Genomic DNA, 144,179 nt, shown 5'->3' on the forward strand with positions numbered 1-144,179 from the left:
ATTTTCTGAAGAGAGAAATCTGGCACAGACTCACACTATATGCCAGGAAGAACAGGAATGTGAGAAAGAATACTTGCAGACAAAAGAGCACTCAATTCCAGCAGTGATCTCTTCTTCCTCACCAGAAAAGGTAGCATTGCCCTCCACTTCCACTCAGCCAGAGAAGTGTGGTGTTTAGATGTTGCTTGTAATTATTAGAATTTGGAGCACTGGCTGTTGGGAGTCTGAAAGGAAAGGAAACAGGAAGGAGGGGGGAGGAGTTGAGAGGCGGGGAGAGAGCTACATAGGGTGCAGCAGCAGCTTGGTAAAGAGGTTTCCACTTTGAAAATAAAGTCCTGTTGAAGCTTGTTAGTACCTTGCCCGGTTGATACAACATTTTGGTGATGAGGATGGATCTTCTGCTTCTGAACCCACCTGCACCCTTTCTGCAAAGCCATGGTGAGCCTCCAATTGCATTTACTACCTGGATCCATATGTTTGAGACTTACCTGCTTGCAATCAGTGCTACAGAGATTTCTGCAGTAAGAAAGCGTGCTCTGCTAATCCACTGCCTTGGAGCAGAAGGGCAGCGTATATTTTACACTTTTTCCTTTGCAGATGATAAATATGAGACTGCACTCACTGCATTAAAGAATTTTTTTGTGCCAAAAGTGAATGTAGTAGCTAATCGCTACAGATTTTGCCAGCTTGAGCAGAAACCAGGGGAAACTATAATGCAGTATATTGCTTCCCTGAGGAGTCTGATTGTAATTTGTGACTTTGGGAATATGGCAGATGAGATGATTAGAGACCAGCTTATTGAGAAAACAACCATGCTTCATGTAAGAGAACGCTTACTTCTAGAACCACAACTTATACTAGAAAAAGCAATAACCATTGCTACTCAGATTGAGTCAGCTACAGCTGAAGCCAAAATAATGTGCATGGATACAGGAGGCACAGTCCAGGCTGTGACTCCTTTGCAGAAAAGTTCACTACCATTGCAGACACACAATTGCAAGAGGAAAACTAATGAAAAACCACCGAATCAGCAAATTCAAAATAGAGTAAAAGCATGCTTTCGCTGTGGATCCCCACAACACCTTGCAAGCTACACAGGATGTCTGGCAAAAGTAGCTCAGTGCAATCACTGCAAAAAGATTGGACATTTTGCTAAAGTATGTCACAGTGGCCAGTTCAATCAACAGGTGCCTGCAGTTACAATACCAGATGTTACTGTGCTGAGCTTGGACAAAATCACTATTGCACATATTCCAGAGCAGATAAAGTGTGCTGTAAACGTTTCCGCCATACCCTCAGGCAAACCACACTCTATTCAGCTAATGTTGGACACTGGCTCAGCAGTATCTATACTACCTGATTCCATCTATCTGCATTATTTTAAAGATGTGCCTCTTATTGAACCCATACTTCACTTGGTGTGCTATTTGAAAACCTCTATTCCAGTACATGGCTGCCTGCCAGTAATAGTTACTTTTGGTGATTGCTGTGTAACTGCAGAGTTCTACATTGTCCACAAAGGCACTCCTATCCTTGGCAGAGATTTATTGGCTGCTTTAAATCTCAGGGTAGTTAATGGATGAATTGATCTTCCTCAGCAAAGTACTCTTGCGGTACACACACCAATTTCAGCTGGGACCCAACACTAGGTTGAGGAGAAACTTGGCTGTGCTTATGGGTTTCTGCATAAAGTTAAAATGCGGAATAATGTGATGCCTGTATGACAGAAGTTACAGCGCTTACCATTTTCAGTCAGGAAAGCTGTTTAGGAGGAAGAGGAACTTAGAAAACTTGTTCAAAAGGACATTATTGAAGAGATCAACTCCTTGGAATGGGTTTCACCTATAATAGTGATGCAGAAGAAGGGTGGAGACATTCGCCTTTGTGTGGATTTAAGGGAGCCAAATAAAGCTATTGTGATTGACAACCATCCTCTTCCTCACATAGAAGAAGTATTTGCAGAACTCCATGGAGCAAAGATGTTTTCTGCTCTTGATTTGCAGAGCGCGTACCACCAGGTTATTTTGCATGAAGATAGCAGAGACCTCACAGCATTTATTACACATGAGGGACTATTTCGTTTTAAACGTGTTCCATACGGTCTCGCATCTGCTCCAAGTGCTTTTCAAAAAATGATGTAATTGATTCTGAAGAATCAACATGGAGTTCAGTGCTATCTGGATGATACTATCGTGTTTGAAAATACTTCTGAGGAGCATGACAATAACCTGCAGTCTGTACTTAACTGCATCAGCACAGCAAGCCTCCAGCTCAATAGGACCAAATGGAAATTTAGACAAACTGAACTCTACTTTCTGGGGCATACAATTTCACAGGCTGGACTAAAACCTGATCCAGATCATAACCTGGCAATTTCAAATGCTGCTCCTCCAACAGATTTGCAAACCTTACGTTCCTTCTTGGGTCTTATCTCCTGGTATGCAAAATTCATTCCCAATTATGTTTCTGTCATTGAACCGTTACAGGAATTACTATGGAGAAGTTCAACCTTAGTGTGGACAACGGATGCACAAGCTAGTTTCGAAACTGTGAAAGACTTGATTGTACATAGTCCAGTACTTGCACTATTCAGTCCTGCATTGCCCACAATTGTAACTACTGATGCTTCTGATTATGGACTTGGGGCTGTTCTCACAAAACTGCATGAGGACAACACAGAGAGGACTGTTGCATTTGCTTCAAGGACACTCAGTAATGCTGAAAAAAAATATTCTACAGTCGAAAAAGAAGCACTTGCTTGTGTCTGGGCTACTGAAAAATGGAGAACTTACCTGTGGGGTCGCATGTTCAAGTTGCGCACAGACCACAGTCCTTTGACGATGTTGCTCACCACAAAAGGACTGGGAAGAGCAGGATACCGTATTGCTCGATGGTCTGCAAGACTACTATGAACTGGAATATAAGCCTGGAAACCAAAATGTGGTCGCTGATTGCCTTTCTCGCCTGCCTTTGCCTTCACCAGGTGGTCCACTGGAGGATGAGGATGTAGTGGTTGTGCTTATTACAAGCACTCTCACTGCAGTTACAAGAGAACAATTTCAAGCTGCGTGTTCAGCGTGTCCAATTCAACAAAAACTACAGGAATTTCTGACAAAAAGATGGCCCACTCACCCTAAAAACCTTGACCCAGTTTTGCTGCCTTATTTTAGAGTTCAGGATGAACTAACTTTGTTTGATGGCTGTGTGCTACGAGGTACACACTGGCTCCTTGTGCCAGAAGAATTACAGTCAAAACTCTTGCACCTGGCACACTATACTCATCAAGAAATTGTCCGAAGCAAACAACAACTATGGGATCTGTATTGGTAGCCAGGGATGGACTCTCAAACTGAAGCACTCATAAAATACTGTGTCACTTGCCAAATGCATGATAAGACAGCAGTGACATGTACCCCTCCATTATAGCCTGTTCCTCTTCCTGAATCTGCATGGGAAAAAGTGGCGATTGACATTGTAGGACCCTTTGATACTGCTCCAATTGACTGCCATTATGCCATCACTTTAATAGACTATTTCAGTAAATGGCCTGAGCATTTACATCTCAAATCTCTTCTGCTACAGTAATTAAGTTCCTCCCTTCAATTTTTAGCAGGGAAGGTAACCCCAAAGAACTGGTTTCAGATAATGGTAGTCAATTTACTTCCCTGGAGTTTGAAACTTTTCTAGAACAGAGGAACATTTTACACAGAAGGTCATCCCTATATTACCCTCAAGCCAATGGGGAAATCGAACCGTTTAACAGAAGTTTGAAAGAGAGTTTGCAAATGGCTAAACTGGAAGGGTGACTGTGGATACCCTTCACTACTGATTTCTTGCAAACATACCGGGCTACACGACATGCCACAATGCAAAGAACACCCGCAGAGTTACTGCATGGGAAACAGATGAATACTAAACTGAACATTGCTGGATTGTTAAAGGCATGACCTGATGCTTCAAACGAGGATGATGTGAGAAAAACAGTTGAACAAAACCAAGCAAAGTCTAAAGCTTTCACAGACAAGTGGCGGGGTGCTAAAGAACCAAAGTTTGAGTGTGGTTCCTTCGTTAGAATACGAAAACCTGGAATTTTACGCAAAGGGGACCATAAATTCACAGCTCCTCTTAAAATCATAGAGAAGAAGGGATTTTACACCTATTGACTTTCTGATGGGCGGGTATGGAATGCTTCTTATCTTGCACCTGCCTATGCACAAAGAGGAGATTATGCCAACACCCAGTCTACATTGGATGACTTCACCATAGTACCAACACAACAAGACATTGCACTGGAACCAGGGCTTGAGAGATGGCCTGTCAGACCCAGACGACCATCTGTCTGGACTAGAGACTATGTTATGTCGTATCTACAGTGTTTTCAGTGTAATATTTCTGCCAACAGTATAGTGTCTTGTTTCATATTTGTTCCTGTGGTTAGAACAATAATGTTTATTTTAATTGGGAGAGTTTCTTAAGAGAGCAGGGAATGTGGTGTTTAGATGTTGCTTGTAATTATTAGAATTGGGAGCACTGGCTGTTGGGAGTCTGAAAGGACAGGAAACAGGAAGGAGGGGGAAGGAGTTGAGAGGTGGGGAGAGAGCTACATAGGGTGCAGCAGCAGCTTGGTAAAGAGGTTTCCACTTTGAAAATAAAGTCCTGTGAGAATTGTTAGTACCTTGCTTGGTTGATACAACAAGGAGTTGAAAACAATTCAGGAATGTCTGGGTCACATTGGGAGACACATTAGAAATCCCTGTGGAGGTAGTGCACGAAAAATTGCACAAGCTACTGGACATTCTGCACTCCTCTGTGCCTGGAAAGCTTGCTGAGCCAATTAATGAAGGACAGTTGGAACCAATACAAATGTTATGGCAGACACTAGCATCAGTAGCACCTACCTCTAAAAAGGCAAGATAGGTGCTTTCAATCCCTTCAAATGGGTTTGAATATTTTTGCCTGCACCCTGTTCCTGGGTCTCTGGAAGTGGTGGCAATGTATGAAAGGTCCAGACAACATGTACTCCCAAAAATGACTCCAAGAGACCAGGAATAAAAAAAAATAGATTTATTTGGCAAGAAAAAATTACTTATCAAGCTGCAGATGCACATAACAAATTACCAGGTGCTCTTGTCAAAGTACGATTCCTTAAATGGGACAGGGTATTGCAGTTTATTGAGAAACTTCCTCAAGAACATAGGGAGTAGAGCTAGGTGAAATTTTTCAAATGAAATTCTTTTTCAGTGAAAAATGCAAATTCAGAGATACTCAAATATTTTCTGAATTTGTGATTGAGGTCACTGCTTGTTAGTTTCCAGTGTGGAATACATGTGGACAGTCACTCAAAGAAGAAGGACCGGGTACAGGAACAGTGGTTCTTTGAGATGTATTGTCTTCATGGATTCCACAGCCCTCCCTCTTTCCCTGCTACTATAAAGTCCTAAACCACCTGGCCAAGACTATAAAAGGGTTAAAAAAAGAACTAGACAAATTCATGGAGGATAAGTCCACCAATGGCTATTAGCCAGGATGGGCAGGGATGGTGTCCCTAGCCTCTGTTTGCCAGAAGCTGGGAATGGGTGACAGGGGATGGATCACTTGATGATTACCTATTCTGTTCATTCCCTCTGGGGCACCTAGCATTGGCTACTGTCGGGAGACAGGATACTGGACTAGATGGACCTTTGATCTGACCCAGTATGGCTGTTCTTATGTTCTTAACAGAGGAACAGTTGGGCCCACTGTGCCTTTTATGCTCTGGGATGGGAGGGGGAATTTGATGACATTTAGAGTGTAGGCATAGCCCCAGTGGACACTGTTGGCCAAAAAAAATCCAATCTCATAGGTATGGGGCACATGGAATCCATATGGACAATACAGCTCAAGGAACAACAGTTTCTGTAAAGTAAGTAACTGTATAATATCATATCCATAAATATTCACTTGTTTCAATGGGACGTGTGCTCCTCAGTCACTTAGTGCTTTTGAAAATCCTTTCCTACAGGTATTGTGAATTTTGGCAGCCTATATATGGACACCATGATCTCCAGCAGGATCAAACTTTCTTTAACACCAAAAGTACAGCCAGGTTTCATTTGAGCTAACAGAATAACCCAAGAACCAGCACCTATCTTCACTGAGGCTAGCCACTAGAGGGAGACATGCTCACATATCAAGTCAGTGTATTCTGTAGACCTGTTTCTATGTGCAGTGAACTATTTTTACAGTTCTAATCTGATCTGGATGAGAGTGGAGTATTTTGAATCACCTTTTCCTTTAGCTGTCCCGATACCAGAAGGCATTTTTTAAACTTCTGGAAGAAGAAGATCAGAAGAAGGACAGAAAAGAAAGACAAGGAGGTGTGGGGGGTGTTATTACAAATCCACCACTCAAGAATAGTCCTTCCTAGGGCAACAGTGGTGGAGGGGGATGTCAGACGGGATGATGATGGGGAGAGGAGGTGTTACCTCATCCTACTCACCTTTGAAGCAGTTTAATCACACCTCCACCTACATTTTTATTACATATTCTCCTACTCCCCCTGACTCAAGTTCTATGTTCCTCCCAAGTCCTCCTGCTTTACTCCGCCCTTTGTCTCTTGGATATGTGCCTTATATCATGCTGCCCCTCTGGCTGGAGCAGCCTCCTATCACTTGTCTGCTGGGCATCCTGTCTTTCCCCCTTCAAATGCCTTCTTAAGATCTACTTCCTCCAGTTATTCCTCCTATCGCTTTCTCCACAATAACCTCTCCACTACCTTCCCTTCCTGTTCTATATCTCTTATTGTGTTTATCTTGTTTAACAGGTGTCAGACCATATCTAACCTATGCTTATCAAACTCTCTTTAGATTTACAGCTCTATATAAATATTTAATCATCATAATGCTCAAAATGACAATTAATACTGGGGGAGGGAGACGGATAGGGAAGGAGAAAAGAAGTGGGAAAAAGAGTAGGAGCTACTTCCTATGTAATAATTCCACCCTCTGATGGTCTTTTCACTGGCAATAGAAAAGGAGAAGGTGTGAGAAAGGAGATGGGGAGGAAGGAAGTGTTAAGTTTCTCCATACACAAACACCAAAAAGATGCATTCCATCAGAATGAGCTTTAGTACCTTCCTAGATTAAGAGAGCAAGAGGAAATAAAAGCAAATTCTCCATGAGAGAGCACAGTGTGTGTCTTCTGATGACCTGTATTCAATGCATCTAAAATATGAGACAAAAGAGTCCTTAGAGATTTAAAGGTGCAGTACAAGGAAAAGGCTTATATACTTATAGACGCAAGGCTTATATATAGGGTGACCAGATAGCAAGTGTAAAGAATCGGGACAGGGGGTGGGAGGTAATAAGTGCCTATATAAGAAAAAAACCCCAAATTGGGACTGTCCCTATAAAATTGGGACATCTGGTCACCCCTACTTGTATAGCTAAATATACCACAGAACAAAGGGGAAAGGAGAGAAAGTGGAAGAAAAAGGGAAGAGGGAAGGGAATATTGATTATGTTTGTGTTAGGATAGGCATCTAGACAGTATTTTAAAGGAGTATATTACTTACAGATTTAAGGTAGAAAAAGGAAATCAAGCAAACACTGTATTTAATGGAATAATCCAGAAGCCACAAATGGCAAAAGTCACCAAAATTATATATGTTTTTCCCACACCAAAATAGATATAAATATAATGGTGACAGTCTAGGGCACTTAGCAACAAAGAAAGCATTGGATGTTATAGTGATGGAAAGACAGTAGTATGTGATGACTTCAGAATGCATGGAATTGGTGGCATCAGAATTACAGTTCTATTGGACAGGAAGGATTCTTTTTGTTTGGCTTTCATTGATTAAGCTAGTTGTTTTTTTTATTGGGATTTGGTTCTGATTTTTGACATATTTAATCTACATGCATTTTTGTTTTGTAAATAAAGACTGTATAAAGTAGGATAAGTGACTTCATAAATTCTTCTCTGTAACGTTCTATCAACCAAAGAGATGCTATAAACATGAAGTTAATTGGGGTCCTTTGTGAGCTTTTGTATTTCATATAAGTGTGGATGTGTAGTCCCAGGTTATGGATAATGGTGGTGGCAACAAATTCAGAGGAGCCTATGACAAACTGATAGTGAGTGGTAGGACACAAACATTACTAAGAGAAGGAGCTGTGTTAGTCTGTATCCGCAAAAAGAAAAGGAGTACTTGTGGCACCTTAGAGACTAACACATTTATTGGAGCATAAGCTTTCGTGAGCTAGGTTTAGGTTGGATATTAAGAAAAACTTTTTCACAAGATGGTGGTGAAGCACTGGAATGGGTTACCTAGGGAGGTAGTGGAATCTCCTTCCTTAGAGGTTTTTAAGATCAGGCTTGACAAAACCCTGGCTGAGATGATGCATCCGATGAAGTGAGCTATAGCTCACGAAAGCTTATGCTCAAATAAATTTGTTAGTCTCTAAGGTGCCACAAGTCCTCCCTTTCTTATTACTGAGAGAGTTCAAAATACTGACAGTCTAAACTGAAGGTGCACAGGAAATGTTTTTTTTTCTTGCTATTTTTATTTTGTGTGTGAAAGTTGACTCTCCAATCCCAGTGGAGAAATTGACCATCTGTGGGATGTGATTGAGAGATATTATACCATTTTCTGAAGAAAAAGCAACTTATTTAGGCCTGGGAAATTAAGAAATAGGAGGAGCAGTTGGAAATTAGGCTGCAGATAATAGTCAAGACTGAGCTTTTGCAAATGGAACTATTTAGCAGTGAGGTGAGATCATGAAGGAACAAGTATAAGTAGGAGCACTGCCAGCAGATTGAGGGACGTGATCATTCCCCTCTATTTGGCATTGGTGAGGCCTCATCTGGAGTACTGTGTCCAGTTTTGGACCCCACACTACAAGAAGGATGTGGAGAAATTGGAAAGAGTCCAGTGGAGGACAACAAAAATGATTAGGGGACTGGAACACATGACTTATGAGGAGAGGCTGAGGGAACTGGGATTGTTTAGTCTGCGGAAGAGAAGAATGAGGGGGGATTTGATAGCTGCTTTCAACTACCTGAAAGGGGGTTCCAAAGAGGATGGATCTAGACTGTTCTCAGTGGTGGCAGATGATAGAACAAGGAGTAATGGTCTCAAGTTGCAGTGGGGGAGGTTTAGGTTGGATATTAGGAAAAACTTTTTCACAAGGAGGGTGGTAAAGCACTGGAATGGGTTACCTAGGGAGGTGGTGGAATCTCCTTCCTTAGAGGTTTTTCAGGTCAGGCTTGACAGAGCCCTGGCTAGGATGATTTAGTTGGGGATTGGTCAGGGGTGAAAGTAACTGAGGCCACTTACCGGTACGGGGCAGGACATCTCTGGCCCCCAGAAGGGGTGGGGCCTCGGGTGGAAGGGGTGGGGCTGGGGGTCAGCATCCCCCAGCCAGCCCTTCCAGTCCGGCTGGCCCGCGCCGCCCAGGGCTCCCGTGTTGATTTAAAGGGCCTCAGGCTCTGGACGCCACTGCTGCCCAGGGCAGCTGCTCCCTTTGCCGCCCCCTCCCCCCGGCCGCCCATTAGTGGCTGGGGGGGCCAAAAGGGGCAGGAACGTTAAAGCGCTGCAGGGTCCGTTGCTGCCCCTTCCCCCCCGCCCGGTCGGTGGCCCTGGCGGTACGGACTCTACCAGCAGGGCCGCCGACAGGGGAGGCAAAAGGGGCAGGGACATTAAAGCACTGCCATGGCAATGCTTTACTGTGGGCTGGGTATGGGCCGGTGCGGGTTCTTACCGGTAGGCAGGACCGGCCCCTACCGGCTCCCTTTCACCCCTGGGATTGGTCCTGCTTTGAGCAAGGGGTTGGACTAGATGACCTCCTGCGGTCCCTTCCAACCCTGATATTCTATGATTCTATGATAAACCAGACAAGCAGCTGAAATTGAGTTCCAGAATAGATGGTCTTTAGGGCAGGGTCTGTGTCGTCTTATGTGGTTTTTTTAGTGATGAATACAATGAGGTTCTGATCTTGATTAGGGCTCGCAAACATTCCTAAAATCTCAAATAGTAATAACAATCATTCTTATTATTCCTAATAATACACACAAGCTTATTCAAAGTTGGCATTGAGTCCCCTTCCATGGTATGCAGAAAATGGAAAGTCCTCTGCAAATCTACTTCCTAGTCCGATTGTGGGACTTCAGTGTTCTGGAGGGCTTTGAGGTGCCCTATGCCAGAATGAATTTCATCCATTGAGAATAGGAGAAACATGTATGAGAAATATGTTATTTCCTGTTGAGTGAGTTTATTAGTGATCAGAATGGAATCACATGGCTGCATTTTTAAAGGTACTTCACTCACAATGGAGTTGATTCATAGCTTTCACTTTTTATTTTCAAAAAGGGTACAGTAACCAGTTTCCATTGATTATTATTAGTATTTTTAAATTAAAAATAAGCAACAGACTGCAGATAAGGGGCTATCAGAAACCTAGAGAGTGGGAAAGAGAGACTGGTTCACCATTTTAATGATTGATTTAACATATTTAAAATTATTTTATTAGTTGTCATTACAATGCTAATTCAATGCAGTGTAATGCTGTCAGATGGAAAGAATTGTATTTAAATTATATTATGTTAAAATATTGCAGCTATTTTCTCTCTTCCAAAGAACTGTGTGGGAGAATATTTTTAAAAATATACTTTAAATATTTAAAATGTTTCTTTTTAAAAAGTTATTTTATCATTGCAATAAAAATCCCAAATTGTGTAGCAGTGGTGAATAATGCATTTAGATGTGCATTTTTCAGCATTAATCTTTCCTCTGCATTGCTTATAAACTACCTACATGGAACTCCACTTATAAGTAATTAAACATTTTTCAATCAGTTGCTAGAATACTGACTATACAGATACTATAATTATCTATAAACCACTTAATTTGGGAGGATTGAAATTATTTACCTTTTGTGTTGCACTTGTTTTAAATAATACAGTTCTCCAGTGTATCAGAAGCACTTGGCTTTATGTTTGTTTTCACTGCACACCTCAGCTATATTATTCAGCACTGCTGTACAGTCTATGCTTTATTGCTTAAATAGAGGGTAGTACTTTAAATGAACACCAGTTACAGCTAACAGTTTCTCATCTAGACAGTTGGATGTATTAGTATTTTAATTACCTGGCTGTAATTTCCACTTAATTTGGAGAATTTCTAACATTCTCCTCCAGCACTAAACCAATCTCATTTACAATGCTTTATTATCACAGTTCAGATTCCAGCAGCAGTCTCACTCAACAGCAGTCATACCAGCAGGATTTCTCTGGCTAGTCTTCAGAACATTACTTACTCTCGGAAGGAACTTCCAGTTGAAGAGTAATAACATCCAATAAACATATTTTATATTTGGAAAAAACCACCCAGTTCAGCTTGAGAAATAATGTCTTTGAAAACAACCGTGTTAGACAAAAGTTAAGGCTGACTTGGTATCCCACCTAAGGTAAATGTACCTACACAAAGGATCTTTGAACTGAGGAGAGAACACCAAATAGCCTTAAATGTGTTTTCTTTGATTTAAAATTTCCAGGCTAAGATTTTAAAAGGAGCCAAAGGGAGTTGGGTGGCCCAAATTCCACTGATTTCATTGAGAGCTGGGTGCCTAACTTCTTTAGGCCCCATTGAAAATCTCAACCTAGCTGGATATTTCTTTACTAATAACACATTTTAGGCTAAGTTGGCTGTTTTGTACATGTAAAGCTTTTTTGATCAGTTGGATTATAACAACAGTTCTCTTTTTCTACCAGGCTTCAAGTCACCACCATGCCAATAATTTCAGGCATAAGAAAAAGATAACCAATTATTCACATTAATGATATAGTCTGTAGGGATTGGCTACTTATTTTGTTGCAGGTATAAGAAAAGATCTCTGATATCTGTTTAAAAAGGAAGGCTCTTTCCTTTCTTTTCCCAGGGTGCTCTCCTCAGGAAAGGAAAAAACGAGTGATAGACTAGTATCACTCGCTCTTCTGCCTCCCTTGGTCTCTTCCCTGCTCACCCAGGTTATTTATACTGCCTCCCTTCATATGGGAAAATGCAGCTATCTTTGTGTTCCTGCTGAGTCAGTGCCCTGTGAGCATCAGCAGCAGCTACAAGGATCACAGGAGGAGGCTGTCACAAGGGCAGCAGCTAACACATCACAATGGAGTCTGCTGTACTTGTTAGAGAAACACCCTGGATGTCACCTCAAACTCAGTGACACAACCCCTGCCCGCTTCCACTTTCTGTTTGTGTGTGTTGGGAATTGCAGACGGTGCCTGGGGTTTCCAGTGGCTCTGTGTGATCAGGCCCCAGAATCCAGTTACAGACACAGAATTATTTGATACTGGTGAAAACCGATTGGCAAATGTTGTGCATAAAATACTCAGCCCCTTGAATCAGGACAAGTGAGAGAGAGAGAGAGAGGTACCACCAGGGAAAAACAGAATCTTCTTGGGCAGAGAGCTCTTTAGGTTTGCTTTAGAGAAGTTTGTTTGGTCTAATCTTTTTTCCTGCCTGTGCCCACCCCATATCAGTGAATAATGAATATCCCCAGGTCACTTATTCATGAATATCTCCCCTGGAGATGAACAGTGATAATCTCACCAGCCTGTCCAATTGGTGAGTTTGTTTCGATGAGTCACGCTCAGAGAGGAGTAAAAGTATTTGCTAATGGCTCATGTTCTTTCCATGCATTGTCTGCAATTCCATAGCAACCCAGACTTGCTGTGAAGCACACAAGAAAGCCAGGCTGGGTTGCTGCAGCCTGTGTGCCCTGAGCCAAGGTTCTACAGTGTCTCTTTCCAGTCCCCAAGCACGGATTCCCTGGCTGTCCCAGGGACAATGCGGCATTAACACAACGGGGGATCAGTCTCTGCGCAAAAAGTTCCAATATGAGGAAGAAGAGGCTCACAACTGGTATGTAAAGCTCTTCCAACAGGGCAAAGGGGCAGTAACCACTTAGGGCTGTGTCTCGGGCTATGGGGATGATGACTCCAAGGGGGGAGATTTAAATTATATCCTTGAAATTCATACAGCAAAATTCTTCAGTCCTGAGAATGAAAGACCATGAACACTTCCTTTATATGCATCCCAAAGAAGGGAAGCTATATCTCAAGTGGGTGAGACTTGGAGCATATCTGTTTCACCTGGGAACGTTTCCTGTGTTGCCTGTTCTCATGATTTTATTATGAGTCGCACAATATCTAGTGTGTTTAGCCCCAGCTTCTGGAGTCATGGAATTACATAGGAATCAGCTTTCTTTATAAAAAGAGCAAGTTTTTTTGTCTTCATGATTTCAGTGTAAAATGTGATTTCAACTGAAAAATGTGAACTGAGTGCACCATAAAGGCTCAAAAACCAAATACCCCCAATATATGATTTTTCAAAAAAAAATCTCATATTTAAAATAATCTCATGATTTTGAGATCTGATTCATGATTTTTAAATGCTTGGGGTTGACAATACATTTGACATTTCCTTAGAGTTTGTTTTATTTCCTCGAATCAGGTTATTTTATTTCAGAAAACCCAGGAAATCAGTAGAGTCCCATCACTTATTTAATTTTTCAGAGTAACCTCTAAATTATGTGTGCAGTCAAACTGACCTCAACAAGCATAAATGGAAATGTGTTGGATGAATAACAAGTAGTATTTTATACCTGTGTTTCAGAGCCTCCAGATATAACAGAAGATGCATTTGTAAGTAAACTTTAAAAGGACCGATAATTTTTTTTCGTTTTGGGACTACAGAGAAAATAGCAGGTCATGGAAAATTGCTCTATGGTTTCTTATTTCTTCCATTGTAGTAGCTGAGCATTGACATGTTTTTCCCAGCAGGAATACTGCTACTTCTGACAATGTTTCTTTAAAAGAATGGTTCTCATTGTTTCATTTGATTAAGAAAAAAATGCTGCAGTGTTAGAAAAAGTGAAACAGAAATTTAAAGGGAATAAGCTTGCAAAGAAAAGCACAATGGTAGAGGAAGGAAGGAAGAAAATAGTTAATTGGAAGGTCCAATCTGATATATTCTACAGATGCATTTTTCTTACCATTCTGAGAGCTGTTTTATCTGTTCTCTGCTTATTGCTTCATACCAAATGACACTCCTTTCCCTATTTGAATGCCTATGCAGTATGCATGTTTTTTTAAACATATTTAGTTCTATCCCTGATGGAGACCCCTAGGTGCTACTCTAATATAAATAATATATATTGAAATCCAGGTTAATTTCATTTAGGAATAAACAAAAATATATATCATAACATATTAATAACCTAGCTAAACCAAAAGTTTACATTGGGTTAGGCTCTGATTCTACAATCTGCTCCATGTGGGCAGTAGACTTCAGTGGAACTCAAGTAGGTGCATGGATCCAATATACAGAATTCAGCACAGGATTGGGGTTTCTATAATCACTTTAAGGCTTTGACATTTAAAGTGAGCACTAGATTTTTGTCTGTGAACACTTTTCATTTCAGTAGAAGCTGCATTTGATGTACTGTTCTATTGTCTTACCAAGTCTATCTGTGTTCAGATCCTCCTTGGGTATCTTATAACATCACTCTGCATCTGTGCTAGAACACTCACGGCAGTGATATGGAGAAAGCTAGCATATAGAATAGATACAGTGTCACGGGATACGTTTCCCAAGAAAATGTAAACAGCATTTTTACAGGATACCACTGACAAAATGATCATCCCTCACTGCTTTAAGACTGACAGTAATAGGACCCTTAATACCTGCATACTGTATGCAGGCAAAATTCCCAGTTACTTTAATAAGTTTTGCCTGCATAAGCACTGGAAGTTCAAGCCATTTGTAGTTCATCCAGACTGCCTATTGGAATAATGAGAATGCTTTTAATAATTATAACTTGGATTGTACACCACAGAGCACATCAGGGAAAGAATTAAAAGAAAATGCCACAAACATCTAAAAAATTTTTTGTATATAATTATATGGACTCTAATAGGCAAATGAGTGTGTAAACATTATTTTGAAATGAGAATAAGACTGGTTGCTGAAATAGAAGTCCTATAGGAGAGTTTTATTGTTTTTTCATATTCTTTAAAAAACTTGCAGATAGGTGCAATAAGTAGCAAAGCTTGCGTTAACAGCATAGTAAAAGTTTTATGGATTAATGACACCATTTGTTTATATTTCTTGCTGCTATATAAGACTTTAAAGAACATATTCCTGGCAAATAAAAAACATGTGTACCTGTATATTTTCATAGGACTTCTAATTCAGTGCGTAATAAATATTTTGTTTCAAATAATTCACGTAGACGAGAGAAGTATTTACACTACATGTTATTGTATCTAATCATCATCATCAAACTAGTCTTTACCCATTTCAAATCTAATGATGTATTACTTACGCACAGCAAATGTGAAATATAGACACTTTTTATACATGCACAACCCGTTTCTAACAAAACTTTTCACATAAATAGGGCTCAATCCAATGTCCATTGAAGTAAATGGGAGTCTTTCACTAATTTAATTGGGCACTAGATCAGGCCCTTATGCCTTGATTCAGGAGAGATCTTAAGCATATGTTTATTTAAAGCATGTGCTTCCCATTGTCTTCAAGTTAAGCACATGCTTAAGTGTTTTGCTGAACTGGGGCCTAAGACCCTGGTTCAAAGCTTATTGAAATCAATGGGAGTCTTTCCACTGACTTCAGTGTGCTTTGGATCAGACCCTTCGATCCAAATTCTCCTATTTAATGCTTAGTCCAAATATATTTGCCCTTCCCCTTCCATGCCTCTCCCAGTTCCTGAGTGCAGGTACACAGGAAGCCACTGTGTAGCTGAGCTTAAAGTAGTGCTGGGAATGTTCATGCCCTACATGCCCCATCAAATACTGTCCCCCATGTGTGTAGTTGCACTTAATCACCATGGAGGAAGTGTCAGGATTTGCCTTCTTAAAAACTTTAACAGCGCCAGTAGATAGATAGATTTAGACTACAGACAGTTTTTATGCACAGAAATAATAAAGTGTTTGAGAAACTGTATGCAGTGTTGTTAAAGCTGTGTCAAACCCAGGATATTAGAGAGACAAGGTGGATGAGGTAATATCTTTTATTGGACTGACTTCTTTTGGTGAGAGAGACACGCTTTTGAGCTACACAGAACTCTTCTTCAGGTCTGGGAAAAATACTCAGGGTCACAGCTGAATACAAGATTGAATGGATAATTTAACATGAATAGCACATATTCTAAGGGACCATTCAAGGTGAAGTGGTGCATTCACAACCTTGCAGTCCTAGGACAAAAAGTGAGTTACAGATTGTTGTAATAAACCATAAATCTAGTGTCTTCATTAAGATCATAATTTTTAGTGTCTAGCAAAGTTATGAATTTAAGCTCCCAGGCTTGTCTTTTGAAAGTATTGTGCAGGTTTCCTTTGAGGATGAGGACTAATAATAGATCAGCTATAGAGTGATCATTTTGTGAAAAGTAAAGGAGTACTTGTGGCACCTTAGAGACTAACAAGTGTATTTGAGCATAAGCGTTTGTGAGCTACAGCTCACTTCATTGGATGCATTCAGTGGAAAATACAGTGGGGAGATTTATATACACAGAGAACATGAAACAATGGGTGTTACCGTACACACTGTAATGAGAGTGATCACTTAAGGCGAGCTATTACCAGCAGGAGAGCCGGGGGGGAGGGGGGAGCGTGGGACCTTTTGTAGTGATAATCAAGGTGGGCCATTTCCAGCAGTTGACAAGAACATCTGAGGAACAGTGGGGAGTGGATGGGGGGAATAAACATGGGGAAATAGTTTTGCTTTGTGTAATGACCTATCCACTCCCAGTCTCTATTCAAGCCTAACTTAAATTGTATCCAGTTTGCAAATTAATTCTGTTTTTGAAATTTTTTTGTTGAAGAATTGCAACTTTTAGGTCTGTAATCGAGTGACCAAAGAGATTGAAGTGTTCTCCAACTGGTTTTTGAATGTTATAATTCTTGATGTCCGATTTGTGTCCATTTATTCTTTTTACGTAGAGACTGTCCAGTTTGACCAATGTACATGGCAGAGGGGCATTGCTGGCACATGCTGGCATATATCACATTGGTAGATGTGCAGGTGAATGAGCCTCTGATAGTGTGGCTGATGTGATTAGGCCAGTTGGCAACAGGCTTTGTTGCAAGGATAGGTTCCTGGGTTAGTGGTTCTGTTGTGTGGTGTGTGGTTGCTGGTGAGTATTTGCTTCAGGTTGGGAGGCTGTCTGTAAGCAAGGACTGGCCTGTCTCCCAAGATCTGTGAGAGTGATGGGTCGTCCTTCAGGATAGGTTGTAGATCCTTGATGATGTGTTGGAGAGGTCTTAGTTGGGGGCTGAAGTTGACGTCTAGTGGCGTTCTGTTATTTTCTTTGTTGGGCCTGTCCTGTAGTAGATAACTTCTGAGTACTATTCTGGCTCTGTCAATCTGTTTCTTCGCTTCAGCAGGTGGGTATTGTAGTTGTAAGAATGTTTGCTAGAGATCTTGTAGGTGTTTGTCTCTGTCTGAGGGGTTGGAGCAAATGCGGTTGTACTGTAGAGCTTGGCTGTAGACAATGGATTGTGTGGTGTGGTCTGGATGAAAGCTGGAGGCATGTAGGTAGGCATAGCGGTCAGTAGGTTTCCGGTATAGGGTGGTGTTTATGTTGACCATCACTTATTAGCCCCATAGTGTCCAGGAAGTGGATCTCTTGTGTGGACTGGTCCAGGCTGAGGTTGATGGTGGGATGGAAATTGTAGAAATCATGGTAGAAGTCCTCAAGGGCTTCTTTTCCATGGGTCCGGATGATGAAGATGTCATCAATGTAGCGCAAGTAGAGCAGGGGCATTAGGGGACGAGAGCTGAGGAAGCGTTGTTCTAAGTCAGCCATAAAAATGTTGGCATACTGTGGGGCCATGCAGGTACCCATAGCAGTGCCGCTGATTTGAAGGTATATATTGTCCCCAAATATGAAATAGTTATGGGTGAGGACAAAGTCACAAAGTTCAGCCACCAGGTTTGCCATGACATTATTGGGGATAGTGTTCCTGACGGCTTGTAGTCCATGTTTGTGTGGAATGTTGGTGTAGAGGGCTTCTACATCCATAGTGGCCAGGATGGTGTTTTCAGGAAGATCACTGATGGATTATAGTTTCCTCAGGAAGTCAGTGGTGTCTCGAAGGTAGCTGGAAGTGCTGGTAGCGTAGGGCCTGAGGAGGGAGTCTACATAGCCAGTCAATCCTGCTGTCAGGGTGCCAATGCCAATGTGTTCACCCACAGGTGATATGGTCTTTTTCATTTTCCTGTGTGAGTTCATTTGTGAGCACAGTGATTGTCTGGTTTCATCCACATAGTTACTATTGGGGCATTTAGTGCACTGGATGAGGTACACTGCATGTTGTGATAGGCATGTGTAGGACCCAGGGATCTTGAGAGGTATGTTGGAGGCGTGTTGATCATTATAGCAGTGGAGTTATGTCTGCAGGTTTTGCATCTGTTGTTCTGGCAGGGTCTGGTGCTGCTTTGAGTTGGTGTCCTGGTCTGTGGGGAGTTTGCTTCTGATGATGAGCCTGGAGAGGTTGAGGGGTTGCTTGAAGGCCAGAAGAGAGTGTTCAGGAACAATTTCTTTCAGGATGGGGTACCCATTGACTATGGGTTGTAGTTTTTCAAGGATATACCCTGTATGAGTTCTAGTATGTGGTGTAGTTGACAAGCTGGGGTATTGTGGCAGGTTGTCTAGACGTATTTGATTGGCCCATTAATTGACATTAAAAACTAGACAGGATTCTCTATCATAAAGCTGACAGATTTTTAAAAAGCCAACAGAGAATACATTCTATGCTGGCTTGTTCTTTCTTCCATTGATATGAGTGGGAGTTTTGCCATTGATTTCAGAAGTTAAGATGGGGAAAATTCCAGTTTGGGCCAGGCCCTAACTATGGCATACTACTGCTTGACATGGTGTGCCAAATTCTGATCTGGTTAGCACCCTCTTATTCACCTTTGGTGGCTACCCCATTGTGGGTATCAGTTTGGGGATGGAAAAATGCTCCACAGAGCAGCTACATTCCTCTTTCCCAGGTGCAGATAGGTGGGAGGGTGTGGAACGAGTCAGGAATATGTAGGTTACTTGCATATCAATTTTTTTCAGAAGTAAATTTGCAAATTTCCCATTTTTACTAGCTTTTAGGTTTACAAGTATTTTCTCTGTAAATTCTTTGGCACATGGACTGTCTTTGTATGCTTTGTATGGTATTGAGCACATCAGTGGTGTACGATGAATATTAAATAACAATACAATGATACAGTGAAAAGTCTACTTTTGTGCAAAAGTTCTGATCTGCTTTAAGGCAAATCATAGTATAACAGACTATAATATATACAAATACACATCAACATAGATTACTGTAAACATTGTCTTGTGTTTTCATGTTCCCATAGGAAGATTATTTAGCGACAGATGATATGCTTGTGAACTACTTTAATGAATTCTTGTGTCTTCCAGTAAGTATGTTATATTAATTTCTTCCTAAATGCAAGAAAAAACTTTGTGATTAGTACTAAGGCAAACTGACTTGGAAACACATATTGTGTTTTTTAAATTAAAGTGTTCTGTTGGCTTTCCAATTCTTTTGAAGAGCTTCTATATTGGTAGCATCTAAATGTCTTAAGATGTTATCATCAGTAAAGCTTTGCCAATATCCATAAAATACAACATAGTATCTGGACTTCTTGGGATAAAATTTCTCTTGCTTCAGGTCAATCTGTATATGTAACTTCCAGTTCATCAAAATATTATAGATTAGAAGTGAAGAAGATATATTTAGTGCTTATGTTAAAATACCTTTGAAAATCAGGCCACTTTTATTTAGGTGCCTAATTTAAGGCATTCAGGTTTGCAAATATTAGTCCTAATTCAACTCTCTGCCATTGAGACTATGGACCAAATTCAGCAGTGGCGCATCTTCACTGATTTAATTTAGAGGTGCACCCTCCCTCCCCCATATACCATTATTGATTCTGTCTGAAAGTATATTTCCCTGATTTCAGTGGGAATTTTGCCTGGGTGAAGATGGTAGAATTGGATTCTAAAATCCAGTTTTTGATTTTTAAATAAAATTTGTAAGCATGTAAAAGAATGGCCCATGGTGATGATACTGTCTTCTCACAGGAGCTCTCTCCCTATATACTGTATAGTACCTCTCACTGCAAGTTTCCTGGGAAACTCTCTCAACTATCAGAGGGGTAGCTGTGTTAGTCTGGATCTGTAAAAGCGACAGAGTCCTGTGGCACCTTATAGACTAACAGACGTATTGGAGCATAAGCTTTCGTGGGTGAATACCCACTTTGTCGGATGCATGTAGTGGAAATTTCCAGAGGCAGGAATAAATATGCAAGCAAGAATCAGGCTTGGGATAACAAGGTTAGTTCAATCAGGGAGGATGAGGCCCTCTTCTAGCAGTCGAGGTGTGAACACCAAGGGAGGAGAAACTGCTTTTGTAGCTGGCTAGCCAGTCACAGTCTTTGTTTAATCCTGAGCTGATGGTGTCAAATTTGCATATGAACTGAAGCTCAGCAGTTTCTCTTTGAAGTCTGGTCCTGAAGTTTTTTTGCTGCAGGATAGCTACCTTTAAATCTGCTCATGTGTGTCCAGGGAGGTTGAAGTGTTTTTGTATATTGCCATTCCTAATATCTGATTTGTGTCCATTTATCCTTTTACATAGGGACTGTCCAGTTGGGCCAATGTACATAGCAGAAGGGGACTGCTGGCACATGATGGCTTATATTGGTGGACGTGCAGGTGAATGAACCGGTGATGGTGTGGCTGATCTGGCGAGGCCTGTGATGGTGTTGCTGGTGTAGATATGTGGGCAGAGCTGGCATCGAGGTTTGTTGCATGGATTGGTTCCTGAGTTAGAGTTACTATGGTGCGGTGTGTAGCTGCTGGTGAGAATATGCTTCAGGTTGGTGGGTTGTCTGTGAGCGAGGACTGGCCTGCCTCCCAAGGCCTGTGAAAGTGAGGGATGGTTGTCCAGGATGGGTTGTAGATCACTGATGATGAATTGGAGAGGTTTTAGCTGAGGACTGTATGTGATGGCCAGTGGAGTTCTTTTGGTTTCTTTCTTGGGCTTGTCTTGCAGCAGGAGGCTTCTGGGTACACCTCTGGCTCTGTTGATCTGTTTCCTTATTTCCTCATGTGGGTATCGTAGTTTTGAGAATGCTTGGTGAAGATCTTGTAGGTGCTGGTCTCTGTCTGAGGGGTTTGAGCAAATGCGGTTGGACCTCAGCACTTGGCTGTAGACAATGGATCGTGTGGTGTGTCTGGGATGGAAGCTGGAGGCATGTGGGTAGGCATAGCGGTCAGTGGGTTTTTGGCATAGGGTGGTGTTAACGTGACCATGACTTATTTGTACCGTGGTGTCTAGGAAGTGGACCTCCTGGGTAGATTGGTCCAGGTTGAGGTTGATGGTGGGTGGAAGCTATTGAAATCGTGGTGCAATTCTTCCAGGGTTTCCTTCCCATGGGTCCAGATGATGAGGATGTCATCAATGTAGCATAGGTAGAGAAGGGGCATGAGTGGACGCGAGCTGAGGAAGCATTGTTCCAGGTCAGCCATAAAAATGTTGGCATATTGTGGGGCCATGCGGGTGCCCATAGCGGTGCCACTGGTCTGGAGGTACATATTGTCACCAAATTTGAAATAATTGTGCGTGAGGATAAAGTCACAGAGCTCAGCAACCAGTTGTGCTGTGGCATCACCAGGGATACTGTTCCTGACAGCTTGTATTCCATCTGTGTGTGGGATGTTTGTGTAGAGAGCCTCTACATCCATGGTGGCTAGGATGGTGTTTTCTGGAGGATCACCAATGCATTGTTGTTTTCTCAGGAAATCAGTGGTGTCACAGAGATAGCTGGGAGTGCTGGTGGCGTAGGGTCTGAGTAGAGAGTCCACATATCTGGACAGTCCTTCAGTGAGAGTGCCAATGCCCGAGATGATGGGGCATCCAGGATTTCCGGGTTTGTGGATCTTGGGTAGTAGATAGAATAACCTCGGTCAGGGCTCTAAGGGTACGTTGATTTGTTCCTGTGTTAGTGTAGGGAGTGTCCTGAGTAGATGGTGCAGTTTCTTAGTGTATTCCTCAGTGGGATCTGAGGAAAGTGGCCTGTAGAATTTGGTATTGGAGAGTTGTCTGGCAGCCTCTTTTTGGTAGTCATGTTCATGATGACAACAGCACCTCCTTTATCAGCCTCTTTGATTATAATGTCAGGGTTGTTTCTGAGGCTTTGGGTGGCATTGCGTTCTGCATGACTTAGGTTATGAGGCAAGCGATGTTGTTTTTCCACAATTTCTGTCTGTGTATGTCGGCGGAAGCATCCTATGTATAGGTCCAGACTGTCATTTCGACCCTCAGGAGGAGTCCATGTGGAGTCCTTCTTCTTGTGCTGTTGGTGTGGTGTATCAGTGTGCTGTTCAGTGTTATCTTGAAAGTATTCTTTGAGTTGGAGATGGTGAAAGTAGGCTTCCAGCTCACCGCAGAGCTGTATCGTGTTTGTGGGGCTGGTGGGGCAGAAAGAGAGTCCCCGAGATAGGACAGACACTTCTACTGGGCTGAGTGTGTAGCTGGATAGATTGACGATATTGCTGGGTGAGTTAGGGTTGCCATTGTTGTGGCCCCATGTGGCAGGTAGGATTTTAGACAGCTTACAGTCCTTTTTCCTTTGTAGAGAGGTGAGGTGTGTAATGTAGATCTCCTGTCTTATTTTATTAAAGTCCATTTATAGGGAAGGTTGGTTATTTATGAGAGTCTCCAGGTTGGAGAGCTCTTTTTGTGATGGTCACATTAACACCACCCTATACCGAAAATCCACCGATCGCTATGCCTACGTTCATGCCTCCAGCTTCCATCCCGGTCACGCCACACGATCCATTGACTACAGCCAACTGCTGAGGTCCAACCGCATTTGCTCTAACCCCTCAGACAGAGGCCAAAACCTACAAGATCTTCACCAAGCATTCTCAAAACTACAATACCCACATGAGGAAATAAGGAAACAGATCAACAGAGCCAGAAATGTACCGTGAAGCCTCCTGCTGCAAGACAAGCCCAAGAAAGAAACCAATAGAACTCCACTGGCCATCACATACAGTCCTCAGCTAAAACATCTCCAATTCATCATCAGTGATCTACAACCCATCCTGGACAACCATCCCTCACTTTCACAGGTCTTGGGAGGCAGGCCAGTCCTCGCCCACAGACAACCCACCAACCTGAAGCATATTCTCACCAGCAGCTACATACCGCACCAAAGTAACTCTAACTCAGGAACCAATCCATGCAACAAACCTTGATGCCAGCTCTGCCCACATATCTACACCAGCGACACCATCACAGGCCTCGCCAGATCAGCCACACCATCACCGGTTCATTCACCTGCACATCCTCCAATATAAGCCATCATGTGCCAGCAGTCCCCTTCTGCTATGTACATTGGCCCAACTGGACAGTCCCTATGTAAAAGGATAAATGGACACAAATCAGATATTAGGAATGGCAATATACAAAAACACTTCAACCTCCCTGGACACACATGAGCAGATTTAAAGGTAGCCATCCTGCAGCAAAAAAACTTCAGGACCAGACTTCAAAGAGAAACTGCTGAGCTTCAGTTCATATGCAAATTTGACACCATCAGCTCAGGATTAAACAAAGACTGACTGGCTAGCCAGCTACAAAAGCAGTTTCTCCTCCCTTGGTGTTCACACCTCGACTGCTAGAAGAGGGCCTCATCCTCCCTGATTGAACTAACCTTGTTATCCCAAGCCTGATTCTTGCTTGCATATTTATACCTGCCTCTGGAAATTTCCACTACATGCATCCGACAAAGTGGGTATTCACCCACGAAAGCTTATGCTCCAATACGTCTGTTAGTCTATAAGGTGCCACAGGACTGCTTGTCGCTCTCTCAACTAAACAATGAAGGCACTGTAAGAAGAACATGGGAGTGCTCTCTAGCTGCTTTACTATACATGAATCCAAACCTAAACCTGATATTCTTTAAGCATAGGCCATCTATTGAGAAAGCTGGACTGTTCTGTGATGTAGCAATTTGTAATATTAAATGGGTCAGATTTTCCTCATCACAAGAATACCCCCTCCATCCCATGTTTGTTTGGAAACTGAGTTTCCATTTGAATTTCCTCCAGATCATTCCATCAAAAAGGATGCTGGGGATGGAGTCTGCTTCCCTAAAACCGTGGATGTCCTTGGACCTACCCTGCACAAATCTCAAGACACCTAGTTCAGGGCTGGGCTGTCTGTCAGAAGACCCTATGTTTCCACAGTTGTTAGAGAGCTTATTCCTTCACCCTCTCACTTCCCTGGTCCTTTTTGCATGAACAGAGAGCAACAATACCCAAAGTCCGAAGGTGCGAACAATTCGATGTAGATTGGGGTGAACTTCCAGCAAGCTTAAATCCAAGTTCCTTTTTCCTTATTTTTGAATCCCAACTTACTTCCTGTTTGCCCCTAATTTATATAGTAATGTTCTTTGCTATACGTTAACCAATCATTCTACTGAAATTTACCTAACCAATCCTAACATATTGTAACATGATTAGCTAACCAATTATATCCCACCACCTTAATTAGTTTACCCCCAGCAAAATTAATTATACAGCAGACAGAAACAATCACAGAACCAGACAGAGACCATGCAAATAAACAATAGCAAAGTGGGACAAAACAATACAGAAGTGAGGATTTCACAGCTACATCTATAAGGACCCAAGGGTTTCTCAGCTGTGTCTATTGATAAGTGAGTTCTTACCAGACAGAAAACTATCAAACTAAATTTCCTTTTACATCTTTTAGGCTCTTTCCTTTCTCTGAAGGGGATAGATTGAATCACCTTCCTAACAGCCCCATATTGATTAGTTTGGAATGTGAGGATGTGACTGTTCGCTTCCCAGCTTATGGCTGCCTCTTCTGCTTAGCCAAAGGCATTGGCCTAAGAACAGGGCCTCAGACTATCACAGTGAGAAAAGGCTCTTACACAGATTCTTTCTTTTATACCTCTATAACTAGCTAAATGATAAACATATACCTAAATTCTTAAAGTATAGGCCTTTACAGGCAGGCCTGAATATCTATATCCTAACAACAGTGCTTAGTCTACCATCTTGCCTCCATGGCAGCACAGACCCTGAGTCATGCTTCCATGGTCTGAGCACTTGCAGTGGTCCCCGAAATCTACGGAAGACAACTCACATTGGCAATGCTGACTGAGCAAGGATTGTTTTACACAGGTAACCCCTGTGGGTTTCTTGGGAAACAATGCCACAGAGTCTCTCTTCTACATTTATCCGAAGTATTTTAATGGAAGCTAATATTTATTCGACCTTTTTATTAATAGTGGTCTCATCACCTTTATTTTCTCTTTGATTTCTGCTGAAGGGGTTCTCTATTCAGGATTAAGTTCCTTTAATATCTGGAATAGCCTGAATATTTTATATTCCCAACTTCCCTCCTCTTCCAGAAGATTGACTCTGAGATAGTGCAACATTCCTGTTCAAAGCACTCCACTGAAAATTCTGTCTTTTTGACTTTATGCTGTTATAGCTGTTGCCTAGAAACATAATTATCCAGGTCTATTAGTATTTAGGCAACTAGTTAAACTGAAAAAATATCCATGTGACTTGATGCAACAAATCAGAGGCAGCATATATTTACTTTGAGAGACTCTTGATTTAGAATATACCATCAGTGTATGGTAAAAATATAGCACTGGTGACTCTGTATAGCAGGAGAGCAATACTCTGTTGTAGTTTACAGTACATTCTTTAAACAATTAGGTTATCATACTACTATTCAGTACATTCTGACACCAAATGATGTATACTTTAATTAAGTTGTCAGAATTTTTTTTTTGAAAGATAAAATTATACAGGATAACCAAAGGACACTTATTTTGGTCTAAGGTGCAGTGAGTTGAGAAAGTTATAAAGTGATTACATGACATAAACACAGTTTACATATATCCCAGTGACTAATTTAAGAACAATGGTCCTTTATAAAATACTTAAAACAGAAATATTGTAATAAGCATATTTCCATCTCCAGTTGGCCAGGTAGCTACACCTTCTTTGTTGGATTGTTTGCACTATAAGGTGGGTAGAAAGTTGGCTAGATTGTCGGGCTCAACGGGTAGTGATCAATGGCTCCATGTCTAGTTGGCAGCTGGTGTCAAGTGGCGTGCCCCAGGGGTCGGTCCTGGGGCCGGTTTTGTTCAATATCTTCATAAATGATCTGGAGGATGGTGTGGATTGCACTCTCAGCAAATTTGCGGATGATACTAAACTGGGAGGAGTGGTAGATACGCTGGAGGGCAGGAATAGGATACAGAGGGCCCTAGACAAATTGGAGAATTGGGCCAAAAGAAATCTGATGAGGTTCAATAAGGATAAGTGCAGGGTCCTGCACTTAGGACGGAAGAACCCAATGCACAGCTACAGACTAGGGACCGAATGGCTAGGCAGCAGTTCCGTGGAAAAGGACCTAGGGGTGACAGTGGACGAGAAGCTGGATATGAGTCAGCAGTGTGCCCTTGTTGCCAAGAAGGCCAATGGCATTTTGGGATACATAAGTAGGGGCATAGCGAGCAGATCGAGGGACGTGATCGTCCCCCTCTATTCGACATTGGTGAGGCCTCATCTGGAGTACTGTGTCCAGTTTTGGGCCCCACACTACAAGAAGGATGTGGATAAATTGGAAAGAGTCCAGCGAAGGGCAACAAAAATGATTAGGGGTCTGGAACACATGACTTATGAGGAGAGGCTGAGGGAACTGGGATTGTTTAGTCTGCAGAAGAGAAGAATGAGGGGGGATTTGATAGCTGCTTTCAACTACCTGAGAGGTGGTTCCAGAGAGGATGGTTCTAGACTATTCTCAGTGGTAGAAGAGGACAGGACAAGGAGTAATGGTCTCAAGTTGCAGTGGGGGAGGTTTAGGTTGGATATTAGGAAAAGCTTTTTCACTAGGAGGGTGGTGAAACACTGGAATGTGTTGCCTAGGGAGGTAGTGGAATCTCCTTCCGTAGAAGTTTTTAAGGTCAGACTTGACAAAGCCCTGGCTGGGATGATTTAATTGGGGATTGGTCCTGCTTTTGAGCAGGGGGTTGGACTAGATGACCTCCTGAGGTCCCTTCCAACCCTGATATTCTATATGGACCTGGGCACCGTGAACTATACATTCGTCACCTCCAGGAATGTAGTTTACCAGAGCATGACAGTTAAAGACACAAGATAGATACATCTGCTTCAGTGTATACAGACCCATCTACTCAGTAACACAGCTGAATGGAAACACATTTCTCCTGCACGCTTCAAGCCACACTGGCTTCCCATTGCATTCCAAATTCCTTTTAAAGTCCCTTTCAAAGCATTCAGTGAGTTGGGTTCTGGTTATCTAAGGAACTGTCCTTTATTTTTGTGACTTACCACAATATCTGCATTAATCAGGGATGCTGGAGCTGACAGTACCCAGCTTAAAACTCACAGGGAGTAGGCATTCTTGGTGGCATGCCCTTGGCTGTGGAATTCCCTTACAGCAGAAATCAGGATGATAATGGATTTTACCAACTTCAAATTTTACGACCTACTTCTTTTCAAAAGCCTTTCCACTATAAAATCCCTAAAGAATGGACAATGTTACTTCTCTGGAGATAAAAACATTTCAACACTTCTCTGGTATTAAAAATAGATATATTTTCCTCTCTCTTGTGTGCACACAAACACACACAGACACATTAATGGTGTAATGTGGAGAGGAAGATGAATATAGTCCTGCAGATTGTTACTTTGTTAAATGGTTTTATTGGCACCCAGGTACGATGGTGATGGCTGCAGAAGAAATACCTAAACACACAGTCTAGCTAGGGATCTGGAATCTTTATGCAGGCAAAACTTCCATGGGACGTAAAGAAGGACTGAGTAAAGAAGGACTCTAGGATTTAGCCTATTGAAATTATCCTGAAAATAAATTAAACAAAAGAAATAAAATAACGTTTAGGCTAATTGCACTTTCAGAAAATAGACGCTATGGGCCTGATTGCCTTCTTACATATACCAGTTTAAATCAGGAGAACAGTGGTTTAAAACTGGTGTTACTAGAGCAAAATCAGACTGTGGATGGGTGGGAGAGAGCAAGTCAGATAGCTGAAAAAAGTTAAGAGTATTCCTCATCTTTAAGACAACTCTAAACCTCTTCGGAAACACCATATCATGGTCAGTAGGTCCCCATAATTTCCAGGCTGCACTGAGGAAATTTGCATGTGACTTGGCACCACTACAACCTGTCTCCAAGTGGCTTTTTCACCACTGAGTCCTTGCACCCTAGGTTATGTTGCCAGAAACTGGCCTAACCCAGGACTAAATCTAAATGAAAGCCTTCAAGAAGTAATCTAGACCAGTTTTTCTCAAACTGGGTTCCATGGACCCCTAGGGGGTCCACGAAGGTAATCCAGGGGGTCTGTGGCCCCTGCTGATCAACCCCTTCCTCTCCCTCAACTCCTCCCCCTCCCTCCTAGTGCCTCCTGCATGCCAGGGAACAACTGTTCCCCCGCATTTAGGAGGCATTGGGAGGGAGAGGGAGGAGCGGGGATAGGGCAGAATCATGTCCAATGCTGGTGGCCCCGCTGATCAACTCCTCCCCAAACTCTTCCCCTTCCCTCCCAGTATCTCCTGCACACAGGGGAACAGCTCTTCTCTGGCATGTAGGAGCGGGAGGGGTGGAGCGGGGGCAGGAAGAGTTGGGGTGAGGCCTTGGGGGAAGGGGTGTAGTGGGAGCAGGGCCTGGGGCTGAGTGGGAAGGCTTGGGGGTCCGCGAAAAATTTTTTAAATCAAAATGGGGGTCCTTGGGTTGCTAAAGAACCACTGATCTAGATCATCAAAAGAAGTCGTCCTTATTTCTCTCCTTACTGACACTAGATTGACTGACTGACAAAAAGCTCATTTCTTCTCCATTAATTAGATCTTTACCAATTGCCTGTGATTTGCTCCTTATTCAGCATTGGGAGTGAAATCCTGGGCCCACTGAAGTCAGTGGGAGTTTTGCCATTGACTTATCTTCACCTAGGATTTCACCCTGGATTCCTAAAGCTGCTTAATCACTTGTACTGGTTTGGACTTTCATTGACATTTATGTAGAGTACACATCTTAAGGGAGTTTTGGCAAAGTCAAAAAGATATTGTATGATTTATTAGGACTTTGCTCACCAAACCCCACCCACAGTCTCATAACCTAAACCCAAGAGAAAATGAGTGACAACAGCTCAGCATCTCTTAGGATCAGAATCTGAACAGGCAGAAAATGAACAAAGTTACACATTAGGAACCTCAGCTGAAGTTAAATATTTTTGGCAGCTGTAAAAGCTGAGGCCATAGAGATGGATAAATCTGATGTTTTGGGCATATGGTGATGGATGCTGTTTTGGGAGGAATAAAGGACAGTACAACACAATCAGTACAATTAATTATAAGACTTTACAACTCAGAACTGTGCATTCAGTTTGTTCTTCAGCCAAGAGCATATTCAGCTAGTCTGTTTGCATCCGATATCTGAGAGGTTTATTTGCTTTCGACTGTTTGCGTATGATTGTTTATTAAAATTTCTCATAAACAGCAATATGAAAACAGCTTTTTTTGTTTTTGTTTTTTTTGGCTTAGTGACTTTTGTGAAACTGAGTTGATGTCCCACATACTGGATGCTTAGAATACGGCTGACATATAACTTTCAGAAGCAGGAGGGGGTGTTTTGCCACCAGGCCAAACCAAGTTGATTTTTGCCTTTCAGATTTGATCATAATATTCTTGGGGGTCCTGGATTTACTGCATATTTTATCATGGATATAAAACTATTATCATCATAACAACAAGAAATGTTTATTGTATTTTTCTTAAGCAGTGATGTAAATGCTTCCTTCCCCCATCAACGTTTTAACTGTTCTAAGGGTGTTTCTGTTTGAGGTGCTGATGATATTCTCTATCTGGTAGAGTTTTAGCTTGTGTATATGTGTGCACATACTAAGCCTGGTGAGAGAAAACTACATCTTTGATGCTGTTTTGGTCTCATACACATTATTTGAAGTCTTACTTTTTTCATTTCATTAGTGTATATGTCTTATAAATGATTTGTTGTCAAACATCCAAAATGACAATACAATTTATATTTAAAAAGTTCTCATTGGCATCTGTTTCACTACATTAATGTTGCCAGATGTTTTCTGTTCAGTTAATTAGAATGTACAATGAAAAATCCAGCATACGAATCAAATACTAGAGATTGAGTAAAAGTAGATTTGAGTGATAAATTAATGTTGTCCTTGGTTAGTTTTCAATTTAAATACCATAGAACTAAAATAATCCGGTGATGTCTACTCAAATAGTTCCAGATTATGGAATTTCTGTGCCTCGTTTGCATTTTTCTGCAAGGGAGAACACATCAAAGCTTGGGAAATTTTGATTTTTTTTCTCCCCCCCTCGCCCTCTTTTTAAAAATAATAGGAAATGAAATAATAAAAAATATGTTCGGTCAGTATTAGCTTACACAATCACTCAAAAATCAGAAAATGCCAAAGTTAAGGTGAAATATATAAGAAATTTGCAGATATTAAGTTGGGGGGAGTTCTGGACACAGAGAGAGACAATACAAAACAACAAGAACAACAGAACCACTTTAAAATGCAGGCTTATAAATCTGGAGAAAAAGAATTGAAACCACAAAGAAACCTTCAAAATAACAATGTCAAAAGAGATTCAGGGGTGAACAGAACATTACATGTGCCTTTGTAGAGTGATATGGCTGTGAAATATGCCAATGCAATTCTGGACAGTATGGTCCTGACTCAATAAAGTCTATAAGCACATGCTTAACTTTAAGCATGTGAATGGTTCTATTGACATCATGGAGACTACTCACATGCTTGAAGTTAGGCATGTGTTTAAATGCTTTGCTGTATCAGGGCCTATACGTAGAAGCATTACATGATGTGAAAGGAATATAACGGACCATTTCTATGGTTCTGCTGTAGCCTAAGATATTGTGTTCAGATCTGGGCACCTCGTTACCAGAAAGACATTGACAATTTGGAAGGACTTCAACATGGTTACTTTGGATTTAAATCTGTGTAACAGAGAACAGAATCTGGCCTACAGTATGCATTCTCATAAAAAAGCAAGAAGCTCAATGAAATGAAAAATATGCCAAATGAAAGAAAATAATTGTATTTTCCAATATAGGTAAACACCAATTTTACAAACTCTGAGTGAAATCCTGACCCTATTGTATGAAGCTGAAGGGAGTTTTGCCAATGAATGGAATATGACCAGGATTTCACCTTCTAATTTTTATGAAATTCTTCTTAATTTAAAATGTTGGTTGTCCTCCAGTTTGATAGTGGGCTATTTGTATGTTCTGTTTTTAAAGAACCTCAATTTCACAATTTTTTTGGGCATTCTCCAAGATTTTTGACCAGATCTGTAATTTTCCCCATCATTTCTGCTGAATGTAAAAATTGAAAGGTAGGATTAGTTTGGGTTTATAGCAAAAATGGGAGTGGAAAATCTGGTAACCACAACACTCAAACTAATGATTACCATACTCTGCTTTTGGGTATTTTTGCTTTTGCTTTTGCTCAGACAGCCCCCATTGGAGCTGACAAAAGTTGCACATGAATATCTAAAAGTGGGATTTGGCCCATCCTATATACTACACAGTACCTGATTGAATTGGCAGTATATGGTAAATTTCTTGGATTTGACTTTTGGTAGGCTGTTGACCTACTATATCTAAATACGAGGCATAAGCCTTTACTATATATGCCCAACACTCAGAATGATCCACCCACCAAAATAGTAGAACAAGAAGCTTCACTGGATATGGGATTCAATAATTTATGATATAAACAGGGAAGTAGGGACCTGATCCTGTAACTGAGCTGCTTGCAGAACTGTCATTGAAGACAACGGGAGTTACGTGTGTGAGCAAGCACTTCCTGTATTGGAGGCCTATATTTGCATGGGAAGAAGGTGAATTAGTGTCTGAAATGAGTGACATCGTTTGTAATTAGATATAGTTGAGAGCTGTGGTAATAATTTATTGGAAAACCCTATAATGAGTAGAAAAAGTGGCAAGCATGCAGATTTACTATTGCAGTCCCTAGCAAAAGCCATGGAACGAAGAAGGAAAATGTCTAATGATGCTATCTTGCATTCTGTAGGGTGCTTCCCTACTGCAGAAACAGGAATTTTTATATGAAAGGTTTCTCTTATTACAACTTCTTTTGCAGACCTTTGCAGAGCCAGTTAAGTTTCTCTTATTATAACTTCTTTTGCAGACCTTTGCAGAGCCAGTTAAGTTTAACCCTGATTTTGACGTTTTTGAAGTAGTTAATGATACCCCACAATGTCTGGAAAACCAGCTGAAAAAAATTCTTCATGATCAGAAACCTCCCAGTCCCATTTATGATGTTACAAGGAAGGCAAAGAACGATGGGCAGCTTTCCAAAAAGAGCAGCATTTTTCCAGTCTTCAGTGTTGACCCAAATTACAGTATTATGGTAAGCTTCTTACGTCCAGTGACTTTATATTTAAATCCAATTATATTGATACTGACAGCAGTTACTGTTGTGTTTGGCTTGTTATCTTGGGAAAAATGTTAGTTTGTGTGTTAGGAAAACAGTACGATGGCCCAAATTATGTCTTGCGACGCATATAGGTCTTCCGTTCAAGTGAATTGAACTACACATGCGCATCCTGTAAAGTAGAATTTGTTTTGGTGGTCTGAATGCTCACTAATATTAAGACAAAAGTTAGACCACGTCTATACTGGGAGCACTTTATCAGTATAGAAATAACACAGTAGAATCATAGAATATCAGGGTTGGAAGGGACCTCAGGAGGTCATCTAGTCCAACCCCCTGCTCAAAGCAGGACCAATCCCCAACAGTACTTGTCAGTACTCTACTGACAAGGCATTCCTAGTACAGATGCAGCTATACTGCCAAAGAGGATAGAAAGAAAATAACATTCAGTATACTGGGAAACTTGGTTTATTCCCATTGTTGCTTATATTGTACTGGAGTAAATTATGTGACTCTAGTTTCTTTCATTCAAGGCTATTCTAATTAGGGCTGTCGATTAATTGCAGTTAACTCAAGTGATTAATGCAAAAAAATTAACTGCAATTAAAAAAATTAATTGTGATTAATCACACTGTTAAACAATAGAATACCAATTGAAATGTATTAAATATTTGTGGATATTTTTCTACATTTTCAAATATATTGGTTTTTAATACAACACAGAATACAAAGTATACAGTGCTCACTTATTTATTACAAATATCTGCACTGTAAAAATGATAAAAGAAATAGTATTTTTCAATTCACCTCATACAAGTACTATAGTGCAATCTCTTTATCGTGAAAGTGCAACTTAGAAATGTAGATTTTTTTTGTTACATAACTGTACTAAAAAAAAAAAAACAATGTAAAACTTTAGAGCCTACAAATCCACTCAGTCCTACTTCTTGTTCAGCCAATTGATAAGACAAACAAGTTTGTTTACATTTACGGGAGACACCACTGACTGCTTCTTATTTACAGTGTCACCTGAAAGTGAGAACAGGCGTTCGCATGGCACTTTTGTATCCGGCCTTGCAAGGTATTTACATGTCAGATATGCTAAACATTCATATGCCTCTTCATGCTTTGGCCACCATTCCAAAGGACATGCTTCCATGCTGATGAGGCTCGTTAAAAAAATAATGCGTTAATTAAATTTGTGTTTGAACTGCTTGGGGGAGACCTGTATGTCTCCGGTTCTGTTTCACCCGCATTCTGCCATATATTTCATGTTATAGCAGTCTCGGATGATGACCTAGCACATGTCTGTTTTAAGAACACTTTCACAGCACATTTGACAAAACGCAAATTAGGTACCGATGTGAGATTTCTAAGGATAGCTACAGCACTCAACCCAAGGTTTAACAATCTGAAGTGCCTTCCAAAATCTTAGAGGGACGAGGTGTGGAGCATGCTTTCAGATGTCTTAATAGAAGCAACACTCTGATGCGGAAACTACAGAATCCGAAACACCAAAAAAGAAAATCAACCTTCTGCTGGTGGCATCTGACTCAGATGATGAAAATGAACATGCGTCGGTCCACTTTGCTTTGGATCATTATCAAGCAGAACCCATCATGAACATGGACACATGTCTTGTGGAATGGTGGTTGAAGCATGAAGGGACATATGAATCTTTATAGTGCATCTGGCACGTAAATATCTTGTGACGCCGGCTACACCAGTGCCATGCAAATGCCTGTTTTCACTTTCAGATTACATTGCAAAAAAGACCTGGGCAGCATTTTGTCCAGCAAATTGTAACTAAACTTGTTTCTCTGAGCGACTGGCTGAAGTAGGACTGAGTGGACTTGTAGGTTCTAAAGTTCTTCATTGTTTTATTTTCAAATGCAGTTATTTTTTGTACATAATTCTACACTTGTAAGTTCAACTTTCATTATAAAGAGATTGCACTACAGTACTTTTATTAGGTGAATTGAAATATGCTATTTCTTTTGTTTTTTACAGTGCAAATATTTGTAATCAAAAATATAAAGTGAGCACTGCACACTTTGCATTCTGTGTTGTAATTGAAATCAATATATTTGAAAATGTAGAAAAGATCCAAAACTATTTAAATAAATGGTATTCTATTATTGTTTAACAGTGCCATTAATCGCCATCAATTTTTTAAATTGCGCTATTAGTTTTTTTAATCGCTTGACAGCCCTAGTTCTAATGCCTTGTCAAAATTAGGAATGAGGCTGCTCTATCTTATGCCAGGGCTGGAGGCCAGTTACAGAATCAGAGAGCTCTAACTGGCTGCCTCTCTGTTTTGCTGAGCATAAGCTTGGTGAAGCAGAGATTCTGGCTCACAACAGAATAAGAAAAATCTATGCAGTACTGCAATATTTGGTGGCAAACTAAATAGGAAAGAGAATAGGCTGAAGAGATGGGGCAGTAGCACTATATCAGCCTCCAGATAAGAAAACAAAATTAATGTACAATGTTGAGAGAGGTCAAAGAGGCAGCAAAATCTAACAAAAGTATAGTATTGATGGCCTTCAACTGCCCACGTATACACAAGTCCAATGGGACAAAGTTTGAGAAACAATTTGACATTGTAAGTGACTGCTTCTTGGAACAGCAAGTTGTAGAGCACATGAGAAGTGAAGCTGTTCTTGACTTAGTCGTAAGTAACCCACAGGAGCAAATTCAAGAAGTGACGGTATCTGAGTCACTAAGTAATAGTCACCACAGTATAAGCAGGTTCAACATCCAAGGACCAGATAAGGTACCAAAAATGGTTATGAACCACTGCTCTAGGTCAAATTCAGCCTTGAAATAATCAAGTACATTGATTTCAGTGGTGTTGCATAAAGGGTATATGTTCCTTCCTAAGATCAGCAGGGTTTTTGCTGTGTTTCTCTGAATATCCTGCCTCTTTTTCACCACCACTAATGCCTCTCACATAGGTTGGGACAGGGGTGCATTGTTTCTAAGAATAATTGACCCTCCAGGGGATTTTTCACATAAGGGAAATATTGTGACCTTTATAAAGAAAAATATTCTTCAGGGCATTCCTGACACTTTTTTTTTTGGGTCATGTTGCACCTCTGTTCTGCCTTCTGGCATCCTGGGTGGGTGACTTGTATGCCCCCTCAGCTTTCGTGTGGTACCTATGACTGACAGGTATGAATTCAGAAGCTGCTGGGGCATACCAGCATGCGAAAAATCAGTACAGCAGCTACACAAAGTGAAAGAAATCAGCCACAGCTGTTGTATCCTGCCAACAGCGATAATACATCTTGTGTTCTTTTTCTCAGTCCTCGTCTCTCTCTCAGCCTGTTTGGACTTTTAAACAGGAAAAGGGTACATGTGTTGGTTTATTACAGATGTGGGGTATGTATGAATTGATCTGAGGTCAGTCAAGAATCAACTGGGGGTGAAACGTATGAAGGAAAGGCATATGCAGTAATGGGAAGAACTATTAACAAATAGAGAAGGAAACTGGTAGAGGTTCTGCATATCTTTCTTCACATAGCAAAGCACTTAAATAAGACCTGAGCAGTCTATGAGACCATCCACATGCCTAAAATTAAACACATGCTTCAAAACTATGCTGGATTGGGTCCCGCAATGCCTAAAGCTGGCCCTAGTTACAAAATCTACTGTATTAAGGGTAGAACTTTTTCTTAGAACGCTTTCCTTCAGACGATAAATATAATTTTGCATATTATCCACACACATGTTACAAATAACTCAAAACACCAGGATTTGATTGAACTGGTACCCTAAATGTTAGATATTTTTCTTACATCCAGAGAGATTGGCCAAAATAAAGAGACAACCTTTTGCATTTCCAAAAACCTTATCAGTTACCAAAAAGAGGCATACACTGTAGGGATGAGAATAATTATTCTTCATCTCCACAAAGGAGATGACCCACAGCCAACATAAGCCTTCCACATTTTGATATATTTTCTTTTATTTAAAAGAAACCACCTACATTTCAAAGTAGTTTAGATATTTTAAATCCCCTGGGGATATTTATGGAGCAGAAATAACCCTTGTCCCTTATGAAATATTAGATCACAGAAAGATAATTCAGGACCTAGCCAGTACTGATTAATTGATGTAGCAAAGTGCTAAATAGCCATAATTTTGTCCCTGCTGTGGCAAAATACCTTGTTTGCCTCAGTCCTTTTTAGCCTTGGAGACTCAGGTTTGGGGCAAGGCGAATCCTTATAGGTGGCACAGGGTCCTGCTACTCCTCTCCTCAGTCAGTCCCTTGTGCATGTTTTACTTCCCCTCTGGGGAGTGAGTACAGCCTCCCTACTGGGAAGGTCTGGTGTCTTGCTGTAAACAGCCTACTGACAGCTTCCCTACTCCCTCACTCTCCCCCACCTACTACCCAGGAGAGGGTTTAAAAAGGTCCCAAGTAGTTGGAGTCAGCTGAACCTAATTGGTTCCCTAGCAACCCCTTTTCCAGCTGAACCTTATTGCTCCTTGGTTCTCTCTCCTCAGTGGATAGGGAGGGGCCTTTTAATCCCCTGGGACTAATTACTACCTCCCTTTTGTAGCTGTTTGTCCTGGGTTTACCACACTGCCTATATTATACCTATGGACAAGCTGAGGATTTCATTCTTCCAGGCCATCAATGTCACTAGCAATCAAGTCACTAAAATAAAATCTAGGAACAGAGAAATACACTTGAGAGAAGTGAAAAAGCTAAACTAAAGTTGTCAAAGGTGCCAGATTTTAGGCTTATTTCTTATTAGCCAATAGAGAGATACTATGGGACTGCTTCTCGTCTCACCTATGCTGGTGTAAATCAGCAATAATTCCACTGATGTCAGTTTCAGAGTAGCAAGTGAGCTGAACCTCAGGAAAGCTTATGCTCAAATAAATTTGTTAGTCTCTAAGGTGCCACAAGTACTCCTTTTCTTTTTATTGATGTCAGTATATAACTGCTTATTATGTTCATGGCATACACACAGAAAAATTAGATAAAAACATAGATACTCTTGCTGGAAGATTGCAATGTAACAGTACTTTATTTCTTAGAATTCAAAACTATAACACCCAAGAACCTACAGGCTGCTCCCTAAGGCAGAGAGGCACAATTCATCCCACTTTGCTTTAAGATGGCTCTTTCCAGACTGATGTGGATTGCATACTTTGTTACAGAGCTCCTTAGCCTGCTAACAGGACCAGGAACCAGCCCCTACCCCTCACACACACTTAAAGTGATACCTTGCAATTCTAACACTGTCCTCAATACACCATATGGGTGTAGGTGAAAACTGTTGTTTTTTTTTAAATATCCACAGTCCTCCTGCTTTAGCGCTCTTGTTAAGACCACTTGAAAGTTTCCTCAGCCCTCAAAATATTGATGAAAACACTAACTGTGGTTATTTTTAAAACAAGTATCGTCCCCAAAGTTACCTGTTTCACATTGCAGATGATTTGTGGGCAGCTGGTACTCTGATTTGCATTCCTCTGTCACTTGCACTAGTTTTGAACAGGGAACTTGCAATGGCTTACATTTCCATATATGCAGTTTTAAGAAAGATCAGAATCAGACCCCCAGTTGTTATAGGAATGTAAATTAATTCACTTGTCTGGTTTAGACTATGTTTGAGGGGGAAAGTTGTTTACTTTGCTAGAATTACTACAAGGTAACCTATCAATTAACTGGTTTCAGAGTAGGAGCCGTGTTAGTCTGTATTCACAAAAAGAAAAGGAGGACTTGTGGCACCTTAGAGACTAACCAATTTGTTTGAGCATAAGCTTTCGTGAGCTACAGCTCACTTCATCGGATGCATTCAGTGGAAAATACAATGAAGTGAGCTGTAGCTGTAGCTCACGAAAGCTTAAGCTCAAATAAATTGGTTAGTCTCTAAGGTGCCACAAGTACTCCTTTTCTTTTTATCAATTAACTATGTGGCAAATAAAACCTGATGAAGTGAAGCATTAACAGATAATTTGTTTTTTTTTTGTTTTAATAGTGTCTTGAGCGAGAACAGGGAATTCAGTGGATTAAGCAAGAAAGACTCCCAGCCTTTCTAAAAAGTGATTGTTACTTTGAATACAGGTATCGTCCCCTCTAATGTCGTATCAAGTATTACATTTGTTAATTTATCTCCTCTATTTAGTTTGTCTTGACATAACTCTTACAACATTTTCTCAGATCTTTTGCCCCATGTAATCCACATAATTTCAGTGATTTGGATAAATTAAAATGAGGCTGATGCCTTTTCTCCACTTCCTCTTTACTCTAATTTCCCTTGCCCATGAAATGACAAGACTGAAATAAAAGCTATTCTAGAATTAGGGTAATGCTGCTATGCCTGCTTGTGTTATGCATGAGGTCAGACTCGATAATCACAATGGTTGGTTCTGGCCTTCAAATCTGTGAATCTATCTAGCCATATCTAGGTACTGTAAATCATAGAATATCAGGGTTGGAAGGGACCCCAGAAGGTCATCTAGTCCAACCCCCTGCTCGAAGCAGGACCAATTCCCAGTTAAATCATCCCAGCCAGGGCTTTGTCAAGCCTGACCTTAAAAACCTCTAAGGAAGGAGATTCTACCACCTCCCTAGGTAACGCATTCCAGTATTTCACCACCCTCTTAGTGAAAAAGTTTTTCCTAATATCCAATCTAAACCTCCCCCACTGCAACTTGAGACCATTACTCCTCGTTCTGTCATCTGCTACCATTGAGAACAGTCTAGAGCCATCCTCTTTGGAACCCCCTTTCAGGTAGTTGAAAGCAGCTATCAAATCCCCCCTCATTCTTCTCTTCTGCAGGCTAAACAATCCCAGCTCCCTCAGCCTCTCCTCATAACTCATGTGTTCCAGTCCCCTAATCATTTTTGTTGCCCTTCGCTGGACTCTCTCCAATTTATCCACATCCTTCTTGAAGTGTGGGGCCCAAAACTGGACACAGTACTCCAGATGAGGCCTCACCAATGTCGAATAGAGGGGAACGATCACGTCCCTCGATCTGCTCGCTATGCCCCTACTTATACATCCCAAAATGCCATTGGCCTTCTTGGCAACAAGGGCACACTGCTGACTCATATCCAGCTTCTCGTCCACTGTCACCCCTAGGTCCTTTTCCGCAGAACTGCTGCCTAGCCATTCGGTCCCTAGTCTGTAGCTGTGCATTGGGTTCTTCCGTCCTAAGTGCAGGACCCTGCACTTATCCTTATTGAACCTCATCAGATTTCTTTTGGCCTAATCCTCCAATTTGTCTAGGTCCTTCTGTATCCTATCCCTCCCCTCCAGCGGATTCATTTTATAAATGAATTATAAAAAGTAGTGGAATCTGTGTGGAAGGGACAGCCAATTCTCTGTTATCCTTTTTGTTTTAATCACTGGTTTCTACCTTTGTGAATGTAGTTAGATTTTCCTCTGCCCAGGTTCTTTGAGGATTGCTATGGCAAAATGGTGAGTCTTGCAGCATGACCTGATGTACTTGTACTTTTCCTGACCTCCTTTGAGAGGATGTCCCAGAGCCTTGGACCTGCTGTGGGAAGGCCCTTCCTCCAGATCCCTAAAGTTCATGTCTGGGTTCTGTTGGTTGTAGTATGCAGGATGATCACAGCTTTGCTGGTGAGTCCCTGAAAGAGTGGCTGCTTGGTAGCCTGGTTTACCAAGTCCCTTTTTTATTGTAGAAATTGACCAGTTCTTTGGGCACTGAGTGCTGCATAAAAATATTTTAAAATGTTTGCTGTAAATGTAGCAATATTCAATATACTGAAGACTGTGCTTACATTGGAGGGAAAATTGTACAAAGGATAACAAATCCTAGAGAAATGCTATATTTTCCCTTTAGGCAATAAATGGACATGCCTAAGCCTTTTCTGTTGTGTCGAACCATTTTCTTCATTAAACAAAATAAAAATTATATAAAATGAACTCTAATCATTTGCTTAATTCCCACTGAAGTTAGTATTTAAAACTAAACACATGCTTAATGACCTTCCTGAATCAGGGCCAAAGTGAGCACAGATGGGAGGAAAAAAGAGACCGAATCTGACCCAGAACACCAGATCTGAACACTCCATTTCCTCCCTGCCCCCACATCTATGATGAAGTTTGGATTTGGAGCTAGATTCAGATATAAACTCCAGGCTCAAGCCTAATGTATACCATGCCTAGCTTTTGGAGGAATTCTTCTCTGGCTCTATGAACCGTAGAATGGCTGTCATTCTTCACATATGTAAATATGGTCCGGGGGTAAAATAGAAGATAAGTAGCATAGGAAGTTCCCCTTTAGAATTTAATTTGAGAATGCTAATATTTCTTACTGTCAGTTGTAAAGAGAAATCAAATGAATGTCTTGATGAATGTTTTAACTGAACCACTCATTTGTCTCCTAATATATTTAACTGTAGGTTAGCTAAACTGCTTTCTCAGGTAGAATGGAGCCAAACTGGTATTAACTTCATTATAGATACAACATATTATCCCTGGATTATGAAAAGAGAGCTGACACCTCCTTTTCCTGAGGAGGGTGAAGAGGAATTAATTATGAGAAAGTTCTATGTTTCACTTGGCCAGGTAAAATCCGCACAACGTATAGGCAATGGCAGCAATTTTGTGCTGGAAGAAGCACACTGGGCTAAGACCCTTTGTACTAATTTAGTCTGTCTGTCTCCCTCTGGCATCTTTTACCATAAACATTTGGTGTTATATGTTATTATGACATTTTACAAACTTTCACTCACTTTTCAGTTAAGTTCACATTCAGGGTAAATTTGTAGGCCCATTTATCACAACTCTTTCAGTTTCCTCTAAGTGCAGGGGGAGCTCTGCTGTTCCCACTCCAGCCCCTGGCCTCTCTGGAGAGTCTCTTCCTTCAGATTTCTGCCTAGCCCTGAATTCTGGGCTCCAACTTATTCTCCCTTTGGATAGAATATCCACAAGCAGCCCTCCTTCCATACAGCTGTGTTTCACTCCTGGCTGGCTTCCCAGCTTCCAGATTCACACCACTGTGGCCTCTCTGGAGAGACCTCTCCCCATGTGTCCTCCTGGCCCTGGTTTCAAACTCCTCCCCTTAGTTCAGGGGCCATGCTTTAATCCTGGCAGGTTTCCCTCCATATTTCTACATCCATTGTAAACCACCATGATAACAAAACCTACGTGGTGAGAGAGCACAGAATAACTACAGACAATATGGTCTCTGTTCTGAGAAGCCCTGCAACAAATAGATCAAACAGAATTATTGTATAAGCTATGTTGAACTTGTTTAATGTTGCTTTTCATAGGCTACAGTTACTCAGACAAAGGATTGGTTTACACTAGCCAAAAAAAGTCAGCAAACAACAACTACAGATACAGTTACTCATCCTTTAGTTTCCACTCAAATTCAAGGCACACGGTATTGGTCTACAGGCCCTCAGAGAACTGTTGCATACAACCACAGTGTCAGTCCAGGTAAGTAGTAATAGTGCAGCTATGCTACTTAGATAACAAATATGACAAGATTGAAATCAAAGCTATTCTGGAGTTAGAGTAATGCTGCTATATCTGCTTGTCATTGTTCTGTGGCCTACAACACAATACCTAGGAACTTGGATGGGGAAGAGAATAGGTGTATTTCTTCTTCACTCCATAACATTAAATGCTGCTTACTATAAATGGCCCATAATCTCTCATCTGCTATGCAGAGCAGAGGGAAGCAAAATGGATCAGAAAAGTCCAAACACATGGGGAAGTGTCAGAACTATGTCTCTCCCCAGTCCTGTGAGAACACAGAAACTGCTGCATCTGAGAATTGCCTCATCAGGGCCATGTGGATCCAAAGCGTGGATGGGGTGGTATGGTAACTCCTCAGGACATTATTGCTCTGGAAACCTACCTTTGTAAAATATGCTGACTCATTCATTAATCATTAATGTACACAGGTTGCACTAATATGTAAGTCATGACTTAATCATTAGTTTATGCAGAGCTGCAAGCAGTCAGGTCAAGACTGTACAGCACTTGCAGGATCTGTATTGCATGGGGCTGGGACTGGGATAGGAATGGGAACCAGCAGGAGGTCCACTTTGCTGTTATATTTTTCTGCTCAGAGTATAATGGCTTCAAATGTTGGGTGAGCCACAAAGTGTTTTAGCATAATCTAAATTTGAAAGAACTTTTAACCACAACACTTTAGTGAGTCCCTAAGCAGTGCACCCCCGTATTCTACCACATTCACTTCCTCCTTAGTGTGGGTTGCTAGTAGCCATGTGGACAGTCTTTCTCCTTGCCCCTCCCCTCAGTTGCCTTGTAATCAGTGAGTTTTCACCCTATAGATCTATTAGCTCTCCTGCCTGAGAGCTTTGTCTTCTAGTGTGGAGCTCTGTTTTTCATCTGCATCTGGCTATTACTTTGTCATGCAAAATCTGCTGCTCCTTCAATCTAAAAGGCATTCTGCATGCACAGTACTTCCCTTCCTTAACCTCCACAGACTGGGGCAGAGTCAGAGAATTGGCACAGGTGAGGTTTGGTTGCAAAATAGTTATCTCATGGGAACATCCTTGGAATATGCGGTGCAGGACATGGTCAGATAGCAGTGTCAGCCAACAAGGATGAGGGCAGTCTAGCCTAGTGGCCAGAGTCAGAGCTGTAGTCAGTCATTGGGAGCCAAAGCCAAGGGTAAAACTGGAAGGCAAAAACTTGGTACCAGAGCCAAGGGTCAAGCTGGAGTCCATAGTCAGGAGCCAGAGCTGAGGGTCAAACGAGAGGGCAGGAACTGCAAGCAGGATGACAGGCAAGGACGGGTTCAAAGCAGGAGCAGGCACAGCGATGAGCATGAGCATTGAAAAGCAAGTGAGCTGCTGCTGGCTTAAGAGCCAATCTGCCGGTATCTGCGGGCAATCAGTTGCTTGGCTAATCAGACAGCTTGCTGCAGACCAACTGTACTGATGAGGCTGCCTAGAGACTAGCTCTCCTGGAGACCGGGATTCCTGGCACACACCTCTGCTTGGAATTTATGCCACTGGGGGATCAGGGCCATGGGTTAGCTTGATGTTTTTTGCCACTTGTGATATTTTTAATTTGTTATGTGATAAAATAATATTTAAATGATTCCTTCATCAATGTAGATTAAGAATTAGAGTAAATTAGATTAGATTCAATATTATGAAAATTAGTGGATTTTTAAAATTTAAAAATATTTTTAAAAAGTGGAATAGTGTGAGTATGGAACATAGGAATTTCTATACTAGTTCTGACCAGTGATCCATTCCGTTCAGTATTCTGCCCGTGACATTGCCCACCACTACATAATTCACAGGAAGTAACAAGAAATACTATAATGGAAAATTATGGAATAACTTGCCCATCCTAAACTCTGATTAGTAATGGATGTCTTATGCACTGAAACATGGACATTTATATCTCTTGTTGTGCTGAATGGTTACAGGAATACGGATGGTATTCGGTTAACTCTCAAATTAAAAAAAACAAATTGAAACCAAGATGCTGTATAGCCATGGTAAAATTATGACTGTTTCTTCTTGCTTTTCATTTAGATTCCATTCCTTTTCAAGGCACATGTAATTTTTCTGCTCAGTCTTACACAGCTGATTTATACAACAGTAGCAGCAGTAATCTAGGTAAGCGATATTTATAGATAAATGGTCACTTGTGCCAACTACCACCTGGACTGGAAAAGTCCTATTGCCCAGAAGCCTGGGATATGCAGAAGGAATCTGGGCAAGTAAAAGTGTCAGGTTTCCTGCTCAGCAGATAAGAACAGGGGAGGCTGGAGGCCAGTTTAATAACATGAGACACATCTACACTGAGCTGTCAATCAAAGGGAGGATGGCTAAAGGGGATGAGTGGGAGTGGAGCAAAAAGAAATGAGTTGCCTCAATGGTACGGGGAGAGAGGGGGGAGCTGGTTATTTATCTAAACACATTATTAATGAAACATTTGTAAACGGAACTGATTCCTTTTTGGGTTAAAGATTTCATCTGTAGGAACTCAAATGTGAAATTGCAGAACTACTAACTGTGGTTTGTAACCTATCATTTAAATAAGCTTCTGTACCAGATGAATGGAGGATAGTTAATATGACACCAATTTTTAAAAAGGGCTCCAGAGGTGATCCTGGCAATTACAGGCTGATAAGCCTGACTTCAGTTCCGGGCAAACTTGTTGAAACTATAGTAAAGAACAGAATTGTCACACATATCGATGAATATAATTTGTTGGGGAAGAGTCAATATGGTTTCTGTAAAGGAAAATCATGCCTCACCAATCTACTATAATTCTTTGAGGGGGTCAATAAGCATGTGGACAAGGGGGACCCAGTGGATATAGAGTACTTAGATTTTTCAGAAAGCCTTTGACAAGGTCCCTTACCAAAGGCTCTTAGGCAAAGTGAGCTGTCAAGGGATAAGAGGGAAGGTCCTCTCATGGATCAGTAACTGGTTAAAAGATAGGAAACAAAGAGCAGAAATAAATGGTCAGTTTTCAGAATGGAGAGAGGTAAATAGTGGTGTCCCCAGGGGTCTGTACTGGGACCAGTTCTTTTCAACCTATTCATAAATGATCTGGAAAAAGGGGTAAACAGTGAGGTAGCAAAATTTGCAGATGATACAAAACTACTTAAGATAATGAAGTTCAAAGCAGACTGCGAAGAGCTACAAAGAGATCTCACAAAACTGCGTGACTGGGCAACAAAATGGCAGATGAAATTCAATGTTGATTAATGCAAACTAATACACATTAGAAAACATAATCCCAACTGTACATATATTAGCTGTTCCCACTCAAGAAAGAGATCTTGGAGTCATTGTGGATAGTTCTCTGAAAACATCTACTCAATGTGCAGCGGCAGTCAAAAAAGTGAACAGAATGTTGGGAATCATTAAGAAGGGAAAAATAATAAGACTGAAAATATCATATTGCCGCTATATAAATCCATGGTTTGCCCACATCTTGAATACTGCATGCAGATGGGGTCATCCCATCTCAAAAAAGATATATTGGAATTGGAAAACGTTCAGAAAAGGGCAACAAAAATTATTAAGGGCATGGATCAGCTTCCATATGAGGAAAGATTACTAAGACTGGAACTTTTCAACTTGGAAAAGAGATGACTAAGAGGAGATATTATAGAGGTCTATAAAATCATGACGGGGGTGGAGAAAGTAAATAAGGAAATGTTGTTTATTCCTTCTCATAACACAAGAACTGGGGTCACCAAATGAAATTAATAGGCAGCAGATTTAAAACAAAGGAAGTATATATTCTCACAAAGCACAGTCAACCTGTGGAACCCTTTGCCAGAAGATGTTGTGAAGGCCAAGACTATAACAGGGTTAAAAAAAGAATTAGATAAATTCATGGAGGATAATTTATCTATGGCTATTAGCCAGGATGGGCAGGGATGGTGTCCCTAGCGTCTGTTTGCCAGAAGCTGGGAATGGGCGACAGGGGACAGATCACTTGATGATTACCCATTGTGTTCATTCCCTCTGGGGCACGTGACATTGGCCACTGTCAGAGGACAGGATACTGGCTGGATGGACCTTTGGTCTGACCCAGTGTGGCCAATCTTATGATCACAGGGTCCTAGGATTCAAGGTCCCAGACATGTTCATTTGTATATTTACTCTTTCCATACATAAAAAGATGTTATTCCATTGACAGGTGCCTGTCCAATGCTTTGAGCACCCTGACAACAATTAAAATCAATAAGCTCTTGCCATTTTCCAATATGACAAGTAATACACTTTCCATTCCGTCATAGGTAGATAAACAGCTACCATTTATTATTCCCTGTTGCTCCTAAATAAAAAACGCCTCCCACCTCAAACCACCACCTGGCCACATGCATGGGAGAAAAGATGGGCCTAGCAGTATGACCAGACATTTAATAGGTGTTCTGGGGGTAGAGGTGCCTATGGGTTGGGATGCCAGTTGGTGGGGTGCTGCCTGCTGGCAAGGTTGGTTGCCTTGGGGTGTGCTGGGGTCAGATGGTTGAGAATGCATGGATCTAGTGGAACAAGGTGGGGAGTGAGTTTCATAGACTCAAGGGGCTCTCACAGAGAACATTATGGCAGAAGACCCCTCCTGTTTATAGCAAGGTAGCTGCAGCTCAAGCTCATCTGCTGATCCCAACTGTGGCAATATGGCACTTTCCATTGCTGTCAACAATAAAATGCAAATATGTTCCAATTTTTGTAACTTGAAAACTTGTTTCTGTCGGCCAGGAGAACAGTTCTGAATCTGACAGAGTTTTCAATGATCTCTTTTGATATAATGCAGGAGTGGATTCCCTGGCTATGGAATACAGTCAAAGGAGTCTCCCCCTCCTACAGAGGACAGGAACTTCAAAAACTAGCAATGTTAGTGGGAGATCCAAAAGTACAGAGCTTTACACTTCTGTATCCATTGCTGACACTCCTTCCCATACTATGTTAAGAGTATATCTAGACCAGAAATGGGAGAATGGTGCTGAGGAGAAAGAAAATCTGGAATTCGATGGTAGACCGGAAATGCCAGCTTTTCAAACATTAGAAGAGTTTACATCAGCTTATATTCAGTATATAGTGAGTGAATCAATCTCAAAACTGATGGGACAACCGGCGGCTAAGAGCAAGACTGATATGAACGTCAGTAAACTGTCCAATGTATTTATACATGAGTTATCAAATAATCAACTTTCTGCTACTGCTGCAGAGCCACTTACTTCCCAAAGTGTCTCTCCATCCAACAAGTTAGACTCCAAAGCACATTGCATAAAACAGGAGACTGAAGAAGTGAGTTCAAGTTCAAGGTCTGAAAGTGATGTCACAGACAGTCGGGCTGCTTGGTGTACCAGTTACAGAGCTTATGATATTGGCAACAGAAATGAATTTGAAAGATTCAAGAAGTTCATAAAAGGAACTTTGGGTGAAAGGTACTGGTGGCTCTGGATGGACATTGAAAGATTAAAGGTCCTTAAGGACACTAGAAGGCAGCAAAGGTATTTGCCATTGTTTTTAATGCTTATAAAGAAGGCTAGATAAATGTTGTCTATGAGCATTTAGAATGACCCATGCATAATGGATATGAGTGAATAATGCAAACACAATGGTTCTAATTCTGATTATTTCACTAATACAAGGGTAATTCATGAATAACCACTGAAGTTGGCTGAGTTATATGTTTGCAAAACTAGTGTGAGGTCAGAATCAGGGTGAAAATTAAGGCTTTATACAAAAGGGTTTTTTATAAAACTGAATATGAATAAATGTCTTAATGAAAACAGAATGAAAGATACTCTATAAATGTAATATTTTAAAGTCACAAGCAGGGCATACAGTATGACACACTTCCCAAACAATGACAGGTTTCAGAGTAACAGCTGTGTTAGTCTGTATTTGCAAAAAGAAAAGGAGGACTTGTGGCACCTTAGAGACTAACCAATTTATTTGAGCATAAGCTTTCGTGAGCTACAGCTCGCTTCATCGGGTGCATCTCTAAGGTGCCACAAGTACTCCTTTCCTTTTCCCTAACAATAAGTTTCAGAGTAACAGCTGTGTTAGTCTGTATTTGCAAAAAGAAAAGGAGGACTTGTGGCACCTTAGAGACTAACCAATTTATTTGAGCATAAGCTTTCGTGAGCTACAGCTCGCTTCATCGGGTGCATCTCTAAGGTGCCACAAGTACTCCTTTCCTTTTCCCTAACAATAAGTTTCAGAGTAGCAGCAGTGTTAGTCTGTATCCGCAAAAAGAAAAGGAGGACTTGTGGCACCTTGGAGACTAACAAATTTATTTGAGCATAAGCTTTCATCCTATGAAGTGAGCTGCAGCTCACGAAAGCTTATGCTCAAATAAATTTGTTAGTCTCTAAGGTGCCACAAGTCCTCCTTTTCTTTTTCCCTATCAATATGCTTTATTAGATTTAGGTCACCTGTCCTAAGCCAGTAGGAACATTTATTCTGTACAAAACTTGGCTTTATTTGGTAATAGAAATGTTTTGGATTCTGCTATTTAGAAATGTTTGAAAATGTATTTCCAAAATGACAGCTGTTTGCTCAGTGGGATGAATCATGCCTATTATGATTGAATGTTAATATCAGTGGTTATAGCTTATTTATTTATTTATTTATTTATTATATATAGCTTATAGGAAAGACTGAGTGGGCAAAAGGGAAAGGGGAGTGGCACTTTATGTAAAAAATGGTTGTACATATTTCCAAGTCACTGATAACTTGAAAAAACATTATCTTGAATGCTTATAGATTAGTGTCCTAACTGATAAAACACAAGATGTGGTATTAGTTGGTATTTACTAAAGATCACCAAATCTTACTAGGGAACTGGACGATCAGCTCATAAAGTTTAAGGTCAGAAGGGACCATCGTGATCATCTAGTCCAGGGGTGGGCAAACTTTTTGGCCCAAAGGTCACATCTGGGTGGGGAAATTGTATGCAGGGCCATGAATGAAGGGCTAGGGCAGGGGTCTGGGAGAGAATGCGGGGTGTGGGAGGGGGTGAGGTGTGCAGAAAGGGCCTCAGGGTAGGGGGTTGGAGGGCAGGAGGGGTGCAGGAGGGGGCTCAGAGCAGAGGTTCAGGAGGAGAGTGGGGTGCAGCAGGGGGCTCAGGGCAGGGAGTTGGGATACAGGAGGGGGTGCGGTGTGCAGGAGGGGGCTTAGGGCAGGGGGTTGGGGTGCAGGAGGGGTGTGGCAGGGGGCTCAATGCAGGGGGCTACGGGGCTCAGGGCAGGGGGTTGGGGTGTAGGAGGGGGCTCAGGGCAGGGGCTTGGGGTGCAGGACGGGTGCTGGGCATAGCAGGGGGCTCAGGGAAGGGGGTTGGGAGCTCAGGGCAGGGGGTTGGGGTGCAGGGACATGGTGCCAGCAGCTTCTGGGAGCGGCATGGGGCCAGGGCAGACAGGGAGTCTGCCTTAGCCCCGCCACGCCGTGCCATGGGGCTGGCAATCCCGTGGGCCAGTTAAAAGCCCTGATAGGACGGATCCGGCCTGCAGGCCATAGTTTGCCCTCCCCTGATCTAGTCTCACCTCCTGCACATTGAAGGCCACAGAACCTCACCCACTCCAGAAATAGACCCCTAAACTCTGGCTGCGTTACTGAAGTCCTCAAATCCTGGTTTAAAGACTTCAAATTACAGAGAATTCACCATTTATCCTAGTTTAAACCTGTAAGTGACCCATGCCCTATCCTGCAGAGGAAGGCAAAAAATCCCCAGGGCCTCAGCCAGTCTGACCTGTGGGAAAATTCCTTCCCACCCCAAAGATGGTGATCAGTTAGATGCTGAGCATGTGGGCAAGACCCACCAGGCAGATACTTGGGAAAGAATTCTCTGTAGTAACTCAAAGCCCTCCCCTTTCCTATTATTTTTCCCCCTTGCTTGGGATGCAGGCTTCAGATACTTTTTGCAACTTTGACTTAAAGTAATTCCAAGCCTCCTCCACATTCAGATCCTTGAGTTATTCAGGCCAGTCCACTTCCTGAACTAACTCCGTTAATTTATTAAAGTTAGCTCTTTTGAAATTAAGGACCTTTGTTGCAGATCTATTTTTGTTTATTGTTCCATTTAGTTTAAACTGAATTAACTCCTGATCACTCAAATCAAGGTTGTCCTCACTAGTTCTTCTAGGAGGTCCTCACTACTCACCAATGCCAACTCTAAAATGGCATCACCTCTTGTAGTTTCAGCAATTTTTTGGTGAAGAAATCTGTCAGCTATTATACCCAGGAAAATCTGGGCCCTACCGTTATTAGTAGCACTTGTCCTCCAATCTACATGTGGGAAGTTAAAGTCTCCCATAATCAGACAATTCCCAGTAGAGTTTATTTCATTAAAAAAGGAAGTCCATATCCAAATTGGATCCTAGTGGTCTGTAGCAGACCACAAGCATATATTAGGGGAACCTCTAATAGCTTTCTTCCTCAAAGTGATTTTGGCCCAAACAGACTGTCTTATCCATTCCATCACTTCTAATTTCTTTACAGTCTACCTCATCATTAATATACAATGCTACTCCAACACCTTTGCCTTTATTTCTGTATTTCCTGAACAGCACAGACCCTTCAATACCCGTACTCCAGTCGTGACTACTATTCCGCCAGGTTTCTGTTATCCCTATAATATCTGGTTTCACTTCCTGCACCAATAGTTCTACTTCCTCCATTTTGTTACCCAGACTCCTTGCATTGGTGTACAGACGTCTTAACTATTGCAGCTTGGCTTCGCCCACATTCCTTGCCCAATTGGGTACAGTCATTTTACTGCCAATATCACCTACCTGACTGGTATCAGCACTATCCTTCCTCTTAATGCCCATTCTCCTACCCACTGCTGTTCCTTTCTCCATTGCTATATCCTTTCTTACTTGATTTTCCTCCCGCTCAAACTTAAAATCAGTTATGGAAATTACATGAGCATCTCCCAGTGGTCTCCCCTGAGTTTCTAGTTTAAAGTTCTTGTAATGAGTTGTGTCAACTTCCATCCGTGAAGTCTGTTTTCCTCCCTACTCAGGATGAGTCCATCCCATGAGAACTGTCATAGAATCATAGAATCATAGAATCATAGAATATCAGGGTTGGAAGGGACCCCAGAAGGTCATCTAGTCCAACCCCCTGCTCAAAGCAGGACCAATTCCCAGTTAAATCATCCCAGCCAGGGCTTTGTCAAGCCTGACCTTAAAAACCTCTAAGGAAGGAGATTCTACCACCTCCCTAGGTAACGCATTCCAGTGTTTCACCACCCTCTTAGTGAAAAAGTTTTTCCTAATATCCAATCTAAACCTCCCCCACTGCAACTTGAGACCATTACTCCTCGTTCTGTCATCTGCTACCATTGAGAACAGTCTAGAGCCATCCTCTTTGGAACCCCCTTTCAGGTAGTTGAAAGCAGCTATCAAATCCCCCCTCATTCTTCTCTTCTGCAGGCTAAACAATCCCAGCTCCATCAGCCTCTCCTCATAACTCATGTGTTCCAGTCCCCTAATCATTTTTGTTGCCCTTCGCTGGACTCTCTCCAATTTATCCACATCCTTCTTGAAGTGTGGGGCCCAAAACTGGACACAGTACTCCAGATGAGGCCTCACCAATGTCGAATAGAGGGGAACGATCACGTCCCTCGATCTGCTCGCTATGCCCCTACTTATACATCCCAAAATGCCATTGGCCTTCTTGGCAACAAGGGCACACTGCTGACTCATATCCAGCTTCTCGTCCACTGTCACCCCTAGGTCCTTTTCCGCAGAACTGCTGCCTAGCCATTCGGTCCCTAGTCTGTAGCTGTGCATTGGGTTCTTCCGTCCTAAGTGCAGGACCCTGCACTTATCCTTATTGAACCTCATCAGATTCCTTTTGGCCCAATCTTCCAATTGGTCTAGGTCCTTCTGTATCCTATCCCTCCCCTCCAGCGTATCTACCACTCCTCCCAGTTTAGTATCATCCGCAAATTTGCTGAGAGTGCAATCCACACCATCCTCCAGATCATTTATGAAGATATTGAATAAAACCGGCCCCAGGACCGACCCTTGGGGCACTCCACTTGATACCGGCTGCCAACTAGACATGGAGCCATTGATCACTACCCGTTGAGCCCGACAATTTAGCCAGCTTTCTACCCACCTTATAGTGCATTCATCCAGCCCATACTTCCTTAACTTGCTGACAAGAATACTATGGGAGACCGTGTCAAAAGCTTTGCTAAAGTCAAGAAACAATACATCCACTGCTTTCCCTTCATCCACAGAACCAGTAATCTCATCATAAAAGGCGATTAGATTAGTCAGGCATGACCTTCCCTTGGTGAATCCATGCTGGCTGTTCCTGATCACTTTCCTCTCATGCAAGTGCTTCAGGATTGATTCTTTGAGGACCTGCTCCATGATTTTTCCAGGGACTGAGGTGAGGCTGACTGGCCTGTAGTTCCCAGGATCTTCCTTCTTCCCTTTTTTAAAGATTGGCACTACATTAGCCTTTTTCCAGTCATCCGGGACTTCCCCGGTTCGCCACGAGTTTTCAAAGATAATGGCCAGTGGCTCTGCAATCACAGCCGCCAATTCCTTCAGCACTCTCGGATGCAACTCGTCCGGCCCCATGGACTTGTGCACGTCCAGCTTTTCTAAATAGTCCCTAACCGCCTCTATCTCCACAGAGGGCTGGCCATCTCTTCCGCATTTTGTGATGCCCAGCGCAGCAGTCTGGGAGCTGACCTTGTTAGTGAAAACAGAGGCAAAAAAAGCATTGAGTACATTAGCTTTTTCCACATCCTCTGTCACTAGGTTGCCTCCCTCATTCAGTAAGGGGCCCACACATTCCTTGGCTTTCTTCTTGTTGCCAACATACCTGAAGAAACCCTTCTTGTTACTCTTGACATCTCTGGCTAGCTGCAGTTCCAGGTGCGATTTGGCCCTCCTGATAACATTCCTACATGCCCGAGCAATATTTTTATACTCTTCCCTGGTCATATGTCCAACCTTCCACTTCTTGTAAGCTTCTTTTTTATGTTTAAGATCCGCTAGGATTTCACCATTAAGCCAAGTTGGTCGCCTGCCATATTTACTATTCTTTCGACTCATCGGGATGGTTTGTCCCTGTAACCTCAACAGGGATTCCTTGAAATACAGCCAGCTCTCCTGGACTCCTTTCCCCTTCAAGTTAGTCCCCCAGGGGATCCTGGCCATCCATTCCCTGAGGGAGTCGAAGTCTGCTTTCCTGAAGTCCAGGGTCCGTATCCTGCTGCTTACCTTTGTTCCCTGCGTCAGGATCCTGAACTCAACCAACTCATGGTCACTGCCTCCCAGATTCCCATCCACTTTTGCTTCCCCCACTAATTCTACCCGGTTTGTGAGCAGCAGGTCAAGAAAAGCACCCCCCCTAGTTGGCTCCTCTAGCACTTGCGCCAGGAAATTGTCCCCTACGCTTTCCAAAAACTTCCTGGATTGTCTATGCACCGCTGTATTGCTCCCCCAGCAGATATCAGGAAAATTAAAGTCACCCATGAGAATCAGGGCATGCGATCTAGTAGCTTCCGTGAGCTGCCGGAAGAAAGCCTCATCCACCTCATCCCCCTGGTCCGGTGGTCTATAGCAGACTCCCACCACTACATCACTCTTGTTGCACACACTTCTAAACTTAATCCAGAGACACTCAGGTTTTTCTGCAGTTTCGTACCGGAGCTCTGAGCAGTCATACTGCTCCCTTACATACAGTGCTACTCCCCCACCTTTTCTGCCCTGCCTGTCCTTCCTGAACAGTTTATAACCATCCATGACAGTACTCCAGTCATGTGAGTTATCCCACCAAGTCTCTGTTATTCCGATCACGTCATAGTTCCTTGACATCACCAGGACCTCCAGTTCTCCCTGCTTGTTTCCAAGGCTTTGTGCATTTGTATATAAGCACATGTCCTTTGTCCATGAATGCCTCCCAGTGGTCAAACATCCTAAAGCCCTCCTTCTAGCATCACTGTCTGAGCCATCTATTGATCATCATAATCTAGTCTCACCTTCATTCTCCTCCTCTAGGGACAGGCAAAATCCCACTGAAGATCATCTGAGCCTCCATTTCCTTAAGTGTCTTCCCCAGCCTGGCATAGTCTCCATGGATATGTTCCAGCAAGAATCTAGCTGTGTCATTTGTTCCCACATGAAGGATAATCAGCAGATTCTTTCCTGCTCACATTAGGATCCTCTTCAGCCTCAGGTCCACATCCCAAATCTTAGCTCCCGGCAGGCAGCACACCCTTCTGTTCTAGGAATCCGCTCTGGTGACAGACCTGTCTGTTCTTCTTAGTAGGAGTCACCAGTCATGTAAACCTGCCTTTTCCTGGTGATGGTGTGTCTCATTCATCACCGTCTGCCTGTTCTCAGCCGTCTGCCTGTTCTTTTTGGCTGCAAGTCTTTTTGTCTTTTATTCTCCCTTGCAATCTTCTGCAAGTCATCCTGTATCCTCCTGGGGCTCTGAACTCTGGGTATCTCCATTGACTCGTCCCCTCTTCTTATAAGACTATCCACACTTCTGTTCTTCCTTTCCCTCCCCCCTTCAGTTACTGCCAGCCATGCCCTGCTTCATTTTTCCAACTCAGCAAACCTGTCCCTAAACTCTATTTGTGAGGTCCCACCCACCACTCACATGAGGGGAAGGAGGTGGAGAGGAGCGGGCACTTACCAGCAAAAACAAAAGTCAGGGCCTGTGCTGCTCAGTACCTTTTGAACAGGACTGGAGCCTAGAAAGTCTGCCATTTCATCAAAGGAAAATGATCATGCATCAACCTTGTTATCACAAATGGAGTTTCCCACACACTTTAATCCAAAAACACTGGTTAAGATAAAACAATAAGATAGATTTATTAACTACAGGAAGATGGATTTTAAGGGATTACAAGTGGTGATGCATTAAATCAAGATTGGTTATAAAAAGAAAATAAAAGAATAAAACACAAGCTAATACCTAATTTAACAAGCTATGTGAATTTAAAAACAAAGGGGTTTTGTCTCACCGTATACAACAGTCTGTATTGGCTGAAAAGCCTTCCAGCCGAGGCCCCTCTCCCAGTTTAAAGATGTTTCCTTTTTGTCTTTCAAGCATTGTAGCTGCTGGGAGTAGAGATGGGAAGAGAAAGGGGTGACGTGGAGGCCACTGTCTCTCATTCTTATACCACTCTCCCCTCTTTGAGGATTACCCCCAGCTGGGGTGAAGGTGAAAAACAGTCTTTTGTGGACTTGAGGTTTGAACCAGCCCTGTGATGAAATATAAATTTCTTATTCATACCTTCCCCCTGCCGGAGAATGGCTCTGTAAGCTGGTGATAGCTCTTTAGCACCTGGCTGGGGTGTTGGTCTGTCCTTTGTTCCTGTGGTACTGGTTTGGGCCTACTTTTCCTAAACTTGGAGTATGTTACAGCAATGTTATGTAGTCGAAACTTATGTATATCGACATTGAATGTAAAGTTATATTTTACCAGGTCAATTATATTCAGCAGGTTATGAGTTTTCAAATTATACCCCACAAGGCATACTTGTACAAAATTTATCACAGTCTTGTAAAAGTGGTGACTATAATAGTATAGACTCTCACAAAACAAAGAGGTTATGTTACCTCTGTATTGGGCCCTGGTGTGACCACCCCTGGAATAGTGTCCAGTTTGGTGTCAATAATTCAAGAAGGAGGTTGATAAATTGGAAAGGATTCAGAGGAGAGCCAGGAAAATGAGTAAAGGATTAGAAAACATGCCTTTTATTGTTACACTTGAGGAGTTCAGTTTATTTAGTTTAACAAAGAGAAGGTTAAGGGGTGACTTGATTATGGCAGCATGCAGAACACAGGTACTACAAGTGTGGCTACATGCCACAGTGAACGGCAAGCTGCATCCATACTTGTCACTGTGGTGTGTAGCTACACATCCTGGAGAAAGGCTCTGGCATCAGGGAGCTGCCAGAACCTTTCGCTGGTGCTGGGGAAAGGCTCCAGCAGTGAGTAGGCAGCAGGACACTCCACTGGTAAAAATAGCACTATAGACATGGGAGGCTCTGCTTGGCAGGGCTGGCTCTAGGATTTTTGCCGCTCCAAGCAAAAAATTTTTTGGCCGCCCCAGCTTTTTTTTCGTGTCCTACCCCCGGTTCTGCCCCAACTCTGCCCCGCCCCAACCCCTTCCCCAAATCTCTGGCCCCGCCTCCTCCCCCCCATTGCTTCCTGCGGCTCCCCCCCCACAACCCCCTGCCTTATCTCACCTCCGCTCTGCCTGCTCCCTGAACATGCTGCCGCTCCGCTTCTGCCCCCTCCCTCTCAGGCGAGGGAGAGGCAGCGTGTTCAGGGGAGCAGGCGGAGTGGAGGTGAGCGAGGTTTGGGGGGAGCGCAGGAAGTAACGGGGGGGGGTAGAGGAACCGCTCCATGCCCCAGCTCACCTCAGCTCCACCAGTGCTGCCTCCCCCGAGCGCAGCGCCGCTCGGCTTCTCCTCCCGCCCTCCCAGGCTTGCTGCGCAGGACGGGAGAGGAGCGGAGCGGCGGTGGCGAGCTCAGGAGAGCAGGCGGAGGTGGAGCAGAGGCGAGCTGGGGCGGCATGGCCGGCGCCGGAACGCCGCCCCTAGAAATGTGCTGCCCCAAGCACCTGCTTGTTTTGCTGGTGCCTAGAGCCGGCCCTGCTGCTTGGGCATGTGGAGAGACGTGTAGGGTATATACCCTGGGGGTTCAGACATGTAGGGCACTCTTCTCTACTCTGCTTTTCTAAGCTCTGGCTCACTGTCTACACTGCTATTTATACCCATGCAGAGGTGCTGGAACTAGGGGTGCTGGGGGTGCAGTAGCACCTCCTGGCTTGAAGTGGTTTCCGTCATATATAGGGTTTACAGTTTGGTTCAATGGCTCTCAGTACCCCACTATAAAAATTGTTCCAGCACCTATGTACCCATGCTAGCTGGGTGTGCAGTGCCTGTACTTACATACTACATAGATGTACCTTATACGTACCTACATGGGGAAACAAATATTTGATAATGGGCTCTTCAATCTAGCAGAGAAAGGTATAATGTGGTCCAGTGGGTGGAAGTTGAAGCTAGACAAATTCAGATTGGAAATAAGGTTTAAATTTTCAACAGTGATGGTAATTAACCATTGGAAAAATTTAACAGGGGTTGTGGTAGATTCTCCAATATTGACAATTTTTAAATCATTTTGGGGAAGTTTTATGGCCTGTGCTATACAGGAGATCAGACTAGATTATCACACTGGTCCCTTCTGCCCTTGGAATCTAGTAATTTATGTGCAGGGTCTAATATATGTATATATTTTCTTTGACTCAAGACAGCTTGATAAAATGAAAAAACTCTATCTCGTGAGCAGTGGAGATTATTTTCTCAACTCAGAAGTCTTATTCAAACTGGACCTGCTACTTGGAGACCAGTGGAATACAAGACACTTAAAATGGATTCAGCCTGAAGTAGTGAAACCTTTACTTCTTTACTGGTAGGGATAACCGAAGATGAACTCTGAAGCCATTGTTTTTGTAGTGTTTATTTCCTTTTACTTTGACCCCAATCTGCTAAAGTTGTGAGGGAAATTCTGACCTCATTTACTCTAGTACAACCCCATGGAGCTAGTGTTAGCATAAGGGATAGCAGATCCTGGCTCTGTGAATTTTTGTTTGAGAGATCTGAGACTCAAGGTCAAACTCTATATTAAACTACATCCTGTACAGCCCATCTAAAGTCGCTGGTGTTGCACATGATATAAATCTATGCAGAGTTTGGCCCTGACAATTTACTGTTAGACCTCTGTTATACAGAATATTAATAGCTGCCTTGCTGTAACTTTGAAAGCCTGCTTACTGCACTGCTGCTAAAAGTTTAAATGTGGATAATTATATTTGCTTGTATTGTAAAGCACTTTGAGATCTGAGCATTAAAAGTGTTATACAGAGCTGAATACTATTATTTATTTAGCTTTGATTTACAAAGGCTGTTCTCTCAAGGACTTCACAGTAAATCATCTGTCTTCATATTAATTGTTCTCCTTCTGCTGTAGTAGATTATGCAGATTCTAACCTAGTTTGCAAAGCATAATCAGCCATATTCTTTTTCATTTCCTCCTCACCCCCCACCCCCACCCCCAAAGTGAAAATCTGCATTCATGAACTAAGGCTACCAAATTACTTCATGCTACCACAGTGCCTCATGGGAGCTGTAGTTTGGGTGTCTCATGGCTCCATTCTCTTTTATAGACTAGACATAGATTGTTAGATTGAATGTAAATTGCAGTCTCGTGAACAAAAGCAGCTGTATTATACTTTGCCATTTAGAACCCTAACATAATTTAGGCAATAGGTGACTTTTATATTTAGAGTAGTGTAAGAGGTAAATTTATCTTTTATGTTGTCTGATCTTTAACTCTGGTTATTAATAGCACCATACATTGATGTAGTAAATGTCACATTAGTCCAATAGTTTGTGTTTTGAATAAATTCTGCTTGTATGTATTCCCCCCCTGCAGGGGTCCCAGATTTTGTGTCACTCATACAGCTGCAATACGAACTGCCAGTGCAAAGTTGAAACAGTGGCACACCTCTCAGGAGAGACCAAGGACAGATATTGATCCTTACCCACAAATGGTGACATTGTTGCCACTGCGAGCTAAATCTTGTATTCCAAGGTTAGCACCTTCCCACCCTCAGGTAGGCATGATAAGGACCCTCAGAAGTTAACGGCAAAAGTTCTATTGAATTAAAAGGGACATGGATTTCGTCCTCATTCCTTGAGTCAATTTAGAGTCAGATCTAGTTAATCTAAGCTTGTCTCATCCAAAATCTATGTGTAAAATGCAGTAGAATGCTACTGTGTTTTGTACAGTAGCTCCCATTCAAACTGCAGGTCAATTTCTGTTCACAGTTACACCCTGACAACTCCATTGATGTCAGTGGGCCACAAGGATATACCTGAGAGCAGATTTTAGCTGAAAATTTCAAATTTCATTGAGTTACATAAGAGCTAGAAGGCAAGATTCTGCTCTCTAGTATCCTGGTGTAAATCTGGAGTAATTCCACTGGTTTCAATTAAGTTACTTTGGATACATACTTACTAGCGTAACGGAGAGCAGAATCTGGCTCACTGTCTCTCAGATCATAATTGTTTAGTCAGAACAGCCATCTGTGACATTTTTTCTAGAGATGGTCTCAGGCTACAAAACTCAGATCTAGATATGGATTTTTAATATACTAGAATTTGTACATTGCGAGATCAGGGTTCTTGACTCAGCTCATCACAAAGGGCCTGAATATGAGAGGTCACTTCAATGGAATTTGCACGTACTCAGCAACACTCAGGATCAGGTCTCAAGATAGGAGCTATTTACAAATTGTGAATCCAGATCACAGTTCAGATTTCAAATACTCCCAAGGATAAAGGATGCTCTGATTCAGGGGTGAGTTCAAACCCATTTCTAATATTTTTATTGGAATAATTTTTGGAATGCAATTTTAATATCTATGTATATTAAAAAAGTAATTCATACGATAGATGGTTCATTATGGTCTAAATTAATCTTTGTGGCCTGATGTTACTGCAAATGGCTTCAGCTGTTTAATTAAAATTTCATGAAACTTCTTGATTTCACTTTATAGGGATTTATGCAAACATTTTTCTGGTTGTTGTTTTTAATGACGTGGGCTTGGATCCTTGAGATACTCGCTGAGTCTGGATTTTGAATGAACTCACAGTCTTAATGGAAACAAACAAATTTTCACCTGTTTTCATTTCAAACTCATACATAGTGCAGTTTCATTGCATAGCCCTAAACTGGTCCAGATTTGCTTGGAAGAGTTTTGCATTTTAGCAAAACTTTCTGGGAACCTAGCTTCAGATAACTGAATTTATAGGAAAGCCTGAAACTAGGTGAGCTTTGTGTGGTCTCAGGTTTTGTCAGAGCTGTGCAAAACGTTCATAATTCTAAGTTATCCTTTGAACATCTCAACTGATTTGTAAACTAGAGGACATTCATCTGCTGCCATTCATTTTCATCAGCATCCTTAGAGTTCAAAAGGAACAAAATCCTGGTCCTGTGAGCAAAGTTTGAGCAAAAGGGCTTTGTCCAGGGAAGTATGCAGGGGGTGGTGGAAGTCTAGATGAGCAGGTGCCACCACTGGGTAAAGAAAGGATTAGTAGATTGCATCTGCACTGTGTGTGCCCCCGGATGTGCCCACATTTACCCCTGATGGTGAATAGTATAATAATGTACAGCTTCCCCCTACACAAGTTGTCTGCTTCCCTGTGCAATGTCTATCTGCTGTGTTTTGTAGTTTCCATGTCTTCTGGATCAAATCTGGAATCAAGAGCTACAAAGACAAAAAAGGTTACATTAAAATTGAAGGATCTTGATTGTTTAGGTGATTTGTTTAATATGGGTCATGTTAAACAAGATATTCCATATTCTCCTGTACCTTCATTCCATTTGCAGAAATCCCACTGATGTCAATTGGAATTTTATGTAAAGATGGAGGTGAAATATTGCCCTCTGCTAGCAACTTTTAATGCTTTGTAGTTATTAAAGGATGATGGAAAAAGCTTGAACCTACTTTACATATTGTGATTGGAAAGAAAGTCCCTGATGTCAATAGAAACCTTTAATTGGAGAGCATCAAAAAGAACAAAGGTGGGAAAATTTATTACTGAGTTGTTCTATTTTTCTATTCCTTTAGAGAAATGAAACCAGCTCACCCACAACCTTATTAAAAACAAATGTGATGAATTTATCTTCTAAGAGAGCTACCAGATTATTGTCAGCTACCCTGCCAGCAAGTGAAACCATCATAAGGGATGATTTCTACAATGTAACCAATAAACCTGATGTTAGTAGAAACAGGTAGGTGCAAAAATCTCTTGTGTACTATCTATAAATCCCATACTTCTCACCTATTTAACATGGTTTTACAAAAGTCTTAAGATACTCATTGTTTTTACAGAATGCAACTTTTCCATTGCCCACTAATTTAATACAATAATCTGCTCACAAGAGCACAGTTATGATTTAATCTGCCTGTAGTGGAAATTTCTTCCTAACCTCTAGCTGTTAGTGGTTTGCCTGTGCCCAGGAGCTTGAAGGCTTTGTCCAGGGAAGTATGCAGGGGCTGATGGAAGCCTAGATGAACAGGTTTATTTAGATGAGCAACATTTATTATCCTTTCTGATGTAACTGTCAGTGTTCTGACTGGGCACATACATATCTTTTTTAAATCCTTCTAAGCACTTGGCCTCCATGATAACTTGTGGGAAGGAGTTCCACAGGTTAATTATGTGTTATGTAAAAAAATATTTTCTCTAACTTAGTTTTAAATCTGTTGCCTTTCAATTTAATTGAATTTCTATTTGTTCCTTCTATAAGAAGACAGGCTAAATAGTAATGCTCAATTTATCTTCTCTATACCATTTATTATTTTGTTACGCCTACATCATGTCCCCTCTTATTTGTTTCCTCTCTAAACTAAACATTCCTAATCTTTTCTTAAGCAATTATCAAACATTTTTGTTTCTTTGTGGGTCCAGGCCAAAATCAGTGGGAAGCAACATGACTCGTCTCTCAGCTGTTACTGATGATACAAAATGCCTGAAGTCCCAGACAGATAGAAAATACACCTATGCTGAGTTGCTCCCAGTAAGTAGCCCTGGAAGAACCTGGCTTCCCGGAATCTATGGTTGAAGACACTTCATTCTACAGTATAACCAATCAAAGGGGGTACACCCTCTGATTTTGGAAAATGTGTCTGATTATACAGATAATATCTTTGCCTTGTGCAATGTTTTAATTAGAAAGTAGGGCTGTTGATTAATAGCAGTTAACTGACACGATTAACTCGAAAAAATTAATCATGATTAAAAAAATTAATCGCCATTAATCGCAGTTTTAATCGCACTGTTAAACAAGACAATACCAATTGAAATTTATGAAATACTTTGGATGTTTTTCTACATTTTCATATATATCTTGTATTCTGTGTTGTAATTGAAATCAAAGGGTATATTTTGATTACAAATATTTGTACTGTAAAAATGATAAACAGAAGAAATACTATTTTTCAATTCACCTCTTACCAGTACTGTAGCGCAATCTCTTTGTACTGAAAGTGCAACTTACAAATGTAGACTTTGTTTGTTACATAACTGCACTCAAAAACAAAACCATGTAAAACTCAGAGCCTACAAGTCCTCTCAGTCCTACTTCTTGTTCAGCCAATCGCTAAGACAAACAAGTTTGTTTACATTTACAGAAGATAATGTGTCCTCTTATTTACAATGTCACCAGAAAATGAGAACAGGCATTTGCATGGCACTTTTGTAGCGGCATTGCAAGATATTTACGTGCCAGATATGCTAAACATTCATATGCCCCTTCATGCTTTAGCCACCATTCCAGAGGACATGCTTACATGCTGATGATGCTTGTTAAAAAAATAATGTGTGAATTACATTTGTGACTGATCTCTTTTCGGGAGAATTGTATGTCCCCTGCTCTGTTTTACCCACATTCTGCCATATATTTCATGTTATGACAGTCTCGGATGATGACCCAGCACATGTTGTTGTTCGTTTTAAGAACACTTTCACTGCAGATTTAACAAAACGCAAAGCAGGTACCAATGTGAGATTTGTAAAGATAGCTACAGCACTCAACCCAAGGTTTAAGAATCTGAAGTGCCTTCCAAAATCTGAGAGGGACGAGGTGTGGAGGAGCATGGTTTAAGAAGGCTTAAAAGAGAAACACTCTGATGCGGAAACGACAGAACCCGAACCACCAAAAAAGAAAATCAGCCTTCTGCTGGTGGCATCTGACTCAGATGATGAAAATGAACATGCGTCGGTCCACTTTGCTTTGGATCATTATCAAGCAGAACCCATCATGAACATGGACACATGTCTTGTGGAATGGTGGTTGAAGCATGAAGGGACATATGAATCTTTAGCGCATCTGGCACGTAAATATCTTGCGATGCCTGCTACAACAGTTCCATGAGAACACCTGTTCTCACTTTCAGGTGACATTGTAAACAGGAAGCAGGCAGAATTATCTCCTGCAAATGTAACCAAACTTGTTTGTCTGAGTGATTGGCTGAACAAGAAGTGGGACTGAGTGGACTTGCAAGCTCTAAAATTTTACATTGTTCTATTTTTGAATGCAATTTTTTGTACATAATTCTATATTTGCAGGTTCAACTTTCATGATAAAGAGATTGTATTAGGTTAATTGAAAAATACTATTTATTTTGTCTTTACAGTGCCAACACTTGTAATAAAAATAAATATAAATTGAGTACTGTACACTCTGTATTCTGTGTTATAATTGAAATCAATATATTTGAAAATGTAGAAAACACCCAAAAATATTTAAATAAATGGTATTCTATTGTTTAACAGTGTGATTAATCGCACGATTAATCGCGATTAATTTTTTTAATCTCGCGGTTAATCTCGATTATTTTTTTTAATTGCTTCACAGCCCTATTAGAAAGCCAGAACTCACTCATAGTTACCACTCTATGGTATCCATTGGTCTATTCTATTTTTTTATTCTTAGACTAGGAAATAATGGTGGTAAGTGTCATACTGTGGTATGGTAACTACTAATAAATGATTATGTTTTAATCATAATAATGTCCTTTGTGTGATAGTAAAAAGGATTACTATGTGTGAGTTAATGGATAAATGCTTCAATAGAGACATTCCCACACCTTAGTACAGTTTTGGGCAGTATTTTAGTGATCAGTGGAAGTGAGAGCTTGAATATGGCCCTAAAATATGCAGTGATGAAAACAGTAAAATATACATGAGGAACATTTTTTTTCATCACTCCTACACTTTATTGTATGGCTTGTAAAATTACTGCCTCCAAAAGCAACTCCCTGAATCCAGTGCACAGAAGAATGTTTTCTTAATTTTTGCTGAACTGATGGAGGCTTTGGGGGCTTCCTGCTTCTTGAAGTCCAAGAATTAAGAAATAATGCCACACATACAACTATAAATCCCAAACTCTTCATGTCCATTGAACATTCCAGAGGTGTCCTGTTCTTTCATAGAGATGTTGGCACTGTTCAGGAAATAAACTCTAATGGTTAAACCTTTCATATGTGCATTGAGTTCCTTAATCTGTTAATGGACTGGTTTCTTTTATTAGGATAGTACTCTTGTTTATTCCTTTGCTGAAGGTATTCTCGTTTAGTTAACAGTGGTGGAACAGGCAGATATTTGTGGTCAAGTGAAATTTATATTGGGGAACCAAACATTCAGGAAATATTCACACAACTGAATATCTCTATTTGTATATCCCTGTCTTTTGTCTGGAGGAGTCTATCTCTGGCTGAGGGGAAGAGAGGCCCAGTCATTTATTCTCCACTTGGTTATTCATGGAGGCTATCAAGGACCCTTATGGTCATTTATGCCACCACAGGACATGACGGTGGAATCTGCTTGGTGTAATGAGTGGTCAGCAATGACAATCGTTAATCACTCTCTCATCACTGACCCAACCATCTGCCCACCAGGTTTTGACCTGCCAAGGCACCTGTGGCCATCCCTGAACCGGTTTCGAACAACACAGGGCAATTGTGCAGCCAGTCGCTCTTCAAATGGGGTTTCTCTAATGACCCATGATGTAGATATAGTCAACTTCAGCCTACATTGCATATCCTTGACGAGTGCCCAATGGCTTACTTTGATGGTGGGTGAACTCCAGTATGAAGATGATTGTGCTGTAGTTGCACACTCAAAGAAGGATCTATAAAGAGCCCTTAACTGCTTCTCTGAGCTTAAAAAAAGTGTAGGACTAACCCTGAACATTGGAAAAACAAAAGTTCTCCGCCAGCCAGCTCCTGGTCAATCATCAAACCGAGCAAGGAAGTTCTACATTGACAGAGAAGAACTGAAACTCTGAAACCAGAGAAGAACCTTGCCTACCTTGGCCACCATCTTTCACAGAGGGCAGCCATAGATGTTAACATTCAGCACAGAATAGGCTGTGCCAGCCTTGTCTTTGGCAGACTGTCTTGATGGGTGTTCAACAACCATGACATCAGAACACACACTAGACTACAGTGGTAATTCCAACTCTCCTCTATTCCTGTGAGACTTGGGTGACCTACAGAAAACACCTGGAAAGCCAGCACTATCACTTTCTCCAGAAGATCCTCAACAGAAAGTGGAAGGATCGCCACATTAATGTCATTGTCCTCATGGAGGCCAACACCTTCAGTACTGAGGCCATGATTATCCAGCACCAGGTGAGGTAGAGAGGGTACTGTGCGCGCATGCCTGATGCATGCCTACCAAAACAACTGCTGTACGCCCAATTCACCAAAAGAGAAAGGAAATGGGGAGGCCAAAAGAAACACTTCAAAGACACCCTCAAGACAAAGATTAAGAGATGTGTCATCGATACCACGCACTGGTAGACAGTAGCCCAGGACAGGGCTAACTGGTGAAGACTTGTCAGAGAAGGAATGATCACTTTTGAGAAAAATTGCCTTGCCCTGGTTGCAGAAAAATGGCAGAAAAGAAAGAACAGACAACTGTCATACAGCAATCATGGCCCAACCCTGCCTTCCAACATCACCTGCAATGTCTGCCAACGAGTTTGTGGCTCAAGGATTCAGTCACCAAAGGACCCATAAAAAGTAAAATCTGTGGAAGAGATCATCCTTGACCTCAGGGGATCACTGCTGCTGCCACCCAGCTGATGATGATGCTATCAAATGGCTGGGCACACTGAGCATATTCTGAGTATCAAGGATTCTAACTATCCCGTACCCTCAGGCTTCCCAGTGTGTGACCCTTTTCTCACGAGACCCTCTCTCAAAAGGCCCTGCTCTTTCTTTCCTACCTGCTCTTGAGCAATCTTTGGAGAGAAACCTCCCATCCCCAATCCTTCATCCACTCCCAGTGTCCTCACAGGATGAGACCAGTCTGCCACATATCTCCTCAGCTCTTCAGGGGTCAGCTCACTGGCCTGCATTTTCCTTGGGATTCTTTGCAGAAGGATAGGAGGGAGATGTCAAAATAGACTCTCTCTCCCTTAAATCTCTCCTGTCCTACACAATACTCCTGGATACTTTGATACCTGGAAAGTTACTGGAGCAAGTTAATAAACAATCGATTTGTAAGCACCTGGCATGCCAAACCAACCTAATTTCCTTCTTTGACAGGGTTACTGGCCTAGTGGATGGGGAAAGCAACAGATTTGATTTCCTTTAATTTTTAGTAAGACTTTTGATACAATTCCACATGATATTTTCATAAACAAACAAGGGAAATGCTGTCTAGATGAAATTACTATAAGGTGGGTGCACAATTTGTTGAAAGACTGTACTGAGAGTTGTTATCAATGGTTTGATATCAGATGGGACCCATGGGGGCGGGGTGTGTGTTCTCAGTCTGGTATGCTTCAACATTTTCATTAATTACTTGGATAATGGAGTGGAGAATATGCTTATAAAATTTGTCGATGCACTAAATTGGGAGGGGTTCCAAGCAGTTTGGAGGACAGGATTAGAATTCAAAACAACCTTGATGAATTGGTCTGAAATCAACATGATGAAATTCAATAAAGACAAGTGCACAGTGCTACATTTAGGAAAGAAAACTCAAATGCACACCTACAAAATGGGGAATAACTAGCTAGATGGTAGAACTGCCGAAAAAGGAGCTGGAGGTTGCAGTAGCTCACAAACTGAATGAGTCAAAACTGTGATGCAGTTGCAAAAAAAAGGCTAATATCATTCTGGGATGTATTAACAGGAGTGTTGTATGTAAGACACAGGAGGTAATTGTCCCACCCTACTTGGCACTGAGGCCTCAGCTGGAGTATTGTGTCCAGTTTTGGGCATCATGCTTTAAGAAAGATGAGACAAATTGGGGAGAGAGTTTAGAGGAGAGCAATAAAGATGATAAAAGGTTTAGCAAACCTGACCTCTGAGGAAAAATTTTAAAAACTGGGCATGTTTAGTCTTGAGAAAAGAACATGGAGGGGGATCCGATAAGACTTCAAATCTATTAAGGGCTGTTATAAAGAGCATGATCAATTGTTCGCCACATCCTTGAAAGAAGAACAAGAAGTAATCAGCTTAATCTGCAGCAAGGGAGAATTAGTTCAGATATTAGGAAAAATGTTCTAACTTTAAGAATATTTAAGTACCAAGGAAGATTGTGGAAACCCCCTCACTGGAGGTTTTTAAGAACTTGTTAAACAAACACCAATCAGTGATGGCCTAGGTATTATGGGTCCTGCCTCAACACAGGGGGATGGACTAGATGACCTCCGCACACCAATTGTATGTGTAATATAATGTAAAATCTGGTTGACTGGAGTGAAGATGTCAGCTGAAGAGTCTGCGTAGCACCCCATTTCAACATAATGACATCTAAGAAAAATTAATCACCTTTATTTCTTGCTGTTCTGTTAACCTAGGGTAAAAGTCCTACAGAGAGTGTTGTCCTAGGGGGTTCTAAAATGGAATGCATGCTGCAGTCTCTTTATGTGGAGAACAGAGCAGGCTACTTCTTCACATGCTTCTGTGAGAAGTCAGGGAATGAGGTATGAGGTATTTTCTTACCCTGTGGTAATTTATTCCATAACTGACTGAACACCAAGCTACAGAGGGCAGCCAGGCTGAAAAAATAATTGGAGAAAGAAAGGGGTGGTGGTCATGCATATTTTGGAACTAAAGACGGGCCTCAACCTGACTATCCCAAACCTATTTGAAGTCTGAGTGTTCCATCAGGGATGAAAGGGACTATTCATTGTGAATAACTGCCTTTTCCATCTGGCAGAAAAACCAGATGAGATCCTGGCCTGCAGAAAGATTTAAAAAAGGGGGGGAAAGAAGAATATCTACTAGAATATAATCTCTTTCACATGCTAGTCTTTCACCCCCTTCTTTGTGGTGTCAGTAATGTCCAGAAGTATCCAGCATTTGCAAAAAGTTCTTTAGCGTTAACTGAAGTTCCATGAACTTCTAGGAAACATCATTATATTTCTTCTCTGCAGTCTGCAAAGCCACTACTTGCTGCAGGATGTAGAGGGAGAATATGTTGGAGCTAGTCAGCGTGTGGGCTTTGCAGAAGCAGTGAATCTTTAGGAAGGATTTGAAAAAGATGAGGACGTAGGCAGTGGTCATTCCATCCATTGGCAGGTTTCTTATAGATTTCTCACAGATGTCTAGAATGCAGCAGCAGTGGCCAGAAATGCTTTCTTCTGCCTTTGGCTCTCCAGGAGACAAATAGCCACAATTTTTCAAACCTGGATGCCTTAAATTAGAATCCTAAATTACATTTAGCCACCTACATAAAACTGGCTTCACTTTGCAAAGAGGATGAGCATCCATAAATCCCACAGAAGTAAATGGGATCTGTGGTGATCACTCCTTTCCAAAAATCAAGCCATTTATATCAAGTGTGTTCAGCTGTGGAACTTGTGTTCAGCCTGACCTCTGACTGAAACAAGTCTGCAACAAACAGGTTATGGAGCAAAACTCCTCTCTTCAGCAGGTATTCCTTTAATTGTCAGTCTCATGAAGCAGCTAGCCCAAGAAATGTAACCCAACCCTCATAAGTGAAGGGCTAGAACAGAGAGGTGGGGGGAGGAGGGGAAGAGCTAGCTCTTTCTTCTGAAAGATGTTTGATATTTTTGTTTGACTCAATGAAATGGGGGCCAAGATATGATACCTTAGAAACAAATATAATAACAATATAGTCAATAACAATATAGTCACAATAACATATGCCCAGTATAAAACATTTAATTGTCTGGATTATTGCTGCAAAATGCAATCCCACCATGGCACAAGTTCTGCACGTACATTATCAACATTTCTTAAGTGCTGGCTTCACGCCATCAAAATGTGGTTACTTTTCAAATGTTAACTGTAACGTTAACAATTTTAATGGCCAATTATATGCAAAGGATACAATAAAAGATATAATATCGCAGTGACAATGCCATTAAACATGTTGTCCTGTTGCCAGTATGCAACAGAAGATTAAAACCATCTTAAATTGAGCTTGATTTATGGTGACCCCAAGGAGCTAAACAATTACTTGGATTGGAAACCCAAGCTTTTATAAAGCCCTGATAATTGGGTAGTAATAACTTATATTCTTTTTCCATCTGTAGCTGTGGAAGAACAGTGCGTACTTTTGGTTTGACCTACAGGCTTATCATCAACTTTTCTACCAAGAAACCCTTCAGCCTTTTAAACTATGCAAGCAAGCTCAAGTAAGTTATAAATGTGTTTTCCCTTCAGTAATATCTTTGTTCAATGTAAGACTGTTTAAAAAAGACAGAAGAACTGAAAGGGTTTCCAAGTCTCCTCAACCCCAAGCAAAGGAAATTTGAGGTTGTGGACAATGAATCCAGCTTTAAATTGTTACTATGGAATTGCTTGACTTAAATGTTAGCCATGCATAGTTTGTTTCATAGGATCAATTCCATTCCCAGTTTTTTCTATTAATATTCAGTTTGCGTAGTCTCCCCTTTGCTACTCACTGCCCATGTTACCTCTTATTTGAAAATAGCTACTGTTAATGCTGATCATTCTTTTCGTATGTTTATGTGTAAATCAGTTGCTACCCTCTCCCATGAGGGTTAGAATTTCAAATCCTGAAGCCTAAACTTAGGATATTGACTTTAGTCATAGAAGTGGATCTTCTAGTTGTCAGTCTTATAGCTTTTCCTTTTCTTAATTTCAGCCCATTATTACTCCTGATTATACAGTTACTCTCCCTCCTTGGTGTTAAGCTGCTGCATAGATTTTTAGGGTGCTAATGAGATTGCTTACCTGTGAGAGTTCTTCACTGGCTTTACACTGTAAGTTCAGGTGCAATGAAAAAGTTAATTATTCTCCCACTGACCAGCAATGTCGATAACTCAGACCCTGGCCCTATAAGACTGTTGGATACTGATGTGGGAGAAAGATACAGCCATTTTAAGTATGCCATATACATTTTACTGTCATTTTGAGAAACCTGGGTCTCCTTTTCCTTTCTAAATTATCCTGTGACTGGGCAAATTGTATCTAAACCTTTAAATATATGTCCGTTGCCCCAAAGACAGCAGACCCAAGTATCACTTAGGGAGCACCACTTCCCATGTCCATAAAGCATATGTCTGTAGAGAGAGGAATGGCAATTTAAACAACCAGGGTAATTTAAATTACAATGTAATTTGCATTATAAGTTATTGCTGTACTGAGCAGTTGTAACTCTCCCTCCATGGCTTTTCCATAGCACTGAGTGTGCATGGGTCAGTGGCTGACTGTGGATATTGATTGAACTGGCAGAGGGATGGCTACTCCTTGGGATCCTTGTCAGGGGAAGGAGGAGGCACCTCCTACTCCATGCTCTCATACCTGCCCAGAAACACGTGGAGTCCATGTGTGTCCATGGGGAGCTGGGGAGTCTCAACCTACTTCAGTCTCCCATTCAGGTTCACTGGAGACAGGGACTCTCTCCTCCCGCATCACCTATGGCCCTCTTAGAGCCATCTTAGACCCACAGGTGCTGTGTTGGCTACCCCTACCCTTTAGTTGCAGTTGTCACAGCTGGGTTTCTGGGCTTGCTTTGGCGGGGCTACGGACGATTTTTTCCTGTATTTACAGCATCCTAAAGGGCTGGTAATGTAGGAAATTAAGGAAAAGAGATCACAATTAAAACAAACAATAGACATTAGACTTCGGTGGTAATGTCATTAGTAAGGGGTAATAAAACAGAGTAATTATTGTTAATACTTGTGTCCAATGTCCAGTACACATGAGAGGCTTTAGAGGCTAGCTTCTGGGCTAAACCAAAGCCTGGGACCCAGGAGTTCCTGTGGTGGAGTCACCCCTGTTGCCCCCACCACCTTGTCTGCGGAGGAGGATGCAGAAGGTATAACTGGCTGAGTCACTCCCTCAATGTCCACAGAAGCCTGAGGGACTTTGTCCTGGGCCTCAATAGCCTGTGGGCATAGGAATGTTTTAAGGTGCATGAAGAATAAAACACCCTTTGTCTGTACCCTCACTCTCCTTCAGAGTGGGAGAGTAGCAGGACTGAATCCTGTCTTCAGTTAGGGAGGGCTAGACTAAAGGAGTCAATCTTCACTCATTGGGATGTTAATGCTTAAGGCTGGTTAATCTCATACTAGAGCCAATTAATGCCTGGTAGTCTGAAGGGGTGAGAGCGGAGTATGGCAGCATGTTCAAAGTTAATAAAGTTGCAGCCTGCTTCTTTAATTCCACCTCAGTTCTGCATCTTCATTCTTCTGTCTGTCCTGATCTAAGCGTTCTTACTCATGGGCAATAAGGGAAACACCACAATAACTCAGGGATAACAAACACTCAAAGCAGTCACAATGTTGAGTTTTTCTCTTTTTCCTAAAATTCAGGAGGACACATTATAAATTGTATGTATCAGTCTCTGTCTTAAGACAAAAATGTCAAACCTAGTCGCCTAAAGTTTGATGTCTAAATTCATATTTAGGCATTTAAATATGTGAATGGCCTGCCTTGAGTGCCTGCAGAACACATATATATTAAAGGGAGCTGCAGGTACATAGGATCTTTGAAAAATAAGGCAATTTTTATTTAGGTGTCTTAATATGGATTTAGGAGCCAAATTTACTTTTGAAATTTTTAGCCTTTGGGCCCGAGTCTCCATTGTGTTGCACCTTGTGCAGTCATTTGCACCAATGCAAAGTGGATATGAAATACTGCCATTCTGATTTGGTCAAGTTTTATACTTACTTTGCCCTGGACTAAAAGGCTACACGACTGAAAAGCAAGCCTTTAGTCTTGTCTTATCTTATTTCCAGCCCTGGCCTGGTGGTGACAGCAAAACATCATACAATCAGCGTTACTAGGCAATCACAGAAAGCTACATACACATGACCATTAAAGTAAATACATCAGAACGAAATATGTGAAACTGTTCCATTAGCATCACAGCTGAAATGAAATATAACAAATCAACACATGTGCTGAAACATTTGGTATCATTCTCAAGTTTGCCTTTTAAGGCTGCACACAAATTATTCTTGTTTTCATTGGAACACAGATGAGAGTCAAGCTGTATCCAATCAAAAGGGCCTGCTTCTGGAAAAGATGCCTTCCCGAATTCTGCACTCACCTTTGAAACAATGAGATAGTTATTCCAGCTACTCCTAATGTCAATCAGATTTCTAACAGCACATTGTTATATATTTTACTATTTACTACTCAGAGAGATCAAGTGTTTCATACGATTTTCTGTACATAACACAGTTAGAAGAAAGAAGAAACTTTGATCACTGTATTTTCCTGGTCAGTGTTTTATCTAAGCTTTATGATATGCCCTGGCATGTGTTTCCTTAAAATATAAGTGTGTATAATAAAAGAAACTCAAGTGAGGATGAAATGTGATGCACTAGAAAAAGATGAGTGACAGTAATAATCCAGGAATGTATGGGTTATTTCACTATAAACACACATGCTGGAGTGTAAAACGAATTGGAAAAAGAAAAATAATAAAGAAACAAAAGTTGCAATCTGCTATGAAAAATAGTATTTAGGGTTAGACAAATTTAATACCATTATTGGAAATATAGTATTTTAATACTAGAGCCAATTTAGATGAAGAGTTATTATTATCATGGATTTGTTGAGGAATAATACTAAGCATCCTTTGTGTTTTTGCATAAACCTAAGCATTCTGAGATTACATACTGAAAATCTTTACATTTAGGGATGAGTTTAACCAAAACCCCAGATCTGAACACTCCCAAATTTGGGAGTTCATAATCCAGACCTGAATCATAATCTGACTTTCCCAGAAGTTTGGTATATTTACATTTGGTCCTTTATAAATAACTTCAAGATGCAAATTCTGATCAGACTCCAGATTCCGGTTTTGGTTTGGACCCATCACTAACTTTAATACTTTTATAGAAAAATATATAGCTGGAAGGTAGGAAAATTCTTTGTGTGTTTTACTGAAGTTGCAAAACATTGAATAAATTAAGTCTGATGGGCCTGAGATTTTACATATGCAAAGATCTTTATTTGAATTTTACAGCCTTATGTTCATTTAATTTAAAGCAAGTCTCTTGTAATACACAATATAATGCTCTATGAATTCCTTAGTGCACAGGTTCGCATAGGGGCCATTCAGGAGTTTCACAGCCCCAGTGAAAATCTGGAAGAACAGTAATTCTTATAGTTCCCTTGCATGGAGCGGAAACAGGGCCTCTGATACACCACGGTAGTTGAGCAGGGCAGTCATCTTGGACACCAGCTTCCAGGAGGAGCCAAACTGCTAAGCAGCTCGCTTTTTTTGGTCTCGGCCGCTCAAAGAGTGGAGATGAGCACCGAAAATGTTTTCCACCCTGGGGGTGCTCCTGGATACACCCATTAAGAGCATGTAATGTGTTCTTCCCTCTGAAACTGACTGGCTCCATTTGACAGTGCAGAAGGAGAAAGTCATGGGCACCGCTTCTCCTCCACTTGTTTGTGATGACCAGCACAATTTGCAGTAATATCCCATTCACTCCTTACATTCAGGCCAGGGCAAGGTGTGCAGTTGTGACTGACCCCTGTATTGGGAACACAAGGTGGTGGAAGGTTCCGTGTCACCTCTCCCATCATGCATCAGCACAAGCACTTAGTCACACTCTGGCCCTATATTTCTACTTGGGGGCTCAGACATTACAATGATGGGCATAGTATAAAAATCTTGATAGATTGTTGTGTGCCAGCTTCTCAGATGTCATAAATCTGTATATCTCCCTTGAAGTCAACAGAATTACATCAGTTTAGAGCAACTGAGGAGCTGGTCCTTAGGGTATATGTCTATGCTGCACTGTAAACCTGAGTGTCCACACCGAATTGTAAAACTGGGTTTACAATTGCTGGACCCTGGTCTCACAGCCATGCTAACACATCCATACTGCACTGCACAGACCTTCTGACTCAGTTCTGCGAGTGCATCCACATTGCAAAATGACAGGGCTTGGACCCAAGTCACGGTGGTATTCAGGCTCTGACCCACCCCGTAGTGGGGTCCCAGGACCCAGGTCCCGAGTGCTTGCTGACCTGACTCAGACTGATCTGTGGGTGGATGGATGTAGGGCTTGGGCTCCAGTCTGAGTCAGAGCCTGGCCTCCATGTACCATGTAGACATACCCTTAGTTAGGGAAAATTAGAGCCCTCCTAAAGCTCATTTAACACCTGTAAATTCCCATGTCTAATAAGTAATAACTATATATAGCCTAATGTATACAACATCTGCTTTATGTAGGAGCTCATTCTGTAGCATCTCCACATGTGAAATGGAAGTGGTATCACTAGCAGTTCCACACGTGGAGCAGCTGCTGCATCAGGCCCTCATGTTGCAAAGGTAGTGAGTTCAAAGCCTGTTAATAATTTATGACATTGTCTATCAAGGTAATTATAAATTAGTTTTCCCCACTTTTCCAATTTCTAAACCAAAACAAACAGAAAGCCATTTGAATGAAAACATTTTGTATATAAAAAATTCTATTTAGAGAGAGAGAACAGTTCCATCAAAGAAAGATGTATTTTGCTTTTTAAAAAGCCACATTACAAGAGGAAAAGGAGGACTTGTGGCACCTTAGAGACTAACCAATTTATTTGAGCATAAGCTTTCGTGAGCTACACCTCACTTCATTGGATGCATACTGTGGAAAGTACAGAAGATCTTTTTATACACACAAAGCATGAAAAAATGGGTGTTTACCACTACAAAAGGTTTTCTCTCCCCCCACCCCACTCTCCTGCTGGTAATAGCTTATCTAAAGTGATCACTCTCCTTACAATGTGTATGATAATCAAGGTGGGCCATTTCCAGCACAAATCCAGGGTTTAACAAGAACGTCTGGGGAGGGGTAGGAAAAAACAAGGGGAAATAGGTTACCTTGCATAATGACTTAGCCACTCCCAGTCTCTATTCAAGCCTAAATTAATTGTATCCAATTTGCAAATGAATTCCAATTCAACAGTCTCTCGCTGGAGTCTGGATTTGAAGTTTTTCTGTTGTAATATCGCAACTTTCATGTCTGTAATCGCGTGACCAGAGAGATTGAAGTGTTCTCCGACTGGTTTATGAATGTTATAATTCTTGACATCTGATTTGTGTCCATTTATTCTTTTACGTAGAGACTGTCCAGTTTGACCAATGTACATGGCAGAGGGGCATTGCTGGCACATGATGGCATATATCACATTGGTGGATGTGCAGGTGAACGAGCCTCTGATAGTGTGGCTGATGTTATTAGGCCCTGTGATAGTGTCCCCTGAATAGATATGTGGGCATAGTTGGCAACGGGCTTTGTTGCAAGGATAGGTTCCTGGGTTAGTGGTTCTGTTGTGTGATATGTGGTTGCTGATGAGTATTTGCTTCAGGTTGCGGGGCTGTCTGTAAGCAAGGACTGGCCTGTCTCCCAAGATTTGTGAGAGTGTTGGGTCATCCTTCAGGATAGGTTGTAGATCCTTAATAACGCGTTGGAGGGGTTTTAGTTGGGGGCTGAAGGTGACAGCTAGTGGCGTTCTGTTATTTTCGTCCCCTAACGCCCCTACTCTACTTGTGCTATATTGATAACATCTTCATCATCTGGACCCATGGAAAAGAAGCACTTGAGGAATTCCACCATGATTTCAACAATTTCCATCCACCATCAACCTCAGCCTGGTCCAGTCCACACAAAAGATCCATTTCCTGGACACTACAGTGCTAATAAACGATGGTCACATAAACACCACCCTATACCGGAAACCCACTGACCGCTATTCCTACCTACATGCCTCCAGCTTTCATCCTGACCACACCATACGATCCATTGTCTACAGCCAAGCTCTGCGATACAACCGCATTTGCTCCAACCCCTCAGGCAGAGACAAACACCCACAAGATCTCTATCAAGCCTTCTTACAACTACAATACCCACCTGTGGAAGTGAAGAAACAGATTGATAGAGCCAGAAGAGTTCCCAGAAGTCACCTACTACAGGACAGGCCTAACAAAGAAAATAACAGAACGCCGCTAGCCGTCACCTTCAACCCCCAACTAAAACCCCTCCAATGCATTAATGGAAGCGGTTCTCCATCTGGTCCTCCCAATGGCGGGAGGGATAGCTCAGTGGTTTGAGCATTGGCCTGCTAAACCCAGGGTTGTGGGTTCAATCCTTGAGGGGGCCATTTAGGGATCTGGGGCAAAAATTGGGGATTGGTCCTGCTTTGAGCAGGGAGTTGGACTAGATGACCTCCTGAGGTCCCTTCCAACCCTGATACTCTATGATTCTCTATGAATTCCACCTATGCAGTCCACTCTGCAGCTCATTTTGGAGTACCTTCTGCTGCTGAAACAACAAGGTCTGGCCTTCTCTTCTGTCAAGATCCACCTAGTGTCCATCTCAGCCTTCCATCCCAAGGTCGACAACCAATCCGTCTTTTCACACGAGATTGTGATCCATTTTCTCCAAGACTTGAAGAGGATATACCCACCAGGTTAGAGAACCCATTCCTCCCTGGGATCTAAACCTTGTCTTGTCAAAGCTCATGGGCCCACCATTTGAGCGGCTAGCAATGTGCTCATTGTTACACCTCTCCTGGAAAGTGGCCTCCTTAGTGGCCATCACTTCAGCCAGAAGGGTATCAGAGATCCTGGCCCTTACATCGGAGCCCCCATATACGATCTTCTTCAAAGATAAGGTTCAGTTGCATCCACATCTGTTGTTCCTCCCAAAGGTGGTGCCACAATTCCACTCCAGTCAAGCAATCTTCCTGCTGGTATTCTGCCCTAAACCCTGTGCGAACAGAGAGGAGCAGCACTTGCACCCTTTAGATCTTAGACAGGCTCTGGCTCTCCACATACAAAGGACCAAACAGTTCCGCAGATCAACTCAGTTGTTCATCACAATAGCAGAGAGAAGAAAGAGCCTCCTCATCTCTGTCCAGATAATTTCATCCTGGATTACTTCATGCATCTGGACATGCTATGAACTCATGGGCATTTTACCTCCAGCTAATCTGACTGCTCATTCCACACCTCCTCAGCTGCCTTCCTATTAGCACAAGTCCCTATTCAGGACATCTGGAGAGCAACAACCTGGTGGCCAGTGCACACGTTTTCAACACACTTCCTAGCACACGTTGTTCCAACACCCAGCAGACTAGAGACGATGCCAACTTCGGCCATGCAGTCTTGCAGTCAGCCTGTCCTTGAACTCTGAGCCCACCTCCTGCACAACTGCTTGTGAGTCACCTACATTGGAATGGACGTGTGCAAGCACTCAAAGAAGAAAAAATGGGTACTAATCTTTCTGTCACTGTTGTTCTTCAAGATCTCTTGCACATGTCCATTCAAAAACCCACCCTCCATCTCTTATTGGAGTTACTCAGTAAAAATAAACTGAAGGGGCACAGGGCTGGCAGGCATCCAAGGCCACTGGAGCTGACCCATGGATACCACTAGGGGAAAAAATTCATGCAACTGTGCTCGGGGTGCACACACACATACATTGGAATGGGCATGTGCAACACATCTTGAAGAACAACAGGTATAGAAAGGTTAGTAACCATTTTGGGTTTGGTTTTTTTTATGGTTGAAGTTTGATATGCTAAATAAAGAAAAGAGAAGTTATTTTTTAACTATTCAAACATTCCTCTGCTGTGCTCGACACTAAAACACAATAGTATTTTATTAGTGCATGAGAACCAGAAAGTAAAACTGACCAGCCTTACTTCACTGTCTAAGCTGAGTGAGACAAAACAGGGAAGGCTATTTTCTCAGCTGGTGTATATTAGTGTAGCCCCATTCAAGTCAGTGAGCCATGCTGATTTACCCCAGCTCAGAATCTGTCCCAAAAGTTGCATTATATCGGGGTCTCAAACTCAATTTACCTTAGGGCCAGGGCCAGTCCTCAAATCCTCCCAGCGGGCCAATAATGTCACTGAAGATGGTGTTCAGAAAAGAAAATGTTTATATTGTATTTTTTATTTTGAATTTCTTAGAAATAATAAAACTGTCATACAACTTTATACAATTCTTCGCCTGCCAGAGAGTTTTTAGTGTTGGCCAGCCACCTGGCAACGCTTCAGTTCTGTCAGTTTGTTGATGTTTGGCCTGTGTGACTGAGCAGTGGAAACCTGCAGGATTGCAGCAAGGTGGGCATCAGATAGTTGTGTTCGGTATTTTGACTTGTATTCATTGTGGGGGAAAAAGTGATGCTGCCTCTATGGCTGCCTCTGCCTGGCAACCAATGATGCTACCTCCATGACTGACTCTGCCCGGCAACTAGTGGTGGTATCTCCCTCTCCCCCAGCCATTTGGAGCTGCGGGGGATGGTGCCTGTAATTGAGATTGCTGGCAGCCTGTCTGCATGCATCTCTCCTCCCTGGGCCTCAGTGGGGAGGTTCTCAGGTCGCAGATGGCCTGCAGGCCGCGATTTTGAGACCCCTGCATTATATTTTTGAATATTCTTACAACTTTAATGATATAAGGTGCTGATAACAACAAAAGACAAGAATGTTTAAAACTATATGAATTTTATCATAGACTCATAGATATTTGCTTTGGTGAGGCTTTAGGCCCCAGCACTCCATTGGGATACGCTGAAGTGGGCTCCTGTGCTGTGGCCGAGTCCTAGTGAAATCAGTGGGGGTCTGCATAAGCACAGAAGTCCATGCTAGTGGATCCCGAAGCAGGACTGCGGTCTTATTGGTATTTCAAATTTTCAATTTTAGGTTAAAATTCCAAAATCTTGCTTGGCTTGGTTTCTAAAAAGCAAGAAGTAACCATCTTTCACAAAATGGTTTATTGTGCTACAGAACAGTGCATCCTGTTACAGTTAAATGTGTAGAGTAATAACAGTGTGTAACTCAAAGATGAAGATCCGCATTTGTTGTTGTTAATTGTGATTGCTTGAATGTAACTAAGGATCAGCAAAATGTCTCTGTGTAAGCATTACCATCACCGTTATGCATGATTTTGGCATCAAAGAAGCTTTTAATAAGCAGAAAATGTAGGAGTAAGGAAGTCAGGGAGCTGTGGCATAAACTGTATTTTGGAAAACTTAGTAGCATCGAGGGAATAGAGGAAGCGGGGGAAAGATGATGTGTTCGAGAGAGTAACTAGGATAATAAAAAACAGTTTGCTACCACACTCGTCTTTAACTAACTTATTTACTGTGGCCATTAGAATGGATGGTGGTTAAAAAACCGTTGTCTTCTCTTTTATTGTAGTTCCTTTATGCCACTTACATTGCTCCTTCTGCCAGCATGGATATTGGACTGCAACAGGATAAGAAAAATGAGATTTATCAGAAAATTGAGCCACCTTATGAGGATCTTTTTGACCCAGCAGAAGAATATATCCTCACCCTTCTGCTGGTACCATGGATGAAAATGGTGGAAGTAGACAAATGCATTTATGGAAAGGTAACTTATATAGGGCCAGCTAGTGAGTGCCCTTTATTCTGTCCCTTGATCATCCCCATTCCAGTTACTGGGCTTGAGTGAGTGCAGGTACTGCTCCCTCAGTGTTCCTCATAAGGGAAAGAATGGGGCCATTGCTGCAGTTCCCCTCTGCACTGACCCCTGGAGTGAGTAGGACACATTGTGGAGAGCAGGCTACTCCGTTCTGTAGATGCAACCTGCACTGTTCTCTAATGAACTGGACCAGTCTGCTCTGGGAGGGAATGTAACTTCCTGAGGCACAGGCTTTCCCTGTGGGATGGTGTGCTCTGTGCGGTCTCATAATCACACCATTGACTAAAGGTCACCTTTGATTTTACTTAGCATGAGTGGTCAAGGAGTCATTTTTTTTACCATGAAGAGATAATAAGCAGAGTTGTCAGAGTGTCATTATAATGACCCTAAGTCAAGACTAACTGCCTCAAACATGTCTTAGTGCTTAGAATTAGTTGTGGCTAATGCTTAGAGTAAGAGGAAATATTGTACAACAGACAAGGAGTGTTTGCCTGAAACACTCTACCATGTAAGCACGTGGTGAGTCTCCTGTGAAAGAATTGAGTGTATTCTGCAGGCTTATTGAGGCAGCCTGCTCAGTGTCCAATCCAGATATGAGGTGGGAGTGGCTCTCTAGACAGAGGATCTAAAGTAAGGGCTGGGCGATCCTGAGGGAGAAACTGTAAGAACAGCAAAGCCAGAAGAGAAAGTTGGAAATTCCAGTTTTGCTTCTTACAAAAAAATCAGAACAAGAAGTAATTAGGCAAGGCTGTGTGTTCTGACTGTATTCTGTATGTGGACTTTGTTTAAGAGTATGTTGGGAAATGCAACTGCTCACAAGCGGTTACAAAAATTAGGACCAAGTTTTGCTCTCAGATTCATAAAGTGTATCTGTGGATTAGGTGAGAAGGGGCAGTGATCCGTTTAATGGGAATGGGAATCTGGAAACCTGGGTTCTGATCCTCGTAGTTTCACTATAATCTTGGGTTAAGTGGCCTTCTTTTATTATATGTAAAGAAAAGAGCATTACATAATAACACCTCCATAGATGAGGGTATATTTGTTAATATTAGTAAAGCACTTTGAGATCTTTTATTGGAAATCACTATAGCAGTGAAAAGTATTATTATTATTATTATATTCTCTCTACATGCATGAACAGCTATGAGCATGCCACACATATGGGGAGACCAGGATATCAAGGTTGAAGACTGACAGGCCTGAGAACAGAATTTTGCCATGCTGTACATTTTATGCCATAATCTCTTCTCTTTCTAAGCTTTGTCACGAGAAAGATATTTCAACTACATTCTTAGTGATCTACAGAATATGCTATCAAGTATCAGAGGGGTAGCCGTGTTAGTCTGTATCCACAAAAACAACGCTGTAATTGGCCAACCCATTCATTAGTATGAAATTCCACTTAGACTTTGCCAGACTAATGTTATACTAAGCATTACACCTTTTGCAAACATTATTAACACTTAACATATACTGAGAATAGCAGCTCCTCTGACCAAGTGGTTTCATTGTAAAGCATAATTCTTAATATTTTTTATTAAAAGAGGGATGACATTTTCTGAACATTCTTTTAACATATTGTTTTAATCTAAAACCTTCTATGATTGCTTTATGTTAATTTCATGCATGCAGCCTACAATGTCTCTGTTAGTGATATAATGAGAAACTTTTATCACCCTTTCTGCACAGGTGGTGTTTTGCTTTGCTGTTGTATGGTTGTGCATAAACTTTTCAAATGTCAATACTCTAATAACAGAAGAGAGCTGGGCAGATGCGTAAAAAAATATAGGGCCTGATACTGTTGAGTCCAGCAAAAAGGAGAAGACATATTCCTTAGGGTGGACAGAACAGCACATGCTCTGGAAAGCTCTGTGCTGCTCCTCTCAGACTATGCCCTCTTGATCCAATCCACTCTTCAGTAACTTAGTTCTCCTTCTACGAAAGATCCAGCTTTGCTACTTCTTTAGGGAGAGGAGACTCCCTGTGTCCTCTTTCCCAACTTGCTTGGCAACACAGAACAGTTCATTTAGTCCATAGAAAACAAGATATTTCAACCAGCAATAAAAAAGAGGCTTAAATCATACATTTGAGGCATGGTCAAAATATCTTTTATAAAAACCCAAACACCAAATCAAACCTTTTTCATTATGGTGTCTCATCACACTTCTATCAATTCTCTCTTTAATCTTTGTACAAAATGGTCTGAAATTATTTTTCAACTTGTTTTATTATTACATATTATTTCTCAAAAAACAAAACCCAACAACGAAGAAACGGAAAAGGGTTTTCCAGCAGTAGAACAGAGTTAGATTGTAGCCCGTGGATGTTCAGATATACAAGGCTGAGTATGGTATGAGTGTCTAGATAGATGTTAATTTGGAAATATCGTCTTTTCTCTTTCATATAAGCTCTTCCATAATTAAGACCATGGTGGGGGAAGTCTGTCTGTGATGGATTACTGCACCACTACAACCTGTAGGTCCAAGTTTGGTAAATGTCCAGTTGCCACATTTGAACATTCCAACCAACACATAGATGCATAAAACAGTTACTTATGCACCTAATTGCTGATCTGAGCATACAAATGCAAGATTACTGTTGTTGTTGTTGTTAAGCACCATATATGTGCATGGGGCTACACAGATTAAAAAATACCACTCAAGTCTTTGCCCTGAACAATTTACAGTCAAAAGGCACCAACTGACACAATATGGAACAAAACAGGAAAAGCACAGAATAGTTGTCTTATAGCTTTAATATTTATTGGTTGGATTCTCTATTGAGGTGCTCATGTTTCAAAACTGGTGATGAGCATCATTTCCTAGTGAGTGCTAAAGTTCTAAGAACTGGATTGCTGCTTCTCAGTGGCTCTCATAGGGATGCAACTTGCAGTGATTTTTTTTTCTTCTAAACATCTGTCTCATTATTGGCAAGGGTGTTTCTTTTCTACCCACTGTCATTGGCAAGTTGCCTGCCCAGCTCTCCATCTTTCTATAATATGTACTTTGGGAATGACATAAGATATTATTTTTATTAGGTGGAGCTGGTGGAAGAAAGTCGACAGCTGGACTCAGTGTACTTTAGAAAGCTACAGTCTTTGCATCAAGAGAGTGTTTCCAAGAAGGATGAGGTAAGACAAGCACCTACTAACAAAAACAAACTTGATTTCTATCTCAGAGGCTTAACACTTTATGTATCAGCAATGAAAGGAGACTGTGAGCAGGTTTGATGGACCAACAGTGCTGTTCACTAGTATTAATTTTCAAATGAATGCTTGACAGCCATCATTGTTTTAATTATGGTTCCAATTCTGCTCTCAGTTACATCAGTATCTGGGCCTGATTCCACCTCCATTGAAGTCAATGGTCTGACTTCTACTGACTTCAGTGGGAGGTGGATTGGGCCCTAAATATTGAGGAAATCCTTTGATTTCAGTTGAGTGACTGGTTTATTTAAGGATAGAATCTGGCCCAATATGTTTAAAATAAAGCCGATGACAAACCTTAGTGATATATGCAACTTATTTCCTTAGGAATCGGGAAGTTTTTATATCAAGACAGATTCTTCTCCTTTTCAGCAGTGGTAATAATCTCTGTGTAGCAGCATCATTCCTTGTCTGCTTGGTTATGACAGAGCAGTGTTTCCTGTAACAGGAGAAAAAGTGACTGCATGACAGCAATTAGCAACAACAGAAGAGAAGGAATTAAAAACAATACAGAGGGATTAATGGAGGATTATTAGATTGTCCAGGTTATAGAGGTAGAAGACTTCTTTATATAATTGAAATTGTTTCTTCTGTTAGAGTGTTGCTCCTGAAGTCAGTCCCCTACCTCAGCCTGATGTTCTCCGAGAAGGACAGGTCTTAAGTGAAGTCCCTGAGGAATACAGAGATTGTAGCCTTCATGACCTGATCCACAATGGACTGGAGTTAGAACAGTTCCGACTCTTTCTTGAAGAGCATTCAGCAGTGTATGTTTGTTGTTTTTCAATAATTTCTGCACTCAAAATGCCCATTGTCTTTTATGGGATTTTTGGCATGTAAGGGTTACAGGATTGCAATCTATCCATTTTTTTTTTGAGAATTATATGTATGCATTAAAATGAGAATTTTGTTCAGACATCAGAATGGCAGTCTCAGCTGTTTGCTAGGAATAAATCTCCTGTGATGAAATCATTTGTGGTCAAATGCTGCCTGCATATGTCCCAGGGCCATTTAAAGGCATGCGCCCAACACAGACTTTGATCTATAATGAATTAAACCTTCTTTTTTTGGTAGAACAATTTGAATCTATTTTTTTTTCAAATTGAAGGCTCAGAATGACAAATATATACACACAGAATTTGGGCACACAGCTATCACAAGTGTGTAAGCAACTGCAGTTTTGGTTCATGTAGTTAACACAGTTAAATACACCATCATAGTAACTGCATGTGTAATTTATGCATGCACACACAAATTTTCAAAATTTGAGCCTACATATGTAAAATAAAGATTTCAACAGAAGTAAATGCGGGGTTTGCGCCTAACTTCCCTATATCTTCCCACATTAGTCCCCATATTTTTAACATTCCAGAAAATTGCAAAAGTACTCAGTTCTTAAGTAACTGCTGAAAATAGTTAAAATATTTCCTTTTTTCAACCTTCCAATCCCTTTTTACACTCATCCATTTCTTTAAATTAGGTTCCCCTAAACTAATGCTGAGGGTGTTGTCTACTCGTCCAGGGTAAACGGTAATATAATTATAGACTAGCATAGAGCAAAAGAGTCAAAAATGCCTAAGTGACAGGTGCAGAGCTTTGTGGAGAAAAGGCATTCTGTTTCATGGAGGATTTTGAGATTTTAAACTATGGTTTTGTTCTGATTTGGAAGCTTTAGGGCCCCTGGCTCTGAGGAAGTCTACCTAGCAAGCTGCCCCATAGCCGCAGACCCTGGAAGCCCTGTGGTCCCCAACTCTGAGGCAGTCTGCATAGTGGGCTGCCAAGGAACTGGGTGGGAGAACTGCTAGGAAACGAGGCAGTGTTCCAGCTGAACGTTTTTTGAAACTGAACTGTCTCCGTTATACATTCCAATTTGGACAAATCGGCAAATTCCAGTGAAACGTTGTTGTTAGAATTTTTCCAACCAGCTCTACTAAGGAGACTAAGTCCTAGTAGGACTTAAACTCCAAAGTACCCAAGAGACTTTTGACAATGAGACTTCAGTTTTTAAGTCAATTAGATACTTTTGTAAATTTTACCCATGAGCTAATACCTCAAAAAATGAAACAAAAGTCAGCAAATATTTATTAGAACAAGAAATTAAAGTGGTTTGGCTGGATCTCCCTCTGCATGTTTCACTTTCTGCAAATATTCTAGCAAACAAGTTTACTGTCAGGAATGTTCACAGAAACACCAAATTTTAAAAGAGAATAATCATAGAAAGTGAATTTGGAAGTGTGAGTATTGTAAATATTTCTCTTCTCCAATGAAGGAACAAAACCAGTATCATGTAACCTGTGTGTCCAATCAAGATTATCCCGTTAAAAAGCTGGAATTTTTAATATCAAATACTCATATTGAACTAATTATGAGCAATTTACAGACCAGGAATTTTATGTAGAAATTATTCATCTTTTAATATGGATAATAAAATAGTTGAGGAAATAGGAATTTATTAATAGATGATTCAAAAAGAGCACAAGAGGCAAATTCATCAAAGAAATTATTTGGTCTGGTCCACTGTAGACTGAGACTTCAAGGCATTCCCTTTCTACATCTGATTGTTGAACAAGTGGCATAGTCGTTCTCATGTTAGCTTATTTCTCATCTAGTAGGGAACAACTGAGGCAAAAAGTCTATCCCTGATAGAGCATGCAAGATCTGGACACTTGATTCCACTTCTGTTAATTGTAATTAAAATAATAACTTGTTAGAATTCTAATGAAAATGACATCAACATGGAATAATGAAGAATATTCTCATTGATTTCTTTGTAGCATGGATCTCATGTGTTGGACAGATATTGAACAATTCAGAAGGATGCTCCACAAGGAAAAAGAAAAAAGAGAGGAAAAATCTAAAGATATTAAAAACAAGTACCTAAATAAAAAATACTTCTTTGGACCCAATAGTCCAGCTACAAAAGAACAACAAGACCAGGTATCAGTATATAAAACAATATTTATACACAGCTGTCACAGTTCTGGCAGATCTCCCCCTGCTGGACACGCTTCAGGCTGCTGTGGTTGGGTCCCAGATACTGGCCATAAAGGCTTTAAGCTTCCTGAGTCAGAATAGGCTCCTCCACCATCTCTTTGTGTATCTCTGGCACATTTTCTGGGCAAGATCTCTGTCTGTTACCCTTTTCAGAGTAACAGCCGTGTTAGTCTGTATTCGCAAAAAGAAAAGGAGTACTTGTGGCACCTTAGAGACTAACCAATTTATTTGAGCATGAGCTTTCGTGAGCTACAGCTCACTTCATCGGATGCATGCCGTGGAAACTGCAGCAGACTTTATATATACTCAGAGAATATGAAACAATACCTCCTCCCACCCCACTGTCCTGCTGGTAATAGCTTATCTAAAGTGATCATCAGGTGGGCCATTTCCAGCACAAAGGAAATGGCCCACCTGATGATCACTTTAGATAAGCTATTACCAGCAGGACAGTGGGGTGGGAGGAGGTATTGTTTCATATTCTCTGAGTATATATAAAGTCTGCTGCAGTTTCCACGGCATGCATCCGATGAAGTGAGCTGTAGCTCACGAAAGCTCATGCTCAAATAAATTGGTTAGTCTCTAAGGTGCCACAAGTACTCCTTTTCTTTTTGTCTGTTACCCCTTTGCATAAATGGGACTTCAAGGTCCAGCTGCCCGAGTCCCCCAGGACCAGTGCTGAGCCCACATAGACACCCCAGTTGCTTAAACACACCCTTTCCCAGAGATCCACTTTGTGGGCACTCAAACTTACAGTTCACCTCCTTTGGGACTCATGATGGTGGAAGCAGACAGACACACAGACCTTGAAAGGTTCCAAAAGTAATCACTCTTTCCTGTAGATAGCTAAAGAATTATACATTTTTAGACAAATCAATAAAATGCCTTTACACATTTCCCTGCCTCAGTTTACTCACCAATCTTGACTGTTCTTTGGGTTTAGGTCATAGTCATCTTGGGTGTCCAGGATTCCTCTTCTCCATATGGCTTCTCCTCTGAATCACTGAGTCTCTCTCTGACCCCTTCAGACAATGCCTTTTTGCTCTCTACAGTGGTTGTTGAAAGACCCTTTATCTTATAGTTTCCAGTCCCCTTTGTCAGGTAATCAAAATCCCTCACCAGGTGAGCTGTTGACTATTTACTCCCTCCCCCCACTAGGAGCAGTAGCCATCTTTGTCCATGGGTACACCATTTAAATGGAGGATCACCAGAGTTCAACAACCCTCTATTGTTAGCCCACTGCCAGGTGCAAGAATGTCTCTTGTCACCTCCTGTGGGTGTTAACTCAATATGAGGCAAAAGACAGAAGATAAGGCAAATAAGCCCCACATTAGAAATAGAGTTTGCAGTCTGACCCAGATTCACATAGAGAGACTCCAGCTTCAAATAGAATTCATCAGCTGTCTGCAGATTCCTGAAATCATCACAATAACAATTATACAAATACATGTCTTTATTCCAGCAGAACTTTGCGTTGACTGAGAGGTGTCCACTTTAATTAGCTGTCACTTGATGAATACCCAGTTTATTTTTCTAACAGATTATTTAATTGCGATTTATTTTTGTATTTTTGGTATTCCTAGCACAGAGGTGGGCAAACTTTTTGGCCCAAGGGCCACATCAGCGTTGCAAAACAGTATGGAGGGCCAGGTAGGGAAGGCTGTGCCTCCCCAAACAGCCTGGCCTCTGCCCCCTCTCACTTCCCGCCCCCTGACTGCTCCCCTCAGAATCCCCCACCCATTCAACCCCCCCTGCTCCTTGTCCCCTGACTGCCCCCTCCTGGGACCCTCATCCCTAACTATCCCCCCCAGGACCCCACTCCCTATCCAACCTCCCCTGCCCCCCCCCCGGACCTCCTGGGACCCCACCCCCTGTCCAACCCCCCCGTCCCCTGACCACCACCTCCCGGGTTTTTGGGTGATGTGTGTGAGACCCTCCTCAACTCAGGGAAGGTATTTTATACAGTTTCAAATCGTTTGTGCCCCAAGGCCTTTGAACTAGGTCAGGCTATTCCTCAGGGGTCGAAACTTGAAAAAGACTTGCTACCTGCATTGTTTCATTATTGGGAATTTGTGTTAATTTCTCCCATTGACTTTAGTTCCTGCAGGAGCCATTCCTTATCTGACCCATTTAGCCAGGAATGCAGTCACTAGCCAGCCCATATAGATACACTTAATATTTATAAAGCTAACACAATAGTCTTTGAATGTTCCATGTTTCCATAACATTGCATCTATCACAAGGGATAAGTAACATTTGCCCATACACAAAAGAGCTTCTCTAATCTGTTATTGTATTTGGATTGTTTAGCTAATGCAGTCAGGTGGAGGCTGGGGACGCATACTTCATGATCGACTTTCCGCAGCAGTTCTGCTAGAAATTCAAAAATACGTCCAGATGAGGCTAGAAAAAAAGTGGCTGCCACTGTTCCTGGCAAAAGAACAATCTGGGGCACGTAGAAAAACAAAGGTAATGTTTCAGATATGGCCCATCCCAGTACTGTTTTCATGCTGAGATGTAGCTTACTGCTAGGGTAAGATGGTGCAGAAAAATGACAGTCAATCATAGCTCATATTGAATTTAAACTGAAGGGAAGTGACTTGTGCATACAGCTTGCAGTGTTAAGTTGATGCCTGCGAATGAGGTTTTTTTCCCTCTAATAGCCCAATCCTGCTGATGGCCTCGTTAGCCACTGAAGCTGAAGAAGGCAGTTGATGCTGCCTTCACAGCCAGCCAATATAGGGAAAAGTTGGATCTTTGCATCAGAGTTCACCCTCTCTACTCCCCCACCACACATAGTCACACCCAGAAGAAATCCAGCTCCACAGAAAAGAGTTGGAGGGATGCTCAGGGAGACAAGAGCACAAACAAATGAGCTGGTTTCCCACACTTTGCTACTCCTGTTTCTCACGCTGCCCATGTCCTCCCACCTGAAGCTGTATCGCCTACAGGAGTTACTCCAGGCCTTCTGCAGAGCTGCCAAGTGGGAAGACTGGCTGGCTTCAGGCCTGGCTTCTGACTGGTTACATTAAAGAATGATCAATTAAATTACACATGAGTGTTCAGAGTAGGGAGAGCTTTTCTCCTGCTGGCACATCGTCCTCTAGCTTTTTTGCTATGGGCATAGCTTCCACCTCACTGACTTTTATGGCAGTGTAGCTAGGATGGGATCTATGAGTGGTAGGGGGAATTACACTGCTGCTGAGAATAGCAAAAAATCCTGTTTTTAGCAGACACACACAAACTGAATGGAGAGTTTGTATTGTACTGATTGAGGCAAAACCTGCCGTTTCCAACCAGGCACTGAAGTCATTCAAATCAGACATGTAACTTAGTTTTAATTTTTTTTTAACATAAAGACGTTTCAAAGGGCTTACAAAAATTTGGGCAGATTGGATCGTCCATCTCTCTATTTGTTGATTTAGAGCACTGGACACTTTTCACGAATCTGTATTTTGTAGGTTTTTAAGTAAGCCAAATTATTTTATTTGCAAGACTATGATTTGTAACAATCATAGGAGCTTTGGTCTTTTTCTACCTCCATTTATGTTTCCTTACTATGTTCCCTATCTTATCACAAAGTGAAAGGATAAAAAGGTCCTTTAAAGCTGGGATTCTCAACCTTTTTCTTTCCTAGCCCCCCCACCCATCAACATACTATAAAAACTCCAGGCCCAGCAGTGGGCGGGGGTTTCAGATCTCTTGGCTTCAGCCACTGGTATGGGGAGGTGGGAGGCCTCAGAGCTTTAGCCCTGAGAGGCTCAGGGGTTCAGTCATGGGCGGGGGCTCTGGGATCTGGATTTCAGCCCCTGGGTTGGGGGGGCTGGGGTTTCAGCTGTGGGAGGGAGGAACCGCTTGTGGCTTTTGTCCTACAGCTCTGCATCCGGTTTCAGCCCCTCAGGGGGTGCTGAGGCTCGGGGCTTCAGCCCCGTGGCTCTGCTCCTGGCTTCAGCCCCGTGGAGGTGCCAGGGCTTGCCTTCAGTCCCGCAACTCTGATCCTGACTTCAGGCCTACAGAGGGCGCCAGGGCTTATGGCTTTAGCCCCGGGCTCCACTCCCAGTTTCAGCCCCATAAGGGGCACCGGGGCTTGGGGTGCCCAGCTTCAGCCCCATAGGAGATGCTGGGCTCGGGGCTTTAGAATCTGGTTGAGAACAGCTGCTTTAGTGTTTATTTAGTGGAATTGAAACCAGATGACATTCTCCATCCATCTTCATAATTCAGGGTGACCAAACATGCTGCGTTTGACCATGCAGCTCTTATTCAGAGAATCTTCCCTTGATTTAGGTGGGTGTTTTGGCTGCAAAGGGGCTGCCTGATCAAATCTACCTTTTCTGAAGCAGATGACTTAAAAACTGGGAGCATTTTATATCCAAACCCATTATAGCCTGCACATTAAACAAGAAGAATTTATTACTTGGCATATGAACATACTGATAATCTTGTGTTCAGCCACAGATAAGGGACATAGCTGAAGATCTCCTAATCCAGAGAAATGAGAAGAAGATTGGGTCCTGGAAGGCAAGTAAAGTATGTTATGTCTCTTTTCCCTGGTATTCCTTTGTTTCCCTATTGAAGCCTGGAGACTTCTTCATTGTTTCCCTGCTTTACATATCTAGGCCCAAGTTCACTGCTGGCATTTGTAGGTGTAATTACATTGACTTCAGTGGAGTTGTACTTGCTGACAGTGATTAATTTGGCCGCCAACTGGATGGGACTTCCAGCAATACTTGTACTAGCCAGAGGGGTCGCTCTGGAGCAATTCAGGTCTCTCCCCAGGGATTGTGCAGCAGTCTGAACTCCCCTGAGACTCATAATTGGTACTGGATTTTTAATGCACGTTCATCTGTATTTTCCATGCAGTGGACTTATTGGGACAAGCTGTTCATTCCAGCATCTGGTAGTTTATTTATTATTGAGAGTGGATTACATGCAGACACAAAAGAGAATGTGAAGTATGCAGCAGAATGGGCAAGTTTAATCATATCACACAGTATCCGTTTCATTTAGAATTGTATTTTAACCTTACAGCGCTAAGATAATATCGATTTTAAACATCTTAAACCTCAGTCATCTGACATTTCAGGAGACTTTTGCCAGTTTTTTTCCCCTTGAAGAGCAGTGAACTCTTTGTGGTTGCCAACGTGCAAGTTGTATACATTTATTCAGTCTACATTTTATTGTCTGTTGAATTCAAACTAGAGACCAGGTCACCATTACCGCTGCAGACCACTAGATAGAAAGAAATCCAAAGTGCAGGTGGGTTCTGTTAACTGGGTTTTCACCTGGTACCTGTGTTTAGGGAAATAGTTATTTGCAGCATCTCACTTAGGGCTGTGCTTTTGTCACATCTCATCATATAAGCAGGATGCATTTGATTATTTTTTCACTCCCATCTCCCAGCACTTAACCAATTCCTGATCACAGTGATCACACCACTCTGAATGGAAGCAGCTTTAGCATGTGAGGGAGGACTATAGTAAAATGATTCTTTTGAGTCAAATTTAACTAATTTTCTCTTAAACCAAGCTGATTTTTGGGTCACCACTACCCATCTCCACTGGAAGAGAAGTACAGCCCAGCTGCCTGTGCTGCAGATTGTATATAGCTACTGCATGAGGAAAGCAATATGGTATCTCAGCCCTTAGGTGACAACAGCATGCATGGTGGTCACAAAGTCGGCATCCAGAAGAGATGGTTGCAACCTCCTTCCGAGCTGAGGATGAGAAAAAGCCAGTCTAGCTGCTGTTGTCCTGAATATTCTAGTAGCAGTTGAGGGGCAAACCAGAAGTCCAGACTGTGAATCCAGTCAGCCAGTGATGAGCACATCATCTCAGACTTAGGGATTTATATTACTCCTGCCATATCATCCAGTTTCTTCCCCCACCCAATATCATTTGGTCTGTGTTATGCAGGAGATCAGGCTAAATGATCATAATAGTCTTCATTGGCCTTAAAATCTATGAATCCCCTCAGTCTTATCTGGATTATGACTCACCCAGCTTGCCCTCAGCCAAACATTAAGGGCTTGTCTTCTCTACGGGGAAGATCAATGCTGCTGCAGTCAATGCAGTGGGTGTTGATTTAGAAGGTCTTGTGAAAACCCAATAAATCGATGGCACAGTGCTCTCCAGTTGACTCCGGTACTCCAGCTCCCCGAGAAGAGTAAGATAAATCGACTGGAGAGTGTCTCCTGTCGATGCAGCGTAGTGAAGACACTGCGGTAAGTTGACCTAAGCTATGTCGACTCCAGCAACATTATTCACGTAGCTAGAGTAGAGTAACATAGGTAGACAACCCTGGTAGTGTAGACAAACCCTAAGTAATGCATGTAGCAGTTTTGGACAGTCAGAAGGCATGGAGGAGTACAACGGGGTATCATCAGTGCACTTAAGGCACCACAGTCCTTGCTTCCTTACTAACCCTCCTAGAAGCTCATACACAGGTTAAACAAGAGGGGCGACAAGCTGGAATCTTGCAGAACTTCAGGATCAAGGAGCAGTTGCCCCACCAACTCTAAGAGTGCTCATCAGTGTTACAATAAAGCCAGTCCCCAGAGCAGCCCCAACCATCCTTGTTATGGCTGCAGTTGAGCTAACAAAAGCTCATGAGCAGAGGTGTCAAAAGAGTTGAAGCTAGTCATCATCTTGATGAGTTGGGGTTATTTTCTCCTGTTTGCTCTGGGGTTTTTATACAGTTATTTAACTAGAGAATCAAGCACAGCCCAGAATAGTAACATCAACAGTCTACAGATGGGGAAACTTAGGCAGAAAGGCTAAGGGACTTGACCAAAGACAGTCAGAGTCTGTATCAGGGACAGTATTAGCAAGCAAGAGTGCTCTCAGTGCTGTCCTTAGTTACTAAGCTGTGCTGCCTCTGATTCTATTGAATTGCCCTCTTGGTGGCCCAAAGCCACGCTGGTTGCTCAGCAGAGGAACCCACTCGATGGCACCCAGATGGCTGGCAGCCAGGAGGGAGCTTGTAACGGCACTAACATCACCAGTAGCAGCCTCGGCAGCATTTCCAGCCCTGATTCTGTCTGTGGCTTTCCGAAACTTTGAGGGACTTGTTATAGTTCCCACAGTGCCCAAAAGTTAGGCTGGGTGACTGTAGCAGGGGACTGTGTATAACCTGTGATTTTATTTTACTATTAAGAGAAACCATTGACAGACTTTCAGCTCCAGCTTTCACGTTACATTTCCAAGGCTATTTGCAACAAAAAATATTCCTCTACCCCTTGCTTGCTAGCCATGGGACATTACTCCCTCCCTTTAGATCCTCATGGATTGTATACTGATGTTATAGGGTAGTTTTCAGTCATCCATCTGATAACAGCGAGGAATTGCTTGGCTTATTGTACAAGAATAATAGTAAAGCATGAGAATTGTGAGCTCAGTAAAGAAGGACTGAGGGTTGATTTCCATTCTAAACTTCATGTCAAATGAACTTCTGCATAAATTGTCTTTCTTTCTCTATCCCCTCTGGCTTTTCTTTTCGCTCACCCTTTCATGCGCTCTGTTTCACTGTCTATTTTGAAGCATGAAGATTCCCAAAATGTCTTGATGACTTTAAATCACATTTTACTATTCGTGGAATTCATTCCAGAAACAGCAAACTCTCCAGCTTCTGTTGGTGATCATGGCAACACTTTTCAAAACTGGTTTTGTTAGTGAGGTCCATGTCAAAAGCATTTTGGAGTTTTTAGCAATGTGGTTTGTTTGTTCTTTTCTCTTAGTTGCTGTTGTTTGTTTGTAGAAAACTCAAACTGTTCCCTGAAACATAGCTTGTTGCCATAATTAATAGCAATGGCTGTTTCCATTTCCTCTCTCGTCCCTCCTTTCCAAAAAATGTTGTCCCAACCAACCAACCACACAAAGAAAGAAAGAAAAGAAAAGAAAAGAAAAGAAAAGAAAGATTGCCAAGTTCTATTGTATCCTTGTCATAAACTACTGAAAGTTAGGGTCAGTGCAAAGATAAGAATCAGACAGTTTACCCTAACTAATGCTTTTGTTATTGCTTTTTGAAACAGTTTATTCAGTGCATTTTTTTCCTTTTGACAGCATGTGGACAATAAGTGGGTTTCTTCATCTAGAGAAATAATCATGTTCCGTAAAGCGCTGCTGAATCCAATAACAGCATTACAATTTCAGCGCTTTGTGTCTTTGAAAGGAGATTTACTGGAGAATGGAGTGCTCTTCTGGCAAGAGGTTCAGAAATATAAGGTATGGTGCCATAATGTGAGCAGGGGAATATCATGTAGATTTAAAAGTATATATCCATTAACATACTTCAGGAGACTTTTAACTATAGTGCCTTGATGCAATTTACTGTCAACATCAATGCCACCTGGTTCATTTTAAATTAATTGAGAATTTCATACCCATATTCCTTTGTGCTTATATACATTATAGAATCCTATTGACCTTTACAGGGATATTGTCAATTAACTCATGCCCAAAATTTTATTATTATTTATATGTTGAGCATTGATGTGCTCTGTGCTGTACAAAACACAGTGGGCATTCTTAAAATGTTTATTCAGGTTATAGATAAATTCCACTAGTATTATCCATTGTAAGTAAAGGGAATACTAATTTTATACACAATATGTACACAATTTTACAAAGGGTAAGTGTTCAGGAAAGATGCAGTCTGAGTTGTCATCATCCTCTCGTTCTCCCAAACTAGTCATGTCTCCTTTGGCCCAGATCCTCCACTGCAGTAGATCAGCGTAGCTCTATTGACTTTAATGGAACTGCACCAGAGTATTAGCAGGAAGTAAGTCATGCCTGTGTTCAGGAGAGCACAAGGACTAGTTTGTTGGGGAAGAGTCAACATGATTTTTGTAAGGGAAATCATGCCTCACCAATATACTAGAATTCTTTGAGGGGGTCAACAAGCATGTGGACAAGGGGGATCCAATGGATATAATGTACTTAGATTTTCAGAAAGCCTTTGATAAGCCTTTGACCCTCACCAAAGGCTCTTAGGTAAAGTGAGCTGTCATGGGATAAGAGGGAAGGTCCTCTCATGGATCACTAACTGGTTAAAAGATAGGAAACAAAGGGCAGGAATAAATGGTCAGTTTTCAGAATAGAGAGAGGTAAATAGTGGTGTCCCCCAGAGGTCTGTACTGGGACCAGTGCTATTCAACATATTCATAAGTGGTCTGGAAAAAGGGTTGAACAGTGAGGCAGCAAAATTTGCAGATGATACAAAACTACTCAAGATAGTGAAGTCCAAAGCAGCTACAGGGGGGTGGGATAGCTCAGTGGTTTGAGCATTGGCCTGCTAAACCCAGGTTTGTGAGTTCAATCCTTGAGGGGCCCATTTAGGGATCTGGGGCAAAAATTGGAGTTTGGTCCTGCTTTGAGCAGGGGGTTGGACTAGATGACCTCCTGAGGTCCCTTCCAATCCTGATATTCTATGATCTCACAAAACTGGGTGACTGGGCAACAAAATAGCAGATGAAATTCCGTGTTGATAAATGCAAAGTAATGCACATTGGAAAACATAATCCCAACTATACATATAAAATGACGTGGGCTAAATTAGCTGTTCCCACTCAAGAAAGAGATCTTGGAGTCATTGTGGATAGTTCTCTGCAAACATCCACTAAATGTGCAGCGGCAGTCAAACAAGCAAACAGAATGTTGGGAATCATTAAGACAGGGATAGATGATAAGACAGAAAATATCATATTGCCTCTATATAAATCCATGATTCGCCCATATCTTGCATGCAGATATTGGAATTGGAAAAGGTTCAGAAAAGGGCACCAAAAATGATTAGGGGTATACAACAGCTTCTGTATGAGGAGAGATTAATAAGACTGGGACTTTTCAACTTGGAAAAGAGATGACTAAAGGGGGATATGATAGAGGTCTGTAAAATCATGAATGGTGTGGTGAGAGAAAATAGGGAAGTGTTATTTACTCCTCATAACACAAGAACTAGGGGTCACCAAATAAAATTAATAGGTAGCGGGTTTAAAACAAACAAAAGGAAGTATTTCTTCACACAAAGCACAGTCAACCTGTGGAACTCTTTGCTAGAGGATGTTGTGAAGGCCAAGACTATAACAGGGTTCAAAAAAGAACTAGGTAAGTTCATGGAGGATAGGTCCATCAATGGCTGTTAGCCAGGGTGGGCAGGGATGGTATCCCTAGCCCCTGTTTACCAGAAACTGGGAATGGGCGACAGGGGATGGATCACTTGGTAAGTACCTGTTTTGTTCATTCCCTCTGGGGCACCTGGCATTAGCCACTGGTCAGAAGACAGGACACTGGGCTAGATGGACCTTTGGTCTGACCCAGTATGGCTGTTCTTATGACTACGACAATGCCTGGCCCCTACACATAGGCTGCAGAGAGTGGGGAAGGCTGCTGTGATCAATTAATGTGATCAATGATTATTATTATTTATCATTCATCCCATATTGCAGTAAGAGATGGAGACCTCAGTCAGGATTGGGGCCCAGTGGTTCCAGGCACTGTATGAACACAAACACTAAAGACAGTCCCAAGTAGGAGTAACAAACAAATGGAAGGGCTGGCAGGAGGGAGGATGAGGATAATAGTGTAAGAATATGTGGTTGCTTGGGCAAGCTATGAGCTTAATTTGCATGTTTCAAGGTTTATTTAAAAAATAAATAATAGCTATAAATAAATGAGATACTAATGATACCAGTAATCATTGCTGGCCACCTGCTTAGCCATCATAAATACAAGTTAACACATGAATAATGCTGCCACCACAGAAAAGCAGAGCTGGCTCATCAGGCTTTGAAATTACTGAACCCTAAGTGCTTCCCAAGGCCACTGGTTCCGAAGGCACAGCAGAACTGAGACTCTAGCTAAGGCTATGAGATGGTGATTCACTTGTTACTCCAGAACTGGGAGTAGCGCTGAGAGGCCAAAACCCACACACAAATGACTGAGGTTTATGTTGGTTTGTGGTTCTCCCGAGCTACATTATGGAGAAAAGTGGGCTCCAATTTGAAGTGTTTTCTCTGTGGACATATTCTATGAAGAAAGCTATTGTTTTACCCTCCATTTATGTTAATTTTATTTATTTTCCTATCTAACAAAGAAAAGTACAATCTGACCATAATTATACATGCACACAATTTGGCAGAGTTGGCAGCTGCTGCTCTTCATAGATGCCAAGGACTAGACGAGCAGGCGCGTTGCAGGTCAGGATGTACCATAGGACCATTGCCAAAAAGCTGTGTGCAGAACTTTGCATAGTGCCTGCCTGCAGTGCCTGGATCATATTGTGCCATTGGTTTTCAAACAGAACTCCCTGTGAGAGTTGACGTCTGCAGTGCTCCTTACCACCTGGCAGATTGGTAGGATATTTTTGGGCAACTAAAAGATAATAAATAAGAAGAAATGACTTTTAAAATAAATATTAGACCATAGGATTTTTTTCTGTCTGCTACACTATGTTCTGCCTCTTATCTTTCCTTTTATATCCTATGGCTTGTTTCTCTTTCCTCTATGATTTATTTGATATTTTTTACATCCTAAATTAATAAGAAAAGGCATAATATTATTGTAGGATATGATGAATATGGTTTTCTATTGTCCTTTCAAACATGCATTTATCTTTTCTCATTGTAATTGTTATCATCTTTGCCTTTCACACCATTAAAAAGTATTAATAATAAAAACAAAACCGTTCTCTGAATTATGAAATATCTTTTAAAAACAATGGGGTTTAATTTCCTTTCAGATTAAAGATCAAGTTGCAAAACAAATTCTTCTATCAAAAGTTAACCCAAATTCTTGAGCTCAATCAGATCTGCTCCCACAGGTTCTCTAGAGTGCTCACTGCATCTTAATAGAGATATTTAAGGAACTGTGATAAACTCATAATACTATGGAAAGTTAGGAATTCTGCATAGAAGGAAAATGCATATCAAAGGATTTGAAGGCAGTTCTTCATAACATTTTCTCATAGGATAATGCTGCCACTGCACTTCGTCAGAGCTTGACTACACAGCACTTGCTTTCAGTCACAGGTTTTATCAGAATTATAGGATCATAGGAATGAGACCCTTGCAAGTGAATTCCTGTTCTCCATGTTTTAGTGCTGTGTCCACTCTACTTTTAATAATCCCAAGCCATGGGACTTTGGGAAACTATAAAACAATCCTGAAGATCTCAGTGTCAGGAAGGTTTCAGAGTAACAGCCGTGTTAGTCTGTATTCGCAAAAAGAAAAGGAGTACTTGTGGCACCTTAGAGACTAACCAATTTATTAGAGCATAAGCTTTCGTGAGCCTAAATTGTTCCCTTTCTTAATTTCATGCCATTTCTCCTGGTTAGAGCTCCTTATACCATCCTGAGTCATTCTTATCTCACTGTTTGTAGGGAGTCTCCTTGTCCCCTTTAGTTATGAGTCACCATGCTATCCATAGACTTTTTTGGAAATCAGTCCTTCTCACGCCTTCGTGTTTGGAACTACCTTACTTTTGTCAATAACATGCTGACATTGAATCTAGAATATCAAGTGCACAGCTTCACCAGAAGCACATTCAGGGACTATCACGTCTGCTCAATGACTATGAATACAACCCAGGATGTCATTGGCCTTTTATGGTGTCATTTGTTGTTAAAAAAGTCAATGCAAGAATTCTGTTGCATCTTAGTTAAGGGGGGGTGTGTGTGTATGATCAGTGGTGCAAGTAAGCCGGTACGGTCAGGTACACTGTACCATTAAGATATTTATTGCTGGTACACCATACCAGAAAGACACATTCGGTATCTGCTGAACACCCAGGGCTGTCTCAGGAACCACAGCGGCGAAAGGAGCAGAACGTGGGGCTGCTGGGTTGCCCCACGCCAGCAGCTCCTCTGGCACGGCTGTACCATCCCCGGTCCCGGCCCCCAGCTCTTCCACACAGCTGTATCTCCTTTCTGGGGTCTGTATAGCCCTGCCAGAGAACAGGGCTGCGGGCGGGGATGGGGGCGGTACAGCTGCGCTGTAGGAGCTGCTGGCGTGGGACCACCTGGCAGCCCCACATTCTGCTCCTTTTGCCACTGTGGTTCCTGGGAAAGCCTTGCAGTTCAGTGGATACCGATTTCTGTCCATGGATATCCACATCCACAAGTATAAATTTGTATTCATGCAGGGCTCTAGTCATAGAACATTTTTTGTGAGGCACGGGCGACTGGCGGGAGGGGCACAAAGGGTCAAGTGACCCTCCCTAGGCCTGTGGTTGGGAGAGGAAGGGGCTAGAAGGCCAGCGCCTCTCCTCTTCCAGCCATGCTGCCTGAGACACTGCCCAGTGCAGTGCAGCAGCTGCCTGGGAGAGCCAGGCACTCTTCCAGGCAGCTGCTGTGCTGCACCGGGCAGCATCCGGGAGTGGCTCTGGGGCCTGGCTGCCAGGAAGAGCAGCCGAATTACAGAAGGAGCCGGTGCAGTGGGAGGACAGAGCCTTCCTCCCAGGTAATGGGGGATGGGGAGAGCACAGTGGCCCCGGGCTGGGAACAGGGCAGGGAGGAGGTCACATGGGAGGTCGTGTGTGGGGGTCACGTGAGGAGGTCGCATGCCCCCCTTTAGCTGGTGCCCCACTTTGTGTCCCTCCCATGAGTCGTCATATCGGTAAGAGTTAAAATCTACTTGCACCACTGTGTGTCATAATTATTTGCATATAACTGATCTTTACAAAAGCTAAGCAATCTGAATAAGGACTGAATGACTAGTTACTGATGAATAATACATTCACTGTATGCTGCATTTTCCACTGTTCAGGATTTGTGCCATTCTCACTGTGATGATGCCACTATCCAGAATAAGATCACAGCTATCATCAACTGCTTTATTAATTCCACCATCCCACCAGCTCTGCAAATTGACATCCCACCGGAGCAAGCTCAGAAGATTATAGAGCACAGGAGAGAACTAGGGCCATATGTATTTAGAGAGGCACAGGTAAGACGAAGGGGAAGGTTGAGGAGAAAAGTATCAGATTTGGTTAGAGATGTTGTGCCTGATCTTTAGAGATGGTCTCTGTTATTATGGGCACAATTTTGGGCCCAGAAATCATTGTGGGCACAAAGTTGCTGTCATTATATGAATTGTTATCCTGAAAAATAAAGGGTCAAGATGTGGGAGAGACCTCTGAATATTGTTAATCACCAATACACTGTATAATCTTTTTCAGCTGGTTTTACCATGGGAAGGGGTGATCAGCCCTGCATTAGGAGTTCTTGCTTTAGACCTACTACTCCATTTTACTGAATTGCTTGATGTGAATAGTTAAAATGTAGGGACCAAATTTTGTGGTTTGAGGAACCACTTAAGTAGATACAAAAAATGTTACGGACATTAGCAAAACACAAAGGCAGCTTATAACTTACTGAAAATGCTGCCTTTTCTTTTTCCTTTTCTTCAGAAGGTCTGTGTAATAGGAACAGGCTGTGAACAGGTTTTTTCTCTCTCTGCTCATTCTGCTGCACAGACCAAATAAGGTCATTTGTAAACCCACACTTTTTACCTTCTATGGTCATTACCTTTTATACTTCTATTCCTCAAAACCATGTAGCTGTGCCTTTTCCCACCAAATTCCTACCCCTTTTTAAAAAATCTATTAATGCAAATCCACAAAACATTCAGATCATGAGGTGAATGATTTGGAAGACAGGAGGATTCATACAGATCATAAGATAAGGGAAGATGCTGATTTAAGGGCCCAACTTGTATAGAATGCAGCAAAGTCCAGAAATACAGCGTGGGACTAATGGAAGAATTTGGCACAACGATATGACTGACATTCTTATCAAATATCACTATTAAGCACATTGACCTCAATTTTGTAAAGTGGTGAGTGCCCTCAACTCCCACTGAAGTCAAGTGACAATACAGGACTTTCAGCAATATCATGCCTTAGTACAATGTGTTAGCAGAATGTATTGCTCTCTGATTGCTTTTTTTTTATTGTTTTTCTTATTCCAGTTCAAAAAAGACCCCATGAGAGATTATATCATTTAAAAATTATCCAAGATTTGCTCATAGATCTCTAATGTGGTTTAAGAGCTTTTCCAGAGGCAAAAAAAAAAAAAAAAAAAAAAAATTCCTTTCTCTTAAGGAGGGCAAAAAAACAAAGCTGTCTCCCTGATGAACAGAATATTTGGAATACTTAAGCAGAAGAATGGTGTAAAAAGCAATCCAAGTGGTGAATATTTTATAAAGAATACTTGTAAAAAATGATGGATGTTTTCATTAATGTAAACAATTGTTTACGGAAATATAAAAAAGAGTGTCTTTTAACTGTGTTTTAGGAATATTTCTCACCAGTAACAAACATACTGATGAGAAGCATGTGCAGAGCAAAGCTAGACTGAAATGTCAAGAGACAATACGTGGGAGGAAACGTGCTGTGTACTAAAAAGGAAATAGTTATTGCATTGTTATGGTAAACTACATTTACTTTTTACAGTACACTCTGTTTTCTTAACATAGTCATGTTATGCTTCCTTTTCTTTCTGCTCAGATGACTATTTTTGCTCTTCTGTTTAAATTTTGGCCAAAATTTTGTGAATTTAGAAGCAATTTGGCAGATGAGAAAATTTTGCCTACTTTGGAGCGAAAAAAGGAAAAGAAGAGACAAAAAGTGAAAAGAAAAACAACAGAGGAAAGACTTGCACTCGTAAAGGTGAGAAGCTGAAATACCATAAACACATTTTTCAGCAAACAAGAGTAAAACATTCAAATATTCCCTCTATGGGCCATGAGAAGACTCCCATTGACTTCAATTGGCTTTGGATCAGGCCCTAAATGTCTTTTGTTAGAATACAGGCTTCAGATACAATTCAGTCCTTGGAGAATTAGGCTCCAGTCCTGCAAACACTCACGCATATGCTTAAATTGTGTGCTTAAAGATAAGTCCATGGGTAAGTGTTTGCAGGATTGGGACATTTGTTCTCCCTCTCATTTTAAATAGGGTGGAAATATATTTCTGTTCATCTCTTGTGGTGAGGGAAAAAGTAAAAACATGAAAGGCTAAATTTTCAAACGGACCTGCATGTGCTGCATACGTAAAACTGTCAGTTGCACATGGAATTGCATTAGAACACGCTGTCATTGTCAGTAGACCATGCTTAGCTGTTTACTATCAGGCCACAAATTATATTTAAAATCAACATGTTTCTTTGCATATGTAATAAAAAGCACTTTTAGATTATTCAAACAAAGATTTTGAAATGCCAATACAAGATTCTCTCCTTATCCTCTTTGTTTATTTTTTGCATTTCCCTAAGCGCTGACAATGACATTATCAGTCTACTCACTTTCACTTTTGTTAGTGGGTAGTTTCTAATTTGTCTGAGTTGTTAGTTTCTCATGCAGTAGTAGAAGTAGGCTGTGTTTGGGATGCAGCTACTACAGGGGAATGTTTGTGAAGCTGTTTATCTTGAAATTTTGTTTTTAAAATATGGAAAAAATTCTGTTGATATTTTGTGTGATGAAAGGTTGCGTTTACAAAATCTAAATGTTGGGCCAACTGTGATACGTGTGTGTCCCTTTAAGAGCAAATAAATTATTACACCTGCAAGCCTTCTAATTAGCACTTATATAGCACTGTACGTATTCAAAATACCGTACAAACAGGTGCTCAGATACTGTAGTGATGTGAACTATATGAGTAGCTAGATAGGTAGAGACATTAACTAATAAATCCTCACAACAGCCTGGGAGATCATGTAACTATTATTATCCCCTTTTAGAAAGGGAAACAGAGACACAGAAATGCTGTGGCTTTCCCAAGGCCACACAGCTGTCAGTGTCAAGCCAAGACCGAAACCCCCAGCTCGTGCTCATTGCTCCAGAGCACATCTTCTCCCTACTGAAATGCCTGCATGGGCATGGATAAAGAGAGCAACATTTATGGGTAGTGCATGTTTGTGTCTTCACCTCGGTAAAAACAGACTTTTCCTTCTCTCTAGTTTCTTTCTTTTTTTTGAAGACTATTGTTTGAATGGAGTTTGGAGCAACAAAGCTGAAACTCCCTAGCCCTTATATAGCACAAAGAAAGTCCCGTGTAGAAGAGGAGATTGTTATGGAGTAAGGAAAAGTTGATGCCTGTGCAAAATCTTTTCTTTACATTATTTGAATATTTTAATATTCTGTGTATGTGCCAGTCAGCGTTAGGGGAAAATCCAGCTCCTTCATCTGTGGCTGTTGATGGCCCTGTGGCAGTGAATCCAATGTAGAGGGGCTGGACACAGGGGAGCTATACACGGGTTGCATCATCTCTGTCCAGTGCAGAGTCCAGCTCTATGCACAGTCCCTGGGTGGCAATGTGCTGGGTTGTGTGGGCGTGAGGTGAAGGTTGCCCATAGCAGGGCCAGAGGATTCACTCACATGCCAGTATTTCAGCTATTGGGCTGAAGTAGCTGTTGTGAAGGTCGCAAGCTTGAGGGAGGCTGTTCTCCCCCCTCCCTTTCTGCACATCTACCCATGGCCAAACCCAGCAATTCATCCTGGGCTTTGAGCTATGGATTTGCTCCTGGGTAAGGCATTAGGCTATACGTGCTCCATTCCTTATTCCTATTTGCATTAGTCACTCTATAAATTGCTCTTATGACAATATTTCTGCATAAGCAGCTGCACTTCACTTACAGAAAGAGCTTTTGCAATCTTAACCAGAAAAGCACCCAAAGCCTGACTGAAAAGTTGCAATTAGTTTTAGTTTAAATCTGTGCTCATCCTTCCCTTGCCCTCCACCAAGAGAGGACAATCCCCCGTGCCAGGGTTTGACTTTTCCTTCTTCTCTTTAGCCGCTTGGCACAAATGTAGGTTACTAAATAGATCCTGCTAAGTGCTAAGCTTCTCTTATCCAAGGAAGTTGAGGGTGCTCAGTATCTAGCAGAAACAGGATCTTTAAATTTTAGACCATAAAGCTTTAACTATTTTTTTAAAGCAGTTTCTTGGAAGATGTAAGTTAGTCAGTCACTATTTTATAAAACCTTTCAGTTCTTTGGTGGATAGGAAAATTACTTAACTTTAATTTCCAAGATTTTATGGTATGTTAGGACAATTAGGGGAGGAAGATAAATAAAATGTTATGAAAATTCCAAGGAATGTAGGAAACAGAAAATCCAAGGTTAGAGGAAGAGACGATCTATTACATGAATGGATTGCTGCTGTTGAACCGATTTCTGCTTTAAAATCCTGCAGTGGGTGACTTGTTGACCAAGTGGTACTACTTTGTGCCAGTGCAACATACGGTCATTAGTGTGTTAGATCAGCATGACAGGTGTCAGAGCAGCAGCCGTGTCAGTCTCTATCCGCAAAGAGAACAGGAGGACTTGGGGCACCTTAGAGACTAACCAATTTATTCGAGCATGAGCTTTCGTGAGCTACAGCTCACTTCATTGGATGCATACTGTGGAAAGTACAGAAGATCTTTTTATACACACAAAGCATGAAAAAATGGGTGTTTACCACTACAAAAGGTTTTCTCTCGCCCCACCCCACTCTCCTGCTGGTAATAGCTTATCTAAAGTGATCACTCTCCTTACAATGTGTATGATAATCCAGTTGGGCCATTTCCAGCACAAATCCAGGTTTTCTCCCCCTCCCCCCCACCCCCCCCACAAACCCACTCTCCTGTTGATCACTCTCCTTACAACGTGTATGATAATCAAGGTGGGCCATTTCCAGCACAAATCCAGGGTTTAACAAGAACGTCTTGGGGGGGGGGGAGGAAAAAATAAGGGGAAATAGTCATTGCATAATGACTTAGCCACTCCCAGTCTCATTTGCAAATTGGATACAATTAACTTAGGCTTGAATAGAGACTGGGAGTGGCTAAGTCATTATGCAAGGTAACCTATTTCCCCTTGTTTTTTCCTACCCCCCCCCCCCAGACGTTCTTGTTAAACCCTGGATTTATGCTGGAAATGGCCCACCTTGATTATTATACACATTGTAAGGAGAGTGATCACTTTAGATAAGCTATTACCAGCAAGAGAATGGGGTGGGGGGAGAGAAAACCTTTTGTAGTGGTAAACACCCATTTTTTCATGCTTTGTGTATATAAAAAGATCTTCTATACTTTCCACAGTATACATTCGATGAAGTGAGCTGTAGCTCACGAAAGCTTATGCTCAAATAAATTGGTTAGTCTCTAAGGTGCCACAAGTACTCCTTTTCTTTTTGCGAATACAGACTAACACGGCTGTTACTCTGAAACCTGTCATCATCCAAAAACTCTCACAAATCCCCCATTCCCAGTTTAAAGAATAGGAAGTATAAAATTTGTACTCAAGGTTATATTGTGTCTCTGTCCAATCAACGGAGAGTTTGAGGGTTCAGGAGGTCCTGCTTTGGGATGGAAGATAAAATTCGTGCTGGAGGGGCAGGTCAGGACCCTGTTGGGCAGTGTTTTAGGAGCTCTGGTCAGTTGGATGGTGAGGAGAATGAGGGAAGTATAGAGGAAAGATGCTCTTCTGTGGCAGGTAATTGGAAGATATTGGTCCTTTTGCCGGCTCTGTCATCTCTGCTGCATGACCATGGGCAAGCCATTTAACCTCTCTTGCTCAGTTGTGCCATCTGCAAAATAGGGGTAACACTTGCCTCACAGGATTGTCGTGAGAGTTAATTAATCAATGTTTGTAAAGGACTTTGAGTTCCTCAGATGGAAGGTTCAAATGCAAAGCATTATTATGACATCAGAAAAACATTCACAGTGAGGGTTTTTACCAAGGGTTGTGGTAGATGCTCCATCACTGAAAATGTTTAAATTGAGAATGGATGTTTTTCTAAATAATCTGCTCTAGTTCACCCAGACCTATTGGACTTAAAGCAGGAATTATTCAGGGAAGTTCTGTGACCTGTTTATGCAGGTGGTCAGACTAGATAATCACAACAGTCCCTTCTGGCCTTAAAAATCTAGATTATGTGAGTTTGTCTACACAAACATTTAGTTTGCGGCAAATTGGGATGCAAATCTACTCTGCTTTAGCCTGCTGTGAACTAACTGTCCACTGAACTCTGCTGACATACATTAACCATTTGTTAATGAGCTTTGATCTACTCCTATTTCAAAGAGGACTAGATCAAAATGCATTAACAAGTTGTTAATGTGCATTAGCGGGGTCCACACAGACAGTTAGTCCACAGCAGGTAGATTCACATCCCAACGCCTATAAAAACCAAAATCTTATTAGCATGCAAGAATGATAAACTACAAAACTGGGCATGAGAAATACAAAAGATGCACAAAATATGCTTGGAGTGCTATGTGATATTGCATGTGTCAGCTGAAATGCAACAATACTATCTTCTCTGACTTTAATTCTTCACCCCAGCTCAGCTGCAATTATTTGCAACTAATCAAAGAATTGTTTCTATTGGTAACAGCAAGTGAAAAAAGTTGTCAGCTTATCAGACAGTATTTCTGCAGATCAGAACAGTGTGGGTAGAAGAAGACCTTCATCTGTAACTGGATATGGACGACAGGTGAGTAATAAAATATCTTGCTACAGATATCCACACCCCCCACCTGCATCAATTGAGAGAAGTAAGGCAGGGTGCTGATGTAAAGGGAAGGTGGAGGATTGGCTACTAATGCTGCTGTTGCAGGGTTCTTAAAGAACTGGTCATTTCTGGTACATTAACTTTTCACGTTAAAAGCCTTCCCTGCCTCTTCTAATGTTCTTTCACTTTTAGATGCTGGGGAGTATTTCTAACAACTTGAGGCCTTTTGAGTTTATAAGTGAAGGTAGCACTGATTTACACTTGAGATAAGACCAAGGCAATGGAGTTTCAGATTCATATCAGAACTTTCCCAAAGACTGGGGATCTATAATGCCAGGGGAATAGTAATTTTTTTTTCTTTCAAATAACAAAAGGAATGAGCACAGCTGCTTCTGAATACCAAGTGATGGTTTATAGTGTAAAATGGATGGATGGAGTATAGTTTGGAATATAGACCAGCTTGAATGTCATCCAAAATCTCAAACCAACCAAAATCCATGTTTTTGGGTTCAGTGAAGTTTGGTTAAGCACACTGTCCCCTACACAGTCCTCTCCCTCAAAGAGGCCTTTTACCTTTGCTGACATCCATCTCTGGAAAAGGCTCAATTGGCTGATTCTGAAGCCAGGATGCTATCCTACATGGACAGGCCAGGGTGGAGAGGCTTCAGAATTTCTAGGAGTCTGGTAACCTCTGCTGAACCAGCTTCTGTCTTCAAAACCTGTACTAATGTAGGAAGTGAATTAAAGTTCCTCCCACTGAGCCACCAAATCTAAAATTAGCCTCAGACTTTCAATGTTTTAGGGAAAAAAAGGCTGATACAGAACATTCCTGCCTTAAACCAAACAGAGGTACAGTCTCATAACGTTTGGGTGAGTGCCCTAAAGCTTACTTTGAACCTGACTGGGTACATTAAAATTTAAAGAGCAGCATTTTTTCCTTACTGCAGGAGAGAAGGTACCATGTCGTAGACCAACCATCTCAGTAGGTAGAAAGGTGCTGCCAAGTGTGGACAGAAAGAATCGGGAGATTTCATATCACCTGCTGGGATCTGGGAGGGGTAGCTAGAACATAGAGAGGCTCACGGCGGTGTGGGGGGGTGACAGGGGAGTGGGCACTTTTGAGTGCTCAAAGGAACAAAAAGAATGAAATTTTGGCAGGGGTAAGATTCTGTAATGTTTTAGGAAGAGGAAAGGAAGAAAAATGTGACATGGAGAAGGGAAGAGTAAAAGAAAATGGAGACCAAAATAAATTAGGATAAGCATCCAATCTGTCAGACTTTTTTGAATTGCACCTCCCAATGCTTTGTGATTCACTTCTTGCTAGTGAATTGTTTCATAATTTCAGTATTTAATGGCATAACTCCCCTTTCAATAACTTCTTCAGCTGCGAGAAAGCTGGTATTGTATTAACATAAACAAGCCCTCCTGCTGCTGAAATAGACCATCAACTACCAGTCACATGGTATAGAGGCTGATGTTTGAAAATGGTTCTTTCAGGTTTCCTGGTCTTATTCCAAGTACATAGAAGCCCTCGAGCAGGAGAGAGTACTCCTTAAAATACAAGAAGATCTGGAGAAAAGGACATCATTATTTTCTACAGGTTATTAATCATGTTCTGTGGTTTAGGAGGACAGTATTCTGACTACTAAACATTATATGGTGAAAGTCACACAGCATGAGGCCCTCCTCATTTGTTCTGCTTTAGGGCTGTGTAGGTGGTCCTCGCCTCCACTAGCAAACTACCCTGTCTGCTGTGGATTGGCTCTTCACGCCAGCCCCATATTGCTCAGTGATAAGGGTGGTGTTCAGAGCAGCCAGGGGAAGGGCCATGGGATCCAATGTTACCAGTGCCATGCACATGTAGCACAGAGGAGAATGCACTCTATTTCAGCCCGTGCACTGACTCTGCAGCCGTGCATTTCAGCTCTGTGCTCTAGGCTGCATTTTACCTCCCCAGTTCCTTGCACTACAGCCACTTGAACTTTATGTGGACAAAATAAGTTTAAACATTCTATTACACTGTCAGTGTTCTCTCCCTGAAGGTATTGGGAGTTGCAGCAGCTCATATCTGCATTGAATTTAGTGTCCTCATAGTCCATGCCCCAAAACTATACAGTCAACTGTGGTGATCCATTAATTTTTTGGAGATTGTGTATGATTGTATATAAAATAGGCACTTCTCCTAAGCAAAAGCACAGTTTCCCTCAAATTCAAATTGCTTTCTTTATACAGGTATCTCATCCATGACCTATTTGAAGCCTGACTTCACTGCAAATCCAGAGAAATCCATCACTTCATCAAACACTAGTCTGATTTGGGAGAAACAGTCCAATCTTCCCAAAGACGTGGGAAGTGAGTCCCAAATAGTTAATAATTTGCTTCTGTTTGTTATTAATTGTTGAATTACATCCTTGGATTCTGAAATTCTCAGATTATGACTCAGAGCTAGCTAGAGACTAACTCTGCCACTGCAGCTAAAACAGAATAAAAAAGGGTAGAGGAGAGAAAATGAAAGAGATGTCAAAGGAAAAAACAGATTTTGCTACAATTTGAATCCCCAGGTTAAGAGTCCCCTGGGTTCCTTCAGGCTAGGCTGAACCTATGGTGCCTCTCTTGAATTTTTTTTTAAATTGATGCAGTCTAGAATTACTGTAATGTCTATGGAAACATGCCTCCATTCCTTCTCAGGCCTTGTCTACACTATGGGGGGACATCGATCTAAGTTACACAACTTCAGCTATGTGAATAACGTAGCTGAAGTCGACATACTTAGATCTACTTACCACGGGGTCCACCCTACGCTATGTCGACAGTAGACACTTCTCCCACCTCGTTCAGTTGAAGTACAGGAGTCGATGGGAGAGCGATCTGCGGTCGATTTAGTGGGTCTTCACTAGACCCGCTAAATCGACCGCCTGTGCATCGATCGCTGCACGTCAATATCCTGGTAAGTGTAAACAAGCCCTCAGTTTCCCCTTCATCTTTTATTGCTTTCTTTTAATTTTCCTGCTTTAGGCAAGGTGGACTCAACCCTTCCCTATTGCTAGTGCACTTCGCAGTGCCTGGATGGGCCCTTCTTGAGGCAACACCTTTTGTCTGTGACCAGCAGAAGGAGCAATATGCGATAGGCTAGGTTTTCTTCATCACTGTTTCAAATTCTGTCTTTCTTTCCCATGGTTTTTCAGCCTGTTCAACTCCTCCCCTCATGACTCTGTCCTCCTTTATGCTCTCTAAATCACTCCCACATCTTTGGTTCCTCATTATCAGTTCCCTTTTCTCTCTTCCTCTCATCCCATCCCATTTCCTTGCTACCTTCTGTTGCCCCACTAACTTCCTTAGTACTCCATCTCTTTTTTTGTCCCTTCCTTTTCCCCACAAACAACCCAAGGTTTTGGCTGCCTTAGGGTGGCCCTGAGACTCTGACTCTGACTGTGATGTGATTGTCTGCTCTTGTGACTCTGCCTCTGACACAGGAATGCAGCTCACTCTTAGCACTGCTCCTCTCCTTCTTGTATTACCAAAGAGCAGCACATCTCATTACTGCCTAGATATGAACTAAAGCCTCTTGATATCTTGGTGATTACAAGTTCCATCCCTTCCCCATGGTTGCCGTCTTGCTAATGGTATTCTGTTACCCTTTGCAGGAGGATTTAAAACCTAAGTGAAGAACAGAACGCAGAGATAATGAATTATGGCGGCCTTGGGACGAGCTAGCAGTCAAAATAAATAATGTGTGGTTTGGTTTGCACTCATCTTTTCAGAGCACAGATAATCAGTTTGGATATTATAAGAGCCAACAGACGCTAGAATCAATATAACAAAGGAAAGCCCTCCAACATACTCAGTGGCAATATATTGTTCTTATTTACGCTGGTTGGTGCCTAGAAGCTGCAATCAGGATTAGGTCCAATCACACATATAAACACACAGGTAGATGTGGTTCCTGCCCCAAAGATCTTACAACTGGATTCAGCTTCTTCAGTGCCTGAGCTAGTGAATAAGTGCTACACCATCTTAAATACAGCACAATGCATTTGCTAAAGGATCCCTCTGCCTTTGATTCTATAATTGTCAAGCAGGGTGGCTTTGTGCACTATGACCCTGATTCTGCCTTTACATACTCGCATGCAACTCGCATTCCATTACTGACAATGATTCATGAGATTGCAGAGCTGTCAAAACCAAACCCTAGCCCTGTTGTTCAGTCAATATGATTCCAAGCCACAAGGTTAGTGGCTTCTGCTGTACATGGGCATAACCCAGGTATGGGAACGGAAATTCATTGAGTTTCAGTTTGTGGCGGTTCCTAGGAATTATACCAATTACAGGATGGGGTGTTTTTCTCTCTCTACACCCAGTAGAAGAAGGCAAGGATACATGTGAATCTGAGGGACCTGCCAGAGACCAGGCTATCCACTGTAACGCCAGTGTAGCCCCCTACCAAGAACATCCTTGCCCTCTGCTGTTCCTAGAGCCCCTCCCCATAAAGGATTCATTCCACAGCACAGAGTGGTAGGCTGTGGGAAATTAATGCAGCATATGGGCTGCGGGGGGAATTTGGAAGAGTCCAGCCAGCCCCTTTTTCTTAAGCTCAGGGAGCTGGAACCATATGGAACTTTTATGGAAGGGTTTCTGCAGAGTTGAGGGCAAAGATGGATCAACCTCACTTTCGTAGGTTCAGGCCCGCCCGTCACATATCACAGAACTTCCTAAAGTTCAGATAGACTTTTGGTTCTACTATTTCTGCATTGTATGCCTGAACAGCACACATTGCAACTGTTTGCAGCTAGCAGAGCACATGCAGTGGCATGTGGCCGGCCTCTCATTAAAGGGAAAGGCAAAAGAGAGTTGTGCCATGCCACCAAGGCAGTGGCATGTCCTAGTCTAAAAGTCAGTGAGTGACTCTACCTGTATTCTGGGAAGTGTGTGGCATGGTATGAAATGCTGCAGACTGATGGTCTGTTTCTGATTTGTTGTATTCTCGCCTGCATGGTATTTTGAAACAGTTAAATAGCATGAAGACAATGTTTATCTTTCATTAGTAGCTTTTTACTTGAGTCATACTTGGATTACTTATTAAATGAAGCCTATTATCCAGATATATGTCACAGATGATAACACTCCACATGAATGTATTTCAGCCTTGCAATATTGTCACGAACATTTACCAGCCCACGCACAAAAACTACTCTCCCACCCATTACCATGACAATGATGATGAAAAAATTACCTTACTTGCCTATTTAAAAAAAATACTTCTCTCAGTCAGGGATTAGAATTTTGCAAGGCTGGTACAATCCATTCATTGCTTTATGAACCCAAAGGTCCCGCAGAGAGCATCACACAGCAATCACTCTATATCTAACCTATCAGTCATCCTCAAAAGAAACTTGCATGACACTTTCAAATGATGAGCCTGGGAGTTTAAATTCATAATTCTGCTAGACACTAAAATCATGGCCGGAACAGAGACACTGGATTTATGGCTTATTACAACAATCTTTAACCACTAACCCCCTCTTTTTGTCCTATGACTCAGAGGAGTTAATGGGTCACTCTACCTTCAATGGTCGCTTACAATATGCACTAACTCTTTATGCTAAATAATCTGTTCCACCTTGCATTTAGCTGGGACACTTGGAGTACCTTTCCCAGACCTGAAGAAGAGCTTTGTGTGGCTCAAAAGTGTGTCTCTCTCACCAACAGAAGTTGGTCCTATAAAAGATATTACCTCGCCCACCTTGTCTCTCTGATGTTCTTTAGTCCATTTCACATTTGAATTTCTATGTTATATAAAAAAATCACATGTAGCCAGTATCCCGTTGAGTATGCATCTGATGATGGTCATGTGTTATTAAAACCACCAAATATAAGGAATATATCATCATTTTTATACATCTGTTTTAGATAGAAGGTGGCTGGGTTGGGTGTAAATTTGGGGGAATGGGTGTCTGAGTGGACAGAGCTAAGTGATAGAGCTCCTTTCAGCTCCAGGTTACTGGCTCTAATCTTATCCAATAGTGACTGAAATTTACCACCTAATGGCTGTTTGGTGATGTATCTGAAAAGCACTGTTAGCTTTAGTCCATCACCTAGTGTCAGGTAATGGCAATTACCAGTCTCAGCAGAGAGGCTGAGGATTAAATAGGTATGGAGATTAAATTATTTTCTGACCCAAGAAATGGGATTACTCTAGATCACTACAAATGGGAATGTCAGCACTGCCTTTGGCTTTCCCTGTTCTATGGATAAATCAGCGCTAGGGCTGTTGATCCAGCACTTTTCTTTAGCACTCAATGCAGTAAATATTTTTTTTAAGAAGTAAAAAGGTTACATTGTGTATGTCTAAGATCCCTCCCTTTTGTCAAACCACACTTCATTTCCATTAGCTTCAACCATGGGTACCTTGGCTTTTATCAAATGTGCCTTTTAGAAAACTGTAGGGTTCTAGCAGAACAACAGTTTTGTATGGAGTTTGTTGCTACAGCTTGAGGCAAAAACTCCTGTTATTTGGCAATATGCAATATCAGAAACCATTCCAATCTGATTGGTGATTTATCTGCTCTAGCGGTGGTGAAAACACAGAGTCTAATTATACTTATTTGAACATATACTTTTCTCGTTTAGTGCCATGGGATACAATATATTTAGGCTTAGCAGAATTTGGTTTTTATTTTTTTATCATTTTGAAGGATAATATCATTAAGCCTTTTTTCCAATGTTTATCAACTGAAATTTTCACAGCTGTGGCAAATTTTGGGGTGGGTGGGTCAGGCAATTATTATTTAATGGCAGTAGACACAGATTCAAAAACTTCAAGCTTCAGAGCTGTTAAAACACAAATTGTAAACATCACAGCTCAAAATATTCAAAGTAAATATCCTTAAATCAAACTCTAATAAGCTCTCAAGCAGCACTTTTCTGTGTCTCTCTGTAAATTTCAATTATTATTGATGGAAATATGTTTTCATACATTTGTACATGTAATCGATGTTCACTGACATTTACCAATAAAAAATTAATCCTTCCAAACTCAAATATATTGAAACTGTTTGGAGTTTTCTTAACTGATGTTTTGAATATATAGGTATTTATACTAAGTACCTTTACCATATTACTTCACATTTCTCCCATCAAATCCGACATTTTTTATGAAAATCATTTGTATTCTTTGTCTAGAGTGGACTGTTTATTTTTAAAAGCCCAGCCATGAAGTTATTCAGTCAAAACTCCCCTTGATTTCAAAAGAAGTTTTGACTGAATAAGGACTTCAGAACAGCGGAACTGGAATGGAGTGGGGGCAAGGCCCTCCCACTTTTGAAAGTGGATGGGTCTGTCCTGTCCACTCTTTGCCATGGGCCTGGCCCCTGCCCCTCCTCTTCCTTTTGAGACCCTCCAGCTCCCTGGCCGGGCCAGAAGCTGAAGCCTGGACCGGGGAGCCTGGGCTGCTGTGGGGAGCTGTGGACCCTCCACCTGTCCGGCGTGGGGTGAGCCCAAGAGCAGCCCCTGGCCCACATCCCCGTCTCCTGGGCCTCCAATCCAGGGCAGATAGAGGGCCCACGGCTCCCCACAGCTGGCTGGGCGGCTCTTAACATGGCTTGGCTGTGTCTCTTTGGCCCCTGGGATCCCGGACCTGGCTCCAGCTTCTGGCTTGGCCGGGAGGGGTCTCGGAGGGAAGAGGAGGTGGGGGCAGGCCACAGAGGGGGTGGGGCCTCATCCCCCTCACACTTTTAGGAGGAATCCATTGCCCCTGCTTCAGGATCAGGCCCTATACATATCTCTCAGCCTGGAAACCTGCCAATGTATGACACAAGCCATCAAACTGTGTGATGAATGGCCAATGTTTCATATGCCATATACTGATTAATAACAGGAGAGGACTCTGTTTCTAAAGCTAAACTGACTCTTTATTAAAAGGATTATTTACCTAAACTTTATCTATTATTTATCTAAATTTTTGCCTCCAGCAACCCATGCTCCTCACAAGTTCCATGCAAGTTGCTACAGCTGAAATACATAGGCCTTGATTGTGACGTTAAGGCATAGATCCATATTAGCTCCCTGATATGCAGGCAGGCTTGGCTGCTGCACCACCCTTTAAAAGGGAGCAGAATGATCTTCCTAGTGTATCCAGCCGGTGCTGCTGGCCATTGCCTTTTCTACATCCTGATCCCTTTGAGGGTGGCTGTCATTCATAGATGATACATGCCTGCTGACAAGTGGGGGGGCACAACCCCAGGACAACTAGAGCAGGGGTGAGCAAACTTTGGCCCTGGAGCCGCATCCAGCCCTCCAGACATTTTAATCCGGCTCTCGAGCTCCCGCCAGGCAGCAGGATCCAGGGCTTGCCCCACTCTGGCACTCCAGCCGGGGAGTGGGGTCGGGTGCTTGCCCCACTCCGTGCAGCTCACGGAAGCAGCAGCATATCCCCCTCTGGCTCGTACATGTAGGGACAGGCAGGGGGCTCCACACATTACCCCCGCCCCAAACGCTGCCCCCACAGCTCCCATTGGCCGGGAACTGCCCCTCTGCGTAGGAGCTGGAGCGGGGTCATGCTGCTGCTTCTGGGAGATGCCTGAGGTAAGCGCCACCTGGAGCCTGCACCCCGACCCCCTCCGGTACCCTGACCCCCTTCCCCAGCCCTGATCCCCGTCCCACCCTCCGAACTCCTCTGTCCCAGCACGGAGCAACCTACTGCACCCCTAATCACTCATCCCCAGCCCCACCCCCAGAGCCCTCTCCCCTCCCCCCCCACCCCAACCCCCTGCCCCAGCCCAGACCCCTCTCCCACACCCTGAAATCCTCATTTCTGGCCCCACCCCAGAGCCCACACCCCCAGCCATAGCCCTCACCCCCTTCCGCACCCCACCCCCCAATTTTGTGAGCATTCATGGCCCATCATACAATTTCCATACCCAGTTGTGGCCCTCAGGCCAAAAAGTTTGCCCACCTCTGAACTAGAGTCACACACCCCACCCTCTCAGCAGTCCTCTCCCTTCCAGAAAGCAGCCCCCCCAGGAAAGCAGCCGCCCCTTTCTGCAGCGTCCACTTGTTCCTCTGCCTCTCCCAGCACAGTTAAAGCAGCTGCACTCTAAGCTGCTCCCAGCTGTTCCTCTCCCTGCTCCGCTGGCTCAGCGGAGCAGGGAGGGGGCTCAGCTGCACCACATGACCAAGCAGTCTGGGGGGGCATGGGACCCCACATGCCCCCTGCCTCGCATCACCTCTGGTGAGCATGCTTGAGAGGCTGCTAGCTGGGAGTAGTCTTGTCCCTGTGCTGAGAGTTGTGTTGTTCTTATTAAGTCATGGAAAACTTGTATTTAACTATCAAATTTTGAAACCAGAAGCTAGTGTTGACTGCAGCCCTCAGCTTCCTGCAGTCCAGAACCCTGCCTGCCAAAATGGAGGCTATCAGCCACAAACCCTCATCGTTCTACAGCCGTAACAGCTAGTGCACACAGGCATGCAAGGCAAGAGAAAGGCTCTTGGTGCCCTCCCCATTGGAAACGTTAGAAGGACAGACACAATCTAGCCCTTTGTTTTTATTCAAACTATTGATTGCAATGGATGTTTTGCTTGGGTAAAATTGATTGAAACTAGGGTAAGTGCTTCAAGATTTCACCCCATAATTAATAAAACTCCTGAAATAATGTGTGTATCCAATTTTAAATAATGTGACATAATTCAGTCCTGCTGTAAATATATAGAAGCCAGTGGAGTTACACCAAGATTAACTTGACCGAGGGGTTTAAAAGTGCTATATAGCTGGTTGGTCAATATTTGTTTCACTTTTTGATTACAGTGCTCTCAGTTAACAATTGTAAATCATTTCAGAATATAGCTAAGAATGGTTAGTTAGAGCTTTTAAACTTTGTGATCAAAGTGTCTGCAGACTATTGGTGGTTCTGTAAATATATTTAGAAATGGGTCTGCACCAAAATTCCAGATCTGTGCCTGGGTTTGGATCTAAGCTCACCATTCACACCTATCTCTAATGACCTGATTCAGAACACTCCCAGGATCAGGGAAATTCACTATTCAGATCTGTATTTTGAACCCCTATGTACCAGACTGTTTGAATATGCAGTATTGGAACAGACCCATATCTAATATTTTAAGTTTGTAGTCCCCAAACTAGAAACCAGACAGAATTGATTTTTCCTTTAATATGAAGACAAATCTTGCAACAAAATTCCATCACTGAATTGGACTGATATGAAACATTAAAAATATACAATTTTCCACCTCCAAACAAATGTACTCATACTTTGCAATTTGCACTGGCAATATAATAATGTAGCTAGAAAACAAATACACAATACACTGCATTGCTTTAGTGCCAAATAATAATTTTCCACACTGCCCAGATACTAGAAAAGGATAGGGATATGCAGAGGTCTGTTGGGCTTGCCGGAACATGATATGGATATTCTAGGTATAAATATGAGGTCTTGTTTCTAGTTTAAATAATCAGTTAGCCAAGGTTTGTAACCTCTCTAATGCACACGCTTTTATGTTGGATTTGCTACTATTTTTCTTCTATTGAATTTAAAATGTTTATTTTTTTTAAAGAAACTAAAAATGTTGAAGCGGTTGCTTGTTCCATATGTTAATTAAATGTTTGTTTAGAACATGTAGTTATTTAGTATTCTGATGAACTGTGTGTACTCATTTTGACTTTTCATTTCCGAAACGTCAAAAGAAAACAGAAATGCACTAACAGCGTTACTTTTTTAATTTGGGATTTTTCTTTTCTCTCTTAGAACTATTTTGAACGAGATCCCTTTGTGCAGTATGTGTTTGAAGGTCTTTTGTTAACAAGATTTTTTTTTAAAGGAATTATCAGTTCTCAGAAGAGGATTCTTGAACAAAGAAAAGTGCTCTTGTCCTCAGCAAGGAAGTTCAGTGAAAGAAACAATAGCACAAACAAATAAAAAACCTCACCTTTGTCAGAATTCAGGAATGCATCAACACACAAGGGCTTATACATAACACAGTAGCTTTCAAGGCAAGAAAATAAAGAGATTTAATTGTAGATATATAAACAACTCTAGTCTGAAATACACAAAGCTAAGTAAGTGCATCTATTAGACAATTCGCTTTCTAACCATTGTTCAGTCTTCATTAGTACTCTTTACCCATATGCATTTCCCCCCCCCTCCCCCGATATGGTGGTCAAATATTAAGGCATCCATCTTGGAAACAAAAGATACTGGTGGGCTTGAATACCATTCATGCGTGAACCAAGTAGATTGTGAAACAAACCTGGCACATTTCTATGAGAATTTAGAACTTTGCCGCTTGGGAAATATATTCAAATTAAAACCTATGAAACATTAAATTGTCTTGTTCTGTGAACTATTTCAATGTTGCAATCAATAGGGGTTTAAGTTCAGTATAAATCACCTTCCCTAATAATTTTCCAGCCATTTTCTTCCAAATCATTGTTTAAACTATGGTATCTGGTTAAAGCAGAGCTCCCCAAACTGTGGGATGAGCCCCTCTTGGGGGGCACAGAGGAACGTTCAGGGGGACATGGTGGGATCTGGGCCAGGCCCTATAGGGGGCAGGAAGGGAGTGCTACCCAGCCCTGTTCTGGCCCTGGCCCCAGCCACGGACATGGCTCCCAACCTTGCTCTCCCCTTTCACCCTCAGCCCCACCCTCAGCCTTGGCCCCCAGCTGCAGCTCCACTCCCGCCCCCAGCCTCGGCCTCTGGCTGCTGCTCTATTCCCCAACCTGGCCCCAGATCCGCCCCATACTGTGGCCTCAGTCTTGGCCCTCTTACTCCTGTCCATGCTTCCCTCCCAGCCGTGGCCCCACTCCTGGCCCCAGCTTCCAGGGGGGTGGGCATGGACAGGGGTAAGGGGGACATGACCGTGAAAAGTTTGGGGACCACTGGGTTCAAGGGTTTGGTTCTTTACCCGTTTGCATCTCAGAGGATGCAGATATAATACTGCCTTGGTCCAGAGTTATTCCTCCTTTACTGCTCTGTACTCATGTATCACCATTTGGGGAAAGAAAATGCACCCCTGTTTTAAGTGTGTTTGCCTTGTGAAACAGCTACAAGAGAAGAGTAACTCTCTCTTTATTCTTTCCTCCCAAAATAGGTACATAGGTTTTACTGAGTAGCAATTAACAGCAGATGGCTAACTGCTGGCCTCAGACTAGTGTGTTACTGTTTTCAAGCTGGAGAAATAATAACTAATGTTTGACATAAAAAATAAGTGTGTGTGTGTGTGTGTGTGTATCTCCCAGTAATAGTATTTGTGTTTAGGCCATTCCTGGGCCCTCTTAATGCCTGGCTGCCCGATCTGGCAAGTGCAGAGCAATCTCAGTTCCCACTGACTTCATTGATGGTCAGCATCTGGCAGCAGTAGGTCCGAAGAAAGCTATCCATAGGGCCAGAGCAATGTAATCCAGCTGGTCCTTCCATTGTTTATCCACCATCCAGGTATTGAAATGCCGGGACAGCACTAGATCCTGTGCCACCTCAGCTCTACAGCTGAGGCCAACAGAAAAAAAGCAAAAGAAAACCACCAGTACAGAGATATAAAGAAGTATCCACTTTTCCAAGTCACTGAGATATACAGCTTCCTCTGAATTCAAATGCTCATCCTCTATTAAAGTATGATTTGGGGCATGACACTGCACTCCCTCTGCGCCCAAAACTTCCACTGAAGCCAATTATTCAAATCTAACTTAATGAAGACCACAGCTTTGTTGGCTGTGCAATCACTGGTAACCATCAACAAACTGATTCATCTACAAGTGGGCCAAAAGTTACAAAAGCTGGTTCTGAGTTCGTTTGTACCCTTCATCACAGATTACACCAAAATTAAAGCATGCAATACTTGAACTGACTTCAAAGGCTGAGCTTGCACTTCTAGCTAGCTAAGCCTTTTACTGGTTTATGTTTTCCATTTGGCTTCATCACCCTGTTTTCTGCTGATGCCTTTCTAGAATTTCATTTACAAATATTACAGCTCTGGTTGGTGAGACACGCTAATTAATACCATGGTGGAGGCTATGGCTTGTAGCAATCTCATGCCTCCTGCCTGGAAAAATGCTGCAATTTTTCCACTCACATACATCTAGCCCCAGACTGAACATGGCCAAATGTGTCTTAAGAAAATGTACTCTAGACTCATTTAATCAAAATACATTTAGCCAGGATTACACTGTTATCTATTGCCAGCTCTGTTAATCACAAAGCTCAAACATTTCAATGCGGTCGAAACATGAGATCTACAATTTCCTCATTCGATTCTTTTCAAACACAACAATAAAGTAAAACCAGGCCATTTTATGATTTCTTTAAAACCGGTTGAATGCCATCAGTAGATTAGGTAAAAAATAAAAATAGATAATTCTGTGATTTTCTGAAAGTCCCGTCTTATTATCTTGTCTTATCTTTCAAACTTGGGACCATATCCTGACATTGATTTTAGCTTAGTTAGGAATCTTGTGTGCAGAATGATGGGAGCAAGTAACTTGAATCACTAACTGGTAGGATGACAAACCTTGTTAACGTCATGATCATAAATAAAATCAGTTTTATTTATAAAATCCTGAACATCAAATGACATTACAGGCAGAGGCATACAGCTTAGCAGTCGAGCATGGCGCTCTTTTAAGTTGATGGTCCCTCATATGTTATAAATGAATCCATATCATCCAGAGTCCTTCTTTTTGTTATGATGTGTATTGCAGTAGTGCCAGAGGTCCCTGCATTGGGCACCTGATGGTGCTAGGTGCTGTACCAGGAAGAGGCAGAAATGGTCCCTGTCTCAAAGAACTGACATTCTAAGATGACAAGCAGTGTACACAGTGTAAGGGAGAGGGATACAATCAAATTATGCAACATTTATATGCAAATTATGTACTTTAATATTTTTTAAATAATGAACACAAACACTTCAGCTATACCCATCTGTTCCTCAACCTATACCTTTTTGTAGGTATTCTGGAAAAAGCAGGTCTTGGGGAGATAGAAATGGCCTTCCAGCTCAGTTTGAGACCAGGACCACGGAAGAATGCTTTTGTTAGAAAAGTGTTGCCTTGCAGGCAGCAAGGGTTACAGACCCATGAAGAAATGCAAAGTGGTTCAAATGAGATAATAATACTTTAACTGTGCTGTCATGCTTATACTACAAACAATATCCCAGACAGAATATTTTAATTAGTCTGATATGTGCTGTGTGGTGTACTCTAGTGGAGAGCGCAGAGGCTGTGAGACAGGAAAGTTGGATTCTGTTTCAGATTGCCACTGGCTATATATCGACCAGATTGTGACCTCCTTGTTCCTGCTGTGAGCAGCTTCTCCCAGGAGTAGTCCCACTGGGTATGTCTGCACTGCTTAGTTAACCCAGGCTTTTACTTGGGTGTTTCCCCTAAGCCCCCTCCTGGCCACACAGAAAAACCTCTGACCAGAGTTCATTGGTGCTTTGGCCTCAGGCTAGCTAGCTTGTCTGGGACTAGAGGCTAAAGCCTGAGTGAAGCTTTCACTTAGGCTGGTAACCTGCCCACTTTGTAGTAAAGCTGCAGGCTGAACTACCTGCATGCTGATCGCCCTCCAGCGCCTTCACACATCTCCCTGTGTGCCCAGAAGGAGAGACAAGTTTGCCCACAATTTCCTGGGAAAGAATCAACTCAGCTTAATGCTTCACAAAGAACTATGGAATAGGTCTCCAGAAATCCTAATGACACATACGCACGGGTGAGAGCAGCACCAGTGAGGACAGAGTAACTCGAGTGTGGCTTTGCAGTGTGGCTGCTCATACCTAGGTTAACCTGGGTGCTCAGACCTGGATGCCGATCATCTGCATTAACTCTGCAGTGAAGACATATCTATCGACAAAGGGGGTTCACAATCTTGCTGTGTGTGTGTGACTTTGGATAAATCAATGCCAGTCATGGTGCCTCAGTTTCCCCACCTTTAAAATTGGGATAATACTTATCCTTCCCTTTGAGATCCTCACTGGGAAATGGCTATGGAAATGCTAAGTATTATTTTATATTATTTTTACAGTTAGTAATCTGTAGTGTTTTGTTTCTGCCTAAGGTTTTTTAAATTATTATTATTATTATTTTGGTTTGATGAGAGAACATGCCTGCTGCAGGAGAAAAAACAAAGCCTTAAACTTTAAAGTTTCCCCAGTGTTCTTTCAGATGCATGAGACGATACTAACAGCAAAATCAGACTGCTTAAAAATATGGGGGTATCCACGGTGCTGTCTGATTGTGAGAGGATGATTAGTTTAGAATGTAGGTAATTTGTTTGCTGAATGGCAAAATGTTTTCCTAATTGTGTCCCTTTCATATAATCTGTCTGGTCTGCCTAATACATACATAAATCATAATAAACACCTATAATTTTTCATCTTCAAACAGCTTTATTGACATTAGCTAATTAAGCCTCACCACAGAGCTAGAAGGTAGTTAGGTTGTTATTATCCCCATTTTGTTGATAGAGAAACTGACAGAGAGAGATTAAGCATCTTTCCCATAGCCATGAGGGAGTCAGTGTCAGAGCTGAGATTGTAGAGGTGGATACATTATGATTTGTTAGATGGTAAGTGCCTGTCATAACCCATCCAAAAAAATTACAGAGGATGGTAGAGATTTTGACAGTGTCTCAAAATCAGGGAGGAGTGGTTCTGGCTCAAACACTGTGCTAGCTGAGGGAGAATTTGTTCCAGTGGACTTGTTTGTCAAGTCTGCGATGGCCCTGTTCACCTCCTCTTCCAAAGATGGCTGTTGCTGGATAGCTATCAAAAAAGAAAATGACTCACCTGCTGCCTGTCAATTTGCTCCTGGAGACATAGTGTGTTATATCGATTATGGGTCTCGTTCTACATTGTACTGGAAAGCAGTAGTCATGACTGTTCATGAACTCTCATTTCACAAATGGTGGACATCATTAATCTGACATGTCACTACAATAAAGTAATGTGGGACATTTAGCTCCATCAAAAATGCACCTTCTCCATTAAAAATGCACTTTGCGCATGTCTAAGCTGCCAGGCATCAAAATTATTCTAAAGTTACTTGCAATGATCTTATAAGACTTGTCATATCAGCATCTCAATAGGAATTCAAATCCGCTAAAACAGAAGGGCTAAGAAAGTTTTGTGTAAAAGGCTGCCGTTGCAAGTAACTTCAGAATAATTTTGATGCCTGGTAGCTTAGATTTATGCGAAGTTTTTATACTTGAACAAGCTTTGCATACTAAGACTTCTTTATTAAAAAGAAGTGCAGGGGAGCCTCAAGAACATACTGTGAACCAGCAACCGTCTTAATGTCCATCTCAAATATATGCCACAGAAGGGGAAAGTGAGGCTTTCCTGTGTGGAACATAGGTGTTACCTGACACCAGTAAGCTGATACTTAAAGCCAGCTTCCAAATTTGCACTCAGAATTTTGTGCCTACAATTAATTGCAGATGCAATTTTGCAGGCAGAATTAATTAATTGAAGAAATGTTGGCAGTTAGAAACTTCCTGATTTTCAGGTGAAATCAGGATTTATGAATACTATATGTTGGCCTAGTTATTGGGGTGTTTCCTGTATGACTATATTAATTTAACTCAGCAGGAGTCTGACTAGAAAAACAGATAGCAAGGAAAAAATGGTTCTAGATAAGCGAGCTCTTGGCAAACATTTATGAGTTGATAAGGAACAAGGCCAGAACTATTAGCTTTGATGATTTTGCCTATTCTCCAGTAAACCTACGAAACTGGTTTGGATCCGAACAGGAAAAGGTACCCGAACACAGAAGGACAAAAGAACTTTGACAGGGTTAAAAAGACCGTCACCTACAGCCCCCAACTAAAACCTCTCCAGTGTATCATCAAGAATCTACAACCTATCCTGAAGGATGATCCATCACTCTCACAGACCTTGGGGGACAGACCAGTCCTCTCTCACAGACAGCCCCCCAACCTGAAGCAAATATTCACCAGCAACTACACACCACACAACAAAAACACCAACCCAGGAATCAAACCCTGCAACAAACCCTGGTGCCAACTCTGTCCACATATCTATTCAAGGGATACCATCATAGGACCTAATCACATCAGCCACACCATCAGGGGCTCGTTCACCTGCACATCTACCAATGTGATACATGCCATCAGGTGCCAGCAATGCCCCTCTGCCATGTACATTGGCCAACCTGGACAGTATCTATGCAAAAGAATAAATGGACACAAATCTGACATCAGGAATCATAACATTCAAAAACCAGTAGGAAAACACTTTAATCTCCCTGGTCACTCAATAACAGACCTAAAAGTGGCAATTCTTCAACAAAAAAACTTCAAAAACAGACTCCAACATGAAACTGCAGAACTGGAATTAATTTGCAAACTGGACACCATCAGATTAGGCCTGAATAAAGACTGGGAGTGGTTGGGTCATTACAAAACCTAAACCTAATTTCTCCAATACTGATTTCCCCCTACTGTTACTCACACCTTCTTGTCAGCTGTCTGAAATGGGCCACTCTCATTACCACTTCAAAAGTTATTTTTCCTCCCTTGGTATCCTGCTGTCAATTGAATTGTCTTGTTAAACCTCACACTTGGTAAGGCAACTCAATTCTTTCCTGTATTCATACCTGTTCCTGTATTTTCCACTCCGTGCATCTGATGAAGTGGGTTCTAGCCCACAAAAGCTTATGCCCAAATAAATTTGTTAGTCTCTAAGGTGCCACAAAGACTCCTCGTTGTGTTTTCTCAAGAGAGGCAGTGATCATTCAGGGGAGATAGACTGAGAAACAGGACCCCACTGGGGGTGTCTGAAGAAGCTAGCCCTGCCTAAGTTAGCATCAGGGGATGGTAAACCTTTAGGTAAGACAGACGTATGTATGATGTTGATTTAAAATCCTATTTATCTAAAAGCTTTGTTCTTACTGCTAAAGTAAACAATACTTTTGTTTTAAGAAGGCAGTCTGGTCACTGTATTCCATGGTCACGGACTCTTGAAGGGAAGAACCGGAGGTGTCTGAACTCAGTTGGACTACAAGGGTGAGAATGGCTAATATACAGGGCTCAGTCTAGGAGTGGGAGAATTGTGAAATTCCAGCCTCAGACAAGTAAAAGCATGAGGCCTAACACCTGAAGGCGTGCCCTCAGAGGTACCAGAAAGGCAGGTGCAGTTAGCCCTGTAGCTATGACATTTGTCTATTTTGAGACATAGTTGAGTCTCCTGTTTGATAATATGATAAATCATGGCACCATGTACTGGACAATCAATGGGTGTCATTCATGGAATAATGAATAATGAATTCCGGGCCCTATCCTGTTCCCATTGACTTCTGTAGGAGCAGGAGCAGGCAATAAAGGTACTGTACCACATGAGCACAGGCATCAGAATCTGGCCCTTTAAAAAGTTCAACAAAGTTAAAAAAATTGTAAAATGAGATTTTAAAATGATATAAACAGTTTATGAAATCAACAAAAGGCTCATGAAATCCCCATCCACTGAGTTTATTTGGATTTTAATGTTTGCTTTTTTTCCTCCATTGTTTGGGATACCTTTTAGAAGTTTGAAAATGATTATTTTCCCCTACCAATTTTGTATTCTTTCCATTTGGGAATCATTGATTTGCCCCGTCCCTGATGCTCTGAATACAGCTGAGATTAATACAGCTGTTTTGTTTAACTGCCACTTCAATTTTATAAAATGCCTTATCATACCATAGCATCTATGTTTGTGCCCCAGCACCTCTGATTGATGCCAACACATTTCTGAGAAAAGAAGTCTTTAATTAGTTAATTTCTAGCTCAGAAACAGCATGAGGAGCACAAATGTTTTTGTTTGTAGCACAAAGCTAGCAGCTAGTGTTGTTTTTATTAAAAAAAAAAAAAAAAAAGCCTTTCCTGGTGATAGAGTACTAGACTTTATAACAAACAAATTAGGAATGTGGCAGGCTCGGAGGATTGCTATTGTGACACACAGCCTTGTTCCACGAGAGTATTCTTTCTAATTCGATCCAGGTTGGCTAACAATCATTGCCATCAAATGACTGTTTCGTGGCCTGTGTGAAAATAATTGATTATTACAGCGTTGTTCCTAGTGGACCATTGTCCATGTCACAAAAACCCCTAGGATAATGGGTACCTTTTCAGAAAGTCTCAGTAGCAAAGCCAAGGATTCCGGGCCCTATCCTGTTCCCATTGACTTCTGTAGGAGCAGGAGCAGGCAATAAATGAGCTTTAACTACCTCCTTCCTGCCTCTAGAAGTGATCTTTTTATGCCAAAAGGTACTAGGGTGCTTCAGTTCCTGCCAGTGCTACACCATCCTGGGGATAAACAGAGGACTTGTCTCCAGAGTTGTAAATCTGGCAACTTTTCTTTACAAAACAAATAAAAAAACTCAAGCAAACAAACTAGATATTTAGGGCCAGATTTTTAAAGGGATTTAGACCCTAAACAGGCAGATAGGCACCTAAGACCATCAGGAGGTGCCACTGCCATTTTCACAGCCACAGCTCAGGCACTACCTAACCCTCCTAGGTGCCTAAGTCCCCTGGGCACCTAAGTTTTCACCAGTCAGCATTGTCAAAACCCTTAGCTCTGATGCTGCCCCACAGATAACAAGCTGCTCAGAGCTTTAGCTCAAGCCAAGGCCCTGAAGTGGGATTTTTAAACTAAGTAGGGGAACAAGTATCTTGCCAGAGCGTCCCAGTCCTCATGCATGATCTGAGTATGCCTAACACCTGATAGAATCATAGAATCATAGAATATCAGGGTTGGGAGGGACCCCAGAAGGTCATCTAGTCCAACCCCCTGCTCAAAGCAGGACCAATTCCCAGTTAAATCATCCCAACCAGGGCTTTGTCAAGCTTGACCTTAAAAACCTCTAAGGAAGGAGATTCTACCACCTCCCTAGGTAACGCATTCCAGTGTTTCACCACCCTCTTAGTGAAAAAGTTTTTCCTAATATCCAATCTAAACCTCCCCCACTGCAACTTGAGACCATTACTCCTCGTTCTGTCATCTGCTACCATTGAGAACAGTCTAGAGCCATCCTCTTTGGAACCCCCTTTCAGGTAGTTGAAAGCAGCTATCAAATCCCCCCTCATTCTTCTCTTCTGCAGGCTAAACAATCCCAGCTCCCTCAGCCTCTCCTCATAACTCATGTGTTCCAGTCCCCTAATCATTTTTGTTGCCCTTCGCTGGACTCTCTCCAATTTATCCACATCCTTCTTGAAGTGTGGGGCCCAAAACTGGACACAGTACTCCAGATGAGGCCTCACCAATGTCGAATAGAGGGGAACAATCACGTCCCTCGATCTGCTCGCTATGCCCCTACTTATACATCCCAAAATGCCATTGGCCTTCTTGGCAACAAGGGCACACTGCTGACTCATATCCAGCTTCTCGTCCACTGTCACCCCTAGGTCCTTTTCCGCAGAACTGCTGCCTAGCCATTCGGTCCCTAGTCTGTAGCTGTGCATTGGGTTCTTCCGTCCTAAGTGCAGGACCCTGCACTTATCCTTATTGAACCTCATCAGATTCCTTTTGGCCCAATCTTCCAATTGGTCTAGGTCCTTCTGTATCCTATCCCTCCCCTCCAGCGTATCTACCACTCCTCCCAGTTTAGTATCATCCGCAAATTTGCTGAGAGTGCAATCCACACCATCCTCCAGATCATTTATGAAGATATTGAATAAAACCGGCCCCAGGACCGACCCTTGGGGCACTCCACTTGATACCGGCTGCCAACTAGACATGGAGCCATTGATCACTACCCGTTGAGCCCGACAATCTAGCCAGCTTTCTACCCACCTTATAGTGCATTCATCCAGCCCATACTTCCTTAACTTGCTGACAAGAATACTATGGGAGACCGTGTCAAAAGCTTTGCTAAAGTCAAGAAACAATACATCCACTGCTTTCCCTTCATCCACAGAACCAGTAATCTCATCATAAAAGGTGATTAGATTAGTCAGGCATGACCTTCCCTTGGTGAATCCATGCTGGCTGTTCCTGATCACTTTCCTCTCATGCAAGTGCTTCAGGATTGATTCTTTGAGGACCTGCTCCATGATTTTTCCAGGGACTGAGGTGAGGCTGACTGGCCTGTAGTTCCCAGGATCTTCCTTCTTCCCTTTTTTAAAGATTGGCACTACATTAGCCTTTTTCCAGTCATCCGGGACTTCCCCGGTTCGCCACGAGTTTTCAAAGATAATGGCCAGTGGCTCTGCAATCACAGCCGCCAATTCCTTCAGCACTCTCGGATGCAACTCGTCCGGCCCCATGGACTTGTGCACGTCCAGCTTTTCTAAATAGTCCCTAACCGCCTCTATCTCCACAGAGGGCTGGCCATCTCTTCCGCATTTTGTGATGCCCAGCGCAGCAGTCTGGGAGCTGACCTTGTTAGTGAAAACAGAGGCAAAAAAAGCATTGAGTACATTAGCTTTTTCCACATCCTCTGTCACTAGGTTGCCTCCCTCATTCAGTAAGGGGCCCACACATTCCTTGGCTTTCTTCTTGTTGCCAACATACCTGAAGAAACCCTTCTTGTTACTCTTGACATCTCTGGCTAGCTGCAGCTCCAGGTGCGATTTGGCCCTCCTGATAACATTCCTACATGCCCGAGCAATATTTTTATACTCTTCCCTGGTCATATGTCCAACCTTCCACTTCTTGTAAGCTTCTTTTTTCTGTTTAAGATCCGCTAGGATTTCACCATTAAGCCAAGCTGGTCGCCTGCCATATTTACTATTCTTTCGACTCATCGGGATGGTTTGTCCCTGTAACCTCAACAGGGATTCCTTGAAATACAGCCAGCTCTCCTGGACTCCTTTCCCCTTCAAGTTAGTCCCCCAGGGGATCCTGGCCATCCGTTCCCTGAGGGAGTTGAAGTCTGCTTTCCTGAAGTCCAGGGTCCGTATCCTGCTGCTTACCTTTCTTCCCTGCGTCAGGATCCTGAACTCAACCAACTCATGGTCACTGCCTCCCAGATTCCCATCCACTTTTGCTTCCCCCACTAATTCTACCCGGTTTGTGAGCAGCAGGTCAAGAAAAGCGCCCCCCCTAGTTGGCTCCTCTAGCACTTGCGCCAGGAAATTGTCCCCTACGCTTTCCAAAAACTTCCTGGATTGTCTATGCACCGCTGTATTGCTCTCCCAGCAGATATCAGGAAAATTAAAGTCACCCATGAGAATCAGGGCATGCGATCTAGTAGCTTCCGTGAGCTGCCGGAAGAAAGCCTCATCCACCTCATCCCCCTGGTCCGGTGGTCTATAGCAGACTCCCACCTCTACATCACTCTTGTTGCACACACTTCTAAACTTAATCCAGAGACACTCAGGTTTTTCTGCAGTTTCGTACCGGAGCTCTGAGCAGTCATATTGCTCCCTTACATACAGGGCTACTCCCCCACCTTTTCTGCCCTGCCTGTCCTTCCTGAACAGTTTATAACCATCCATGACAGTACTCCAGTCATGTGAGTTATCCCACCAAGTCTCTGTTATTCCGATCACGTCATAGTTCCTTGACATCACCATGACCTCCAGTTCTCCCTGCTTGTTTCCAAGGCTTTGTGCATTTGTATATAAGCACTTGAGATAACCTGTTGATCGCCCCTCATTGCCAGTATGAGGCAGGAGCCCTCCCCTCACAGACATTCCTGCCTGTGCTTCCTCCCGGTATCCCGCTTTCCCACTTACCTCAGGGCTTTGGTCTCCTTCCCCCGGTGAACCTAGTTTAAAGCCCTCCTCACTAGGTTAGCCAGCCTGCTGGCAAAGATGCTCTTCCCTCTCTTTGTAAGATGGAGCCCGTCTCTGCCCAGCACTCCTCCTTCATGGAACACCATCCCGTGGTCAAAGAAACCAAAGCCTTCTCTCCGACACCACCTGCGTAGCCATTCGTTGACTTCCACGATTTGACGCTCCCTACCTAGGCCTTTTCCTTCCACGGGGAGGATGGACGAGAACACCACTTGCGCCTCCAACTCCTTTATCCTTCTTCCTAGAGCCACATAGTCCGCAGTGATCCGCTCAAGGTCATTCTTGGCAGTATCATTGGTGCCCACGTCTGATACGTTAGACTGCAGCAGCAGCTGCCACCAACGCTAGGTGAAGGGGCAGCACAAACAATTATTAAGGCCCTAAAATATAGGCTCCCCTCAAAATGCAACACAGGGAAAATTACTAACGAAGCTTTTTGTAATGATTTGCAACCATAAGGCTGGACTTTGTGTGAAAAAGAGCTCCTGAACACCCATACTAAAGGAAGATAAAGAAACTATTGACAATATTTTGGAGTCAAAGTGCTCTTTAATCCTCTGCCCCCAAATGGATTAAGGGGGTGTGATAATACACACAAACGGAATTGTGATATTGAAATATAAAGAATTGCTAAATGGTTAAGATTAAGAGCTTTGTTAGTTACACTTTAATTTACAATTATGGATAGTGCATGAATTTAGATGAGGTAACATTTAGGCCAACATGAGTGTCATTTAACTAAATCTCCTTTTAAATAGAATTGCTGATTTGCTTAAAAGTGATGTTATTGCTGACAGGACCAAGGTAACATGTTGTGTTGGAAGATTTTAGGTAAAAAATACACAAACCTGTAATGACAAGAAATCCCCTTTACTTAGGGTGACCATAAAAGAAGACTAAGGTAGTAGTTAGAAGGGAAACATGGGCAAATCATCACTTTATTTTAAAAATCTTCCTATTAGTTGCTAACCGTCAACAAAGTGCTTGTTTTATTTACAGACTGCACCAATCATGCTTATCAATGAACTAAATCATCTCATTTTATCTACCATCTGCTCTTGCACCAATTCTGGAGATGTGTGAGAATCACCATTTGGTATAGGATAGGAAGTGGAGCAGGGGGCATTAGTTTGTTGGCTAAACAGCGAGGAAAGTATTTATTTCTGACAAGGATGACTAAATGGAAGGGGCCCTGTGCAACTGCATATGTACACAGGCCTACTAAGATCACTGCTCAAAGTGAAAGAAAAATGCCAGCAATCCTGAAGTGCAGGGCTCAACCAGGTGGCACAGGGGTCTAATTTGGACTTTATTGCAGTGTCACAACAATGTTGCTTGCCTCCTAGGTGTGATTCTATGCCTTTCTGGGGTTGGACATGATGGCCTTTTACTTATGAAGGGGGCTGTTGTTGGTCTGGAGGTCGGGATGGATCTGTCAGTCATGTGGGGTGGGGCGGGCTGTCGTCAGTTGGGAGGGGTGGTACGGGTCTGTGGTCAGTCAGACAAGCAAGGGCTGTTGTTGGTCAGTCAAGATGGGGCTGTTGTCAGTTGGACAGGCGGGGACTGTTGTCGGTCAGCTGAGGTGGGACGGGGCTATTGTCGGGTGTGGGGGGGCTGTCGTCAATTGGGGCAAGATGGGGCTTCCGTTGTTTGGGGCAGGGCTGGGCTGTCATTGGTTGGTTGGGGTGGAATGGGGCTGTTGTTGGTCGGGGCTGTCATTGAATGTAGTGGGGATGTGATTGGTTGGGGCAGGGTGGGGCTACTCTTATTCGGGGCAGGACAGGGCTGTTGTTGGTTGATTGGGGTGGGATGGAGCTGTCATAGGCTGGGGCAGGGCTGTAATCAGTTGGTCTCAGCGGGGTTGTCATCAATTGAGGTGAGGCAGAACTATTGTTGGTTGGGGCAGGCTAGCTGTCATCAGTTCATTGTGATGGGGCTGTCATTGGTCAGGATGAAGTTGTCATTGGTTAGTCGGAGCAGGCAGAGATGGGGCTGTCGTTGGTCGGTTGGGGAGGTTGCAGCAGGTCTGTCATTGGTCAGGGCAGTCAGGGTGGGGCCATCATCGGTTAAGGCAGGATGGGGAGGTCGTCAATTGGAGCAGGGCTGTCACTGGTCAGGGAGGGGCTGTTGTCGGTTGGTCAAGGCAGGGCTGCTGTCTGTTGGGGTGGAGTAGGGTGGGGCTATTGATGGTGAGGGCATCTATCGAAGTCCGGGAGGTGGATAGGTCCAAGCTCACCCACATCTGAAGGCCCCTCTCTCAGTCTAAGTGGGGAGGCCAGGGCTGTTGTCAGTCAGATGGGACAAGGCTGTCACTGGTCGGGACAGGGCAGGGCCATCATCGGATGGTAGCAACATGGGCTGTCATCAGTCAGTTGGGACAGGGCTGTCATCGATTGGGATGGGCCTGTCATCGGTCATGATGGGGCTGTGGTCGGTCGGTCAGGGTGGGGCTGTTGTTGGTTTGGGTAGGGTAGGGCTGTCGTTGGTTGGAGTGAGGTGTCATCGGTCAGTCGGGGCAGGGCTGTCATCGGTCACTTGGGGTGGGGCTGTCAGTCAGTTGGGATGGGGTGTCATGGGTCGGAGAGGGGCTACTGTTGGTCAGGGTGGGGTGAGGCTATCATGGACCAGCTGGGATGAGACTGTTGTTGGTCTGAAAGGGGCTGTCATCAGTCAGGGTGGGGCTGTCATCAGTCGGAAGGGGCGGGGCTGTCGTCTTTCAGTTGGAGCGGGCCGGGGAAGGGCTGGCCTTGGTTGGTCATGGCAGGGCTGCTGTCGGTTGATTGGAGCAAGCTGGGGCAGGGCTGTTGTCGGTTGGTTGGAGTAGGGCGGCCAGTCGGAGCTGGTCAGGGTGACGCCACTGTTGGTGGGTCTGAGCAGGTTGGGGGGTGCCTTGGTCAGTCGGGGCGGGGCTATCGTTGGTCAGAGTGGGACAGGACACTGTTGCGCACTGCAATGTGCATGCAAGGATGATGCTGTCACACTGAAGGCTCCTGCAGAAGGAGCAGTACGGGGTGGGGGTGGGGCTCCTGTCATGCCCTTGCCTAGAGAGATGGTGGGGTAGCGAGAGCCACAGCAGGGGAGCTTGTCCTCTCCCTCCCCACAGCTTTTCCTTTGCCCTCCCTCACTCCCTCCTTCCTCCCCCTCCATGGTGGTCCCCTGCTGTGTTGCTTAGCCCCACCCCCATACGAATCTGAGTTTAGTGGCTCGCGGTTTGAGCCGGGCGGCTTGCCGTAGCCTAGTCAGTGTGTTGCGCATGCGCGGCTGTAGTTCCGTAGTCGGTGTCCGGCTCTCAGTGCGGAAGGACCTTGGTACTTTGCTGAAGTGAGTGGCGTCTCCCCGCGCCCCGCTCTCCCGGAGCTGGTCCGCTAGCCAGGCGCCCCCGCCTTTCTCTTCCCCCTCCCCCCTCCCTTTCCCCGCCCCGGCGCTCCGGGAGCCCCCGCGGCCGCCTCTGACCTCCGTGTCCCTGAGGCCTGCGGCGCCGCGCGGCCGTTACCAGCCTCCGCGCATCGTGCGAGTGAGGGGCCGAGCGAAGGGCCTGGGAAGCAGGACGAGGCTGCGAGGGGGGCGCGTGCGAAAGAGTTGCCCGGAGGCTCGGTCACTTCTGGGCCTGGTACTGACCCGGGCGTGCCTGGGCCGTGTGAATCTTGTCCCCATTTTGTCACTCGGTTGGTGTTTGTGGCCTAGGCACCTGCCGCAGGCCAGGGGCGGGCCCTGGCCTAGTTCTCTGCGTATGATCCCCGGGGATGTGTATAAAGTTGGACAGTGGAGTAGGGTCTCTGTTACCATGGGGGTCTGACCTATAGACCACAGACCACCACTGCCTTGCGTTCCCTGCCAGGAGATGGCAGACCGCGAGGTGCAAACGGAGTTTTTTCAGCAACAGCACTTTTATCTGAGCATGACTGCATCTGCATTTGGAGGGCTTTGCTGGCATAGCTGAACTGGCAAAACTTTTGTATAGACAATTCCTTACATTCAGTTCTATGTCTCATACGACCGTGTGTACAGTCTGCTGCACTACTGTGTACATGGCACAATAAATCCCTGTTGAAGAGATGTATTACTTTACAGTAGGGTTGTCTCTCACCTTTATTTTTTTAATCTAGTGCATTAGTCATACATGATGCTATCTAGCTTAATAAAATACGGTTCCTGGCCTAAAAGAATCTGAGTATGACTTGTCTCAGGAATATAAAATGACAGTAGACTTCATAGGAGACGGAAGGGTATTGTGTGGATAAGACACCATAAACAGTAGAAAGAAAAACTCTTATCAACTAGTCTATTATATATAAAGTATTTAAGGTCTGTTGTGTTTTGATAGTTTCCTCTTACAAATAGATTGTCCTCAAAAAGCATCTCAGATGTTGTAAAGAGGTATTTTAATGGAGGGGATGATTTTGCATATGTTGTGAAGCTACTCTAGTATTCTCTTGTGAAATGTTTAGTCTAACAAGTCTGTTATATACATAGAAAACAAAATGCATCAATTAGGACAGGAACTTTCTGTGTACATCTCTTAATAAATTTCCAATGTATTACTTTCCTAGGAGAAATCATCACCATGTCATCTACTCTGTTGCCCAAACCACAGATGAGAGGCCTCCTGGCCAAACGGCTGAGATTCCATATTGTAGGGGCAATGATTATATCCCTGGGAAGTGCAGTTTTGTACAAGGTGAGGTCTAATAACATCTGTGAACCCAGTTCATCTTGACCAATCTATATAGCCTTCTGGTTCAGGACTTTGACTTGATTTATCTGTTTATGAGAAAACTGCTGTGGTGGATTTCTCATGAGCATGTCTCCAGAGTGCTATGTAAAACCTTTTTGGTGCTTCTTTGAGAGGAGTTGTTCCTATTTTACAGATAACCTTTGATAGTTTGAGTGACTTGACCGAGGCCACGCAGTTGTTGGCAAACCTTGGACTAATCCTAGGAGCCAAGCATTGCACAATTCATGTCTACACTGCCCAGTTAACATGAACTCTTACCTGGCTTTTAGCCCACATGGTTCATACAAGAAAAAAAAAATCTGACCCAGATTTGGAAGTGCTTTAAGCCTGGGTTATTTTATCTGGTGGAGGTGGGGGTTAGAATACAGGCTCCACTTTAATCCAGACTGCTTTTAAGTGAGGAGATAGTCCTCCAATGCCTTCCCACAATTTTTCCTGAAGGACAGTCAAGTTTTCCTGCAGTTGAGTGGGAAAGAATCCTAGGGCATCTCACAACTAAGAACAATGAGATATGTCTGCATACACACATGGGTGAATGAGGACACAAATACTGGTAGGGGTTTGCTGTTAGGATGCCCACACCCAGGGTAGGTTAACATGGATGCAATCACCCAGGTTACTTGTGCCGTTCAGACATAGCCGTAGTGCTGTGTGCAGCTCATGCTGGTTTGACCTAAAACATTTAAAATTGGTGGTGCTCAAACTGGTTCATGGACTGGCCTATGTTTAATGTAGGATATTTATTGAGGGGGAAGAGGGGAGAGAGAGATGCTTCCTGAGGAGGGTCCCACTTATGAAGTTATCCACAGACTGATGGTCTTTGAAACTCTTAGCTAAGCAAGATGGGCAAACTCTCTGCCTTGTAAAAAGAAAAGGAGTACTTGTGGCACCTTAGAGACTAACCAATTTATTTGAGCATAAGCTTTCGTGAGCTACAGCTCACTTCATCGGTGAGCTGTAGCTCACGAAAGCTTATGCTCAAATAAATTGGTTAGTCTCTAAGGTGCCACAAGTACTCCCTTTTCTTTTTGCGAATACAGACTAACACGGCTGTTACTCTGAAAACTGTCATCTCTGCCTTGTGTAACTTAATTTCATTTCATAGAATATCAGGGTTGGAAGAGACCTCAGAAGGTCATCTAGTCCAACCCCTTGCTCAAAGCAGGACCAATCCCCAGTTTTTGCCTCAGTTCCCTAAATGGCCCCCTCAAGGATTGAACTCACAACCCTGGGTTTAGCAGGCCAATGCTCAAACCGCTGAGCTATCCCTCATCCCCCTCATTTAGGAGAGTCAAACATCTCTCAGCCGTTTCTGCTTTCTTAGAGTGGGTTAACCCTTCTTGGCATATGCATTGGCATCTGAGTATTTTGTAAAGTTGTTGTAGAGTGTAAAATAAACATCTAGACTGATCTCTTGTAAGATGAGGTCTTCCTCTGTGTTTGCAAAGTGCTTAAGGGACTTCAGATGCCGCTGCAATAGAAGTAGTATTTTTATTGTATTAATTATTATCTGCTGGATGCTCATAAAGGTTGAGAGCCACTTTTTTCAACTATCTTTAGCCACCATTGAAAGCCAGAGAATTGTTAATAGCCTTGATATCATGCTTTGGTCAGAAGACTACCTATGTGCTCAGTGGAGCGTCTATCATTATTGTTGACAATCTGTCTGATAAGGTACAGTGGGCAAGGTGGATACAGGATATCTCTGGAGGGATAAGGACAACATGGTGAAAAAATAGAACTCTGGCTTAAGTGTGAGGTTGAAGACCTTTTTCTTTAAGGATTAGGGGCAATGCCACATGAGTGAAGCTTTGCTTTCTGGGACCCTAAAGAGTCGTGCAGACAGAATAGCGGTAGTTAAACACTTTAAATACCTTTAATACACTGAATGCACAACTATCACTTTTTATGTCTTAGGATGGCTTGATTGCCTTTATTACTAAATGTTTGCTAGATTGATGAGGTGTGATATCTTGCAAAAAAAGTTTCACTCAAAATTAATTACCTAGGCAGTCTAAACACACGCATTCAGCAACTCATTTCTAAGTACATAGAATAACTGACCCTCCAGTCTCTTACTAAACTTCGTTTTTGTCACTTGCAACATTTAAATTTTCAGAAAGCCCTAGCTGAAGATAGCTGTAAATATTAAGGTTTAATTACTGTTATTCATCAGTAAAGCCTAGCTCTGTTACCAGCACAGTCAAAGGCTTCAGCTCCCCTTGGAGAGTTGAAAAAGAGTCCATTAAAGTAAAGTAGCAACTTACCAGGACATAACTAAACTGACACTTGATGTATCATTAATCACTGCAATGCTTCTCTTTTTTTAAACAAACCTGGAGCATATGTGGTGGGGCAATCTTTTAAAAAAAAATATAGGGTCAGATTTTTGGGTATGTACAAAGAGCACACTACAAAAACTGGGAATGCAGATAGGGTATAAATCTCAGTTTTGTGCTTTTTCCACCTGGGTCTTCTGTGTGAAGAGCCAAGCTCCTCACATAAGAGCAGTTAGTTTCCTACACTCTTGTTCCTTGCTTTGGCACACTTCGTTGAACTGAAGGGGTATGTGTGGGAGGACTAGTCTTCATCCACTGGTCCCTTAATTATGTGCATACATGGCCAAATCCTGCAAATGTACAGGTGTATAACTCCACTGACCTCTGGCATTCGTCTAGATTTACATCAGTTTAAAATACCTGCAGAATATGCCCCTGGTCTGTGAATATTGTCAATTGTCTTCTCTTCTTTCCTAGCCAGCTATGCTCACAGCTGGTATAGAATTTGAGGAAGGTGGGGATGGGTAAAGAAATTCATGCATGGTATCTTGCCCTTTGCCACTGCTGTGCCCAATCAGATGATTCCTCAAGGAGCTCCCAGATTTATATGGCCATTCGGTTGACTAAAAGATTCTATCAAAACAAATGAACCACAGCATGGAGCACAAGGGTGTGTTCATACTAGGAAAAAGGTGGCGGATGTTCTCACCTTATATGTGAACACATGGTAATTAGCACAAGGTAAAATCTTAGTGAAGACAAAGCAATTTGTAGTGTTCATATGTGTGAAGTTAAGTACCATGTTAATATTAAACTGCCTTGTCTTCTCTAGGATTTAATTGTGTGTTAATTAATGAGTGTGAACCCACCTTTTTCTTAGTGTAGATGTGGCCAAAGTGGGTGCATCACTTTGGCTATTTGCTTTGGCAGCCCCCTTTCCGCCTTTTATAACCTTACAGAATTGTTCTAACTGTAACTCAGTTTTAGTAGGAACGATAGATAAAAGGGCATCCCTAATTCACTTAACTGTGTGATTGTCCATGGGCATATTAAAAGTTTATTTCTAAATCCTTTAAGAATAGAACCATGACCAGTTGGTGACAATTTTTTGAGAGAAGATGATCACTTGGACTTCTGCACGTTATCTGACAAGGAAGAATAAATTTACTGGTGTCCTGAAAATTTAGTAATGCTGTTTGTAAATCTGGTTCCAATTTTTAGATGAAACAACACTAAACATTTGTTTTCCCATCCGTTAAATAGTTCAGGATCTAAATCTGAATAAAAGTATTGCTGTAACCTGCTAATATCTAACTGTTCTGTGTTGAACTAAAGACAGCTTTTTTGAGATTGCAGTAGTCTTGTATCAGGTGATACGGCACCACCAAGTGAATTACAAGCTTTCTGCATCTGTTACACAAATTTTTCTACTCCTTAAAACTTAATTCTCTACCTTTTTGCATTTCAGTACGGCGTGTCTGAACCCAGAAAACAAGCATATGCAGACTTCTATAAAAACTATGATTCCATGAAGGACTTTGAGGCCATGAGGGAAGCTGGTGTGTTTGAAAGTGTACAACCCAAAAACTCATAAGCAGCATATGTAGGTAATAATAAAATGCCTTACATCAAACTGATCTCACTAACTTCTGTTTACATTGATACACTGGAAACTTCCCATTTTGATGTTTTTGATCAAGTTCTACCCTTAAATTGGCTTCCAGTTAAATGGAGGTGAGAGTTCCTGAAGTTTAGAAAAGGAAAAAGGGTCTCAGTGGGAACTACAGATAATGTTTCTTTTGTTACTATATCATTAGGGCCAGTGATGATAAATGCAAAGTATTGCATATTGAGGGGAAAAATTGAACTACTTATACACCCTTTGGGGCTAATAAATTAACAGTAGTAACTTAAGGAATAGACTTGGCATCATCCTCATCTCTGCGTGATGTGCAGTTGTCAAAAAAGCAAAATGTTAAGATGCATAGGGAGTAGAAAATATTATATAAATCAGTGGTTCACCCTAACTTGCAATAGTGTGCAGTTATGGTAACCCTATCTCAAAAAGGAAGACACTCGATGAAGAATTGGGATATGGGATATGAAACTGAGATTGATTTCTTCATTGACAACTTTCTTCCATTTCTCTTAAAACTACTTCTTCAAAGACTGACCAAGGGCAATGGCTTCTCCATTCTTTCGGTGCTCAGGAATGTTCACTGTGATCATCACATGATGATTTATCTTTCTAAATTATCCTGGCCAACTAGGGTTTGACTTTTAGTCTCATTCAGTTTGTTACTTGTTAAATGAACAGGTCAAGTACTGGACTTAATGGTGTTAATGTTTGTCTTGCTTCCACACACAAACATAACATCAGATAGCAGCTGGTTCTGGTATAACAAACGAAGGATGATGGATGCTTCTCATATAGTTGTAAAGTAAAAATGCAAAACAGAGTAGTGTAAACTAATAATGGGATTATTGACCATCCTTTTATTCTTCCTCCCAATGGAAATTCTGCATGTTTTTAGGAACATGTAAGAGTGTGGTAAATAACATAGGGATCACTTTACCTTTGTACTCCTACCTTCAGTTTAAGATCATAATAAAGAATACTGCTAATGTATGTTTATGTAAACTAACTTTTTCAGGCACTTACATCACCAATGCTTTGGTCAGGTGGCCTTCTTCAGGGTGTTTTGAAAAGCTATCTGGCAAGAATGTCAGATCTAAGTATGGGAGGAAAATCAACTGAAACACTACTGCCAACAAACTTACAAGTTTAAAACTCTTTAATTGAAACTAAGAACAGAGCTTTGCTGTGCAAACAGAGCTAAAAGAAACTCTTGATTACACCAAGACACTGTACGCATTCCAGTATGCAACCAATGTACAAAAGTCTTTCTCTGACCAGGTTGAGTGCACCTGTTTGTTAGAACTGTGAAACATTAACTAGCTCAAGGCTTTAAAGGGATTTTGGGATTATCCTTTCCTCATCATTTACCCAGTGGCATTAGTTGAGAGAGAGTGGCACAAATACTATAATCTTAATCTGTAACTCTGCTTAGGTAGAGCATTAGAAGAATTATCAACAGATGTGGAGATGTAATGCAAAAATATCCTCAACTTCTGCAGTAGGAGAGAAGCTGGTTGGGACCTACAGTGATTGTAGGGTGCATATGACTGCCTAGGTCAGGGGTTCTCAAACTGGTGGTTGGGACCGCTCAGGGGTCACAAGGTTATTACATGGGGGCGTGGGGAACGGTCACAAGCTGTGAGCCTCCACCACAAACCCTGCTTTGCCTCCAGCATTTATAATAGTGTTAAATTAAAAATGCTTTTTTATATATTTATAAGGGGGCTCACACTCAGGCTTGCTATTTGAAAGGGGTCACTAATACAAAAGTTTGAGAACCACTGATCTAGGTAAATCAGAAGGAGGGGGAAAGAGGAGATATAATTTAACATTGCTGCTTCTGACATCTGTGGAAGATTGCACCTGCACTTTCTGCCTATATAGTGAATGGGGAGATCTCCCAGCCCCTCCAAATATATATATGAAACTGGATGAAGGTTCAGTTTTGATGCTATTTTTGCTATGGACACCTGTCTTGTAGGAACTGTACTAATACCAACCTGTTGAAGGTCTGGATAAGTAAATAGAAAATTTGTCATAGGCTTTCGTGATCCATGCTGAAGATGTGTTAGACTATATCTAATACTGCAGCAAATCCAGTGGTTTGGACTGACTAACTTAAAAATAGACTCTGAAAATCCTCTTGTTTCCCCCCATCCCTTCTCCCCAATTTTAGGGCTAATACTACTTCTTTTAACCTGCTGTTTTTGGAATGTTTCTTGCAGTTACCAAAGAGGAAGTAGATCAGTGATTAGCATAGGACTTGAGAGACTGAGGTTCAAACCCTGCTCCGCTATAAACTTATGCGTGACATAGGGCAAAGAGGTAGGACTAGCACTTCAAAGAGCTTTCAGCACTGCAGTGCTGAGTCTTGCAATGCTTGACTTTTGGGTGTGTTGCTACCGGGTGGAATCCACAGCCCCAAGGTAGGCACCTAGGATGTTTTATAATACATGAAAAGAGTTAGATGCCTAAGAATGAGACCTAGAAAAACCAGCATGCTGTGTGGGGAGCTGCTGAAGGTACCCAAAAGAAAATGCTGAGGAGACCTAAACCCCGTTCCTCAAAGACAGGTGACTAGGTCTGGTTTGGAGAGAGGCTCCTCTCTCCATTTGCATTCACAGCCATGAATGAACCCTCCCTGGAAGTTAGGTGTGTAATCTCTTTCTTGCCGCCTCCTGTGTGTCCTCCTTTCCCCCCATGCCCCCTCCTCCCCCCAAAAATAGTGTCAGCAGTGGAGCCACTCTTACCCAGGCTGTTGCAGATCTGGGTTCAATTCCCCTGTCTGCCTGATTTGGAGAAGGGAGGTTTGAATTCTGGTCTTTGTCATCTCTGGAGAGTGCCCTAACCACTGTGCCGTGGGGTATTCTGGGGCAGGTCTCTGAATCTCTGCCTTTGCTCAGCTCATATTTAAGTATTTATACACAGTGGAACAGCTTCTACAAGAGAGATTGAGACCTGCTGCCAAATACCCCAACCCAGTGGTTAGGGCACTCTCCTGGGGATACCAGAGTTCAAATCCCTTTCCCCCCTGGGGTTAGGGTAGCAAATGAGCCTGGGTGTCCTACAGCTTGTGTGAGTGCCCTAATCGAAAGACTAAAAGTTATAAGGGGGAACGTTGGCTCCTCTAGCTATTTTGGGTGGGTTTAGTCTGAGTGCCTATTGGATAGGGCCCTGCATGTAAGAGAGCTAGTTTGAGGATTCTGCTGGGGTTTAGGCATATGCTAGGCATCTAGACCTAGGCAGCTGTGTGAATGCTCACTGCAGATTTTCAGGTACCTAGGGGACCTACAGAGTTAGGTGGTAACTGAGCGGGGATATTGAGGAATTTAAATGCCTCAGTCCAACATTTAGGTACCACCAAGTTGTTTTGTGGATCAAGCCCATAGTACTTCCATTCTCCATCTGTAAAATGGGGATAATAGTCCTTCCTCACAGGCGTGTTAAGGATAAACACACAGGCTGTGAGGTGCTCAGATACTGTGGTAATGGGGACATACAATATAGATGTTCTGGTGCTACGGTCTTGCATGACTCTTGTCATAGAGCGCAGCTGTGAAGGATTGAGATTGAGGGTGTTTAGTTTAATACAGAGAAGTAATTTAACAAACATGGATTTCTTCCTTTCCAGGTAATCCACCTGCATTCATTTGTTTCCTCTGTTGCATTCCTTTCTTTTTTAGGCTTCTTGCTACAGTACTTAGTAAGATGTCTTATTTTTTCCATCATACACTTGTGCATTTATCAATGCTGTGTACATAATGAATCTTGAAGGCTGTTCCAGATCTTATTTTGTAGCTCTTGATTTGTTCCATGTTTCAGTTTTATTTACCACATGCAGTGTCTTAATAAGCCATGAGGAAATCATAGTGGGAAATTTCTCTAGACTAAACTACTGGCATAAACACTTTTCCTCTCTGTTTGAATTCATACATCCTAATGTTTTTACTTCTGAGAGCTAGGATTGTCCAAATATATTAACTCGTGTTTTTCTTATTTTGCAGATCATCTTCAAGGAGACTTGACAGCTTAAACTTGTTTCTTCAGTCAACTGTAAAATGTGTAATACACTTCAGTGGCGGGCATGCTATAGTGTAATTCAATAAACTAAATACTTAATGAAGCTTATTTATCTTAACTGTTGACTATGACTGTTTAGATGCTGAGGGAAGGGGTGGAAATTCAGGTGGTACTCTTCATATAATGCTAAAGACAAGTTGAGAGATAAAATAGAGATCCTGAACCCTTGTGGTTACTAAAACTAGTTTTTTTCCCAAGAGTAGGAGTGTTATCTCCATTATTCTGGCCAAAATCAGCTGAGCCAACAAATTTGCAGGTAGGCAATACAGACAGCATTGTTTGCTTCCTGGCCTAAAGTGTTCAATAGGCAACAGCTGCTTGGACAGCACTTTCAGAGGATTCCTATAAATAGTATTTACAAACAGTTGAAAGGTTTTTTGCTTAGGTTACAAAGTTTAAAATGTACCAGAGTTAAGGTTTCCAGGGCCACATAATTTCCTCCCTTCCCCTTCAAAATTCAACCTGTACTACTGAATGAGGCAAGGTCCTCTTGAGAATATGTGGTCATGTAATTAAAGACAGCATCCTAATGCATACACAAAAGGGGTTGCAAATTAATATTGCCCATGCAACCTTAATCTGGCAGTTCCAAACTTTTGACTGATAGAACTCTTAAATAAAATGACCTTTAAGGGTTGTGGGTTGACTGGGAGGTGTGCATGGGAGAGTTTTGAGTCATTAGCACTTCCTTCCCTATCACACTCACATTCATTGGAGGAAAGGGGGAAGAAACAGACACAGGGAAGGGGAAAGGTGAGAGAACAGTGTGAGATCTTCCCTCCCCTTCCCCCAATGTATTTTTATACTTTCTCCCATCAAGTTGCCTGTTTGCTTGCTGTCTGGTCTTCTCCTTTCTGTTCCTAGACTCACTACTCTTGAGTTCTCTGCTGGTTTTCCTCTCTCCTCCATTTTAGTCTTTGGCTCACCTCCCTTTTCTTTCTTAGGAGTACTCTTTTTTTCTTCCCCTCTGTCCTGCAGTGCTCTGTATCTCCAACACATTCCAGAAGCTTAAACTCTCACGGTTCCTGCTACAAGCTGAAGGCCCCTACTTATTCCCCTTTCTGCTGAAAATGCCTTCTTACTTTTTTTCTCCCCTGTGTGCCCCCCCTTAACACCCTTCCCCAATAGTGCTGGAATGTGACTCCTAGGGCTGGCACCAGCCCGCTACCTTTGGGTATAGGCAGCAGTGCATGACAATTGGAAGATCGTTTAACTACTTAAGGCCCCAGATCCTAGATATATGCCTGTACCTCAGGCACTGTATGGTCAAGGAGAGGGGCTAGGGAAGACAAGGGCAAGTGCACCTAGTGGCAGCCGAAGGCACTCAGGTGCAAACATATTGAAGTAAGAAAATGCATGATTAAAGTACCTAAACAAACTTTCCTTTGTGCTGTGGTGATTTGAGAGGAAAATGTTCTGTAAAAGTCAGTTTAATTTACTCTGGGACTGCGAACACTAAAATGTCCATTGTGATTACTGCATGACATCAATACAGAGCCATTAAAGGTGGGTTCGCAAAAAGAAAAGGAGTACTTGTGGCACCATAGAGACTAACCAATATATTTGAGCATAAGGTATCGTGAGCTACAGCTCACTTCATCGGATACATACTGTGGAAAATACAGAAGATGTTTTTATACATACAGACCATGAAAAAATGGGTGTTTATCACTACAAAAGGTTTTCTCTCCCCCCACCCCACTCTCCTGCTGGTAATAGCTTATCTAAAGTGATCACTCACCTTACGATGTGTATGATAATCAAGGTGGGCCATTTCCAGCACAAATCCAGGGTTTAACGAGAACATCTGAGGAACAGTGGGAGGGGGGGAGGAATAAACAAGGAAATAGGTTACTTTTTATAATGAATCAACCATTCCCAGTCTCTATTCAAGCCTAAGTTAATTGTATCCAATTTACAAATTAATTCCAATTCAGCAGTCTCTCGGAGTCTGTTTTCAAAGTTTTTTTGTTGAAGGATAGTCACTTTGAGATCAGAAATCGAGTGACCAGAGAGATTGAAGTGTTCTCCGACTGGTTTATGAATGTTATAATTCTTGACATCTGATTTGTGTCCATTTATTCTTTTACGTAGAGACTGTCCAGTTTGCCCAGTGTACATGGCAGAGGGGCATTGCTGGCACATGATGGCATATATCACATTGGTAGATGTGCAGGTGAACGAGCCTCTGATAGTGTGGCTGATGTTATTAGGCCCTGTGATGGTGTCTCTTGAATAGGTATGTGGGCACAGTTGGCAATGGGCTTTGTTGCAAGGATAGGTTCCTGGGTTAGTGGTTCTGTTGTGTGGTATGTGGTTGCTGGTGAGTATTTGCTTCAGGTTGGGGGGCTGTCTGTAGGCAAGGACTGGCCTGTCTCCCAAGATTTGTGAGAGTGTCGGGTCGTCCTTCAGGATAGGTTGTAGATCCTTGATAATGCGTTGGAGGGGTTTTAGTTAGGGGCTGAAGGTGATGGCTAGT

At 42.3% G+C, this 144,179-nt stretch overlaps 2 protein-coding genes across 3 annotated transcripts; both read left to right on the plus strand.

Moving 5' to 3' along the window:
• Positions 1–12,724: 12,724 nt before the first annotated feature.
• On the plus strand, positions 12,725–113,156 carry RGS22 (regulator of G protein signaling 22). The gene is made up of 28 exons (XM_084621318.1): positions 12,725–12,898; positions 13,652–13,680; positions 19,415–19,477; positions 32,366–32,587; positions 38,605–38,690; positions 41,001–41,166; positions 41,874–42,042; positions 44,127–44,210; positions 46,873–47,572; positions 57,368–57,529; positions 58,553–58,733; positions 60,753–60,916; positions 61,597–61,705; positions 67,505–67,630; positions 69,209–69,310; positions 79,302–79,496; positions 82,585–82,677; positions 83,350–83,516; positions 85,524–85,686; positions 88,054–88,212; positions 90,193–90,270; positions 93,801–93,962; positions 99,500–99,679; positions 101,241–101,402; positions 106,112–106,210; positions 107,726–107,828; positions 108,461–108,580; positions 109,873–113,156. The coding sequence occupies exons 1-28, from the start codon at positions 12,874–12,876 to the stop codon at positions 109,887–109,889; spliced, it is 4,086 nt and encodes a 1,361-aa protein (XP_084477444.1). The 5' UTR covers positions 12,725–12,873; the 3' UTR covers positions 109,890–113,156.
• A 19,011-nt stretch (positions 113,157–132,167) lies between these two features.
• COX6C (cytochrome c oxidase subunit 6C) lies at positions 132,168–141,743 on the plus strand. 2 transcript variants are annotated; one of them, XM_084618238.1, is made up of 4 exons: positions 132,168–132,288; positions 133,518–133,645; positions 137,450–137,588; positions 141,625–141,743. In XM_084618238.1, exons 2-3 carry the CDS (start codon positions 133,532–133,534, stop codon positions 137,573–137,575), a joined length of 240 nt encoding a protein of 79 aa, XP_084474364.1. In that variant the 5' UTR covers positions 132,168–132,288; positions 133,518–133,531; the 3' UTR covers positions 137,576–137,588; positions 141,625–141,743. The 2 variants fall into 2 exon arrangements, with proteins under 2 accessions (XP_084474364.1, XP_084474365.1); XM_084618239.1 differs by having other exon boundaries at positions 137,450–137,584.
• Positions 141,744–144,179: the final 2,436 nt, after the last annotated feature.

The sequence above is a fragment of the Lepidochelys olivacea genome (assembly GCF_965140295.1).
Source record: "Lepidochelys olivacea isolate rLepOli2 genome assembly, chromosome: 2".
NCBI lineage: Eukaryota > Metazoa > Chordata > Testudines > Cheloniidae > Lepidochelys > Lepidochelys olivacea.

Coding starts and splice junctions, on each gene's coding strand:
- COX6C (XM_084618238.1), top strand. CDS start 133,532: ATGTCATCTACTCTGTTGCCCAAACCACAGATGAGAGGCCTCCTGGCC. Junction 133,646..137,449: donor GAAGTGCAGTTTTGTACAAG/GTGAGGTCTAAT, acceptor TTTGCATTTCAG/TACGGCGTGTCTGAACCCAG.
- RGS22 (XM_084621318.1), top strand. CDS start 12,874: ATGAGGAAGAAGAGGCTCACAACTG. Junction 44,211..46,872: donor CAGTAGCAGCAGTAATCTAG/GTAAGCGATATT, acceptor GATATAATGCAG/GAGTGGATTCCCTGGCTATG. Junction 58,734..60,752: donor TAGCACCTTCCCACCCTCAG/GTAGGCATGATA, acceptor CTATTCCTTTAG/AGAAATGAAACCAGCTCACC.